At 37.4% G+C, this 144,179-nt stretch overlaps 3 protein-coding genes across 4 annotated transcripts; all 3 read right to left on the bottom strand.

The window, feature by feature from the left end:
* Nucleotides 1-6,693: 6,693 nt before the first annotated feature.
* Nucleotides 6,694-19,596, bottom strand: LOC110285063 (serine protease inhibitor Kazal-type 6). 2 transcript variants are annotated; one of them, XM_021151092.3, is made up of 5 exons: nt 19,539-19,596; nt 16,648-16,670; nt 9,948-10,022; nt 7,741-7,856; nt 6,694-6,739 (listed from the first exon to the last, which is right to left on the bottom strand). In XM_021151092.3, exons 1-5 carry the CDS (start codon nt 19,594-19,596, stop codon nt 6,694-6,696), a joined length of 318 nt encoding a protein of 105 aa, XP_021006751.1. The 2 variants fall into 2 exon arrangements, with proteins under 2 accessions (XP_021006751.1, XP_029328037.1); XM_029472177.2 differs by lacking the exons at nt 9,948-10,022; nt 19,539-19,596 and adding an exon at nt 17,112-17,208.
* Nucleotides 19,597-53,695: 34,099 nt separating this feature from the next.
* Nucleotides 53,696-56,919, bottom strand: Spink14 (serine peptidase inhibitor Kazal type 14 (putative)). Its single transcript, XM_021151177.2, has 4 exons — nt 56,856-56,919; nt 56,093-56,136; nt 54,606-54,742; nt 53,696-53,741 (listed from the first exon to the last, which is right to left on the bottom strand). Exons 1-4 carry the CDS (start codon nt 56,917-56,919, stop codon nt 53,696-53,698), a joined length of 291 nt encoding a protein of 96 aa, XP_021006836.1.
* A 7,885-nt stretch (nt 56,920-64,804) lies between these two features.
* Spink5 (serine peptidase inhibitor Kazal type 5) lies at nt 64,805-124,705 on the bottom strand. Its single transcript, XM_085833502.1, has 32 exons — nt 124,651-124,705; nt 123,569-123,594; nt 120,954-121,081; nt 118,710-118,785; nt 110,038-110,165; nt 107,091-107,154; nt 105,976-106,103; nt 104,688-104,754; nt 102,022-102,149; nt 100,561-100,648; nt 98,985-99,112; nt 97,730-97,808; nt 96,219-96,346; nt 95,579-95,627; nt 91,790-91,917; nt 87,129-87,210; nt 86,040-86,167; nt 85,398-85,458; nt 82,673-82,800; nt 79,520-79,613; nt 78,221-78,348; nt 76,718-76,790; nt 75,938-76,065; nt 75,696-75,774; nt 72,775-72,902; nt 71,757-71,826; nt 70,943-71,032; nt 70,709-70,836; nt 70,035-70,131; nt 69,211-69,341; nt 66,905-66,999; nt 64,805-64,863 (listed from the first exon to the last, which is right to left on the bottom strand). Exons 1-32 carry the CDS (start codon nt 124,703-124,705, stop codon nt 64,805-64,807), a joined length of 3,099 nt encoding a protein of 1,032 aa, XP_085689628.1.
* Nucleotides 124,706-144,179: the final 19,474 nt, after the last annotated feature.

Here is a 144,179-nt window from a genome sequence, read left to right as displayed (position 1 = left end):
TTTGTCTCCTCTTCTAGGCCATTAGATTCTTTCTAAACACTAAATGTTTGACATCTCCATCTGGCATATTTGACCTACTGTAAAATATTTGACTTCAGATTTATGATCTTTATTTAAAAAGTCATGTTATCTTGTGCTTCACTTTTCTTGATTCCTGTATGGTTATTGGCCCATCTGTTGATTACAATGTTTCCTCTGGAGGTTGGAGGATCCTATTCCTATCTCTCTTCAATTCTAAATTCCTAATGCCTCTCAGTAATGAGGAAAGACAGAGTTCAAGAGGACAAATCCATTATGGTGGATAAGACAAAAGAGCAGGTATTTGGGATGGCTAGATACATTGTCCTCACAGGTAGAAAAACTTATGTCATTTTTAGTAAATGGATTAGTTACAATTATTAATGATGATTTATTTCAACCTCTGTGTCACTATTTTCTAGGACTTTATTTTCTCAAGTTGCATTTTCCCCTTTGCTTATGTGCATATTTCCATTCAAGAAATTTTCGTTTCTGTAAGTCTTACAAATTTTTATAGTTCTTACATAAGGATATCCCATCTGATATATTTTAGTGTTCACTCTATACCTGTATACCTGAGCTTAAAAATTGTCTAATCTTTTTTTTTCTCTCTTTCATTTTGGACTACCTTTTCTTTATGCACAATTCAAGCACTTCCTTTCAATATAAGGTTTAACACATTTTATGTTTGTATGCTTTTATTTCAATTGTCTTAAAAACATGCCAGGAAATATCCAAACATACCGTAAAGACTTAAAATTTAAAGTGTGTATACATATATCAACAGGAGTTGTGAATTATGTATATTCCAAGCTTATATAAATTAGATTTTTCCCAAGAAGTCTTCACTTTTAGTAAAAGCTAACAGCATTAAAATGGCTTTCAGTCCCTTTACTCTGCATACTTATTCTAGTTTATTCTGGCCATTATACTCTGTTTTCACACAGTAGCATTCATCCAGACAAATATATCCTCTTCTGAAAATGTGGTAAGGGAATTGTGGGGAAAGGGATAAGTCTTTCTGTTTTTTCCTCATAGTCTTGAAAACTGACATACTTCCTGAGGACTGTCTAGTAATATTAAATATTAGATAATCACAGGTCTTGGAAAACCTAACTATACAAACTGATTTAAAATATTGACCATGACATTGTAGCATTTACATCTCATACTTAAGGGCTCAAAACAAACATTTCACAAAAATCATTATCAATTGCCTTAGAAATCAAATGCTAATAGATATGAATACAATCTTCAAAACCTGTCTTTTGGGGGGAAATTAACCATCAACATTATATAGACATCCAAAGGACTAAGGTCTCCTGTGACATAACACCAGTTCAGATAGTCTCTGTCATGTCTCGGCTGCTCATGAGGAGGGTGGCAGACTGGTGGCTGTACTGGGTAGCTAGACTTTAACAACAGATTCGACAGTAGTCTCACCCCAATCCACTTTCCAGCTCACTGCCAACCTGTAGTCCTCTCTGGTTGCCTGCAGGAGCTGCACCATGCTAAGAGCTAATTTTAATGTTTGCCTCTTATTAAGGTCATAGAGTCTTTGGATTCTTCAGCAAGTTTCTTTGGCTTCTTAGCATCTCTTCCATTGGACACAGTCTTTGAAGATGCTTTCCTGGATATTAGTCCCTATTGTTGTGCAAAAGGTTTGCTTCCTGCTTGCATTTCTCTCTCAGATTCTAAATCTCTTTTCTTTTTCTATTCCTCAACATTGAAATAAACTTCTCTTACCCCCAAGAAGTATAATTAGGATATCGGAATTAGGATACTGGCAAATATCATATGGTCATGAGGTTGAATTGGCCACTAGTTATAGACCGTACACTAGTAAAGGCCTGTGGTACATCTGCAAATTTGAAAACAAGCATCACTAGTCAGGCAGGTCATAGTAAGACATTGCATGTGAAATGTAAAAACTACCTTGAATAAATTATCCATAAGCTAACGCTCTCATTAGAGTGACATATTTGTTATTTGTGGGTTTGAGATGTTGCTTTAATGCATTTTGACTAACTGTCCTAATGTCACATTAAGGAATCACTTTAGGCCTTTCTTCCTACATTAGAATTTGCAGGCTTTTATTTATGTTTGAACTAAAATAATATAATGTTGAAAACAATCATCCAAATCCCCATGTAGAATATATTTTTTTTCTGCCCAGAAACACTTAATTAAACCAGTATATGACTTTAGTAATCAGTTTTACACAGAATGACTCTAAACTTAATAGCCAATTGTAAGACTAAAAATTGCTAAACTGACAATCAAAACAGACTTGTTTTGGTATTTTTGGTATTTTTTTATTTTAGGTTACTTTCATCAACATAGCCGTCAAGGCTTGAAAGGACAGCACATATTCTAGACGCACCTACAGTCAAGAATCATTAGCCCTCAAAACCAAGACCACCTAAGGCGAATTATTACTGCTTGTTAGACATAGCAATTAATCAATACTTAACTTTAACTCTCCAAACCCCCTTCCCCCTTGACTAAAGCTTAATCATTGACAAACCAACTATTCTTTCAGGTAGTTATTGTAGAAAAATATGCTGATAATTGAGAAAGATATGACTTCCCAACTGTGGGAATGAGCAGTAAAAATGCCCAGAAGTAGTTAATGATTGTACCTTTGGCATAATCTGTTCTTGACAATGTTCTCCTTGTGATCTAACAATATGATAATACATATGAGAACTGAAACCAACAAATTAATTATATCTCTTTGCTTAAGAACAAGAAGTACAAGTTGTACTTAAAAAGTCGCTTTGTCTTGAACATTATGATAACGGAATATTATATATATATATATATATATATTTTTTTTTTTTTTTACAAAACAAAGCGATATATTCAGCCATTCAACTAATGACTGAATCTGTCTTTGTGGATGAGAAAGAAGCTACAATTTTCCACTAAATATTTTTCATTGAAAAAAAATTAAAAGGAATAAAAAGAAAATTTTGAATGACTTTTTAATTTTTAATATTATTCATTCATGGATTTTATAGAGAACATTCATACAAGTGAATTGTAATATGCGTTTACTTTTTAAGTTTATTTTAAAGTATGTATTTAAGACATAAATCACATGCATATGAAGACTAGAAAAACAAGAACTAGATTGAAAGATTGCACATAAGCCACTCTAATGGCTACATGCATGTGTAAGAATACTTATAATTCATTTTCTTAACTAATTTTTAGTATCAATACTAAATTATCACAGCTATCTATGTGGATTAGTGTCTTAGGACTTACTCATCCATACAAGCAAAACCAGAACCCGTTATTTTCTTTTCTCCCAATTTCTTCTCTTTCTTGACCCTGGTAAGTCACTTTCTACTCTTTGTTTCCTTTGCTTGTCTTTTTCTAAGACCATTTGCATATTTCCTTTCATTTTTCTATTATTACATTTTTCATGTAGTTTATATTATAGGCATCAGTGCTTGTGCGTGCCATAGTTAAGATCATTAAATGTTTACTTTCTTAACATGAAAATCGTGATCTTTGATGAATGTATACATCCCTATAATCCTAATATTTACATTTTTGATTGCTATTATTTGATTACCTTTTTCTTCTAAGAAATGTAACTTCTGATCTTCTGGTTTTCTTTAAGATATATTTTAGAGCCAGAAATGTTATTTTGTCTACTTTCAGACAATGTTAGTTTTCTACTTTTCAGCCTTAGGATATGTGATAGCGTTAGGATATAGCTTAGAGATGTTTGCAAGGGAAGAAGGAGACTGTGCAGGAGATGATAGGAGAAATGTTCTGGGAAGAACAAGTCAGGGGGTGAAAGGAGTCTTCACTGTGAGGATAAGAGAGAGGGGTCTGTTTGGGCAGGAGGAGCCAGTGAGAGACAGATATGGAATTTGCTCAGAAACAGTATTCCATGGAAGCACCGTAAGTCTGTTAGCAATCACAGTGTTTGCATGTTTATGTTAGAAATAGCCAACTTATTTTATTGAATAAAATTAAAGTAAGTAAAAAGACATGATTTCCCAAATGAGAAGCTGCAGTTCAGCTTACACACATTCAGGACAAAATTAGCTGAGATAAAGCATTCCAAAATGGTATATTAAAAAGTCTTTAAATATTTTTAAAACTATTACATTATATATGAAAAAAATTTCATAGCAATATACACATTGTTATGCTGTAAATGGTAACTGAACATAATAATCACAGCCACTGTATATTACCTCTTGTTACATATAACAATGCTAGGTGAACAAAATTCATTTTCTTCTTATTCATTATATAAGGAGGTAGCTTATCTTCATCTTGCAAGTTAAAAAGTAAAGCTAAGGAAGCTAAAATGAATTTATTCAACTCTAACCTGTATCTTGAACAAATTTAGTAGTTCATTCTTGTAATCTTAATATTTTGGAGACTGGGGTGAACACTGAAAAATAGATTAATTTTATAATTTCCTTTAAGAGCCATGATTTTCACACTGTGTTGCATTTCTCTCTCTTATCTCTGTATCTTTATTACATTTTATAAAATAGTATTTTTTAAAGGGGATAATCTTTAGACATGGAAACAAATGTCTATATGCTTTTCCTTGCATGACCTAACTTACTTCTTGAATGTATTTCTAGTTACTCATAACATAACAGTGTGCCTAGATTTTTTATTATATTCATAATGGGTAATATCTACATGCCTCAAATATATTTAAGATTTTAATTGTATTTATGTATATAGTTATGTTGTGGTGCAAAAGAATAAACATAGGGTCATGTGCATGCTAAGCCAGTGCTCTTCCACTGAGCTAAATCTTCTGATCTTTAAGTCAGATATATAATCTTAACATATTTAAAACATCATAATTAAAAACATCATATATAGCACTGAAGAGATAGCTCAACGGTTAAGAGCACTGACTGCTGTTCCAGGTGTCCTGAGTTCAATTCCCAGCAACCAAATGATGGCTCTCCACCATCTGTAATGGGATCAGATACTCTCTTCTGGTGTGTCTGAAGACATCATCAATGTACTCACATACATAAATTAAATAAATTAAAAAAAATCCAAAACCAAACAAAACCGAAAAACATAAAACCTCATACATCACAGTCAAAGCCAAAGCCAAAGCCCGAACAATTACTTCCATGCCACACATTTTGGACTCAGGATTCTCTTCCCTGGTCACCTGTTGTTTGCCTACTCAACAAAATCTTACTCAGCTTCATTATATCTTCTAGAACAAACTAGGTATTCTTCAACCTCAAGGATAGGATCTGCTTCTCCCTTTGTTCTACTTTAGGATCCTTGCTTGGGCAAGTCTTTTATCTCCAGGTCTTCCCAGTAAGAGTGACTCTAACCACCATATATAACATTGCCTTTAGCTACCACAACTCCCTAAGAATTTTCTACCCATATTAACTGATTCTATTTAATGTTTTTCTGTAGCATGTGTCACACTCCATTGTACTACGTTTTTATTTATCATCTTTATTGTCTCATATTTTTTCATTTTATTTCTCCATTAGTTAATGTAAATCCAACTAGTTATTGAAGAAATATTGTTTCTTCTTACTTCCATTCACAGGTGCTACTGTAAGCATTTAGAACAGAATCTATTCCAGATTGGACACCCAGGAAAAGTTTTTTTTTTTTTTTCAGCAGAGTGAAAGCCATTGCTTTTAAGGAAATTTTCATATATATTAAACAAAAATGTCCTTCAGGAGGATATTATTTGTAAAAATCATATTCTAGTCCATAAAAGTATTTAAATGACTAGATTCCAAGACTTTCCTGACAATTTCTCAGAATGAGATGAATTTATATATGAAAATTGTGGGTTTTCATAGAATGGAAAAGCTACATGGTATATGACTGGCTTATAACAAGGACTCTTGTGATCCTTAGTTTTCTTACAATTGGAACTGATTTCTCTATCATGTAAGTAAATTGCTGTATGTCTTTTGATTCCTAATGATTTATACAATTTTTCCATTCTACAGTGAAGCTCTCTTTCTTTTGAGAGCTTTTTCTCACATATTCTCTACCGAATAGTCAACGTTTGTTAAATATCCACTCTTCAGTTTGAGCATTTCTTTACTTCCTGCTCAGAATGCCACAGGTTGTTTTCAGGAAGGCAAATACTGTTTTTGAATATCACAAAATCCAAATACACTATTTCAAAGTAAGGTGAAAATAAGCTCCTTAGACAATGTATATTTCGTTTTTATATAAAATATCTCTCCTGAAATTAAGAAGCACCAACATCTTGTAATCTCGTAATCAAATAACTTATTTTAGAATCATATTAGTATTAGGTTTGTTGTTACCATGCAAATTTCAAAAGTGAAAGAGAGGAACCATTTTTGCTGGGCTCAGTTGTGGTGGGTGGTGTATTTTGATGAGGAAAGCAGGACATTGACTCAAATTAATGAATCATGTTCGTTATTCTTTGTGTACCAGTTTGTTATATTAATCTTAGACCAAAATGTAATCAATTCTGCAGGATTTTCTTTATTGACAAGTCAAAGGAAATAGACATTGTGACCTACATAAGACCCACATGGAGAAAAAGTTGTGTTTTATTATTTGTGAATTTATGGCATTTGCTAGAGAAAAAAAAAAGCAGAAATAAAAAAATAAGTGTGAGTGCAGACAGGCAACGTGGCACAAAACACCAGCTCTAATTCAGCATTTCCCACGATGCTTCAGGTTGATCTTCCCAGAGCTTTTCCTATATATATATAAAAAAAGATAAATATAGATTTAGTGCATTATCATTAGTGTTTGTCATAGAGCCCAGGGCAGCTTTAAATATGGTACCACCAATACGATTATTGGATTTTGTTGATATGTATATTGCTATTTAGCAGAAGTTACTTAAATATCCTCATCTACTGGTGAAAGAAATGGATCTTAAGCCAATCTAGTTTGTTAATCTTTAGAACTTTTGAAACTTGTAACTCATTCTAGAAAAGTGAAAGATAGATGGGAAGAGAAAAGATGTCAATAAATGACAAGTCATAGGTCTGTCTTAGCAGAAAAAATTAATCAAATATTGAGGCATTTTGCATTTTATACAAGGCTGCATATGCAGGTTTTATTAGGTATATGTCCCTTTCATGCATTCAAATCTCACCCTACTCCCTGGACTTCTGTTGAGAAAATAGGTCACATGTTAATATGTTCATTACATATTGAAATCTATATTGACATCATAAATGTTTTTTGAATAAAAAATGGCTGCAAAAAAATGGCTCAATGTTTAAGAACACTGGCTGCTCTTGCAGAAGAACCAGGTTTGAGTCCCAAAAACTATATGGCAGCTTACAATAGCCCATAACTCCAGTTCTAGGGAGTCTGATGCCCTCTTCTGGTCTCCCTTGGCACTAAGCATGTACATGGTGCATAGACATACATGCAGCCAAAACACATATATAAATAAACTAAAATGATAAAAATACAAATGTTATTAAAGGTAAATTGTTATATGCAAAATGTAGTACAAAGAAATCCCCAAAATGCATTATAATAAATACAGAGTAGTTAAAATGCTTTGAAATAATTTGTTTTGCAATTTTTGAGACTTTATTTTTAATCCATTTACTAGGAGATAATTTTGTCAGTCTCTGTATGAGATATGGATAGAATATTCTAGGCTATCTCGTAAAACCATTATTTTAACTTTGGAAGTTTTTGCTCACCAGACCCAGGTGTGATGAGAACCATACTTACTCCAATGCCTTGCAGAAGGCACATTTATTCCCATATGTCTGGCCATCAGAGCCACAGAGTGGATCAGATTCCCTAGTGCAGAAGACCTTGGGGTCACGGAACTCACCACAATTAATCTACAATGGAAAAAATATTATAAGTAACATCCTATCTAACGGACTGGTAATTTGGAGCAGAAGCTTAATTTATTGTATCCTGAAATAGATATGTAGAACATTTTGTTTCACTGAGACTTTTATGGCAATTTGGGAAATACATTATTATTATTATGATGATGATGATGAATAAATTAAAAAGGTCAAACGCTATAAATAAAACTTTTTGTTCCAACATTAAATTGATCTAGTTGAGAGTAATTTTGGATAATACATGCCTATTTTTTGATCACATGCATTATGTTAATATATTTTAATAGTACTTCTGCATACTAGCGAAGTATGGATAATCCTTGCAAGGAAGTTTCTAGACATTACTTGAAGCTTGTTGGTTTTCCCACTAGATGCAATGCCCATTCATTATATATTGAAAACAATTTTAAGGTTTTTACCCTAATTTGCTCCTAGAATCTTCTTGCAGACTTTGAACTTTATTGACTATTATAGTAATTTATTAATGGCCCCTAAGTTGCCATGTTTAGAAAGATCCTGAGATTTCAGTCTCATGGGAACCTTTGTTATGTGTAATGAAAATCAGCTACCACAGAAAAGCATGGTAGTATCTGTTCATAACCTATCCTATTAATTACACTAATAAAATAATGTGATTATTAGAAGTAAGATGGCTGTCAATGTAAGAATAATAGAATTGATATTTGATGTATTTTTTATTTCCAAGGTATTAATAATATGAAATACATTGAATAAAACTCCTACAAATATCAGCTAGGAACAGTGAGGTGTTATTTACATATAAACAAAGGAAAGTAGCTTCAATTTTTTTTTAGTTCCATTTAAGTAACAATCTTATAATTTTCAATGTCTCCATAAAAGTTGATCATTTTCAAACACATTACTTCAGTTGAACCTAATAATATCCCTTAGAAGTATGCAGAGTTATATTAAATGCCAGGGAGAGAGACTAGAGCACAGCTGGAAACTGGGCAGCTTATCCATGATTGAATCTATTACTTCTCATTTTGGGGTGCAGAATCTCCAATAATCCACTATAGCTGAATAGTAATACATCCCGACTGAGAGAATCAGACTTCATATCACTTTCTATCCTTGACACACAAATTTCACTGATATAGCTTATCAGTTCTAGAGCACAATATAAATGCTACAGGCATTAAAATTGCATTGTATTCAGAATTTCAGCTAACTGAGTAGATTTAATAGTTAGTACCTCAAAACAAACAATGACTAACAGTGTGAGGTAATGGGTATATCAGCTTCACTATAGAAAATTTTAGTACCCTCTACCTATGTTATCCTGTAACATTGTGTTATATACTTATACATAAATCTATGCTTTTGGTTCTTTAGAAATAGGATATTAGTTATTGGCAGACACCATTATACACTGACAAGCTTGTCTGAATTTTGCATGGGAGAATCTTCAATAAAATAGTCATACATTCACATTTGAAGATAAATATGTACATCCAGTTTAAGACACCTGAGAGCATCAATTTCACATTTTTGTTGTTGTTGTTGTTGTTGTTGTTGTTGAAACATGGAATGTTATAGTGTTCAGGTAAGGTAGCGTGGTGCTTATCTTCCTCTCTGCTAAAATAAAAACTCATCCTCTGATGTTCCTTCTATATCAATAATCTTTTATGTTTTCTAATGTAATTAAATCTAGAAAATCTGGAGAATGATATATGCCCTAAGGAAATTTTCCCTTCAAAACTTTATAAAAATTAAATCATTATCCTACATGTTCACAGCTATAGCATTGCGACCAAAAAGAACGTGAACTGCAGTGTTGTCTTTGATATTTCATTTATTCATCAAATGCTCCATGAGTAACCAAAGTATAGAAGGCATAGTACTGGATGCTGGTCAGACAAGGAACTGATAATGAAGAGCATTTCAGTAAACACATCATTGTATCTTCATTAGAGAGGAAAGGAGAGACGATATAATTGTGGCACAATGTGTGACAAAGAGCACAGGAGGAAAACACCAGTTGTTTGCAAGCTGAGCAAAAGATACCTGGATCTAGAATCCCAGAGAGTAAGGGAAATAAACAAGAAAGTCTCTTACTTGAAAGAGACGATGCCTTAAGACACCTTTCCCTGGAAATCGGCCCTCTGATCTTGTGATCCAGCCTCTTTTGTCCTTTGAAAAGTAGATAGTAAGACAGACACTTGGGGAGAGCATTTACTTTGAGTATTTCTCATCCTTTCAGCCTTCCTCAAGTCACTTACTACCTTCCCCTGCCCACTGGAAAAAATCAGGAAGAGCAAACAGTTATTATAAACAAATTCACATGGATCAGCTGACATACGGACAAACTGCCTCAGAACAGACAGCTCCCATACTGCTAAATAGTGGGGCATTTCAAGAGTTAAGAGTCATCTTCTAGAACTTTCTCATTGTTGGCTGTGCTATCTTAGGTGAAGCAACAGTTAAGTCAGTTTTCTTCATTTACTTCAATGAAGAAAGCACCCGTCAAAAACCTAACCTGGCTTGCTCTCAGGTTCTCAGGGTGGTCTCAGAGATCATAGTTGGCATAGGATTTCCACAATCATTGTTGCATGTTTGAAATGATCTTTCCTTGGATTGTAGAAAGCAGTCTCCTTATAAGGGCCCCTTCTCCTTTCCCCAACTTAATACTTTTATGAATTATTTGGGAATTTTATACAATGCACCCCTATCAAACTCACTTTCCATTCCTCCCAGGTCCACCCTTCCACCTTTGTGCCCTTCCCCAAAACAAAACAAAATAAAATCAAAATAACCAACCAACTCCAATTTGTGCTGCCCATATACTCATTGGAAAATGGTCAAATTTCCAGTGGCTAACCCTTTAAAGAAAACCAAATCCTTGCTTTTTCCATCCATAGAACATGGTCTTTTCCATGAGAGTAGATATTATACAGTGGCCTATCTAGCTTGGATTGTCTGTAAAGTAACAATGACTTCTTTTATTGAAGAGGCTTAAATAAAGCTTTTCTGTCTCTAGTTCTTGAGCTGGATGGGAAATATCGTCTTTTTTTGACTCAATGCTTCTTCTTTATCTAAGAAACCTTTTGCAATCACTGGGTAGTTTAAGGAAGATCAGAGCAATCAGAGGAGGAACCTGTTACAGAGGCACAAAACATCAGTGTAGTTACCACACAAAACAAATCCAACCAACCAACCAACCAACCAACCAACCAACCAACCAACCAACCAACCAAGAAAACCTTCTACAAGGTAGTCTAAGGGATAAAATGAAAACATAGCTTCTACCACATTGCCAAGGTACTCCGGTGGAGCCAGCTTGAGGCAGTAATGCCAAAAAAGCTGCTCATGAGAAATGAATTCCTAGAACTTTGTGCTGGAGGTCTGATGAAAGTCTGACCCTCCAGCTTGGATCAGTTTGGCAGGCGTAAAGCCTGGAAGCTGTTCTTGAGGATCAGAGTTCCATGGTAATTCTTCTCCCAGAGGTTTAGCATTTTATCCTGAACCCACAATTATCATATTCCCACCGCATTAGTTTAATGTATGGATTCACGTGCACTCTATTAAGCATTACCTTATAGTAAATGCCTTTTAAGATTGAATTCTAACATAGCTAAAGCCTTTCCCAGTGTTCTAAGATCCCAGATAACAGCAAGGAGCTTAACCTATTCAGTAACTAATTTAGTTCTACCATAAAACAATAAAACACTAGCCATTAGCTCAGTTATCTGCAAAAAGAGACTAAAAGTCTCACTGAGATAGAAATATTTACTACAAACTACATTCCACACCAGAGCAAATTGATATACTATCCTGATAATGGAAATTCTCCAAATTAGATATAATTTAACAAGGCCTAGAGAATTTCAGGGTCAATGACACTACATTACTCTTGAAGCCTGTCAAGAGTTAAACCCCCTGGAGCAATTAACAAAGTATAAAACTTTTGCCTGGTCAGGGCTAAAGCAGGCGTTTATCTCTAAGTAAATATAGTCTTTTTAAAGTCACTCCTCTTGCACCTGGGAAACTTCAATGTACCGTATCTGTTATGTTTTACAATTTATGATATTCGCTGTAATATAATAGTCTCATGTTTTACCAAGAGATTACATTCAGATTTGACACCTCTCTTGTGTGCTTGATTCTGTCAGTCCCATCCGACTCTTTGCCCATCTGCTCGAGAGACTCTTTCCTACGCAGGCACGGGACCCAGAGGGTCTGCAGCACCACATGAAGAAAAATATTAAGAGTTATTACTGGCATGCCTTTCATGTGCCTGAACTTCTTTTAAATTTGGCTGTAACCCTTGAATGACAGCCAAATGATGGGCTCCTTCCTGGAAGTTGAAGCAAATCTAGATGGAGGAGATGGTAGGTTACCATTTCCCCACTTAGGTCCCATTCATGGACATTAAGAGTGTGAGGAGAACTACAGTGCCCTGTGGATCGGATGAAAATGCCTCAAAGGAGTTGTATAAAGTTTTCTGTTGATGGAGTGTTATCATAAACATCAGCCAGGTAATTTGTATCATATACCAGAATGTTGGTGTGGTTGCTTCCATGTTTGAATAAGATTTATTTTGAATGTTTCTTGGATTTTTTTTCAGATTTAAAAAGAAATTTCATTTAATCTTCTTTGATATTCTTCTTTGAGTCCTATCAGGGTTTTGGGTATCAAACTGAGAATTGGCCTGACCTCTTGTGGTTCTTCAAAGCACTGTTATCTCCTAAACTTTGCAAGAATGGCAAGGCATTTCAGTGCCCAGGTTAGTCATATTTATTAATAGAGACCATTGAATTGTTTACTTTTATTGAAATTTGAACATATATTCTTGTGAAGTCAACTAAAGACTCGAGATGATTAATATTTTAGTCATTTTAAATGTACAAATAAATCAACCCAAGGAAAATGTGCATCCTCGCACACAAAGCACATGGACTTTAGATGGAAGATGATATAATTTCTCCTGTGTGAAAATAAAACCCAGTCAATTCAAACTCCATCTTTCATCAAATTCCAGTCTTCTAAACCCATCTCTATCTAGAGAAGTCGTTATCAACCTGTAGTTCCTGACCCTGTGGTGGTTGAAGGTCCTTGTCACAGGGGTTGTCTAAGGCCATCAGAAAAAAAAAACATTGATTCTGTAAATTCATAACAGTAGCGAAATTACAGTTATGGAATAGCAACGAAAATAATTTTATGTTTGGGGTCACCACAACATGAAGGTCACAGCATTAGGGAGGTTAAGAACTGCTGATCTAGACAAACTTCCCATTTTCATGTGCCCCTTTTGTTTTGGCAGTGCTCTTCAAAAGTGATGCTTATGAGAATAGAAACTCTGGTTGCTAATAAAACTTTTACTAGTTTCTTATGCACTTCTTGATCACCCAAATCTTTAAAAAAATCCAAGATTTATAATATGTCTGCTCCCTTCATCTTCACTTTTTGTTTTTTCCTCTCCTTAATATGGCTGTGGTTATTTACAAGGAGTTTTAAATACTTGATTTTCTTTAAGAATATGTATGTACTCTCTCAAATAATCCTGACTCATGCCAGGATCAGTAACTCATTCTCTAATCTTCATGTAAGTGGATTAAGAAACCTGTAACTACCAGTTCAATTCATAGTTAAGAATTAGTTATTTCTAAAGCATGTGTTCTTTCCTCTCAACAGCCTTGTATTTTACGGTTCGATTTTCATGGAAGCTCCACTCTTCAAATTTCTCAGCCAGATCTCTTTCTGACATTGTCAATTTCTCCTTTGAAATGTCCCTTTCTTCCTTCCTTCCTTCCTTCCTTCCTTCCTTCCTTCCTTCCTTCCTTCCTTCCTTCCTTCCTTCCTTCCTCCCTCCCTCCCTCCTCCTTCTCTCTCTTTCTTTCTTTCTCTTTCTTTCTTTCTTTCTTTCTTTCTTTCTTTCTTTCTTTCTTTCTTTCTTCTTTCTTCACTTCTTCACTTCACTTCTTCACTTCTTCGCTGCTCCAATTTATTACCTATAAAAGTTTTTAATATTTCTTGTCTGAATCAGTACTATAAGTTCAGTTCTATATGAGATTTTCTACTGGTATCAACCTTTCTACAATTGGAGAAATTATAATGTTCACCATCTTTTTTGCATAAGACAGGGCAATAATAATCATCACATCAAATTTGTTAGAAGAAAGTACTCCTCAAAACCATGTACAGAGACTGCATGATGGCTCTCTACACCTGATTGCAGCTAAGTCAATATGGACCCAGCAGTCCTGGGACTTGATTCCACCCACTTCTTACTGCTGGTAGACTTCTCAGGCTTCAAAATTTTTCCATCTCTGATTACATTGCAGATGTTAACACATCCAAACTAGATTTAAGTATTGTTAATACACTAATTTTAAGTAAAACCTTGGGGACTGTGAAGAGCCAAGAACTTCAAACTCATCTTAGTAATGGAACAATGTTTTATAAATGTATTAAAATTAATCATCTTTATCTTAAAATACTGTATTTAATTATGCCAAAACTCTACAGAAGAAACAGTTGGTAGGGCCACACATTTAAATGACTCTCAAGGGTATGACAATCTACTTTGAAAGTAGAAAAAAATAGGAAACCAGAAAACATTCATTCTGTCTGGAGCCTAGGCTTGTCCAGTCTGATATTCATTCCATTAACAGGGTTAGTCTTAAAATTAGATTCTCCTCCTGCCTCAGCCTTCCTAGAGTTGAGATTACACATATGGGTGTAACCAAACACACCCCGATACCTTGAAGAATGGTTGTAAAAGAATATGAACTTTGAAAAGGCCTATAATTAGGACTGTACCCTATAATCTCCCAGAAGATGTGTCATGGTCAGAATTCCTGGCATGGGAAGAATGAGCTGAGTGATGGAATGTTGGAGCGCTTGTGGAAACTTGACATCCTTTTGTCTTGCCTGGGTCTGACATGAACCAGCATGTTACTAACATTAGTAAATCCTTCTGTCCCACTCTCCCTCTGGCCAAGAAGGAAGAGTAGGGCTGCTTGGGTGTGGTCTTGGAGAGCAAAACCTTCCTTGTGCTTTATGGTTTGTAGACAACAGCCTTGGTCCATAACAATTCAAATATTTAGAGAAGGAAGAAGCTTTAGATATCACTGCATCTCAACCTTCATCTTAAAGATGTGGAAACAGAAGTAGTGAGAAGAGAAAAACAACCAAAGCACATGACACATAACTGAATTACATTTCATTCATATTGTCTTACTCCAAAGCCAGTCTTTCACTGTCTAGCTCAGTAACTGATTTTTGTGTTGTTTTGTTTTCCTTCCATTTTTCTTAAATTGCTAGATTTTGTTCTGTGTAGGTATAATCTGTGCAGTTGTTTAGAATGCAATTCAACTGTTTTCCAATGTCTTACATGAAGATCTGTGTATTTGGAAAGAATGTCAGCTGACCCTAAAGCAAGCAGACCATAAAACTTAAATCATGTAAAAGACAGGATACGTATTTGGTAAATAATACCCGATCAATATAAAACACTAGTAAACTCTCAGAAATGAAATTCCCAAGAAAGGAAGTGACATATGGGTTAATGATAAACCTGGGGTTAAATGTCAGTTTTTTTTATAATTATGTAGATTTATGTGCAGCAGCTGGATAATCTTATTTTACAGTCTAATGGAGTATGAAATATGTTGGCTGACTTATGTTTTTTTCTGGTTTGCTTCTAAATTTAGTATAAGCTGTAGTATGACACTTATTTGAGTACATACATTATAGAATATACAGCCTCATATAAGAACACAATCACATATGTTGTGTGTTATATACACACACATACACACATGTGGACAAATTAGAAGACACCATAAAATTTAAGATGAAGCTTAATTGGTGAGATGCTAAAATTAATAAAAATAAGCTTATGAATATGATGCATACACCAGAGTTTTTTTAACTTGACACATCAGTTGGCAATACTATCTGAAAATTTTGGATACTCTAAGATCAGAAAAGCTAATACCCCAATCAAGTTGAACTGCCCAACAAAATTAGCAGGGATTTAGGGCAAGCATCATTTGTTTGTACAAGTTTTCAATGGTTAGATTAAATGAAAGCACAATAAAAATGCCGTTGAATTAACCTAAGACCAAAACCAAAAGCAAAACAATACAACAAAGAAAACAATAGCTTAATGAATAAATTTGTGCCCATTCTGATTTTTAACAGCAACTTGCATTAAATGTGGTGTATGCTTCATACACAGAACTATATTCATTAATTATTTCTGTAAAAACAAAACAAAACAAAACAAAACAAAACAAAACGAACAAACAAACCAAAGACCTCTCTTCTAACTCTATGGAAGGGAGTGAATTAAATATTAGTAACTAACTCACATATAGTGTTTATAGTATTCCAAATGATCTTTGCCTTGTTTGTGAAGCTTAATAATAACTGCAATTCTGCAGAGTGATTATTAGTGCATAGTTTAATAGCTGTGGTATTTACAGCTTGAAGAACTGAGAACTTTTTAGTTCAGTAGTCTGGTTAAGTTAAGGGTAGGACATAAACTTTATTTCATACCCATCCTATGTTTGTTTAATAACACAGCACCCTGTCAATGTATAAAAATGTAGATTTGAACTCCTTTAAACTTAAGTTTTTGTAAGATGAAAAACTGTAGTTTAAAATCTCACTGTTACATGTGATTTCTAAATTTGGCATTTCTCTCCACCCTCCCTAACTTCTTTCATAGGATAGGTAAATCTCATTTTAGCAAAGGAATAGCAGTCATATACTACCTAGACCAGAAAAATAGAGACAGATAGGTACTAACCTGTCCTCCTTGACTGAAGGCACCTGGAAAAAAAGCACAAATTCCGAACACTGTAATTTCTGAATGTGCAAAAAGAGATCTGCAGATTTAGTAGCAATATGCACTTAGCAGCTCTTGGCCATGTCCTAAAGACCTAGAGGGTCTGCTCATTTTCAAGTCTGCTCACCTATTTTGTTGAGAATCAGGGTTAAGTGAAAGAGAGCGGTTTAAGATCTAGAGATTCATGACAGCCTTGGTCTCACTTTTCATCCACGATGGGAGTGACTTTATCATTCTTGGTCTTACTTCACAGAAGTGGTCTTGGAAAGTCTCCTCTGACCAGCATCTCAAGGAACAGTTCCCTTGCCTTCTGTCAAAGTACGTGACATGCAGAGTTGAAAGTTTGCTATTTGCTGAACTCAGGATTGCTCATCTGGGCTTTCTATCAAAAATTAATCTTAAAGATATGACCCATGTATACATACTTAAAGACTGATTCCATCCTCTTTCTGATCCCTCATTTTTTGTGCCTTCTCTATTTCTCTGAATTCCTGAAGATGGTTTCTTATGTAGTCTTCTCATCCTCTTCTTCTCTCTTCATATTAATATTTGTGGTTTTGAATATGTGGTGCTTTCTGACAGGTGGGAATTCATCAAGAGCTTTCGTGCATGTAAGACTAAGACTTCAGTGAGGAAGTACAGATTAATGCTACCTTCAACATGGGCCAGCACTTAGGGATGTTTGGCAGACATATTTCCAATGTAAAGTATTAATGAATGTGGAAAAATCCACAGCTCTTAAATTTTATAGGGGCCTCATCATTTCTTCCTGAAGCTTTCCCAGCAGTAATGTGTCATAACTGGAAGAATGGGTGATTGTTATGGACACAGAGCCTTCTGACACCTTCCTTGGAGGGCATACATTATGAAACTAGTCAATGCTGGAGAGTCTGAAGTTTTGTAAACCCTGTCAGTGATTTTTTTATGTTCTTGGAAATCTAGTTATTGTAATTTCCAGTCAATGTTTTACTTTGAAAAACCTCTACTTGGAAAAGGAAGGATTTGTCCATGCTTCACATTTAGGAAACAGCAAGGCAGAAACTAAATTCATATTTACCATACTTAAAGAAAAGCTGCTCTTTACTGTATTTTAGTTATAACATTAATATAAGACATTTACTGAATAGTTATTGTGCCCCTTCTACTATTTCAAGCTCTTTATATGCATTTTCTGATTTAATTCCCCACATAGGAGTGCTTATTCTATATTTTCAGTTTATACAAGAAAAAGAAACTCAGGTTACAGAACTGTATGATGAAATACTAGGACTTAAATTCATTTTCACAGTTGTAACATTAGCTTTCTTGAGCATGCTACTCCTTGAATGATATCTTGTGTGTTTGTGAAATATTAATTCTGAAGAACTCAGGCAATTAGATCTTGTTAGCGTAAATTCATCTTTACAAACGTAAGCTGCCAAGGATGACAACTGACTTGAGGGACTAAGTTTTAACATAGGTCTAACTTTCTGCTACCTCAGGAAAATATTTTTGGAATAGTTATGTTTTATCAGATAAACTTACTCAACAATATTGCAGTATCTTTTATCTAATCTTAATATACATTTTACAGAGAGACCTTCTATCAACTTTACCTCATTGATTTGTTTTCCAATTCATCAGTAACTTCAAAACCTTGGACCCACAATGTTTATCATCTACGGTCCCAGAAAATGATATATCACCCATGGAAGCATGCCACATCTCAAGTTTAGTCTCATTTCTTGGCAGTTACACAGGAGTGTTAGTATGTTAGAAGACTGAGAAATTTCTTTAGTTGATGCAGGATTGTAGTGGGAAAGATGGAACTGTGCCATGGTCTATTCATCTTAAAAGACACTCTGACCACTAGCCAATAGACTAAAAGAAGAGACAGTAAATATAAAAGACTGTGTTCATCAAGGGTTTCCTTTGACCTACAAATGCATTTTTTTTCTTCTCAAGGTGAATAGCTTTAGGGTATGTTTCTGAGCTACCCCAGCTGATAAAATGCATGCTTGTTGTTCATTTAAGTGGTCTAAAATATTGCCTCTTTGAAGAATAATTCACTTGTCTTGCTACACATGCTTCTTCGTTCTAAGGCTCAATAACTTCTTTTGAAACCTTTACATTAGCCAGGCGTGGTGGCCCACACCTTTAATCCCAGCGCTTGGAAGGCAGAGGCAGAGGCAGGCGAATTTCTGAGTTCGAGGTCAGCCTGGTCTACAGAGTGAGTTCCAGGACAGCCAGGACTACAGAGAAACCTTGTCTTGAAAAACCAAAAAAAAAAAAAAAAAAAAAAAAAAGAAAGAAAGAAAGAAAGAAAGAAAGCTTCGCATTCGAATTGAGTTTCTGTCTACCTGTTTCAATTTCAATCATTTGAGTCTCCCTGGTATAATAAAAAAGGACAAGAATGAGCTTTTTTTCCCTGAAAAGCCAAGATTAGTTTTAATGCCAATTATTTGTCTTCTAGATTTGTTCTTACAAATAAGCATCAACTGTGAAGTCGTTAAGACCTCAATACAAATTGTAAATTTCACAGAATTTTTAAAAGTAGGTTAGCAATTTCCTTCTCCATGCCTCAGTTTCCTACATGAAGAACAGGGATACAGACTTCTTACAAAATGGTCAGAGATGATCTACAGCAGCCATTAGTACAAGCCCAGAGCACCTATGCTTTGTGAATGACACTTCTCATCCTTACCATTATCGCCGTCATCACCATCATTACTGTAGTCATAGTTATGATATTATTTCTTAACTGCTCTCTCACATAAAAAAAATCATTAGTTTTTTGACATGTGAAAAAGATCTCCTCTTCTCCTTTTTGCTTTGATGTAACTATGGGATGTTAATTGTAAGAAAAAACTCACCTGAGAAAAAGCAGAGAAGAGCCAGAGAGAGGAGCAGAAAGACACCTGCTACTTTCATGGTGCCAGTTAGCTCACTCAGATCAAGGCTGCTTCGCTCAGCTTAGGTTCTCTGTCAAGACTCTTCCCAGAAACCCTAGAATACACACGCAGACATTTATATATATAGCAAGAGAGAGACAGCATGAAGGGAGTTGGGATCTCCACCTTCTTTATAAAAATCTCCTTCTAAAGCCACATGCAGTCCTATACACTTTAGGCATTTATGAGGATCTGTCACCAGCTTAAAGAAATGCCTCGTGAGTCTCATCAATCTTAAGAAGGAAAACAATTATGTGAGTCGCACCTTAGATCTTATTAATGGAGGATGTTATTTTCTTCTAGTAACCTACATTTTCCTAACAACCAATACATCCCCCCTGCCTTTTCCCTCTAAGGCTCCACTACATTAAAGGAGTGAGTCACAGGCTGAGTTCTACTCCTCTAAATGTCTCTTTCAGACAGGTCCTATGTGGCTGTGGTCCAGATGAGTAAGCACAGGTGAATGGAATTCCTGGGTGTAACTTGAATTTTCCAAGTCGTAAGGATGTACCCAAAGGAGAGAAGGTACATTGTCACCAGAGCCTCATCAGAATGGACATTTCAAAACAGGGATTAGCTTGTTAGTTTAAAAATCTCCATCACAGCCAAATAATAGTGATTTCTAATTTTTAAATAAAAAAACAAAATGTATTATTTTTACTTTGTTAAAACGTGAAAAGTTATTGAATTGAGAATTTAAACTAGAGCATATTGAATATTTCCTTAATTCTATAAGCTAAAAATTGAAGCTATTGTAGATAGCCTAATTTTCAAACATTTGGAAATATATCTCTGTGTAAGTTAAATGAACCTAGTAAACATCACTGGAAGTTTAAATGTAAGACACATCTTAGGGTAAGATGTAATAGCTCTTTACAGAGAAGAGAAATAAGAATGAGGGGAAAGCTGTAGTTGTAACAAGAAATTGTGCCTCAAAAATATAATGTGCTAATTAAAATACACCAAAGTAAATATAGCAAGTTAGTATATAGAAAAATTGTGGAAAATGCACCTAATTGAAATACAAGGGATTATTGCCAACTCTTCGTAACTAAGCTATATGTTATTTGCCAAATAATTTATTTCTTCTTCATGATTTAAAATGCATCTACCCCATGTTCCTTTTTTTCACAAGACATTTTAACTTCTTTTGGAAATTACTCGAAATTTTTTATTTGATTTACTCCATGAGTTAGGATGGATTTTTAAAAAATTTATTTAATCTTTTTTTTAATACTCCAAAAGTATTTCCTACCCAGTGCACCCTCTGACTGTTCCACATCCCATACCTCATCCCCACACCCCTATCTCCACGAGGATGTCCTCCCCCTCCATCCCACCAGACCTTTCCACACTCTGGGGACTTTTGTCTTTTGAGGGTTAGGTGTATCTTCTTTGACTGAACTCAGACCCAGCAGTCCTCTGCTGTATATGTGTTAGGGGCCTCATATCAGCTGGTGTATGCTGCCTGGTTGGTGGTCCAGTGTCTGAGAGATCTTGGGGGTCCAGGTTAGTTGAGATTGCTGGTCCTTCTATAGGGTCACCCTCCTTTTCATCTTGTTCCAGATTTTCCCTAATTCAACCACAGGGGTCAGCAGCTTCTGTCTATTGATTGGGGGGTAAATATCTGCATCTAACTTTTTCAGCTGCTTATTCAGTCTTTCAGAGGGCAGTTATGTTAGGCCCTTTTTTGTGGGCCCTCCATGGATTCAGTAATCGTGTCAGGCCTTGGGGCCTCACTTGGAGCTGGATCCCAATTTGTGCCTCCTTTTTCTCAGGCTCCTCTTCATTTTCATCCCTGCAGTTCTGTCAGACAGGAACAATTATGGGCAAGAGTTTTTGACTGTGGGATGGCAATCGCATCCCTCACTTGATTTCCTGACCCTCTTCTGGAGGTGGGCTCTACAAGCTTTCTCTCCCCATTGTAGGACATTTCATCTAAGGTCCTCCCTTTGAGTCCTGAGAGTCACTCACCTCCCAGGTCTCTGGTACATTCTGGAGTGTCCCCTCCCCCTACTCCCACCTCCCATGGTTGCCTGTTTCCATTCTTTCTGTTGGCCCTCGGGACTTCAGACCTTTCCCCAAACCCAATACCTGAACATGTTCCTCTTTTCCCCTCCCTGTCCCTTTTCCCACCATGTCTGTACCTCCTTCCCCCTTCCCGTGATTGCTTTCCTTTTCCTCCCAAGTGGGATTGAGGCATCCTTATGTGGGCCCTTCAGCTTGTAAACCTTTTTGAGTTCTGTGGACTGTATCCTGGGTATTCTGTACTTTTTTAGCTAATATTCACCCATTCGTGAATGTATACCATGCACATCCTTTTGGGCCTGGTGTTTTCTAGTTCCATCCATTTGCCTGCAAAACTCAGGATGTCTCGTTCTTAATAGCTGATTAGTATTCCATTGTGTAAATGTACCACATTTTCTGTATCCATTCTTCTGTTGTGGGACATCTGGGGTGTTTCCAGCTTCTGGCTATAACAAACAAGGTCTCTATGAACATGATGGAGCATGTGTCCTGTGGTATGGTGGGGCATCTATTTGGTATAAGCCCAAGAGTGGTATAACTGCATCTTTATGTAGATCTATTTCTAATTTTCTGAGGAATCTCCAGATTGATTTCCAGAGTGGTTGTACCAGCTTGCAATCCCACCAGCAATGGAGGAGTGTTCTTTTCTCCATATCCTCGCCAGCATCTGCTGTTAACTGAGGATTTAATCTTAGCCATTCTGATTGGTGTAAGGTAGACTCTCAGTGTTGTTTTGATTTGCATTTACCTAATAACTAAGGACTTTGAACATTTCTTTAAGTGTTGCTTAGCCATTGGAGATTTCTTTGTTTTTAATTCTCTGTTTAGTTCTATACCCCATTTTTTGATTGGGTTGTTTGGTGTTTTGGTGGTTAACTCCTTGAGTTCTTTATATATTTTAGATTTTAGCCCTCTATCAGATGTGGGGTTAGTGAAGTTGTGTTTTGTTTTGTTTTGTATTGTTTTGTTTGTTTTTTTAACCAATCTCTAGTTTGCTTACCTACTCTTGAGTGGATGGACTTTCACTGGAGATGTTTGACCTGTTGGGGCTACACCTCATTAAAAAAAAAACTAACTCTCTTCTCCCAGCAGTTATCAATTACCAATATCTCCTTAGCTAGAGGTGGGACTTGCCACCTTTGTCCTCATGCCGAGATTATGTCTAATTTGAGCTTGTACAAGTGATGTTTCTATGCTACAAACTCTGTGCATTCATATGTTCAATTTCCCAGTTGTGGCCAGAAATTACTGTTTGGTTTTGACCATACACTGCTCTTGGATTTTTCTGCCATCTCTTCCACTGTATTTCTGAAGCCTTTAGAGAAGTAATGTGAAACAGATGTCCCGTACAGGAATGAGCATTCCATGGTCTATTATTGTTTGACCCTTGACTGGTTGTGGGACTCTGTGTTAATCTAAATTTACTCTGAAAACAGGCTTCTCTGATGAGGTTTGAAAGATGCTCTAACTTAGGAGTGTAGTGATAAATTAAGATGAAAAGTAATACAAGTGCTGATGAGGATTTGAGGAAAAGAGAACACTTATTCATAACTAGTAGGATTATAAATTCATGCATCAACTGGGGAAACTAGTTTGGTGGTTCCTTAAAAAGTAGAAATAGAGCTGGGCATGGTGCCGCACACCTTTAATCCCAGCACCTGGGAGGCAGAGGCAGGCAGATTTCTGAGTTCAAGGCCAGCCTGGTCTACAGAGTGAGTTTCAGGACAGCCAGGACTACACAGAGAAACCCTGTCTCGAAAAACCAAAAAAAAAAAAAAAAAAAAAAAGTAGAAATAGATCTTTCACATGATGCAGCTATGCCATTCCTTAGCATATACCCAAGAGGCTCTACGTCCTGCTGTGGAGGTACTTGCTCAACCATATTCAATGTTGCTCTATTTAAAAATAGCTTAGATGCCTATAAATAAATGAGAAGATAATAAAAATTTGGTACATTTAAAAATTAAAATATTATTCATTTATTAAAGAAAACAACATCTTACTGACATCCACAATAGTGTCTTGGTTTGGTGGCTGTTTATGGTATGGATCCCAGGTGGGGCAGTCTCTGGATGGTCATTCCTTCAGTCTCTGTTCTGAACTTTGTCTCTGTAACTCTTTCCATGGGCATTTTATTCCCCCTTTCTAAGAAGAATCGAAGTGTCCACACTGGTCTTCCTTCTTCTTGAGTTTCATGTGTTTTGCAAATTGTATCTTGGGTATTCCAAGCTTCTGGGCTAATATCCACTTATCAGTGAGTGCATATCATGTGTGTTCTTTTGGGATTGGGTCACCCCACTCTGTGATATCCTCCAGATCCATCCATTTGCCTAAGAATTTCATAAATTCATTGTTTTTAATAGCTGAGTAGTACTCCATTGTGTAAATGTACCACAATTTCTGTATCCATTCCTCTGTTGTGGGACATCTGGGTTCTTTCCAGCTTCTGGCTATTATAAATAAGGCTGCTATGAACATAGTGGGGCATGTGTCCTTATTACATGTTGGAGCATCTTCTAGGTATATGCCCATGAGTGGTATTGCTGGGTCCTCAGGTAGTACTATGTCCAATTTTCTGAGGAACCGCCAAACAGATTTTGGGAGTGGTTGTACCAGCTTGCAATCCCACCAGCAATAGAGGAGTGTTCCTCTTTCTTCACATCCTTGCCAGCATCTGCTGTTACCTGAGTTTTTGATCTTAGCCATTCTGATTGCTGTGAGGTAGAATCTTAGGGTTGTTTTGATTTGCATTTCCCTGATAATTAAGGATGTTGAACATTATATTTTTAGGTGCATCTCAGCCATTAGGTATTCCTCAGGTGAGAATTCTTTGTTTAGATCTGTACTCCATTTCTTAATAGGGTTATTTGGTTTTCTGGAGTCTATCTTTTTGAGTTCTTTGTATAAATTAGATATTTGCCCCCTATCTGATTCAGGATTGGTAAAGGTCATTTCCCAATCTGTTGGTTGCCTTTTTGTCTTATTGACGGTGTCTTTTGCCTTACAGAAGCTTTGCAATTTTATGAGGTTCCATTCGTTGATTCTTGATCTTACAGCACAAGCAATGGGTGTTCTCTTCAAGAGCCTGCTGAGAAAAGCCTGATAAAGATGCCTCCTGAGAGGCCTTCCCAGTGCCTGACAAATTCAGAAGAGGATGTTCTCAGCCATTCATTGGACGAAGCACAGGGTATCCAATGAAGGAGCTAGAGAATGTATCCAAGGAGCTGAAGGGGCTTGTAGCCCCATAGGAGGAACAACAATATGAACTAACCAGCACCCCTAGAGCTCCCCAGGGAGCTAAACCACCAATCAAAGAAAACACATGGTGGGACTCATGGCTCTAGCTGCATTTGTAACAGAGGATGGCCTAGTCGGTCAATGAGAGGAGAGGCCCTTGGTCTTGTGAAGGTTCTATGCCTCAGTATAGGGGAATGCCAGGGCCAGGAAGCAGGAGAGGGTGGGTTGGGGAATGGGGGAGGGGAGAGGAGATCAGGGATTTTCAGAGGGGAAAACTGGAAAGGCTATAACATTTGAAATGTAAATAATGAAGATATCTGAGAGAGAGAGAGAGAGAGAGAGAGAGAGAGAGAGAGAGAGAGAGAGAGGAGAGAGAACAAAACCATTAAATTCACAGCAAAATGGACAGAAGTAGAAAGACTCATTCTTAATGAGGTAACCACAACTCACAAATACAAATATATGTTTCTCTCATATATGGATGTTAGTTTTGGACATGTAGATGTGTGTTTTTCATCTTGAGTATCCACAGAGCTTAGGAAACTAGTAAGAGGGCATAATGGCAAGATTCAAGGAAAGATAGAACACAGTGATATAAAATGGTATTGGTGGATAATGGGACAAGAAATGGAATTGGAGATGGGAGGGCAGAGTACAAGAGAGAAAAATGAGAGGAATAAATAATACCGAGAACCTTCTGAAACAGTCATATTAACAACTTCCATGCAGAAGTGTCCTAAATTATGTACCCCACATATATATATAAAATGAGTCAATCTGAGTTACTCTAAAATAGGGAAATAATGTTACAACTAGATACCAAAGGCTCACAGAAAGGAAGCCCAATGCTAGCAATTGGTGACCTCTACTGGAGTTGTTGGCCAGTGATGTCCCATAAATCGCCAAATATTGCTGGCTATTGCCATTGCTCATAGTGACTCTCCAGAACTAATAGTAAGACCCTATTGTTAAAAATATCACATACCTGAGTCATAGATCATGACTTCAGTGCTGCTACCTAGTTTTCCTAGTGCTAGTGCTGCATTGTGCTATTCACACTTTCAGAGGAGAAAAGGAATCATCATTCGGATCCATCTGTCAACACTGTGAGCTGCAATAATGACTGCCCTGGCAAGATGCATCCACTGATGCAACTGTGACATGGATGTCAAAAGAACTAAACATCTTTTCATTGGCTGTGAGGCTCTCTCCTTAAGGCAAAACCCACAGCTGGCACCATTGTAGGGGCCAACATCCTGTTGTTAGATGGGTCATGTGCCTAGGGTGATAGCAACTGCCTATGATATTCTTTACTTTAATCAGTATGTGCTTAATTTCTGCATAGTAAACAAACCAATGCCCATATTACAACACTTTCCTCAAAACATTTGTTTTTACAGACATATATTCTAAGATGGCATCATGAAACCTAATATTGGCTTAATATGTTTTATTTTGTCTACAAAATGGTTTCAAATGTTTTCAAAATGGCCAGTACCTTGGGCCGAAGCAAGCAGATGTCTGGGAGTCTGATTGAGATTAGTTTATATAGCATGTTCCAAGATAGCCAAGGCTACAGAGTAATATCTTGTTTAAAACTTTAGACCATGACTTTAAAAAATGTCTAAGCTGCATCAGAGACAACTGAAGATGAAAAAAAACCCAAAAATAAAACCAAAAGAGAAAAATCAAAAATCAAAACCCAAACTACTGTCCCCATATATAAATAATTTGTGCTGTGCACCAACAAGAACCTACTTTAAATTTCCATGCCAATTTACACCTCCCAGATTGAACCAGGCAAGGTTAGTGGCTATTGAAAATATCACCAGGACAGGGCTATCTAAAGACACATTTGGTAGTGTGTTAACTATACAAAAAAAGACACTGTACAGTTTAAAAACAAATCTTACACAGCCATACATTTCAATTTTTTTTTTCTTTAAAAGGAATGAATTGTATAGGGGAAGGGAGGTGTTAAATGCTTTATAGACAAGAAAAAACTGCTCTAGAACCAACTTATTCATCACCATCATCTTTGTCTTCCTCTTCTTCCTCCTCTTCCTCACCCTCTTCATTCTGCTCCTCATCTTCCTCTTCCTTCTTTTTCTTGCTCCTTTCAGCCTTGACCACCCCCTTTTTCACTGCATCAGGTTTTCCTTTAGCTCTGTAGCCGCAATAGTCTTCTCATACTTTTTCAGTTTGGCAGCCTTCTCATAGGGCTGTTTGTCATCAGCTGCAGTGTTGTTCCACATCTCTCCTAGTTTCTTTGCAACATTACCATTGCCCATGTTTAGTTGATTTTTTCTCCGAGAGGCACAGAGTCGCCCAGTGCCTGTCTGGCTCTGGCTTGTTCTGGCGCTGTCTCTATGGAGCTCACAACAATGGCTGTGAGAGCAGGAGCCAGATGCAGCCTCTTCATTCTCTCCGCTCTGTAACTAGGTTTTATTTCATTCTATTATTTTTCTGTTTGTGGTGTTAGGAATAAAACCTAGTATCTTGTGCATATCAGGTAAGCACTCTCAACACTAAAATACATCTTCTGCCTTTTTAGAATTTATGTTTGCTTCATGGATATTACTATCATCTTGGTGTACCTGGGGGGTTGAATCTAAGTCTTGAATAGGTTAAACATAGAAACTATCACTATACCAAACCTCACAAGATTTATTTATTTATTTATTTAGCTACTTACTCACTTACATATTTCCTTACTTACTTTCTTAATTTGACATACTAGCTATTGAAACCAGAACTTGTACAAGCTATGCAGACACCCTACTTCTGAGCTGCTAATTTACTTTTAGAAGTTTAATTTTATAATTTTACATATGTTGTTTTATAGCAAATGATTAATATATTTCTGATTTTTAAACTCTAGTATTTCATTTTGGCATTAATTCAGTATATATTTGAAAATATTTTGTTAGTATAGGCTTAGGAACAGAATAAAGGAATTCCAGGGCTTCTAGATATATTTAAAGAATAGTAATCCTGAGAAGCCCTGACAGATGCAGATACTCACAACTGACCATCAGACTCAGCCTGGGGACTCCAGTGGAAGAGTTAGAGGAAGGAATGAAAGAGCTAAAGGGATTGGAACCCCATAGGAAGAACAACAATATCAACTAACTGGACCCTCCTGATCTCCCAGGGATTAAACCATTAACCAAAGAGTATACATGGAAGGATCCATGGCTCAACTACATATGTAGCAGAGGATTATATTATTTGACAACAATGGGAGGGGAGGCCCTTGGTCCTGTGGAGCCTTGATGCCCCAGCATGGGGGATGATAGAGGGGCGAGGCACGAGGGTGTGCACCTTCGAAGAGGCAAAGGGAAGGGAGTATGAGGTGGAGGGTTTGGGGAGGGGAAACCAGAAAGGGGGGACAACATTTGAAATACAAATAAAGTCAAATGAAACAATAATCCAAAGTAAAAATTTCTTAGTTTTTTAATGAGGTGACTAGTAGACTTGCATAATATAATCGTTATATAATAGGCTTGACCATCTGTAAAGAATTAGATAATGATTCCCAGGATGCAATTATCAATGAACGAAGATAGATGAGGTGATTACAGTAACTGATAGGAACATTGCTTGAATTGCTCTGTTCATTATTGGAATAATGAATGAAACCTGGAGGGACAAACTTCTGAGGTAAGCAAGTTTTTCATAACAGACCTTAGGGAAGACAACAGACATGCTTTAAAATCTGAGGGAATATCTCTACCTATTTTCCTTTTATGGCTTATTTCCTTTAAGTTTTTTTTTTCTATATTGGGCAGTATCAGTACACAGAGATCTTTTGGACTTGACATAGTTTTGATGATTGAATAAAATTTATCAACTAATTTATTCTAGAGAGTGAAGGCAGTGGAACCTGCAAAGCTACAAAGAGTCTAGGTGAATATCTGGGAACACACACAAAAGATTCGATAATAGGATCTGACATAGATATTTACACAACCATGCTCATGACAGATTTAGTCATGAGCTAAAGCAGAGAAGGAATCCAAGTGTCTGTCAATGGATGAGAAGGGAAGATATATTGCATCTATGACCCTCTCTGCACACACAAGATGTGTGTGCGTGAGAGACACAAAACAACATGATATGATTCCATTTTAAGAAGTATTTATAATATTCCTAAAGCATTTTTGCAGAAAGTATAAGAGTAATTTGTTGGCCTTGAAGAAAGAATGACGTGGCTTACTGTTTAATGGGTATAGAATTTCAACTGTGGAAGTGGAATCTTTCCAGAGATAGCTTGAAGCAAGGACTACCCACACCAGAAATATCTGTAATGACAATGGATTATTAAATTCTACACTTAAAATGGTTAACATGGTGTATTACAAGTGACAAGTGATTTTGTACAGGTTTTTAAAAGTCAGTATTGGGAGGTAGAGGTAATGTTCAAGAGGATGTTCCACTGTCATGACCATTCACCTCTCAGTTTTTAGAACTTTCAGCACTGGCATTTACAGATGCTAGTTCTGAATTTCTGTGACACTATTTATTGGCTACACCATGCTTGGTAGCTTCATTAAAAATAAGATTATGATAATCTTGACAGTAAATTGTGAATTTATATTATTTTTCTTTTAAATTCTACCAATTCACAAAGATAAATTCATGATCATCAGTGTTGCTGAAGCAGACATTCAGTCTTTTAATATGTGTTAATTTGTTAATCTTTTGATGAACATATATAAAGCACTCCTTAATTTTATATACTCTTCTTTGAAGGCTATATGGTTTTATATATTGGTCTGGGTTCTGTTCTTCAGTGTCCTCAACCCAATTTGCACATATCTTGGATGTTCTACTAATAACATTGAGATATCCTGTACTCAAGAATACCATATTAGCAAATCAGATATGGACAATATACACACATATAAAGTGATATATTTCAGTAAATGTATTTTTGAAGATGTGAAGTAAACATGAAGAACTGTTTTTGGTTTTGTTTTCTAAAAGTTGTGTCAAGAGAAGAGGTACCATCAAAAAATCAGTAAAAGACACAGTTGCAGAACTGTCACACTTGAAAAACATCAAGGTTCTTTTGCACAATGAGACCTTGGTAAATGATGGCAATGGGTGCCACCAAGGAGGAGGGCAAGCCTGTACGGTTAGGACTAAGCTGGAACCATGAGGAGTCGTGCAGATGTGTGAAGACTCATGGTTTCATGGACACCACATTGTTCAGTAGACTGAAACATAAATTACTTGGTCACCATGATTAAAAGTAAATTGAAACAAGCCAGGACCAAATAGATGTAGCATGCCATATGTCATTCCTAAAGCAGATACTGGCTCTTGAGAGACATTTTGGTATCTGACTGCACTGGAAACTCTTGCTGGCATTCTGACCCACCATCCTGAGTTGTAACACTGAGTCAGCCTTTGGAAAGTGTGATGAGAATAAATTAGTAAATTGCACATAGGTAACAATAGGGGGAAAGGCAACAGCCCATTTAAGTGCCTGGCTTTGCCCAGTCCCTTTGAAGCTTAATTATAACCGTCAGAGGAAGCCTCTTAAATGCTTGCTAAGACATAGCAGTGTGAGGGGACTTTTGCCAAAGGTTTTAAAACTCTATGGGAAGCAATATTTCCCATGTCAGGTGATTTAGTTCAAACTACTAATTAGGAGGTTGGCCTTTTCTTCAGAAATAATAATAATAAAAGAATTTTTATATGCAAGATTTAAAAAATCCCAATATGTTTCCACACAAATATTGTCTGAAGTCTATCAGCACTGGTCTGGCCAAGCTACCCCAGGGAACGATTGATGGGAATGCCTCTTTACAGCTGAGCAGGGCACAGTGAAGCTAATGAGCTTCAGCCTGAGAGCCAGGGCTTCTCTAACTCTGCATACTTTGGATCTAACCTCAGCTCTTGCTTGCCTCCAAACACAGTGTCTCAAATGAAGCTTTTTCTCATCATCAACTTCTACCCATTTATATTTTTGTTCATCTAAAGTACATTTTACAATGTCTAACAGTGAGATTCTGACTCAGTTTCCTGAGTATTCTAAAGCAACGAATATTCTAAAATGATCCCTACAATTAACCAAGGGGGGACAGAAATCAACTACCTCTTTTGACTTAAAACAAGTTACATGTCAGAGCAGATGGGAGTTCTTAGATGAAGAGATTTAGGCAATCAATGGCTGCTAAATGAGGAGGAATCAGGTCCCCCACCACCAGGAAGGAGCTCCCTAATAGATTATCCAGTTCAAAGTAGTCAGTCCTAAACACATGTACACATGAACAACATTAAATGGATTCAGTAGATTTTTACATATATATGTTTAAGTATATGAATGCATATGTGTGTGTATGTGGAAACTCAGTAGGTTTGGATGTATATGCAAATAGTAAATAAAATAAAACATAAGTATATGTAAACTATAATTAAAGACAAGATCACAAATTTGTTAGGGAGCAGAAGGCATAGGAGGAGTTAGAACAGGAAGGAGATGGATTTGAAATGGTGTAAACACAATATTCATGTAGAAAATTCTCAAGAAACAAAAATATTAAATAAAAAATATAAAAATTAATTTAGAGTTGACTTCCAAGGCAGTATTAGCAAGTAGAACTAAATTGTGGGCAGAGCTAGGAAGGTTTTGAGAAAGTCTTCAGTAGAAAGTCCAGCAATTTCAATGTGATTACTGGTGAAAAATTAAACAAAAATGGTGACAATAACCCAGGAGTCTAGAGGGGGAAAATCTGTTTTTTGTATTTTTGGTTTTTTTTTGTTTTTTGTTTTCAAATTAATGGATGAAACATTTGACAGCACTGACATTATTCCATAATTTGGAAAAATAAAAACATTAATGTCCACTGAAGTGACAGAACCTGGTGATGACATTTCTTTGTGAAATATTGAAAGTATCACCTGCTTGCATCATAATCAGACTCCAGAGCAGCGGTTCTCAACCTTCATAACACTGTGACCCTTTTCTACAGTTCCTTATGTTGTGCTAACCCACAACCACACAATTATTTTGTTGCTGCTTCATGACTGTAATTTTGTAACTGTTATGAATTTCAATGTAAATATATGATATACAGTATATCTGAGATGTGACCCCCCCAAGGGGGTCTTGATACACAGGCTAAGAACTGCTGCTCTAAAAGAAATATGGAGGACTTATATTTCTGGGGTCGAAAGCTTAGTCATTTCATCACCTTGGTTAAACCCATACCAAAAAGAAAAATCTATGCATAGACCTATCATCTTTTACACTTCAGACAGACCTAATATGCTCCCTCAAAGACCTGTAGGACTAGACAGAAAACCATCTAAGCATTCTGATTGTGCTCTGTATGTACTTGCTATCTTAAGTACTGGACATTCTATACCATGATGCCCGCTTGTGTTTTTTTCTTTAAAATGTTAAAAAAAAAATCATGCAAGCTACACAACAAAGCCCAGAAAAAAGAGTGGAATGGAGTCTGTATAAAAGCATAATTTCAGCAACATTTTTGTAATGAGATGGATCTGTGAATAATTCAAACATGCAATTTGAAAAGTTTAAAACTTTGTATACCCTTTAAAGCAACAGCAACAAATTAATATATCCATTGTCTTAAAAGTTTCTTTTTCTGGGCTAATATCCACTTATCAGTGAGTACATATTGTGCAAGTTCCTTTGTGATTGGGTTACCTCACTCAGGATGATGCCCTCCAGGTCCATCAATTTGGCTAGGGATTTCATAAATTCATTTTTTTAATAGCTGAGTAGTACTCCGTTGTGTAAATGTACCACATTTTCTGTATCCATTCCTCTGTTGAGGGACATCTGGGTTCTTTCCAGCTTCTGGCTATTGTAAATAAGGCTGCTATGAACATAGTGGAGCATATGTCCTTCTTACCTGTTGGGACATCTTCTGGATATATGCCCAGGAGAGGTATTGCGGGATCCTCTGGTAGTACTACGTCCAATTTTCTGAGGAACTGCCAGACTGATTTCCAGAGTGGTTGTACAAGCTTGCAATCCCACCAACAATGGAGGAGTGTTCCTCTTTCTCCACATCCTCGCCAGCATCTGCTGTCACCTGAATTTTTGATCTTAGCCATTCTGACTGGAGTGAGTGGAATCTCAGGGTTGTTTTGATTTGCATTTCCCTGATGATTAAGGATGTTGAACATTTTTTCAGGTGCTTCTCAGCCATTCGGTATTCCTCAGGTGAGAATTCTTTGTTCAGCTCTGAGCCCCATTTTTTAATGGGGTTATTTGATTTTCTGGAGTCCACCTTCTTGAGTTCGTTATATATATTGGATATTAGTCCCCTATCCGATTTGGGATAGGTAAAGATCCTTTCCCAATAAGAAACAATTTGCTAAACGCATGAAATTCAAGAAGAACGAAGACCAAAGTGTGGACACTTTGCCCCTTCTTAGAAATGGGAACAAAACACCCATGGAAGGAGTTACGGAGACAAAATTTGGAACTGTGACGAAAGGATGGACCATCTAGTGATTGCCATATGCAGGGATCCATCCCATAATCAGCTTCCAAACGCTGACACCATTGCATACACTAGCAAGATTTTGCTGAAAGGACCCAGATATAGCTGTCTCTTGTGAGACTATACCGGGGCCTAGCAAACACAGAAGTGGATGATCACATTCAGCTATTGGATGGATCACACGGCCCCCAATGGAGGAGCTAGAGAAATTACCCAAGGAGCTAAAGGGAACTGCAACCCTATAGGTGGAACAACAATATGAACTAACCAGTACCCCGGAGCTCTTGTCTCTAGCTGCATATGTATCAAAAGATGGCCTAGTCGGCCATCACTGCAAAGAGAGGCCCATTGGACTTGCAAACTTTATATGCCCCAGTACAGGGGAACCCCAGAGCCAAAAAGGGGGAGTGGGTGGGTTGGGGATTGGGAGGGTGGGTATGGGGGATTTTGGGATAGCATTGAAAATGTAAACGAGGAAAATACCTAATAAAAAAATAAATTATAAAAAAAAGAAATGATATTTTCTATCTTAGCCTATATTGTATTCTATAAAATCAGATTATTTAGAACTTTTTATGAAAAGATTAATATGGCTTATGAAGTTGTGTTTTCACAGGTACTAGTTAGAATAATCAGGCTTTAGAAGTTGGGGCCACCCTTCTTATTTGTCTACTTCAGAAACTTCTCTTTATAAACTGAATAAAATATGTTCAGTAAGTAAAAAAAAAAAAGTTTCTTTTTATGCTCTGTAAGCCTCACACAACCCTTAACTTATTTTATATGACTGTAAGTTCGAGGTTTTAAGAACTTATATAAAGTAGAATCACAAAAGATGTAATCTTGTCCAACTTCTTTCACTTAGGAGAAATGATATATTAGTAATAATAAGTACGCTTATTCACAAGTTAAAAAAAAACTCATTTAATGATATCACTGAGCTCACCAAAACTTTTCAATTATAGGTAATGCACAGTTTTCAACAGGTATGTCCCCGACATTTTATATTTTTAATGTTTTCAAAAACTGTTACTGTTTTACATAAGCTGCTGATCATTTGCTATCAGTGAATAAAAATGAAACTTCATTTGAGAAGGCAATAAATGGTATATTCAATAGTCTGAAAAAGGAGGGGCTATATAATAAAAATGAAAAAGTTAAACTGTACCAACCTGAATACGTGCAGTTAAAATAGAGGAGTAGTCTTCAGTGACCAATCTTTTTTTTTTTTTTAATCCTCCTTCCATAAATGCACTTTTCTTTTTTTTTAATTTTTAATATTTTTATTACATATTTTCCTCAATTACATTTCCAATGCTATCCCAAAAGTCCCCCATAGCGCCCCCCACTTCCCTACCCACCCATTCCCATTCTTTTGGCCCTGGCATTCCCCTATATTGGGGCATATAAAGTTTGCAAGTCCAATGGGCCTCTCTTTCCAGGGATGGCCGACTAGGCCATCTTTCGATACATATGCAGCTAGAGACAAGAGCTCCGGGGTTCTGGTTAATACATCATGTTGTTCCAACAATAGGGTTGCAGATCCCTTTAGCTCCTTGGGTACTTTCTCTAGCTTCTCCATTGGGAGCCCTGTGATACATCCAATAGCTGACTGTGATCATCCACTCCTGTGTTTGCTAGGCCCCGGCATCGTCTCACAAGAGACAGCTATATTTGGGTCCTTTCAGCAAAATCTTGCTAGTGTATGCAATGGTGTCAGCGTTTGGAAGCTGATTATGGGATTGATCCCTGGATAAGGCAGTCTCTAAATGGTCCATCCTTTCATCACAGCTACGAACTTTGTCTCTGTAACTCCTTCCCTGGGTGTTTTGTTCCCAATTCTAAGAAGGGGCACAGTGTCCACACTTTGGTCTTCATTCTTCTTGAGTTTCATGCGTTTAGCAAATTGTATCTTATATCTTGGGTATCCTAAGTTTTGGGCTAATATCCACTTATCAGTGAATATTTATTGTGTGAGTTCTTTTGTGATTGTGTTACCTCACTCAAGATGATGCCCTCCAGGTCCATCCATTTGGCTAGGAATTTCATAAATTCATTTTTTTAATAGCTGAGTAGTACTCCATTGTGTAAATGTACCATAATTTCTGTATCCACTCCTCTGTTGAGGGACATCTGGGTTCTTTCCAGCTTCTGGCTATTATAAATAGGGCTGCTATGAACATAGTGGAGCATGTGTCCTTTTTACCGGTTGGGACATCTTCTGGATATATGCCCAGGAGAGGTATTGCTGGATCCTCCGGTAGTACTATGTCCAATTTTCTGAGGAACCACCAGACTGATTTCCAGAGTGGTTGTACAAGCTTGCAATCCCACCAACAATGGAGGAGTGTTCCTCTTTCTCCACATCCTCGCCAGCATCTGCTGTCACCTGAATTTTTGATCTTAGCCATTCTGACTGGTGTGAGGTGGAATCTCAGGGTTGTTTTGATTTGCATTTCCCTGATGATTAAGGATGTTGAACATTTTTTGAGGTGCTTCTCTGCCATTCGGTATTCCTCAGGTGAGAATTCTTTGTTCAGTTCTGAGCCCCATTTTTTCATGGGGTTATTTGACTTTCTGGAGTCCACCTTCTTGAGTTCTTTATATATATTGGATATTAGTCCCTTATCTGATTTAGGATAGGTGAAGATCCTTTCCCAATCTGTTGGTGGTTTTTTTTTTTCTTATTGATGGTGTCTTTTGCCTTGCAGAAGCTTTGCAGTTTCATGAGGTCCCACTTGTCAATTCTCGATCTTACAGCACAAGCCATTGCTGTTCTATTCAAGAATTTTTTCCCTGTGTCCATATCTTCAAGGCTTTTCCCCACTTTCGCCTCTATAAGTTTCAGTGTCTCTGGTTTTATGTGAAGTTCCTTGATCCACTTAGACTTGACCTTAGTACAAGGAGATAGGAATGGATCGATTCGCATTCTTCTACATGTTAACAACCAGTTGTGCCAGCACCATTTATTGAAAATGCTGTCTTTCTTCCACTGGATGTTTTTAGCTCCCTTGTCGAAGATCAAGTGACCGTAGGTGTGTGGATTCATTTCTGGGTCTTCAATTGTATTCCATTGGTCTATTTGTCTGTCACTATACCAGTACCATGCAGTTTTTATCACAATTGCTCTGTAGTAAAGCTTTAGGTCCGGCATGGTGATTCCACCAGAGGTTCTTTTATCCTCGAGAAGAGTTTTTGCTATCCTAGGTTTTTTGTTATTCCAGATGAATTTGCAGATTGCACTTTCTAATTCGTTGAAGAATTGATTTGGAATTTTGATGGGGATTGCATTGAATCTGTAGATTGCTTTTGGCAAGATAGCCATTTTTACAATGTTGATCCTGCCAATCCATGAGCATGGGAGATCTTTCCATCTTCTGAGATCTTCTATAATTTCTTTCTTCAGAGACTTGAAGTTTTTATTATACAGATCTTTCACTTCCTTAGTTAGAGTCACGCCAAGATATTTTATATTATTTGTGACTATTGAGAAGGGTGTTGTTTCCCTAATTTCTTTCTCAGCCTGTTTATTCTTTGTGTAGAGAAAGGCCATTGATTTGTTTGAGTTAATTTTATATCCAGCTACTTCACCGAAGCTGTTTATCAGGTTTAGGAGTTCTCTGGTGGAATTTTTAGGGTCACTTATATATACTATCATATCATCTGCAAAAAGTGATATTTTGACTTCATCTTTTCCAATTTGTATCCCTTTGATCTCCTTTTGTTGTCGAATTGCTCTGGCTAGGACTTCAAGTACAATGTTGAATAGGTATGGAGAAAGTGGACAGCCTTGTCGAGTCCCTGATTTTAGAGGGATTGCTTCAAGCTTCTCACCATTTACTTTGATGTTGGCTACTGGTTTGCTGTAAATTGCTTTTATCATGTTTAGGTATGGGCCTTGAATTCCTGATCTTTCCAAGACTTTTATCATGAATGGGTGTTGGATCTTGTCAAATGCTTTTTCCGCATCTAACGAGATGACCATGTGGTTTTTGTCTTTGAGTTTGTTTATATACTGGATTACGTTGATGGATTTTCGTATATTGAACCATCCCTGCATCCCTGCATCCCTGGGATGAAACCTACTTGGTCAGGATGGATGATTGTTTTGATGTGTTCTTGGATTCGGTTAGCAAGAACTTTATTGAGGATTTTTGCATCAATATTCATAAGGGATATTGGTCTGAAGTTTTCTATCTTTGTTGGGTCTTTTTGTGATTTAGGTATCAGAGTAAATGTGGCTTCATAGAATGAGTTGGGTAGAGTACCTTCTGTTTCTATTTTGTGGAATAGTTTGTGAAGAACTGGGATTAGATCTTCTTTGAAGGTCTGATAGAACTCTGCACTAAACCCATCTGGTCCTGGGCTTTTTTTAGTTGGGAGACTATTAATGACTGCTTCTATTTCTTTGGGGGATATAGGGCTGTTTAGATCATTAACCTGATCTTGATTCAACTTTGGTACCTGGTATCTGTCTAGGAACTTCTCCATTTCATCCAGGTTCTCCAGTTTTGTTGAGTATAGCCTTTGGTAGAAGGATCTGATGGTGTTTTGGATGTCTTCAGGATCTGTTGTTATGTCTCCTTTTTCATTTCTGATTTTGTTAATTAGGATGCTTTCCCTGTGCCCTCTAGTGAGTCTGGCTAAGGGTTTATCTATCTTGTTGATTTTCTCAAAGAACCAGCTCCTTGATTGGTTGATTCTTTGAATAGTTCTTCTTGTTTCCACTTGGTTGATTTCGCCCCTGAGTTTGATTATTTCCTGCCATCTACTCCTCTTGGGTGAATTTGCTTCCTTTTGTTCTAGTGCTTTTAGGTATTTTGTCAACCTGCTAATGTGTGCTCTCTCTAGTTTCCTTTTGGAGGCACTCAGAGCTATGAGTTTTCCTCTTAGAAATGCTTTCATTGCGTCCCATAAGTTTGGGTATGTTGTGGCTTCATTTTCATTGAACTCAAAAAAGTCCTTAATTTCTTTCTTTATTCCTTCCTTGACCAAGGTATCATTGAGAAGAGTGTTGTTCAGTTTCCACGTGAAGGTTGGCTTTCTATTATTTATTTTGTTATTGAAGATCAGCCTTAGTCCATGGTGATCTGATAGGATGCATGGGAAAATTTCAATATTTTTGTATGTGTTGAGGCCTGTTTTGTGACCAATTATGTGGTCAATTTTGGAGAAGGTACCATGAGGTGCTGAGAAGAAGGTATATCCTTTTGTTTTAGGATAGAATGTTCTGTAGATATCTGCCAGATCCATTTGATTCATAAGTTCTGTTAGTTTCACTGTGTCCCTGTTTAGTTTCTGTTTCCATGATCTGTCCATTGGTGAAAGTGGTGTGTTGAAGTCTCCCACTATTATTGTATGAGGTGCAATGTGTGCTTTGAGATTTACTAAAGTTTCTTTAATGAATGTGGCTGCCTTTGTATTTGGAGCATAGATATTCAGGATTGATAGTTCCTCTTGGAGGATTTTACCTTTGATGAGTATGAAGTGCCCCTCCCTGTCTTTTTTGATGACTTTGGGTTGGAAGTCAATCTTAAAAGATATTAGAATGGCTACTCCAGCTTGTTTCTTCATACCATTTGCTTGGGAAATTGTTTTTCATTCTGAGGTAGTGTCTATCTTTTTCTCTGAGATGAGTTTCCTGTAAGCAGCAAAATGTTGGGTCTTGTTTGTGTAGCCAGTTTGTTAGTCTATGTCTTTTTATCGGGGAGTTGAGTCCATTGATATTAAGAGATATTAAGGAAAAGTAATTGTTGTTTCCTGTTATTTTTGTTGTTAAAGTTGGCATTCTGTTCTTGTGGCTGTCTTCTTTTAGGTTTGTTGAGGGATTACCTTCTTGTTGTTTCTAGGGCGTGGTTCCTGTCCTTGTATTGGTTTTTTTCTGTTATTATCCTTTGAAGGGCTGGATTCGTGGAGAGATAATGTGTGAATTTGGTTTTGTCGTGGAATACTTTGGTTTCTCCATCTATGTTAATTGAGAGTTTGGCTGGGTATAGTAGCCTGGGCTGGAATTTGTGTTCGTTTAGTGTCTGTATAACATCTTTCCAGGATCTTCTGGCTTTCATAGTCTCTGGTGAAAAATCTGGTGTAATTCTGATCAGCTTGCCTTTATATGTTACTTGGCCTTTTTCTCTTACTGCTTTTAGTATTCTATCTTTATTTAGAGCATTTGTTGTTCTGTTTATTATGTGTCGGGAGGTATTTCTTTTCTGGTCCAGTCTATTTGGAGTTCTGTAGGCTTCTTGTATGTTCATGGGCATCTCTTTCTTTAGATTTGGGAAGTTTTCTTCTATAATTTTGTTGAAGATGTTTGCTGGTCCTTTGAGTTGAAAATCTTCATTCTCATCCACTCCTATTATCCGTAGGTTTGGTCTTCTCATTGTGTCCTGTATTTCTTGGATGTTTTGAGTTAGGATCTTTTTGCGTTTTACATTTTCCTTGATTGTTGTGCCGATGTTCTCTATGGAATCTTCTGCACCTGAGATTCTCTCTTCCATCTCTTGTATTCTGTTGCTGATGCTGGTATCTATGGTTCCAGATTTCTTTCCTAGGGTTTCTATCTCCAGTGTTGCCTCATTTTGGGTTTTCTTTATTGTGTCTACTTCCCTTTTTAGGTCTAATATGGTTTTGTTCAATTCCATCATCTGTTTGGATGTGTTTTCCTGTTTTTCTGTAAGGACTTCTACCCGTTTGATTATGTTATCCTGTTTTTCTTTAAGGATTTGTAACTCTTTAGCAGTGTTCTCCTGCAATCCTTTAAGGGATTTTTGTGCTTCCTCTTTACTGTCTTCTACCTGTTTATCAGTGTTCCTTTGTATTTCTTTAAGTGTGTTATTAAAGTCCTTCTTGAAGTCCTCTACCATCATCATGAGATATGCTTTTAGATCCGTGTCTAGCTTTTCCGGTGGGTTGGGGTGCCCTGGACTGGGCGAAGTGGGAGTGCTGGGTTCTGATGATGGTGAGTGGTCTTGGTTTCTGTTAGTAAGATTATTACGTTTACCATTCGCCATCTGGTAATCTCTGGGGTTAGTTGTTGTCGTTGTCACTGTTTAATGATTGGAGCAGAAGCTGTGTTCCACTCACATCAGTCTCAAAATCCTGTGGTGGGGGTCGTGGGTAGCTGGCGGGTGTCAGCCGACCCTGTGCTCTAGCTACCCTGGTGCTGGTCCGGCTGGAAGAGGCCTGTGGTCCTACTCAGGCCGGTTTTCTGCTTCCCTAACTAATGCAGTCTCAGGTCCTGAGCGCAATTGGATTGGAGCAGAAGCTGTGTTCCACTCACCAGAAGTCTTAAGATCCTGTGGCGGGTGTTGTGGGTAGCTGGCGAGTGTCAGCCGACCCTGCGCCCTAGCTACCCTGGTGCTTTTCTGACCGGAAGAGCTTCAGTGACCAATCTTACATCCTGGTGAACATGTATTCCTCAGGCTCAGGGAACATTGCAGAAGAGGGTTGGAAAGATGGTAAGAGCCAAGGGACCAGGGATACTGCCTTCTATATACGATTGAGAGCTGTGTCTTAACAATATGGCTGCCTAGCCAAGATCTGAACAATGACAACAGCAGCTGACAAAACAATATAGATGATAAAATGCTCATGAGGCCTCACCTGTCAATGAAGATGTGTAGGTTTCTTAGTGATGCAGAATCAGAATTCTCCAGGGATAAGGCCTTGATAGACAATCTAATCTCAGGTGGTCAACCTTAAACAGCTAGTACCTACACTAAACCCTTACTGCCTACACTAAGTAGACTCAGTAGGTTTTACTAGTACGTACATGTGTGTGCATGCATGCGTACATGCATGTGTGTGTGTGTGTGTGTGTGTGTGTGTGTGTATGTGTGTGTTCTTATTTGATGAAGAGGTAAATAATTTCTAGTTGAGTGGCACTGGAAGCATTAGAGAGGAAGAAGGTAAGATGAGAGTGATGTAAACACAGTACTCATGTATAGAATTCTCAAAAATAAAACAACCATTCAAAACAAACAAACCAAGTAGCAAAACCATGTCACTAAAAAGGGGGAAAATCCACATTTTAAAACTAGCATCATCCTAGTATCTTGGTAACTTCTCCTACTGAATCTCCTTGTCTTCAGTGTAATCTTGTTTTAGGTAAGATTAGTTATGATTTTAAATACCTGATTTTTTAGTCCTTACATTACTCACATAGCAGCTAATAACACAAAAGCTATCAACTGATTTTTTTTAAAAAGAAAATACACAATGGAATACTACTCAGCTATTAAGAACGAGGACATCATGAGTTTTGCAGGCAAATGGATGGAACTAGTAAATATCATCCCGAGTGAGGTAACTCAGACCCCAAAGGACATGCATGGGATATACTCACTGGTTACTGGATATTAGCCAAAAAAGTACAGAATAGCCAGAATAAAAACCATTCTTGAGAACCTTGAACTTGAGAAGGTTAACACACCGAAGGGCCTAATTGAGGATGTCCCATTCCCACTGGGGAGGGAGAAGAAAACAATAAAGGGGGACAGAAGGATGAAGAGATAGGTGGGAGAGGGCACAGGGTGGGGAAAAGGTAGACATGATCAGGTATTGGGAGAGGGCGTTGGGGGAGAACAGGACTGAAAACCTGAGGGCCAGCAGAAAGAATAGAAACAGCAAGTTCCGGAGGTAGGAGGTGGGGGGGGGGCTCTAGAATGTACTCAGGATTCAGACCCAGAAGTCCTCTACTATATGTGTGTTGGGTGTCTCATTTCAGCTGGTATATGCCATCTGTTTGGTGGTCCAGTGTTTGAGAGATCTCCAGGGTCCAGATTAATTAATACTGCTGGTCCTCCTACAAGATCGCCCTTCTCCTCACCTTCTTTCAGCCTTCCCCAATTCAAAAACAGGGGTCAGCTGCTTCTGTCCATTGGTTGGGTGCAAATATCTGCATCTGACTCTTTCAGCTGCTTGTTGGGTCTTTTGGAGGGCAGTCATGATAGATCCCTTTTTGTGAGCTCTCCATAGCCTCAGTAATAGTGTCAGGCTTTAGGACCTCCCCTTGAGCTGGATCCCACTTTGGGCCTATCCCTGGACCTTCTTTTCCTCAGGCTCTTCTCCATTTCCTTCCCTGCAATTCTTTCAGACTAGAACAATTATGAGTCAGAGGCAACCTCATCCCTCACTTGATGTCCTGTCTTCCTGCTGGGCGGGGGCTCTATAAGTTCCCTCTCCCTACTGTTGGGCATTTCATCTAAGGTCTCTCTCTTTGAATCCTGGGAGTCTCTCACCTCCCAGGTCTCTGGTACATTCCGGAGAGGGGGGGTCCCCACAACCTTCTATTTCCTGAGGCTGCCTGTTTCCATTTTTTCTGCTGGCCCTCAAAGCTTCAGTTCTTTTCCCTCACCCAATACCAGATCAGGTTTCCCTCCCCCCTTTCCCCCTTCTCCCCCTCCACTTTCCTCCCAGGTCCCTCCTTCCATGCCCACTTGTGATTGCTTTCTTCTCTCTCCTAAGTGGGACTGAGGTGTCCTCACTTGGGCACTTCAGCTTATTGACTCGAGTTCTGTGGAGTGTATCCTAGGTATTCTGTACTTTTTGTTTGTTTATTAATATCTACTTATTAGTGAGTACATACCATCCATGTCCTTTTGTGTCTGAGTTACTTTACTCAGAATGATAATTTTTAGTTCCATAGAACTTTGAAGTTGTACTTAGTAGTTCTCATTTTCTTGTACCAAGAGAGACTACAATGCTGCTTATTGTAATGATTATTGTTTAAAGTAGTAGTCCATTTCTTTGGGGCAATTTTTTTAAACAGCATATTTAGTACTCAGTTTCACAGAAGAAAGCTTTGAATTTAATATCTCAAAGAGGAATTTTATCTCCGTTTTCAGTTATCCCTTGGATCACTTTGGTGAAGGGGAGAAAGTCAGTCACTTGCTTCTTGCCTCTTTGTAAGTTGGTCCTGCCTGTTTAAATGAGCATGTCCTTTGAAAACTGCATCTGTTGTGATATTAATCTTGAATGTTAGATTATGTGGGGTGTTTATATACTAGTATCTCATTTCACATGTGAGAAAAACTGATGCTCAGAAAGATAAATGAATTTTCAATAGTTGTTCATGGTGGATTTAGGGAGCTGGAACAGGATTTTGGTTTTATGTTACACAATAGTTAGCTCTTGGGCTTATGAATTGCTTAACAAATACATATAAACACCTACTAGAATCAGTACAAAGGTCACCAAGATGACACAAGATCATTAAGAAAAGAATTTACACTCCTATGTGGGAGGCTGAGAATTAGTTACTTAATCAGATGTTTCAGATGTGTTAGGAGAATGGAGTACAAGGTCTTCTCAGAGTCCCAGTGTGATTGCTTCTCTTACTTCCGAGTCCTTTTGTAACAGTGATGTCTGTGATGTCTGTGGAGATTTGACTGAGAAAAAGACAAAAGTTTTGCTTCACAGTTCAGATGCTGTTCTGCAATATGGGAATTTCCTCTTGCAAAACTTGGTCATGATGATAACATGCCCTGATTTTCATTGAAACTTTGATGTGAGAATGTTGAGTGAGCGTGTATTCACAGCAGCTGTTGTTATAACATAGTCCATGCTTTGGGCATACTCATATTTACTTAATTAGCTGTGTGCCACTCTTTATCTGCTGGAAAATGTTCTGCAAGCTGAAGAAACTGAGAAAGATACTTCCCACTGCACCTCAAAGATTTTATTAACACTACTTTTCAAATAGATATGATACAAAAAAGAAACATTGATGGTTCTGGCTTAGTCATTTATTTGTATTAACTCTTATTTGAATATTTTGTAGACTTCAGTTTGAAAACGAAGCTCTTCTGGGCATTTCTTGTTGGGGAATCTTAATTCCTAATTCAATTCTTTTGCTGATTGGCTGGATTCTTTTATAGTTCTTCATAGTTCAATATTGGAAGGTGGTAGTTTTCTATGAGTGTCACTGCATTTTAACTTTTTGTTGACTGGATAGAGTTTAAGTATTCTTGCCTCGCAGTATTAATAAATCACTCTGAGTTTTTTCCACTAGGTTTTCATTTGAATTGTGCTCTTTGACTTGTAAGCTGCTTCAAAGACTATGAAACCACCCACTGTTAATGATATACACTTGTATGTATATTGTAATTTAAAAAATAATCCAAGTTATGACAACGATCTAAAGGTCTATCAAATTGCAATTGCATAAGTAAACTAAGTTAGAAATAAAATGACATTTACCACTCACCACAACATGTATGAGCTTGGAAGACATGTATGTCAAGTGATATAAACCAGAAACAGAAGGATGATATTGCACAGTGTGACATATAACTGATCAAAAAAAAAAAAAAAAGAAATTTTGAGCATTAGAGCTAGAGAAACAGTATACCAGGTACAATAGGCAGGGGTGGGTGACGAAGTAAAGAGATGTAGGTCAGAATAGCAGATATGGTAAGGCCTGTTGTTGAACACTGCACACATTAGGGTCAGAGGACATAGAGAAATTGAGCTGATATTTACATAGACATGTCCTTTCTACTGGTTAGCATTCCTACTGCCAGAGGATACTATCCTTTGCTACTGATGGCAGAAAAGTCACCCAACATCTTAGACAGCTATGAACACTATGGGCTACATGAACAAGCATTCTAGCAAGGTATGACCATGGGTGTGATAGTAGCATAGTATTGGAAGTATTGGAGGGGGAAGGATTATAGCCATGATGATTGTGGACAAATGTGCAAATCCAGCCCTTCAAAGGATAATAAAGGAAAAACTCCAACACAAGGAGGGAAATTATGCCCTAGAAAAAGCGATTCTCAAAGAATGAATTAAAGGAGACAAAATGTGATACCCCAACACAATATCCTTCTCAGCCATAAATGTAAAAATATCATCACTTAATATACCAATTGACTTCAAACTCATCTTGTCAGGAGCCATAATGGGACAAGCTAATAACTAGCAGGTGATCATCCTGATGTGGCCTGCCTTGGATTATTATATAATCTGCTACAGGTGAGCCCTCATTAAGCAAGGCTGTGAGGGACTCATTTTGGGAAAGATTCCTGCTATTAATATTCTTTTCCTGTTATTATTAAACATATATAACAATCACTAAGTAGGAGCACAACCCCTTTGAACCAGATCTCTGCAGATCCACAAAGATGTACTATCTTGAAATGATGCTATATTGACAAATAGATGACGTAAGTCTTAATGATGATCCTATAAGAATTCCTAAAATTATATCTGTGATTATTAAGCTTTTTTATAATGGGACTGCTATTAGGTCCTTTTCTGATAATTAAAGCTGCAATGAGAACTCTGCCAGTCTCTCAAGTGTCACCAGTTAATTGCTCTTAGATGGTAACCTTCTTTCTCCCACTCAGAGCACATTCCAAGAGGTTGCAAAACAATTAACCAAAGGTCATTAAAAGGGAACTAACGATTTATTGCAGGTGCTAGGACAGAAGGTAAAATATTGACTGGGTTTATCTATACCAAACTTCACTTATAACTTAGTTATGGTTTTAGACCTTCAGTGAACCTGTGGAGCTCAGACAGGTGATGGGTATTTAGCCAGGTAATTACTCCTAATGGTTATGCATGGAAACATTCGCTGTTCTAAACTTCTATTTCAATTTATGATTTGATTTTTTGTGTGAACTTGTGATGAACTTTGTAACATGTGATCATGTATTCTGAAAGATGTATAAGTACTGATGGCAAAGAGAAGAGGCCAGATCAATAAAGGAGACTTTTTTGCCTTCCCCCACTTAGACAAGAATCTTTTCCCTTTCCCTGCTTAGGATCTTTTCGCTTTCCCCCTTAGATAGCTTTCATAGGGAACTTTTTACAACTTAGTAATAAACTTTATAATCATTTCTCTAAGTGTCTTCTCTTCCTGCGACTTCTGACTAGCAGGCTGAAAGTTTGAACCCAGCAGTTCCTGCTGAGATAGAACAAAGGCTGCATTGCTTAATCCTCTGCTGTTAAATTACAGGTGTCAATCACCTAAGTGACCAAGCCTACTCACTCAGTCAACAGATTCTCCAGCCCAAGAGTGAGGATTAAAAAGAGAAAAGGCAGTTAGACAACACTGTAGCATAACCCCAGTCAATTCTGAGACTGAAGGCAAATTTAATTTTTCCAAACTACTTTTTATACCATTTTAATTACATGCACGTATTAAGGGCGAGCAGTACAATAAGGAACTAACAAAGCTGTAAGAGAAGTCCTGTGATCACTTCCATGACAGTTGTTTAAAAGGGCTTGTCATTATGACCAAAATACTTGAGCCCACTTCCTTGTCCAAGCCCAAAATCTTGCCTGAAGCCTAGTTCTTCTGTTCTACCCCAAGACTAAAATTCCTGTCTTACCCTACTTCCCTATTACAGCCTAAAGTTAGATTCTTGCCAAAACTTACTTCCTTATTATACCCTAATGTCAGATTACTGCCTGAAGCCCATTTCCTTGTCCTTGGCCAATGTCAGACTCCTGACAAGTGGTACCCCAGAAGGCTAGTCACATCTAAGCCAGCAGTCTTTTACCCTCAGAAAGAGCAAGAAAGTTTTTTAGGACTTTTTAGAAGTTATCATCAGCATTTCAGTATAATCAGAGAGCCCCAAGACCCTCAGACTTTAAAGCCATCACCAGAGTCCTACTCTGTGACTCACCGGTACCCTAGCCAGAGCCGGAAGGCTCCTGACATCATTGCATTAAGTAAAATAATTCAGGCATAGAATGAAATACTGCATGATGTCATGCATGTGTAGAAGTGAGACCCAAAAATTATTCATCTCATGGAAGTTGAAAATAGAATAGAGGTTTATCAGAAAGCCGAGAGGCAGATACAATGTTAGATAGGAAGAGAACATTTTCCAACCTTATGTAAAAATAGATTAAAGAGTTACCCATGAGACCTGAACATGGAAGCACAGAAGAGACACAGGAGAAAAACTCTGTGCTACCGACCTGGACCATAACAGTTTTGAATGGGAACAGAAAACACAGGTAACAAAGGCAAAGGAGAAGAGGAGAGCTCAGGGCTCCAGATACACTATGATGATAGAGAAATAGAAACAGTGCTTACTCTGAACTGAGTAGTACATATGTGTTTATACTTGGAATGTGTAGTTTCTATGAATGAATAAAAATACTAAATGTTTAAGGAAACAGAAACAGTCCTGTTCATGTAACTTTAGTTATAAGTGACAAAGGGGAAATTGACCTTATAGTTTCTTCACACATAGATAAGTAAGCACTAAGCAACGAATTATTAGTTTGTCCTAAAAAGGAAACTCTGCCATTGGCAACGGTGTGACTAAAGCTATAAGAATGTGTGAGATTAACTAGAGACAAATGAAAGCTGCCAGTTCTCACTTACATCTGGGTACAAGCAGGTCCAACCTGTGGAAGGAGTGAGGAAGCCACAGGCTGGAGTTTAGAGGGAGCCTGAGATAGTCAGGAGATGCTAATTTTTAGTTCCACAGGAAAATAAGAAGTTTATAGAAGCAATACAGGAGCAGAATTCCAATCACTGCTCTTTGAAACATGTGAGATAAAATTCTAAATATCATGCCACAAAATGCTCAGAACATCATATTGTACCCTATAAGTGTATACAGTTATGAGTTATCAAACACTATAGAAAGAAATGTTAAATTAAAAAAAATTAACCATTGTGTAGGTTTTTCTTTTTGCTTGTGTGTTATTTCTGCAACAGTGGATACCTTTGTCTGTTTAAAAAAACCCGAATCCTTGTTATTTCTCAATCGTCATTGGGAAATGCGTGGATTTTTTTTTTTTTTTTTGGTTTTTCGAGACAGGATTTCTCTGTATAGCCCTGGCTGTCCTGCAACTCACTTTGTAGACCAGGCTGGCCTCGAACTCAGAAATCCGCCTGCCTCTGCCTCCAGAGTGCTGGGATTAAAGGCGTACAACACCACACCCGGCTAGATAACTCTTGAAATTAGCTTACTAAACTTGTTGACAACAGGAACTCACAACCAAACAATACATAGAGCTCGAGAAGTCTTGGGGGAGAGTTGGGAAAAGGACTGAGGGACCCAAATAGGATAGGGGCTCCACAGAAAGACCAACAGAATCAATGAACCTGGACCCTTGGGGACTCTCAGAGACTGAACCACCAACCAAAGAGCAAGCACAGACTGGATCTAGGCCTCCGCACACACATGTAGCAGATAAGCAGCTTGGTCTTCATGCAGGTCCCCTATCAAACAGAGCAGGGAGTGTCCCTGAGCCAGTAGCCTGCCTGTTGATCCTGCATCCCTAAATGGACCACCTTGTGTGGCCTCAGTGGGAGAGGATGAACATAGTCCTACCCCAACTTGATGTGCCTGGTGGGGAGGGTACTTAGAGTACAAGAGCTGCTAATATCGGGTTGTAAAATGAATCAATAAATTAATTATTTAAAAAAGAACATAAATTAAAAGGAACCTCAACGAACTGGAGAAGTCATTTTAGAATTACTTGTATACATGCCACTCTTTAGAAGGTTCTTATCTGGAGAAGTCATTTTAGAATTACTTGTATACATGCCACTCGTTAGAAGGTTCTCATGAAAGACTACTCTGCTACAAACCTTTCCCCACTATACCATCCCCATTGTTAGACCTTAATGAAAGCTAAGCCTGATGTATAACAGACACTTCCACGTTCCTGTAAAGAACTGTTGTGTGAAATTATGAAAAGTTTGTCTGTGGCTCACAAAGTACGTACAACCCGACCTGCTCCAAGCCATCTTTTTTTTTTTTTTTTTTTTGCACCGAGTCAAAGCAAATTTCCTCCAAGGTATTGGTCTAAACTACAGTACTTTACTGCCCCCTGATGGGAAGATGAAGGATGGCCAATTGGCCAGTTGAAAGTTGTAAATCCTTCTAGGGCTCATAACAGTTGATAATGCTTTTGTTGTTGTTACTAATGTATATATGACTTTTAAATTAATTAATTAATTAATTAATTAATCTATTGATTCACTTTACATCCCTATATCAGCTTCCCCTTTCTTCCCTCACTTCCTCCATTTCTCCCTCCCCTCTTTCCTTAGGAAGGCAGAGTTCCCCCCTCTAGGTATTACCCTCTGGCTACCCACCAACTCCAGCACATTAGGTCGCTGCAGTACTAGACATATCCTTTCCTAGTGAGTCAAGACAAGGTAGTTCATTTAGAGGAACAGGATCCACAGGCAGGCAGGCAACAGATTCTGGAAGAGCACCCGCTCCTGTTGTCGGAGACCAAGCTGCTCATCTGCTACATATGAGCTGGGGGCATAGGTCCAACCTGTTCTCACTCTTTTGTTTGTGATTCAGTCTTCAGGAGGCCGCAAGAGTACAGGTTAGTTGATTCTGTTGGTCTTCCTGTGGCATCCCTTTTCTCTTCAGGTCTCTCAATCCTCCCAACTATTCTGTAAGACTCCCCACGTTTGGCTGTGGGTCTCTGCATCTCTTTCCATTGGTTGCTTGGTGGAGCCTCCCAGAAAAGTTATGCTAAGTTCCTGTCTGCAAGCATAACTGAGTATCATTAATGTGTCAGGGATTGGTTCTTGCCTATGGGATGGGTCTCAATTTGGAGAAGTCAATCATTGGCCACTCTTTCCATCTCTGTTCTTTGTTTTTGTAGGCAGGGCACATTTTGGGTAGAAGGCTTTGTGGGTGGGTTGCTGTCCTTATGCCTTCACTGGGGGTACTCCTGGAGACAGGCAGTGGGAACTTCAGGCACCATATCTACCACTGCTAAGTCTCAGCTAGAGTCACCTCTACAGATTTCATGGGGCCTCCACCACCACTACCCACTGCCAAATCCCAGGTCTCTGGCAAGTAGAGAGATGCCCCACCCACATCTGATCCTCTTTCCCCTTCTGTCCCTATACCTCACTGCCCCTTTCCTTTCTCCACCATCCTATCTCCCACCCTCTTCCCTCCATCCATCCACCTCTGAAATCTCTTTTATTTCCCCTTCTGAAAAAGATTTTCAAGGATCTTCCCTTGAATCCTCCCTGTTAATTGGTTTCTTTGGGTCCTTGGATTATAGAGTGATTATCCTGTACTTTATGGCTGACATCGACTTATAGGTGATTACATACCATGTATGTTCTTTTGACTCTGGGTTTCCTCACTCAGGATGATATTTTCTAGTTCCATCCATTTGCCTGCTTACTTCACTATGTCATTGTTTTTTTTTTTTTTTTATTTTTTATTTTTTTGGTTTTTCGAGACAGGGTTTCTCTGTGTAGCCCTGGCTGTCCTGGAACTCACTTTGTAGACCAGGCTGGCCTCGAACTCAGAAATCTGCCTGCCTCTGCCTCCCGAGTGCTGGGATTAAAGGCGTGGGCCACCACGCCTGGCCATCATTGTTTTTAATAGCTGAGTAGTATTCTATTGAGTAATCAAACCACATTTTGTCTATTCATTCTTCAATTGACAGACATCTGGGTTATTTCCATGTTCTGGGTATTAAGAATAAAGCTGATATAAACATAGTTGAGGGAGTGTCCTTGTAAGAAGGTGTAGTATCTTCTGGGCATATGGCCAGGAGTGGTATAGCTGGTCTTGAGGTAGAACTGTTGCCAGTTTTCTGAGAAACTGCCAAATTGATTTCCAGAGTGATTGTATAAGTTTGCACTCCCACCAGCAAATGGAAGAGTGTTCCCCTTCCTCCACATCCTTTGCAGAATGTACTGTTGCTTGAGGTTTTGATCTTAGCCCTCCTGAAAGGTATAAGATGGAGTCTCAGAGTCATTTGGTTTTCTTTTTCCTGATGACTAAAGACTGAACATTTCTTAAGTGTTTCACAACCTTTGGGGATTCCTCTGTTGAGAATTCTCTGTTTAACTCTGTACCCCATTTTTAATTGGGTTATATCTCTGTTTGTGTCTAACATCTTGAGTCCTTCTTAAGTTTTGTATGTTAGTCCCATTTGGTTCATAATCTCTCTTAGCTTAATTATTTCTCTGTTTAGTTTCTGTTCATTGGTGCGATGATGCTTTTGACAATTACTATAGCAGAGCAAGCAATGTGTCTTACAGATTAGACTGAGATGTTATAATTCACAGTAGGTAGTGATTTTTACAGGTCGTGTTTAACTGCTTATGCAATATTAAAAGAAAGATGGTTTGAAGAATTAGAGAGGAAAGTTGTAGTCTTAACAACAGATGAGAGACAAGAGGAAACATGGGGGATGATGGAGCAGGAGGAGGAAGAAAGAAGAGAGAGGAGAAGAAGGACAATTGGGAAATAGAAGGAAGGAGTCTCTGTGGGCAGGAAGGAAAGAGAGAAGGAGTGGCTGCTGGAGATAATTCTGAGGGTAGAGATCACATTCTAAATTGCAGAGTTGAGAGTTGTAGAGAGATTTACTCTTCAAGTCACAGTGTAAGACAGTATTGCCTTTAGATGCATGCTGATCTCTTTTCCCTCTTCACACATATCTACAATCAAGTTACAGGAAAAAAATATCATCGAAGCTATTATCAGTTATGTGTAGCATATTTTATGTAAATGTTGACTAAAATCATCTCTATTCTTATAAAAAACAGTCTTGTCCTCCTGGATTCTTAAGGAAAAGAGTAATACTATATTCTAATAGAAACTAGATTCTAGAGGAAAAATAAATACAATGGCATAATAAAGACACTTTCTTTTCCTTTCTGACAATGTGCTCCCAGAGAAACTAAGATATAGAACCTAAAAAAATTAACAAACATTAGACTAAATAACACAAGGCATTGAAGGATATTGTTTATGAGTTTCAGGTTCTCTGCCTCAGCATTCATATTATAGGAGATCCTCGGAATAGGAATAAGAAAGACATGGAAAAATCCTGAACTAAGGATGTAGATCTGGGAGTAAGGAGAGATGAAATGTCTGCTTAGTGCAACCATGCTATGGGAAGGGCGCAGGAGATTGCAATTGCTTCCCATGGAGAACAAAAGCACACAAATCAAAAAGATAATGGAGTCCAGATCTTACACAGGCTTCCATTAGTGCTCGGTTAAGATAAAAAAGAAATTCAACTTGTGACATTAATGTGGGCTTAATAATCTTACAAAAACAGATTAACAAATGTGATATAATATCAGTAGCCTTTGGAAACAACCCTTGTCCCCAGAGTTCTTGATGTTCCTGTATCAAGTACGTGAAGTAATGAGAGTTGGCATGCTATGAAGACTGAATACCTCCTTCCCCCCAAGGCTCTTTGCTTTCAAATTCTAAAGATGAGAGATCTAAGGATGACTTCCTTTTCACTGTACCCCTTTATTCATCATAGAGTCATCAACCTGACCCAAGTTTATAATGCACTGATAAGGAATAGAGTCATCATTCTCCCAGGCCAGATGTGACCAAGCTAGTGATAGGAGACAGAATATGACTACATATCAGTTTGCTGACTCTATTAGAAAACATGTGAGTGAGTATGTGGCATGCACACAGATGAGGTATTATAACTGGGAGAAGCATATATTCCTATATGCTCCAGAGAATAAAATGTGTCTTTAGGATTTAACAGAAATGACCACTGAGACATTCATAGGTATGAACAATGTAATCTTTTTCTATTGGAGAAAGGTAGGGACAGTGAAGACATGGAGCCGTTTTAAACTCAAGTAGATTCCTCTGTATCAAGGCTTAGATAAGGATTGTAGCTGGGCACAATGGAACACTCTAGTTATTGTTATTACTTGGGAGGCTAAGACAGGAGAATTTCAAGTTTGAGACCAGCCTGGACATACTACATATCACAAAGACAGAAGTGATAAAAGTGCAAATATGTAAGGAGAAATTTATAAAAGCTGGGCAACAGGGATTGATCAGGAAGACAGCAAAGCTTTGTCATTGGATTAATTTATTTAAATGGCAAGAAAATAAAGAAGAACTTGTTCTGGGAAAGCCCTAGATGTTTTACGTAAAGAAGACCACTGGTGATAATGTTAGTGAACTGAAAAAACTTACTGTTTGCCTTTGGCCTCTGGTTTAAATGTTCACATCCGTTCTACTGCTAAGACACGAAACAGAGACCCAAGGATCCAAGACACAAGTTAAGATCTTCAGGAAACTTTGTTTATTTGTAGAGATTGGGATTGATCCCAGACTCCTCCAACCTGTGAGATGGTGCTTCAATTGTAAAATTGTAAGCTATCTCCAAGCCGGAATAGTTTATATATTAAAGAAAACACAGAAGGACCATCCAGCCATCAGCTTCCAACAGGTCTTTGTTACCAGGAATCTATGAAAAGACAAAAAAAAAAAAAAAAAAAAAAAAGGCCAAAGGAGAGATTAAGTATAATAAGGAAGTGTCTCTGCTGGAGATAAATGGAAAATATCATCTTACACATCCAGGTTCACTTACCTAGCACTTTCCATTGTAGTAATATCTAATTCTTCCCCCAGATTTCCTAAATGAAAGCATAATAAGTATTTCATTAGGAAATTTTCCATGGGGAAGTTAAGACACAAACTATTAAGTTAGCTGGTTAGGGCAAGGGCAAGGGCATTTGCCACTGAAGATACCTACAACCTCTTTAAAATAATCTCTCTGATTGGGCCTGAGTTTGTGATGTGTGAGGTGGAAGAGGCATCTGTGATTCAGTCAACACTCTCAGCCTTTGGCTAAAATCTGGCTAAAATGGAAACTACTGTGAAGGCTCAGGGTTTACACCGTCTCTCTTTGCTCCTTGCACAAAAGGACAAAATGTTGTTAGAGTAAGGTTCCAGTCTGACTGCACAAGAAATGGTTTACTTCTTGGGAAACACACTGCCTCACATAGACACAAGCTAACATCATGGTGACATTGCAATCTGGGTGTTTAATGACTGATTTCCTGTCATGTAAATCCAAAGAACTGAGTAACCAGTCCCAGGCAGTGGGCCAAAGTCTGCTGTTGTGCTAGTACAACTCAAGGTTTTAGACATTGAGGCAGCAGAAAATATCTAATACAAGATAAATGTAAACTTTATGCTAAAATCAAAGGGAGGGGGGTTCAAGGAGTTCTAGAATTTCTGTAGGCAATCCATTAATTATGGGAGCATTGGGACTATGAGGTGTCACGTGAGGGCCACCAGTCAGTCTAACATGGGTACCTTATATGCCTGTATAACCTTCTGTTATGATGGCTCGTCTAAGGAAGTTTGATTTCTGTCTCCCTAAATAGGAGAGAAAGACTGGCCTCATGGCTGCTGAACTTGGTTGGGGCAACATGGACAGAAATAGTAAGCAACAAGCTTACTTTTTTTTCCCTTTCTCTCCAAAGAATACTCACAAGCTCTCAACACACAAGATGCAGGAATTATCATAGGTTACAAAATTGGTGCCGCAGATGGGTTGTTTTAGGTCAGGGCAGGGGTCCACTGTTTTGTTGAACCGACTCAAATTTACTTTCTTATAAGGACATTTGATCTGAAGTTGAGAGGAAACAAAGAAAGAAATCATGAGAACTGTGCTCAAACAAATAGACCTCTTGTGGATTGTATTAGGGAAATCCCGTCAAGTCAGAATCACATTCCAGTATCACAGTGTCTCCCAGTGTATCTACATACAAAGCAATGGCACTAGATTCAGTCTACACTGTCTGATAAGCATCATTTCCTGTGGCTAGGGACTCGTAGAGGCCTGGTAAGCTATAGTGAGAGGAAAGAAAACATTTAAATTCATGAATGAAGCAAAGATAAAGTCGCCAACACTTGTAAAGGTGAGAGACTACTCTGAAGCAAATCTATAAAAACAGAAAAGAAATAACCTTTTATTTATATTTTCCCTTTATCTCACTAATCACATATGTGTTGGCCCCACAATATACACAGAGCTGAGCAGGATAAGCGAAAAGAAGAAAAAAATTCACCCTTCTCTTTTATTCATACAGGAGCTGCAAACCTAATTTGAGCTTCTGTGCAGAGATTCCTCATTCCTTTACATTTTCGTGCTTCCAGTATCCAAGAGATTGATGCTTTTCATATTTTTAACACAGCAGAATGTGATAGGACCACTCTTTTTACAAAAGAACAACTCCCTGAAAGCAACTTTGTGAACGCGCAAGCCCATGTGTGTGTGTGTGTGTGTGTGTGTGTGTGTGTGTGTGTGTGTGTTGGTTCCCAGCTTAGAGCACTTTATTTTAGACTCTAAACAACAAGAAGCCTGAAATTCTCATGCGCCCATGTACATATTGGCAGCAGCAGATTGGGTCAGTGAGTTCTAACAAGAAAACTGATGGGGGGCGCTATGGGGGACTTTTGGGATAGTATTGGAAATGTAATTGAGGAAATTATGTAATAAAAATATTTAAAAAAAAAAAAAAAGAAATAAATCACAAAAAAAAAGGAAAAAAAAAAATAAATGACAATAAAAACAATGCAGAAAATAAAAAAAAAAAAAAAAAAAAAAAAAAGAAAACTGAAATAAGACATTAAATTGTTAGGGGAGTGTAGGAAGTCTAAGAAGTTAGAGGGAGGACAGGAGTAGACAAAATGAAGATGCATTTTATGCCTGTATGAAATTCTCAAAGAACAGATAATTTTTAAAAATTAAAATATTAGATTCAGAACCTGGAGAGATTGTCAGGGGCCTCATGAAAACTTATAGCAGTTGGTAACTCCAGTTCCAGAAAGTTCAGTGACCTCTGTCTCTTGTGATAACCACGCACATATGCAGTACACTTACATGGGAGCAGGCAAAACCCTTGTACAATTAACAAAAAAAGTCTTTTAAAAATTGCATTTGAATTGAGTCCTAGAAAATCCAGTAGGCAATTACCTTAATAAGTCCATGTGTAGGCCACCAAACTCGAGCACCTGGAGCTAGAGAATGTATAAATATATTGCAAAATTTAATCCTGATAAACCATAACCTAACCTTCTGACAGAACAAGAAAGCTCTAATTCCTCACAAAGTAACCCCAAAGCAATGAAAAGCATTGTTTCATTTATATATTTATTTATCCCCTTGTAGAATGCGGACTGACATCCCTGCTTCTGTAAACAATCAGCAGGGAAGGAGTGTACCACCAGTAGGGATGCTGGGAGCCCAGAGTATAGAACGCTATGGGAGGAAAACACCTTGTCAAGTTGACATTCAGGAATTTTCAGAAGATGTGTGAAAAACTGAGAACTCTGTTCTGCTTGGGATTCCCAGTACAGCCTATTCCCTAGACGTCACAGAGATCCTGAGCCACTGGAGATCTCTGTGGGGGCATTTCCAAATATTTTAAAGATGTTCTCTGAATGAAGAAATACTACTGGTCACTTTCAGCCACTACCTCCCCGAGTGCTCTCTCTTCCCTGAGCATTAGGTCCCACAACTTGCATGTAATATATTGAAAAATCAAAACTTTATGTCTCTGGATCAGACTTCACTGTCTCTCTAAGCATGTGTATCAGAAAGCACAAATGTGGTGGTCTGCACCTTTATTCATAGACATATTTTCACTAAAATCATTTGTAGTTCAAAGTATTTTCTTTATATTACACATTCGCATCCACAAAACCTTGCATTCTTAAAGGAAAAGCAAATTACTCACCAGCCAGGATTGCCAAGTGAAGCATAATGGAGAACAAAACTGAACACTGGAAATATTTGACCATTTTTTTTTTCCTTCTGGTGTTACTGTGGAATGATGTCCTGAGATGCTGTCTGAAGCTACCACCTTTTGATCCAACCATCCAGGGGGACGTAATCAGAATGTTAAATCAACTTTTGAAAGAATATCCCACTGCAAACTCTACTTTAAAATCTATCCCACCACGCTTCAAGAGTAAATATCTAGGAAAAGTTAGAGCTTTACTAATCACCTAAAAGATTAAAATTAATTTCAGTGACAGAATGGATGTGAATACTTAGAAAATAGATGGAGATCAGAAGTTCCTATTCTGTGTGCCCAATTGTACTATTTTAGTATAGAGGTGTTTTACATCTCTTGAAATGGATACTCCATACCCTAAATTCTATTCACATATATTTTAAGGTGCAAAAACAAGCTGGGGCACCTAGAGGTTTACAGACATTACTGGAGCAATAGGGAGAAGGAAGTCTATATTTTCTTATGATGTAGAAATGGGATCTTTAAATCAAGGAAAAGGCAGAGATACTACAGGAAAACTCTGCTGTGCTAAAAATCTTCTGGCTGAATATTCTGGGATACTGAGTAACAAAAGAAAGCACCATATCACCATCTCAGGGGAACCCCAGCTCCAATCCAAGACACTAAACTGTCTCTGGAGAGTAGCACTTTCCATGAAAATTGGACATTTTTGGCAGCATATCTGAATGTCTTGTCTCCTGAGACAACCTTGGGCATTATGGTCTTGCTAAACATATCACTACCTCATCCTACCATCTCCCTCTAGATTCTTTAGGGATGGAGCAGTATCAACAAAAGCCATAAGTCCAACACATCAACTGAAGTCATTTCATGCTCCATGCCACAACTGACCCACCTTACAAAGAGAAGATGAAGTCAATGGGCTCCTTTTTAGCTGTTACTTCTTTAAAGCTCAAGAGTTGGGGCTTCTTGAGGGGACGGTAGCTGCGTAGGAGAAGGCACTGAGGCATTGTGTGCTGGGCTGAGCAGGCCCTAGTAGGTTCATCATGATTCTAGTTAGGTCAAGGTCAGACCTCAGCAGGGGATATTTGGAAGGACTTGTGGAGGGCAAGAACTGGTCACTGGAAAGGGCAGCCAGAGTATCATGTGAGCATACCTGCTGCAGCTGGTAGGAGCACAGTCACACAGTAAGTGTCCCCTAAGAGTGAAGGCTTCTCAGGCAGAATGATAAAATACAAAGAAACACCTAAGGTACAGGAGTCTGGAGCAGTGATTTGCAGTGGTACGTGAGATCCACAGATGCCATCTGCAGTGGGTGCACCCTTGTCCCTTAGGCAACCTGAGCCTTTTCGTTCTTAATGGAGACCGTGGTTAGCATGGTGGAGCTCCCTCTGTTGCATGAGTTTTATGGTTTTTTTTTTTTTGAGGGGGGGAAGGGGTGGTTTCTATCCTTTTGTTTTCATCTAGGAAGAAAATACATGGGATAGAATTATTTTAAAAAAGCAAAATGACATGGAGTTAGGCAAGTCAGAAAGAAGTGTTAAAAATAAATTGTGTATTGAGTGTCATTATTTTTAAACTAATACAAATAATGACACACAATACACTGTTTTTTCCATATTCAATCATGTTTTGAAGTTTACATGTTTTTTGTTTTGTTTTCAGTGAAAAATAAACTGCCACATTTTCTTGGTTTTAAATAGTTATTTAAAGCTTATATTTATTTTCACATATGTGAATGAGAATTTATTAATACTTTTTAATTGTTGATCATTATCATGATTCTGATTTTAATTGTTATTAAAATTTTTGTAATAATAAGTTTATATTGGCATCCTTTCATTTATCTCTTACTCCAATTTAATATTTTAATATGTATATCTATACATATATTGTAGAGTCTGTAAAGACTCTGAGCAATCTGAAATATGAAAGAGAATTCCATATGCAGAAGCTAGGTTAAAGAAATAAGCACAGGAAAGTGGAGGGTGACCTATTGGTGAAAAAGGGGATTAGCAGGAGGGCAGCATGGGAGGGCTATGAAGGGGATGTGTATGCTCCAAACACACTATATGCCTAAGCAAAAAGGTTGTAATGAAACCCATGGCTCTGTACAACTAGTATATGCCAATGATGTTTTTATCTAGCTTGCATGTCATAGCTAAAATGCAGGCTATTTTGACAATAATGTATTAGTCTTAGATGAACAATGTATTCCTCAGTTCAGAAAGACGAGGCATTCAACAGTTTAGGAATGTTTACAGATGTAGAAACAGAACTGGCAACAGTATTTTGTCAACATGGAGAATCATTTATTCCATCTGCATTACAGAAATTTCCTGGTGCACTTATTTTTTTTTAATTTCATTAGATATTTTCTTCATTTAAAGTTCAAATGTTATCCCAAAAGTCCCCTATACCCTCCCTCCCGCCCTGCTCCCCTACACAACCACTCCCACTTCTTGGCCCTGGTGTTTCCCTGTACTGGGGCATATAAAGTTTGCAAGACCAAGGGATCTCTCTTCCCAATGATGGCTGACTAGGTCCTCTTCTGCTACATATGCAGCTAGAGATACGAGCTCTGGGGGTACTGGTTAGTTCATATTGTTTCACCTATAGGGCTGCAGACCCCTTCAACTCCTTGGGTACTTTCTCTAGCTCCTCCCTTGGGGGCCCTGTGTTCTATCCTATAGATGACTGTGAGCATCCTCTTCTGTATTTGCCAGGTACTGGCATAGCCTCACATTAGACAGCTATATCAGGGTCCTTTCAGCATAATCTTGCTGGCATATGCAATAGTGTCTGCATTTGGTGGCTGATTATGGGATGGATCCCCAGGTGGGGCAGTCTCTTGATGGTCCATCCTTTTGTCTTAGCTCCAAACTTTGTCTCTGTAACTCCTTCCATGGTTATTTTGTTCCCTATTCTAAGGAGGAATGAAGTATCCACACATTGGTCTTTCTTCTTCTTGATTTTCTTGTGTTTTGCAAATTGTGTCTTGGGTATTCTAGGTTTCTGGGCTAATATCCACTTATCACTGAGTGCATATCAAGTGACTTCTTTTGTGATTGGGTTACCTCACTCAGAATGTTATCCTCCAGATCCATCCATTTGCCTAAGAATTTCATCAATTCATTGTTTTTAATAGCTGAGTAGTACTTCATTGTGTAAATGTACCACATTTTCTGTACCCATTCTTCTGTTGAAGGACATCTGGGTTCTTTCCAGCTTCTGGCCATTATAAATAAGGCTGCTATGAACATAGTGGAGCATGTGACCTTATTACCAGTTGGAACATCATCTGGGTATATATGCTTAGGAGAGGTATTGCTGGATCTTCCGGTAGTACTATGTCCAATTTTCTGAGCAACCACCAGACTGATTTCCAGAGTGGTTGTACAAGCTTGCAATCCCACCAGCAATGGAGGAGTGTTCCTCTTTCTCCACATCCTCGCCAGCATCTGCTGTCCCTGGTACACTTATTTTGATAGCTTATAACCATGGCTATTGATATAGATGTCCTAGGGTCACAGTGCCTGACTCACTCATTGTTAAAAAATAACAGTGAATGCGAAATTACTTTCCACTAGAAAGCAAACACCCATGTTTTCTACTTTGATTTGCTGCAAAATTCATTAACAGTTCATCACTGCTCTGGGAAGTTACAGAGACTTGTGGAGTCTAGGATTGGTAAAAAAAAAAAAGTAAGGTAAACACTGGAAACACATGGTGAAAACAAATGGCCAATCTCTTTCTCTAATGTAGTCAATATCACAGCCAGGCAAAGTCACTGAGTCAATAATTATACAAGCTCAAGAATGTAATTGCCCGTAGTCAAGTTTTCTGAATCTTGGGACATTAGAGTATTGATGATGACCACTATATTTCTCACATAAGCATTGAGAAATGACCAATAAAACCCACAGATATGACACGTCAACTTTGTAAAATTAAGTACCAACTTTGTAAGATAAAGTTAGTTTCATACTGCAACACACAGGGTCTGTAAACAGTAGTCTGTAAATATTATTTAATCCTAAAAATCTTAGGAAAAAATTAACCTAGTATAGAAGAAAAAATCAGAAAGATTTTACATTTTTAGAGCCTTCCAAATCCCAGAACTAATATTGAGAAAAGAAACTAGATATTGATTAATACTCAGACCTGTCTCAAAGCACCCAAATCTATGGTTCATGTCATATGATGCCCTAATGGACTAACTTTAAAATGACAATATAAGTCTTCTGGACATATCACCATCTCTGATTTCAAACTGTACTACAGAGCAATTGTAGTAACAACTGCATGGTACTGGGATAAAAACAAAAGGTTGATCAATGAACTCTAACTGAAGACCCAAAAGTAAATCCATACACCTATGGACACTTCTGGATTTTTGAAAAAGAAGTCAAATCTATACAATGGAAAAAAAGAAAACATCTTCAACAAATGATGCTGGTCTAATTAGATGTCTCATGCAGAAAAGTGCAAATAGATCTGATCCACTTCTACTGCCCTGAACAAAATTCAAGTCCAAGTGGATTGAAGACCTCAACATAAAATTGGATATACTGATTGTGATGGAAGAGAAAGTGGAGAATAGCCTTGAATGCATTGGAACAGGAGACAACTTTCTGAACAGAACATCTACAGTTCAAGCACTAAGATCGACAATTAATAAATGGGACCTCATGAAACTGAAAACCTTTTGTAAGGCAAGGACACCATCAAAAGGACAAAATTAATGGGAAAATACCTTCACCAATTTCACATTTGACAGAGGGCTAGTATACAAAATATATTAAGAACACAAGAAACCGAATAACCAAAAATATAAGATCATCAACAAAACAAGTAACCCAATTAAAAATGGGCACAGATCTCAGCAGAGGAGTCTCTAGTGACGAAGAAGCACTTCATTGTTTCACATCCTTAGTCATCATGGAAACGTAAATCAAAATAACCTAGATTCCATCTTACATCTTTGAGAATGGTTAAGATCAAGAACTTGAGTGACAGCTCCTGCTAAGGATGAGGAGCAAGGGAACACTCCTCCATTGATGGTGATAGAGCAAATTAGTACAACCATTTTGGAAGTCAATTTGAAAATTGAGAATAGATCTACCTTAAAATCCACCTATACCACTTCTGGGCATATACTAAAAGGATGTTCGACCATAATGACACTTGCTTAGCTATGTTTATAGGAGTTTTATTTGAAGTAGCCAGAAACTGGAAACAACCTAGGTGTCCTTCAACCAAAGAATGGATAAAGAATATGTGGTACATTTACACAATGCACTGTTACTGAGGCATTAAAAACAATGACACCATGAAATTTTCAGGCAGATGGATAGAACTAGAAAAGATCATCCTGAGTGAGGTATCCCAGAACGACATTGTATGTACTCACATATAAGTGGTTATTACTTATAAAGCACAGGATAGTCATGATAGAGTTCACAGACCAAAAGGAGTTAAGTAACAAAGATGGTCCAGGGGAAGATGTATAAATAACATTAATAAGTTGAAATACATTTGACATTGGAGAGGGTGAATGGATGGAGGGGGCTGTGTGGGGAAGGGAGTGGGGTCAGAAAGCAGGAGGGATGAGGTGCAGGGAGAAAATACTGGGAAATAGAACTGGAATTGGGGTGGGTGCATCGTTGGGATATCTAGAAATGTAATGCAATGGTAACTCCTAGCAATCTATGACTCCTCTAGCTAAGATTCCTAGCAGTTTCAATAGGCCATCTCCTGTAACCAGGCAAGACTTCCAATGGACAGTGACACTAACCCAGCCAAGATGTGCTGGAGTAAAAGATGGAGCAGAAATTGAGGGATGGGCCAACCAGTGATTGGCCCAGCTTGAGACACATTTGATGAGAGAAAACCCAGCCCTGAACCTATTATCATATTCGACTGTACTTGCATACCGGAGCCTAGCTTAACTGTCATCAAAAAGACTTTACCCAGAATTGATGGAAACAGATGCATAGCCAAACATTACACAAGAGTTTGGGAAATCTGTGGAAGTTATGGAGGAAAGATTGAAGGATCTGCTTCTGGGTGGATGTACATTCCAAGGGTGTGCCTTACATTCCAAATTCCACTCACTTAAGAGGGCTTTAAATACTGGTTGTCTTTGTTTCTTTTCTTTTGTTATTTTGTATCATTTTCTTATATAAGGAGACATCTTGGTGGTTAAGATTTAAAGGCTAAAATTATCTGTGCTTCATATATTGTATATAGGCCAATATTCTTAATGAATTTGAATATGAAACAAGGTTTCACAATGAACATACTGGGTTGGCTAAATCAAGGAATTTTATGCATATTGTATTTAATATGAAATATAAAGGTTTTCTTGATTAGACATCAACAAAATATTAAAAATGACATGACAAACATATTTCTCAAAAGCTCACGAAAGAGAATTTCTATATTTCCTACATATGAGCATGAAGAAGACAGCTTCAGATAATCTCTGAATTCATCCTGTTCACAGCAGAATTATCAGGAACATAGCTCAACCATGCTTGACAAATGGTTATTGATAATCCAGTCTTCGTTCTTGATGACACAGAAAAATATAGCATAAAGAATGACTAATTTTTTTCAGTTACAAAGGACAACAACCATAAAGTCCTCTCTTTGGCTTAGTGGATATTTATTTATAAAAACAAAAGAGCAGAGAGAAAATACAAAATTAACTTCCTAGATCCAAATGGGTCAGTCCCACTGTGAACATTTTTTTCTGTAGCTGAGAGTGACTATGTAATATATGTAAGATTCTCTGTGCTTTCCGTGTAAATCTGGTATCTACCACTACCACTACCACAGAACACCAGCAACTAAACTCTGAGAGTAGCAGAGTTCAGCAGAGATCCTGAAGCCACAAGTTTTGTTTCATGTCATCCCTATCTAGTACATGTATCCTTCTCAGATTTTCCATCTGTTATCCCATGGTATAGTTACATTATCCACTACAGCCACCTCCAGCTTCATGGGGCCAATGAACACTTGAAAGAAGAATGGTCCAAATTAGAGGTACTAATAGTGGAAAATACACATCAAAATCAAAGATTTATTAAATAAAACATTTATATTAGTTGACTTAGTAAGTGATATATAGTACTAGGTAACAATTAGAATTAGTTTTACCTAGTTGTTTTTCTAACTACTCAAAATTAAAATTATATGTATATATGTATATATATATATATACATATACATATACACATACATACATACACATATATGACTCATACAACATTTATGTTGGAGATTGCCATTCTTGAGATTTACATATATTTGTAGATTCATCTCTTTAGTCTTTCCCACACTCTAGCATGGAAAAGCTATGGTATAATCTCAAAAATTAAGCAAAAAATTATAAAGAGGTAAATAATTAGTTATGAGAAAGTAATGGATGTTGTCAACTATAAAACTTATATAATTGAGGTATGGTATTTATGGAAATACAGACACTAGGTAGGGGTCTGACATGTTAACAGGTAGCTTCATACATGTATTGGCTGCCTAAGAGTCCATCTTGCCCCACTTCTTCAACGATGGCAGCAACTTGTCTACCACTGTGTTTATCAAGACAAAGGGCACCATATATTCAGCTACTATTGAAATATATTTCTATTATCTAGCGGTCATAAACAAATCCCCAAAAGGATGTTCTGCTGAGTTTCTACTTTTATTAAACAGGCAGCTGGATAGACAACATTGTGATCAGATTTCCAGAGCATAGACTGAGTGGAGACTTCTCCACATCCTCAGATCACTGAGTCTAGAAGGAAAGAGATGGAAAGACTGAAAACCAGTGAGTCCAATACCAACAGCTCTGCATTATTTTCTATAGTAAAAAGATGAGTTTGAAGAATTCTTTATATACACAGATGGTGAAGGCAGGCAGTTCAGAATCGAGGCTTATCTTTTTTCTCTGTGATTTCACCAATCATTGCATCATTTTTTCCTGGGAAAGAAAATGGATAAGTTAGGTGCTAGAACTTATGGAAACTACAAGGATATGGTCGAACCATAAGATAATGCATTAATCTGTGCCATGATCTAAGGATATTAAATCACGCTCACATTCTATATGCTGTAATAACTATTCCCTTGAGCACCTACTATGCATCAAATATTGAGGTGGGCGCAAAGCAAAAATGGTTTAACTCTGCTATTGATTTTATGTTCCCTCCTAATAATAAACATTGCCATTCGCAATGTCTCACTGATAAGGATATATGCTTCACAATTTAGTGGCTTTCAAAATTGCCAAGTTAGGTCATGCCTCTGGTGCAGTCCTTCATTAAAGAAATTTATTTCTGTGTAATCTACAGGTGAGTTTCACATAGAGTAGTGAAACTCACACTACTCTTCTTGCCAAGTGACCCGCACAGGATGAAAATTACAGGGAAGCATGGTTCAAGGCAATTCTATTAAAATGAGCTTTTAGAAAATTACTAGGATCTTGTTGTTCTCTGATATGCATTTAAGTGGGATTATGAGGAGGAAGAAGAGTGTATTCTTTGGATACAATAGGAAGCAAGCCACTAATAATTAATATGCAATAAAATAGCAAAGAATCATCGTGCATTAAAATTGGTTTAACTGCTTTTATTTATGTGTATGAAGGCCTAGCATAGCTAAGTTAGGTGCAAGTTCACATGGGAAGGAGTTGGAAGGTTCCAGCCTCCAGTCAATTACAGTGTGTCTTCCCACTGTTGATCTGAGACTAGAAATCTCTCCGCCTGTACTTTCCCATCCCATGGAATAGGCTTGATTAAGGTTTGCAAATCAAGTAGATATTTACCAATTTTGTTATTTCTCAAGTCTTATGTGGCATCATAATGGAGTCTAATAAATAATATTTCTACTAAATGTCAATATTATATATATTTATTAGGTATAAATAAATAATTTTCTTGAAATGCAATTAGTTAGATTAGTTCATTTATTCATATTAACTAATAACTGTGCCTGCATTTGTGTTTCTTGTAAGTTCATACTTAAGACTTTTCTAATATGAACTAACCAGTACCCCCAGAGCTCCCAGGGACTAAACCACCAATCAAAGAAAACACATGGAGAGACTCATGGCTCCAGCTGCATATGTAGTTGAGGATGGCCTAGTGGGTCATCATCAATGGGAGGAGAGACCCTTGGTCCTGTGAAGGATCTATGCCCCAGTATAGGGGAATGCCTGGGCCAGTAAGTGTAAATGGGTGGGTTGGGGAGCAGGGGAAGGGGGAATATAGGGGATTTCTGGAGGGGAAACTAGGAAAGGGGATAACATTTGAAATGTAAATAAAGAAAATATCTAATAAAAATTCCTTCTTCTTTGGGTCATTTCTTCAGATAATGATAATAATAATATAATGATAGATAACATTAATATTTAGCACTGGGACAAATATCCTAAAGTCAATGTATATTATTGGATGTTTTCAATAATTCATTGTGATATTAAGAGTTTAGATGTGATTCACTAGAAATATCCTATGTGAAAAACATCAAGAAACAAGATATCAAACTCATGTTTATCTTATATAACACATTATTTTCATTTAGAGGTTTCTACAGTATCAAGTTCTATGTCATCTAGCTTGGGAAAATGACTTCAGATAGAGTTATCATAGAGAATTCCAAACTAAATAATGTATGTTCAAATACCTTGTTAAGTATTGAAGTAGGAGGCTATCTCCTAGCACAGAGGAAAATTAAAATCTTTGCAAATTAAATTCTGGAGATTTGAGAATTACAAAGAAAAAGTTTCGATCTGGATGCTAATGTCTGCCTTTCTTGGCCTCTGTCTCATCTTATAATTGGTCTGAGCTTATTACCATATGCTTCAATTATTATTTAATCATCCTGTAATAATGTGGCTTATTCTGGAGTCATATGACCTACTAGTGTGACTTCTCTGGCCAGACAAATTCTCATTTTCCAGTGCAATAGAACCAAAACAGGACCCTCAACAACTACTACCTTAATTCCAAATACCAGTGCACTCACAGATGTAGGTGTGCCAGTAGATACTGTTTTCAGGTTGCTGCTTTCCTCACATTCCCCTTGTTTATGTATGCGTGTACTAGTCTGACGCATCCTAAAAGAGAAGAGACGTTTCAATAATAGGAAAATACTCAGATACAATAAGAAACAAATGCAAGTAATATTTGAGGATCATGCAAACTTAAATTAGTCTAAAGCACAGGATATTCATTGAACCATTTCCCTGCTAGTATATTGGTGTGCTCTCTTTTGTTCCTAACTTACCTTATTCTAAGCCTATTTCATCACATTTCAACCACAATAGAGTCATTAGGTTCTTACTGCAAAGATCTTTCATAAATTTTAATCTCCTTTAGATTTTGTGTGTGTCCATGTGTGTATGTGTGTGTTATGAGCACTGGCACGCATGTAGCATGGCACAGATGTAGTTGTTAGAGAACAACTTTTGGGAACCAATTTGTGGCTTTCACTGCAGGTTTTGGCGATTGAATTCAGGTAGGCAGGTGGAAACAGCCAGCTGAACCATCTCACTAGCTCATGTTACTTCATTCTTCGAAGAAAAATTAGATCTTGGAGAGAAATTTTATTATATCATGTATCTATAATATCACTTTAAGGATAGACAATAGAACAAAATACAGCAATACAGGGTTATTTCTAGAACCTGGAATAATATTTGAATGAATTTCAAGATCCTTCAAGACCCCTCACTTAAGAAATATTATAAAGGAAGACTCCACATCTCATATGTGGTGACAGGGAAGGATCCACCATCTACCACAGAAGCAGAATTTGATTTTGGACATTGCCTAGTGTGAAGTTGCATCACTATAGTTTCATTGAACCCCTTAGAACATAATTGGTCTCTCTTCCATGAGAAGCATGAGTCTTCATATTAGTCCCAACTCCTTAACTGCAGGCAGCATTAACTTTTCAGTACATGTTTTTGTCCATGAAGCTTTCTTGATTAGAGGGTCACCCTGGATTGGCATACTTAATAAAGTGTTTGATTAAATAATGCCAATGATAAAATTCCTCAGGTTTATAATAAAAAGTCAATAATGTATTTAGGAGTAGAATTAAGTATATATACTGAATTCCTGGAAAGGTTAATTCATTCCTTAAATATTTAATTTCCATTGATATATTCCTGGAACCCAAGAGATGTTAGACGTTGAATTCACACAGTGTATCCCATTTTTATATTAACAAAGGAGATTACAGTCTCACAAATGAGAGTGGAACCACTACATTGGAGATGGCAATAATGCAATAGGAAAACCTCAATTATTTAGACCCGGAAAAGCAAGGGTGTGATGAGTTTTGTGATATTTGATAAATCACTTGTGCTCTCTATCAGGATAGCCCATGTACTAAGACAATAACAAGAATCCACATCAGGTTATAGAATCTTGATGTTAAAACGGGACCTATCACCATGGTGTACATACAGGTACAACAGCATGTATGCACACAGTTCATATTCACATTTTGATTATGAGGCATTGCCACTGTACTTCCAAGGAAAATTGGTTACAGGAAAGCTGAGAGAATGTGAGTGATGTGCATAGGGGCAATGCGAAGTTATTGCACAATCAGCATTTGAGAAGAAAACTGACAAAGCTAATACAATTGGTGGAAGAATTGAACACTCTTTGGACTTAAACTATGCTTTCATATGCAAGTTTTGCTCAGTAGCCAGGAACTTAGCATCTTAAGGTATTGTCTCCAATTTCTTCAACAAAGAAATTGAGACTTCAAGGGACGAGATAATCACCCAAGATGTATAAACAATAATAAAGCTTATAACAGACATCATATAGGCCATTTATCCAAGTATGCTTTCTATTGAATTGGACTAGGCTCATTATGAGGAAGACTTAGAGGTGATGGGAAACCAATAACTGTCTTATAGTCATCATATATGTTGTAGGTAGTACAGAAACCATTTTTGAGATGGTTCTCAACTGCTTTTTTCTCCCATGTGTCACATTCTCATGAATATGCATGAGTCTGCATGGGCTTATAGAGATGTTCTCCAATTTTTCTGATCTCATCACCACTCTGTTCTCCTACTACTCTAAAGTATAAAGTAATAGAAACAAAACAGTTGTACTAAAAAAAATACTATTATATAGTTTTTGTTTTGAACATGAGAAGGATAAGCCACAAATTTTGAATTTTGGTCTGGTGATTAATTGATACCTTTAAATAGATGTAGTTAATATCATTGCACTACTTATGGCAACATTACAGCTGGAAACCTCTACACTGAAAGTAGAGATGGTACAGTATGGGTACTCACAGGTTTTCATGACAGAGCATACAAGGGTTGGAGTATGTTTGGCCATCATCACCACAGACAGGGTTTAGATTCTTTGGGCAAAGATAACCCATTCTGGGTAATATTCGGTAGTTTTTGCACATGTCAGAGTCCTGCACAGGTAAAATAGAGAGCAGAGCTTCTTAAAAACTTTCAAGAGGTTGTATGGGATTAGAGAAGCTTTGGTTTTCCTAATTGCATCTGTGTCGATGATTAAGAAGTGGGCTGTGATATATATTATTTAAATGCACATATTATTTGACATCATATTGGGTTGACATAACATATAAGCTTTGGCTTCTTTTAACCAGAGAATATTAGCAAGCAAAAAGAAACCAAGAATGAATCAGTAGAAAGGACACTTTAACAATATGAGGCCTAGTAAGCTGGGTCACAGTTCTAGGAAGAATTCTAGAACAATAATCTTGCTAGAACAATATTCACTTTTAAAAAATTAATTACCTTCACAATGACCCTTTGTGTGTGCCTGCCTCTTCAAGATACTGATTACTCTAAGAGATCAGATTCTATTCTGAAAGAATTAGGTCCTGCTAGCTCTATCTCCTCAGAATCTACTCTGGTCTTTATCTTCTGTGATGTGCAAAAGAAATATGTAAAGAAAATGCGCTTCTTTATCTCAGCTACTCTACCTCCTGTGCATATGGCAAGACTTGTAAATGAAGGTTCTCATTATGCTGCTCCAGTGAAATAACTATGATGCCTTTCTTCAAGCTGTTATTAAGACACTGTTAGTCCCAGAGGATGAAGGGCAGCTGACTCAAGAAATTCAGGGAGACACTTCTTACCATAGAGGAGCTGGAAATTTCTGGATCACCTTCTTTAGTAGACCTAATGTCTGATGACTTTTCTTGAAGCCCAGACCTTTTCATAGCTTCTTTTTCACTGGAAGAAGAAAGAAAAATAATATATAAACAGAACATTCACAAGGACTATCTCTGTGTCTTCTCATGGAAAGACAGACAGCCTTGGGAAAAGATGAGGGGACATTCCTTCAGGATATGACCAGAAAGAGAGGTTTAAAAAACACACGAAGGTGGCTAACACTGTGCAACACTGTTAATCCATCCTTAGGTTAAAAGCCATTCTCTATGGAAACCTAAGGAGTATTGATATTGTTCTCATGTGCACCCATCTTGAAATGTGTTTGTCTATCATTTAAATTATTAATCCCATGAGACCCTTATTGTTAATGTATTCTAAAGTCTACAACTTATGTCTTTTAAATGGCTTTTCTTTTGGATCAAGGATTTGGAATGAGTGCCCTGGTAAGAATACACAACTTCATTTCCTGTCTCCAGACCCAAGTACTCTTTCTGCTGTATTAACTGTTCTTAACTTGTGGCCTTTGGTTATGTTTTAGATTTGTTTGGACTCATGAGCACATACATTTACTCAAACAGCAATTTGTAAAAGTGTGTTTTCCCTGCCATCTGGCTCTGAGGATAATGATACTACTCACAGGACATCTCTGCACATGTGGCACGTGTTCTGATAAAAGGTTCCATCAGCACCACGCACCGGGTCATCTGTTTCTGGACAGGTAAGTTTTCCATTCTTCATGAGATTTTGAAACTTACTGCACTCATCCTAGTAAAAAAGCAAGGGAAGATGAGCATAAGCTTTTCCTTTGTTGATGGTGGTTTTCTCAAACTCGACTTTAGGAGATAGCTTTTGGTTCTGGGCTGGTACTCACTTTACTGATCCCACGGATGGAGGGCAAAGAACTCCTGGCTGGCCTCGGTTTGGCATCCTCTACTGAGTTATGAACTTCTCCACACTGGTCCTGAAAGACAAGGAAACATAAGACAAGACTGATAGACACACCTCATCTCTGATGGATTTTGCCCACTCATCTTGCCTCCTTTGACAATTCCACACTCTTAAGCTAAGGAGACTCTCACAGTACAGACTACTATGCTAAAAATGTAATGGTCACTGTGAATGACTAAATGAAGATGTCTGCCTTCTTTGGAATCTTGATACACAAAGATAGAAAGTATTATAATACATGCATACGATTGATTCGCAGATGCCTGGAAAGCCATCTGGAGAAAACAGAGGAAGTCATCAAAGGGAAGATGAACAGAAGGCTTGAAATGTCTACTTGTTACGAGTCAGAGTCAAAATCAACAAGCTGTCTAGAGCCTCCTTTCACATTAAAAGTGTTCAAGATAAGCATGCAGTTGTTGTGAAAGAAAGCTGTGTCCTTTGGTTTTACAAGTCATAAATCTGCTAAACAGAAAGACAATAAATCACATACACTCTAGGAGAGTTCTGTAAGAATTTTTAAAAGGATGTGTGTGTATGTGTGTGTGCGTGTGTGTGTGTGTTTGTGTGTGTGTGTATCTTATATTAAAACAGAAAGTAAGAAAGTTAAAACAAAAATTGAATAAGTAAAAAGTTAATATCTTTATTACTTAAAGATATTAACTATATGGAAAGGTAATATTCTGAGAATGAGTGGTAAGGTCAAGGATTTAGTATTGAAGGTTTAGTTAAAACACAACCTTTGCCTCATTTGTGGGCTGGGAGCGTGAGTTTTCTTCTCTCATTTTTCTTTCACTAGCTTCACGCTCACTGCAGAATTAAAAAAAAAAAGAAAACAAGCAGTAGTATTATTACTAGGATTACATTGAATTATCTTTAAGCAAGTATTTTCCTGATACTAAACAGTAACAAATCTAATACTATTGTCTCAAGACTCTAAACATCTAGACATACATTGTACATATTGTCTCCAATGGCAGGGTTGCCCATATCCTTTTGCAGCAATGGTCTCAACATTTACTGATTCAGTGGCTTTACTATTATCCTGAATCAAAGTCTAAAGGACTGTCATTTATCAAGAGAGTATCATTAGAGAGATGGCTTAGTGGTTAAGAGCAATGACTGCTCTTCCAGAGGTCCTGAGTTCAATTTTCCAGCAACAACATGGTGGCTCACAACCATCTATAATGGGATATTATGCCCTCCTCTGGTGTGTCTGAAGACAACAACAGCATACTTATATGAAATAAAATAAATAAATCTAAGAGAGAATAGTGTTTATTTTACCCTATCATATACACAATAACTTCATTTCTCCTGTGACATTTTTACAGTTGTGTTCCACTTAAACTCCCAGTTTATTCTTTTTTTCACATAGGAAGATGCTTCAAATCTTAAGAACATTTTAGAAAATATTGTATTTTTGAAACTCCACCAAAACTATTATGTGTGGTCATTGTAGCTCTTTCAACATTTAAGATGACCTGCAGTTCTGTGAAATACATGGTTCTCATCAGCGCCTAAACTTCTTTCTTTGACTTGGAAATGTATCACCATAGAAGCCTCAGGTATGATTATGTTTCTTATTTAAAAGAACAGTTTCTCACTGAGTACTTTGAAAACAAATTGTCCATTCATAAATGAGGATGTATTTATCTATAATGTGTGAAACCAAATGTCACAGATTTTTAAACGACAGAAATTCTTTTCTGCCAGCAAGCTGATTTATTAAAGTCACTGATAAGCCTCTCCACTTACAACATCATCTGACACATAGCACACTTGTTAACATGCATCTTGCCATCTGCGTCTCGAACGGGATCATTTTCTCTGGTGCAGATCAGCCTTCCATCTAGCTGCATGCTCCGGTATTCATGGCATTTATCCTGACAAGAGGGCAGGGAAACATATTGTTGCTGTAGACTGACATTTATCATCCATCAGCACCAGGACAGTCAGAGAGGAAGAGGCACAGCACTACCTCACTCTAAACATTACCCATCCGAAAGAAGCATGGTGGTGAAGCATAGGAGGGAAATACAGAATATGATGTTTCAGGGATGGACTTCAATTTACAGGTACTTTGCTCAATTTGTCTTCTTCATTGGAATTCCCTTGCTGCCTTAGACAGCTCCCCTCATTTGTACACATTGTCTTTGAAGTTGTGTCCCAAACCTGCCTGTCTGCAGCTGTACTCACTATTTCACATATAAAAAGGTCAAGTTCAAAATCCAGAATGAAGTCAGGTGGTGGTATTGTAAACTCTCCGAGATAGAGGCAGATGCATTGCTGTGATTTTCAGGCCAGCCTGGTCGACAGAGCAAGTTCTAGGACAGCCAGGGCGACACAGAGAAACCCTGCCTCCAAAACCAAGTAAGCAACCAAGCAAAAATATAGAATGAACTGAAAATATTCACCTAGCTGGTTCTCTCATTTCACTAGGTAAATGCCAGGGATCTAACTCAGAGTTCCAGGCAGGGTGGCAAGTGCCATTACCTTCTGAGCTAGCTTGCCTACACAATCATATCTTAAAGAGATTCTCTACCATGTGCATTACATCTTGGCTCATGAGATGTGCATTCATTATCCTCATTTTACATTTTATAAAAGGCCCAAAAAACTTAAGTAAATAATGGATTTGTGACAAGGAAGCTTTTATAGATAGTCTCTTCATTTTTACTTCTTTACTTTTACATGACAGAGAACAAAGCCATTAATTTATAAGAGTATAAAGCTGTATTTTTTCTGTAAATAAAAAAATTAACCTTAAAACATTGTCAAGGGAACTGTTCCCGTGAGATTTTACCTTGGACTTCCCTTAACTGCAAAGAGAAATTTGGAGACACCATCTTTCCATCCACAGATATTTGCGTTTTTTAATACACTGAATTCTTAAAGTTATCTCTGGATCGAACATCTAATCACTGTATTACAAGTTTCACAAACATTAGCTGGAATTATTTTCTTTTCCAGATGCTCACAATACTGCACACACATGAAGACTAGCACTCATTCTTATCTTACTGCCAGCTTTGGGGAATTGATCTCCTGATCTTGTTTGTCTGTAATTTCTGTCTCTTGGGCTTTTCTTAGTTATAAAATTAAACAATTCATAAGATGTTTCTCTGTGTGTGAACTGCTTAGATTTGAGTTTTCAAATCTTATTTTTATTTGCATACATAAAGAAATCTATTTTTCTCTTTTGACACGACTAAAAGCATTAATTTATATTTAGAGAGAATTACAATTCTGTCTTTCTAATTAGATTTCATAAATTGGTGAGATACGTTGTATAATAATGAATAGTCAGATGTCATTGTGAACAGGTGAGCACTATTTATAAAGCCCCAAACAACACTAGGTGGCAGTCAAGTGTCATATGGAGAAGTTACCATGCACTTTCCAAATGCATTTGTTTATTTTTTAATGTCTTCCACTTTATTGGGTATTTTCTTTATTTACATTTCAAATGTTATCCCCTTTCCTGGTTTTCTTGATTGAAATTTTTGGTGCTTTCCTTTTCCTCCTAGACTTCCAAGCCGAGTCCTTTCCCCTCGCCCGATTTGAGTTTTAAAATTTCAAAGGATAGTCACTGAGTGGCTAGTCACAACACTTTGATTCGTGTTGCTCATCCTGTGGATATGTAATACCTGCATGTGTTGTTTTTAGGGCTTTAGAGCGATATGCTAATATTTTTGATAGAGCTAGCCATATCTTTTTTGTTTACTGTCAAGTATTGAAAGAGAATGGGGATTTCAAAATAGCTAAATGAATTCCCTTTACAATGCAGCTTTTGGTGTACCTGTGGTCATTATGCTAAGCCAGAGTCTAGGAGATCAGAGATCAGGCTGTACCTCCCTCACTGGCTCTGGTATCTACCTCACATAAGGTTATTCTGATCTTTTAACTTTTGTGGGGGCAAAATAAATGTGTACAATAGGTGCTTTTTTATTTCTGCACACTGTCTCCTATGCCTATGGCAAAAACTTGCATATAAATACTCTTATCTGTGCCACTCCAGTTAGACAACTCTGATGTCTTTCCTGAAACTGGTTTTGAGCTATGGCCAGGCTCCCCAAACCTTAGAGCTCTCTCTACCTCTCTGGCATTTTTGTTCCTTCCCTCAATCAGGTATCTCTCTCATGCTGTCTGATGTAGCATTTCTTTTCTTTTCGGTTTTTGTTTTGTTTTTTGTTTTTTGTTTTTGTTTTTGTTTTTCGAGACAGGGTTTCTCTGTGTATAGTGTATATATACACTATACACAGTGTATATAGTGTAGCCCTGGATGTCCTGGAATTCACTTTGTAGACCAGGCTGGCCTCGAACTCAGAATTCTGCCTGCCTCTGCCTCCCGAGTGCTGGGATTAAAGGCATGCACCATCACTCCTGGCTTGATGTAGCATTTCTTTGTAAGCTAACATTGTAAACTAATGGGTTGGTTTTAGAATGTCTGTAACTGTCTGCTACCTCATGGTCCTTTTATATTGTCTCCACCATGAGCAATCCTCCTTCATAAGAACCACCTCGTTCACTGTGGTCCAGCCATGACTCCCATGGATGCATCTCTATTAATAAAACTCATTTTCTGACAGGTAATTTCATGCCAGCTTCCAAGCCATCATCTATCTCTCCATAACGTGAACCTGCAACTTCACCTATTAATATGTCTGAAATATTACCTCCTTATCGCTCTTGTTTGTTTCAGTGTTTCTCTTCTCTTCATCCTCTTTCTTTTTCTTTTCAGCAGCTTCTTTTTCCCTGAGGGAGGGGATTGCAAGAAACATTTCTACTAAAGTGAATAAATATCTCCTTAGTTATAGGACACACTTCTAAAACAGTTGCTGCGCTGCTCCAACTTCTGCAACATGATTATTATACTCTGTGGACCCCCAGCCCAACCTCTGCTTTGGAAAACACTTACAGTCTCTCTTTACACATGGCACACTTGTTCCCATGCATTGCGCCATCCGGACCCCGGGTAGGGTCACTTTCCCGAGTGCAGAGGAGTTTCCCGTTTTTCATTTGGCTTCTAAACTGATCACATACATCCTGAAAATAAATTAAAAAAGGAAAGATAATCAGAAATGCTGTGTTTATATAGTATTTAGCAAAGATTTCCATTCAAAAGTTTGGCAGTCACTTAACCTGGCCGAGGTCAGACTATGACAGAAGGTCATGCATATCTTAAGTTCTGGAGTTTGTAAATGTGTTATCAGTTACAGCTAAATGCAGAATAAAGAGTACTAATCAGTTGTATTTGAAGTGGGGACACTATTCAGGAGTAATCCATCTTAATCACAAAATTTATGTTTAAGCAGAGATACTGGTATCAGAAGGATTGAAAGATTGAGTAAGCATGCTGACTGAAAGGTGGCTGCAAACCAATGAAGGCAGGTAGTTCCTAGAAATCAGAGAGGGCAAAGAAACAGCCTACTCTGGAGCATCCACAGAGGAACACAACTGCAACATAACTTTGATTTTTAGTGGGGTCATTTTAAACCTCTATCCACCAGAAATATAAGGCAATAACTTGAGTTACTGTGAGCCATTGTCAGTAGTAACTTTATAGCAGCAATATAAAATCCCATGTTAGCTCTGATATCCTAAAAGAAAGATTTCTACTGACCATGTGGATAATCTCTTCCCACAATTTTGATGGCTTAAACCAGAAAGTCCCATCTAAACCTCAGCAATGTCTTACCTTTCCTGTTGCTGATCCAGTTCCATTCGATCTTGAAGCATAATTTTTATTTGTTTCTCCCATTTCTTTCTGCCTATGAGAGAAAAGGTGTATTGTCATCTTGTTGGCACAAATGCAAGAGTAAAGAACACGAAGGCTCCTTCTATATCTATTATTTGAGAGCCACACCCTGTTCTCTTACTAAGATTCTAGAGTAAGGATCCCTTTGACAAAGAAATACATTATTGAATCATTTGAATACAGTCTTCATAGTAGGTATCCAAACTCATCTCCAGTCTTAGTTTACATTCCCTAGAGCAGTGTTCCATGATTTTGAGACAAAAGCAAATATCATTATACTGGTATTTCTTAGAGCATGGCCCCAAATAGATTTTTAATAAATCAATAAAGAAGCAAAAAATTCAAAGATATACAAGCCATAACTTTTTAACGAAGTTAATTATTGAAAATAGGGATACCTATAATGTCACAGCATGAGAAATTCTGATTAGAGTCATACTTCTGGTCTGAAAACTTTAGTAATTATCTGGAGAGTTGGTAGATTGCTGCCTCACAGACATGAAGACCAGAGTTCAAATCTCCAGCATTCATATCAAAAGCAGAGGTTGGTGGCAGATGCTTATAACTCCAGCAAGGGGAATACAGAGACATAAGGATTTATGAAGGCCATTGGCCATCCAGCTCCAGGTCTCTCATCAACAATATATGCTACACATGATAATAACACAGAATATGCTCTTAGGCTGGTGGACAGAAAAACTGGATTCTACGTAGAGCACTCAATTCTGTTCTTCATGATACTTTTAAGAAAGCAAATTTCACTTTTCTCATAAGAAGAATGTCAGCATTTTGGTAAGAGTTCATCACCTAGCCTTCAGAAAAGTGATGAATGCATGAATTATACCTTGTGGATGAGAGGTAGAAACTACTTATTTATTAATCCAAATTAAATATGATTTAATCACATATCAATTAAATGCCACAACTAAAAGCATCCATAAAATATTCATGATTACCTAGGATTATTTCGGTTAATAGATTGGACTAGCAATAGTTGTGTTACTGACCCTACCAAGAGGAATCAAAGGGGCTGAGCTATGTCATAAAATACTCTAAAGCCATTCACCAAGGGAAAATAAATAGAAGTAACCAACTCCTGTTTCTGTAGTCGAATATGCTTCATACACCTGACAAGAAACCAGCTCTCTTAAACATTGAGCAGCGATTCCAAATGGTCATCATTAAATGTCACTCGCTCAAGGAAATGGACAACTTCCTATATTGATGACATTTAGATGTCACAGAATTACAATGGCAAACAGAGGACAATCAGTCACTTAATTAACTGATCCTCTCAGGCTTATGTCCCTTAGGAAATAAGAAGAAGAAAAAAAAAAAGACCGTGTGGTTAATGCAAAGAATTTTCATGAAGAGAGCCTTGTCTTTAATTCAGAAGAGATGTCTGGCTGTCTTTTAGACACACTTGCTATGAAAAGCACTTACAGTAGTTCTTTACACATGACACATTTATTGTTGTAGTGTTCCCCATCGGCACCACGTACAGGGTCACTCTCCCGCGTACAGCTGAGTTGTCCATGTTTCATGCTTTCCCGATACTGAGCACATTCATCCTGAAAAGGCAAAAGAAAGCAGACCACATAATTACTCAGTTTATTGTATTATTACTGAGTTCATGGAGTGATCAGCATCAGAAACACACTTTACTTTCACCCTTGTAAATATTTCATCACCTAGGGTTGCTGTCCACAGAGAAATGGGGTGGAATTACATTCATCTATATTCTGTATTACATTCTATATTCTAATTATAAGGGGCCAGTTTTCATAGCTTTATTTACACAGGGAAATTATAAAGTGCTTATGGCCTGATAGGACAGACCAAAGGTCAGAAAACTGTATACCAAAGACCAAACCTACATTTCTCCTTATACAGATGTATGTTTCAATGAAACAATCTTTCCTTTGTTTATTTAGGCATCATTTATAACTCTTGCCCCAGAATAAGGCAACATGTTCATCAGACAGGTTCCACTGTCTGGAGAAGACAGTCAACCAGCCTGAACATGTCTATTTCCTAAGAGTGACAATTCATCGTCTTAAAGCAGATGAGTTAGAAAGAAACAGAAAAGACAGATTTTATTACAGGTAGCATATTTGGGAGAAAGGATATGGCCTTGGTTTTACCAAGGCTATAAGACAGATGAATGGCCAGCAGAAATCTCATGAATTGGTGCTGTATCTCATACAATGGTGTCATGCCGGTGCTGTAAAATATCTCAAATGTTCTCAAGGTATCTAAATTATCTTCCTCTGTCTCTTTAAAAGAACATTGCGCTAAGAGAGATGAGGTAATTTATTCAAAGTTTCACAAGTCCATATGATAAGGGGCCAGTTGTAAAGAATCTACGTCTGCTCTGTTTTATCACACGGTCCTGCCTTGGAGAATAGAAAAGTTAATTCTAAGACTTAGCTTCATTCACTATGAAAGAATAGTGAAAGAACGTGAAGATGTTGGTGAGCATGGACCATATCCCAAGGACTAGAGTACTCAGGAGACTGGAGAGGTTCACTGTCTTTAATTATTTCCAGAGTTGAAGAAGCTTGGAGTCACAGAGTAGCAGAAAGTGCCAGTGCCTTGATGGGACAGGCCTAAGTAGAAGACTGTTCTTCCAAAGACTTGTTTGGTCTCGGCATCCTCTGCATTCCCCTTGACTTTGTGCCCTGGCACAGTCACACCGTTATGATTTCAGCCCACTCTGGCAGTGGAAGTCAGGACTCTCACCTTAGCCTTCGGGTTCCCACCACTGGAACCCTCCCCTGAGGTGATTCTCTGGTTTTCCCCTTCTTTCCTCTTTCTTTCTTCATTTTCTTTCTTGCTGAAAGTTAGAAAGTGGAAGGAATCATAGGTTATCGAAGGAAGAACACATTTCTATGAACCTATCAAAGGCCTCAATTGGGTCTAGATTGGTAATCAGTGTTTATTTAACACCTGTTATAGGCCATCTTCTCGTAAAATGCCCGAGATGAATTCTGTGGAGTCCTGTGCTTGGCAAAGTTTTCATCACACTTAGAAAAACATATCCTTAACTACCAGCTAATTGGCACTTCCTAAATGTTTGCTTAGGGCCTTGAGCTTTTTTTTTTTTGTTAAAATTTCTCCCATGTACAAGAGGACTCAAGTGCCGTCATTTTTTAACAAGTATGATCTTCTTCCTATTGTTTGCTTTTCAGAAACAAAACACTGAAATCACCTGTGACTATATTCTTTCTTCCAAGTTGCATCGCTGTTGCCCATTAATATCTCCCTATCATCAGCTGCCTTCACCTTGACCACTTGTGTCTTTTTCCTTATTCTAGCTGCCCCTCCCACCCCCACTGGATAATGGCTGACCATCAATCTCCTCACACCAGTAGCATTCATTATGTTAGACTTTTCCGTCTCCTTTTTCTTCTATTGAGTACTGCTGTTTTTACTTTCTTAAATGAATCATATGTCTACCGTTTCCTCTCCTAACTGAAACATTTCTGTAGTCCTCACTACACATAGAACTGACATCAAAATCCTTGGTTTGACCCTGAAAATTGGCAAAGTTCCTAACTTCTAAGTGTTTGTTTCATACCACAACTCTCTTAATATAGACCTTATGTATTTCTATTCTCTCAAACGCCCCTGACTTTTACATAATCTCACCCCAATTATAAGATCCAGATCTATTTCCACTTAAAACTTTCTATTATCTGCCCCTTCATGGATGTACCAAAGCCAGTTACCTGCTTTGTATTTCACTACCTTATATCCAGACAACATCTGGTAGACTGCTTGAAGGCCATAGATATCAAGTATGTGAACGTGAGTGTTTAAAAACATTTGGCAACATTAAAGATTTCTGAATGTCTGATGGTCAAAAATTAATTCTCAGTGAAACATGCAATGAATCCTCAACATTGTCCATATTGCAGCATCCATCACTGCGGCATTAATTTTGAACACTTTCCACTGTGTGAGTTGTCAGCCACTCAATACCATAGGACATTACCAAATATCTCAACTGAGGTTCAAAACGATTACAAGTTATAAACTGCAGTGTTTTAGTTTTTCTGTATGTTAAAAGTTTTATGTGTTTACAGGAATATAAGGACTTAAGTATGGGAACTAACAACTTTCAGTTATCTCCTACCAATATTTTCAGCATAAATAGAGCAAACAAGTTCATGTTTTGATTGCACTATATTAAAGTTTGATTTTAGAAATTACTCTAGGATTTGCTGACTTGTACTTCATAAAATAATTTTAAAATAAATTTTGTCTTCAGATTAGATTATAATTTCCACCAATTTCTGAAATGACTTCAAGTATACTTCTGCAGTTTAATATTCAATATTTATGCAAAAGTGAATTCTCAACATTAATGATTATAAAACTTTATATTAAATTATAAATGATTACCAACTTTAAAAAAATTTAAAATGTTTTGTGTCCTGCAATATGAACATCCATGATTTAATTCTTAATTTACAATTTAACAATACCATCCATTCAATTTTCTCTACTTAAAATGGTAACTAATTGTTATATTTAAGTTCTTTATGATAATAAGCATTTGATTTGTAGAGACACAATAAAATTTTCTCGGTAAAAAGGGGTTATGAGTGGCAAAGGTTTAAGAAACCCATTTGTATGATCTCTGAGAAGAATACATCTCATTCAGTTTTGTTTAATCATATACACTAATTACTAAGGTGCTCAGGAAATGTCTTTTGAGTGAGTTGGCTATTTTAGATATACTTCTAAACTTTGAATGAGGCATTACTTATGTTTTCCTAAAATATTATATTTCCAGGAATACCGAGTGATCAATAAAACCTATGTATTTTCTTCCTAAATTGAATTGTAAGATAAACCATAAAAGAGATCTATTTGACAATAGGTAAATGTTTTATCTGGAAAAGTAGAATTATCTACTGAAAGAACTAATAAAAATGCAGCAATCTAGTAGGATACTGTCTATTTCTAGAATTATAACTATTGGAGAATGAAGAAGAGAGGTCTACCTGAATATACTTTACTGATAATCATTTCTTTCTCAAGTAATATGATGTACAATATTATATATGTGCAGGTCTACCTCAATTATTGCCTTTTCTCACTCATAATAGTAACTCCATTTGTGTGTTTCACAATATTACATATTTGTAAGTCTGCATGCTTGTTGCTTTTCCCACTCTCTCAAGTCATTATAAGAACTGAATTGTGTGTCTCACAATATTGTATATGTGTAAGTCTGAACAATCTTGTCTCTACCACTCTTCTAACTCACAGTAGGGCTGCCTCGGTGTGTGTGTGTGTGTGTGTGTGTGTGTGTGTGTGTGTGTGCTTCTTGCCTTTCCCACTCTCCTAACAGTAGAAATTGCCCTGGGCACCTCTCATATATTATATTATGTATGTGTATTCTGCACACCAGTTTCTCTCTCACTCTCTCACAATAGAAACAGTATTGTGTGTCTCTCATATTCAGTATTATATATGTGTAAGTCTGCAGGCATGTTGCCTCTCCCTATGTCTAGACTGCCAATAGGAACTGCAATGTTTGTCTCATGTGTAGTCTACATGCTTGTTGCTCTCCCATTCTCCTGACTGTACAGCTGTATATGTGTCTATCATATACATTCTTCGCTATGTGTAAGTCTATAGGTTAGTTGCCTTTCCAAATCTCTTGGATCACAGTAGGAGCTGAATTCCGTGTCTTTCACAAACAGTGTTATATATGTATAAGTCTGTCTTCAGGCCAGTTGTCCCTTCCCCTCTCCAAACTCACAGTAGGAGCTGCCTTGTGTCTCTCACACACAGTATTAGATATGTATAAGCCTGCATTCAGGACAATTGCACTTCTCCCTCCTAATTCTCAGTAGGACCTGTCCTGTGTGTTGTACTCACAAGACGGCCTTGCACATGGCACACTTGTTGCCATGGGTTTTGCCATCTGGGCCACGCACAGGGTCATTTTCTCGTGTGCAGAAAATTTCTCCACGTTTTGAAAGAGCCAGATATTCACTGCAGTCAACCTAAAAGAAGAAGAGAATTTCAAGGGTCTAAATATTTTCTTTGATAGCTTTTTGTTGGCTTTTTATTTGGCACTTCCTGGGAGAGGAAATAAAAATGATCAAAGGATTTTTCCCTCTGGTGATTTTATCCTTTAATTCCTACCAAGCAAGCAGGACATATAAAAATCTTTATTGGTTCATACATGTTAAAATTGAGCCCTGGATCCACATGCATGAACGATTCTCTTAATAAACTGGATTTTCCTTTCTATGTTGTTTACATTTATTTCTTTAATGTGATGCATGTGTGTCCATGGTGGATTTCAGCTCTCCCCTTTCACCATGTAGATTCTGGGAATTGGTCTCATAGTGCCAGGCTTGGGGTTCAGCACTTTTACTCACTGAGCCATCTCACTGCCCTTAAACTATAGTTTCTGAGCATTTGGGCACAATTCTTTCTCAGGGATTTATTGGTCATTTGTATTATGTCATAATGCAATTAAAGAGCATACATATCATAAAATCAAACACCTTCATATTCTGAAGATGTCAAAGTTCCTCTGCCATTCCTACTTTCTTGATCCCTTTAACATAATCCATAACAAAGCTATTTTTCCATTTCAAGACCTGCAGCTATTTCATCCAGATGGTTTATCCCCAAAGGACATTCCTACCAGATAGTTGCAACAAGTTAGCTACAGAACTACTTTGAGAGGTATTGGAGAAGAACCCTAACAAATCTTATATAATTCCTACACTTAAGGTTTATTTTTCTAAATTAATAAAATGTATTGAGTATGTTCCTTGAGACCAGCATATGAAGATGACATATTTTATTTCTTTCAGAAAAATCAGGAATATTTTTCTTCTTCCAAATTAGATTTTTACAATATTTGGGAAAAAAAGCTTTTCCCCTTTAACAACTGTTTAAGTCAATTTAATAAAATAATTGACTTTGACAACCTCTATTCCTGACTCAGCACTGATGGATGTAACCAGCTTAACCATCTCAGAAATATCATGCAAGACAAAGAGTAACTTTTAGATTCTCATATGGAAACAACTTCATATCTTAGATCCTCCACACAAGTGAATTCTTAATAGTGGGCCTTCCACCTGGGCCTTTCCCTTTCAGATACTGTTGCTTTGATCCTCTGATCAAGTCAAGCCCCATCTTCTCTAGAGACTCCCCACTGGGGCTGGAGAGGGTAATTAAAATTGTTCTATAAGTGTCGATTTTGTATCTTTAAATGCTACAGGTGCAGAGATGTTTCCTGACATGCTCCTAGCTGAGTCCAGACTGAAGTAGACAGGAACACAACCACAAAGCATCTGCTACTGTGTCTTAGCAAAGCAAGGTCTCCTATGACTCCCAATATTCTTTCTCAAGTGCCATATATGTCCAGGAACTGCAGTTTTTCTGTTTATGGCATGAGCTCAACATGATTTGTTGCCCTGATTCTCTTCCTTTCCTGGGGAGTGTAGAATACTGTCCCAAGTGTGGCCTGGCAATTACTGCTCTGTTCAAGGCTACATCATAATGTTAGAATTCCAGTTTCCTACTAATGAAGCTTAAATGAGCTTTCTTACCACTTTTGGCAGAAAATGCTTCATCTATAAAATCACTTAGCTGATCACAATTAGGGATACAATAAGCAATACATCTTGTTTGCATTATACTGAAGGACTGCATTATACTGAAGGACTTTCTCTTGAAAACATTGGAAACTTAAATCACTCGCATTTTAAAGTTTCAATTCACAGTTGCTTGCAATTCAAGTGTAAGCAAGTAATCCTACAGGATTGAAAATTCAGTGGTTCTTCAGAGATTTGATTTTAGTGCTCATGGCCTTTGGTAGGTGCAGAGAAGTTAGCACAGACTGTAGTAAGTTATCTTGAGTTAGTAATTTTGGACAAACAAAAATATTTCTTAGGGATGCTGAATTTTAAACATTCCTCCCTCAAAGCTGACAAACAGAAAAAGTAAAGCAAAAATGTTTAAGAAGAGTGCTTGGTTTGGGTTCAGAATCTCTACATTTAAATTCTATTCCTTCTTTGTAAGAACTTTGAAACATGGGTCCTAATACCACTAAAGCATCACTTTTACAATCAAGATACTCTTTCTCTCTAGACTTAAATTTTTACTATACATTCAGAGAATGAGGTAAATATGAAGCTGTGTACTATGATCAAAGTTTGGCCACCCACCTCCTGTGACCCTGATATTTGTGAATAAAGATCCAAGAGAATCTAGACAGCATTACACGTTTGTGATTTCACGACTGTTTTTTTATAGCTATAACTGCAGAGTTGGTAGTAGCGGTAGAGGTTGCATGTCCACAAAATGAAATAATATACTCTCTGGTTACTAAGACCAGGATTTGGTGGCTAGATAGTTACATAAAACTAAGGACACATGATTAACATTTTACGGAAACATACTACTTGGTAATCTAATTTAAATACACAATTAGAAAAAAAATGTCTTGTCAAACTCTGGACTATATAACACCACATTTCCTTCAAGCGAGGGCCTTCAATAATTCTTTGTGTGATGTTTACAGAAAATGGCAACACTTAACCTTTCCAGTGTATTTTGAGTATCCCAGGATAACTACCTTAACGTCTCTTTTAACCTTTGGTCTGAAACCAGCACCACTTTTCTTGGCTTCTTGCTGGCTGCAATAGAAGGATGGGCAAGAATTATTTCTAACACCAATGCATAGCATCTTAAACAGAAACATATCGGGTAGAATATCCTATTACTTTAGCGTCTCTACAAGCTTAGCTTGGTAATTGAAAGGTTAGTGAATATTCTCCTCTATGTTGCTGTTCTTTCTTTTAACATTGGTTAAAAATTAAAACATTAATGCCATTAAAACACAGCAAATACATCTGCCACTCTGTTTTGATGAATGGAGATTTATCTTTTTTTCACAGAAAACAACTAGAAAAATGCTTAGTATTGACAAGCTTCAACTCGTTATCATTGAATGACTCTACCTTTGTGTTAGTCATGACAGTGAGTTATTGACATAACTCTGGGGATATCTGGTATTAGCACATGATGCTACCATGGTGATAATTTAAACATCTTTCAGAACACTGAAGCAGTAGAAAGTACTGTCAGTGTGTGGCTTGATGATAAAATACCCCACCCCCAAACTCAGCACAAAGAAAGGCAGGCTTCATCATCAGTGTCCTGGAGTAAGCCACCTCTACATTTGACACAGAACAGTAATGGCGGCAGCTGTACTCACAAGAAGGCCCAACACATGGAACAGACATTTTTATACATCTTCCCATCCAGGCCCTGAATGGGGTTATTCCTTCTGGTGCAGCGGAGTGGCCCATTTCTGAGCTGGGTACGGTATTTACTACAGAGCTCCTGTCAAATGAAGAAGGATTTGAGAATCAGATCACTAAACACTGCAAAACTTCCCCCCACCCACCGTACTCCCTTTGAAAACTGTAATGGGTTGCAAGAAAATAGCACAAAGTGATGTCAGATATCAGCTTTAGCCACTACTCTGTGACAGGCTTAAGTAACACAGTATTTGGAACATAAGATTCCTGTTATTTTAACAATTAGAAAATATTCACCTTAAACATTATTTTAATATAGCAACCATAGGAGACAAAGGAATAATAGCTTAGTGTCTTAGATGATATAGGAGTTTGTGGTATGCAAAATAATAGCAAGTTTTGATCGCTAGCTCTCACATAAAATGATAAGCATATCTGTGTGTGCCTGTAACTCCAGTATTAGAGGAAGGGGGTAGGCCAATCCCCAGGATTTCCTGTCCAGCAAGCCTACCTAGCAGACAGAGAAAACTCCAGGGCAGCAAAAGACCCTGTCAGAGAGCAGTGGGCATGGAAGTGATAACTCTCCTACTCGGCCTCCACTTCCCTATACAGGAGATGCACAACCACACATAGATGTGAATGCAACACACACATGCATACACAGAGACAGAGAAAAAGATGGACAGACAGACAGACAGACATACAGACACACACACACACACACACACACACAGAGAGAGAGAGAGAGAGAGAGAGAGAGAGAGAGAGAGAGAGAGAGAGAACCACCACCACTACATACACAAAAGAAAGCTTCCAAATAAGGAAACACTGAAGGAAAGGAGAATAGGAAAGCCTGAAGTCCAGCTTGCAGAACATCACATCAGAAACTGAAATAAGGACCAATAAATGCAACAAGGAAGACAGACAATTTGTTAGACATGAGGATTCAAATATATGTTTCCACTTGGCAAAACCATTAAGGATGCTGAGGCTGGCCCGGAAGACTGAAGACTGTGTGTGGCCTGATGACCTGAAGTGGATACCTGTATAGCTTCTCTCTTCGCCTTTCCAGTCTCAACCTTCTCCATTTTATCACCTTTTTTCTTCTCTTCCTCTTCTAGTAGGCTGTAATAGAAGACAGAAACTAAGTTCAGCTCTCCCATTACTCAGATGTTTCCACACACAAAAAAAGAGACTGTCCTCCAACCAAATTTCAGAAGTCTCCTGGACACTGCATGAGGGAAATGGCTCAGTCAGTAAACTGTTTTTGTGCAATCCTGATGACATAAGATCAGTTCCTAGAAACCATGATGGAACAAGTGAAATAACTCCAGAAAGAAGTTGTCCTTTATAATCAACTTCTAAACGCTGACACCATTGCATACACTAGCAAGATTTTGCTGAAAGGACCCAAATATAGCTGTCTCTTGTGAGACGATGCTGGGGCCTAGCAAACACAGGAGTGGATGTTCACAGTCAGCTATTGGATGTATCACAGGGCTCCCAATGGAGAAGCTAGAGAAAGTACCCAAGGAGCTAAAGGGATCTGCAACCCTATTGTTGGAACAACATGATGTACTAACTAGAACCCCGGAGCTCTTGTCTCTAGCTGCATATGTATCGAAAGATGGCCTAGTCAGCCATTAATGGAAAGAGAGGCCCATTGGACCTGCAAACTTTATATGCCCCAATATAGGGGAATGCCAGGGCCAAAAGAATGGGAATGGGTGGGTAGGGAAGTGGGGGGCGCTATGGGGGACTTTTGGGATAGCATTGGAAACGTAATTGAGGAAAATATGTAATAAAAATATTAAAAAAAATAAATAAAAAAGTTAAAAAAAAAAAAAAGAAAAAAAAAACCAAAAAACAAAAAACAAAATTCCAAATCAATTCTTCAACGAATTAGAAAGTGCAATCTGCAAATTCATCTGGAATAACAAAAAACCTAGGATAGCAAAAACTCTTCTCAAGGATAAAAGAACCTCTGGTGGAATCACCATGCCGGACCTAAAGCTCTACTACAGAGCAATTGTGATAAAAACTGCATGGTACTGGTATAGTGACAGACAAATAGACCAATGGAATAGAATTGAAGACCCAGAAATGAACCCACACACCTACGGTCACTTGATCTTCGACAAGGGAGCTAAAAACATCCAGTGGAAGAAAGACAGCATTTTCAACAAATGGTGCTGGCACAACTGGTTGTTAACATGTAGAAGAATGCGAATCGATCCATTCCTATCTCCTTGTACTAAGGTCAAGTCTAAGTGGATCAAGGAACTTCACATAAAACCAGAGACACTGAAACTTATAGAGGAGAAAGTGGGGAAAAGCCTTGAAGATATGGGCACAGGGGAAAAATTCCTGAATAGAACAGTAATGGCTTGTGCTGTAAGATCGAGAATTGACAAGTGGGACCTCATGAAACTACAAAGCTTCTGCAAGGCTAAAGACACCATCAATAAGACAAAAAAACCACCAACAGATTGGGAAAGGATCTTCACCTATCCTAAATCAGATAAGGGACTAATATCCAATATATATAAAGAACTCAAGAAGGTGGACTCCAGAAAGTCAAATAACCCCATTAAAAATGGGGCTCAGAACTGAACAAAGAATTCTCACCTGAGGAATACCGAATGGCAGAGAAACACCTGAAAAAATGTTCAACATCCTTAATCATCAGGGAAATGCAAATCAAAACAACCCTGAGATTCCACCTCACACCAGTCAGAATGGCTAAGATCAAAAATTCAGGTGACAGCAGATGCTGGCGAGGATGTGGAGAAAGAGGAACACTCCTCCATTGTTGGTGGGATTGCAAGCTTGTACAACCACTCTGGAAATCAGTCTGGCGGTTCCTCAGAAAATTGGACATAGTACTACCGGAGGATCCAGCAATACCTCTCCTGGGCATATATCCAGAAGATGTCCCAACCGGTAAAAAGGACACATGCTCCACTATGTTCATAGCAGCCCTATTTATAATAGCCAGAAGCTGGAAAGAACCCAGATGTCCCTCAACAGAGGAATGGATACAGAAATTATGGTACATTTACACAATGGAGTACTACTCAGCTATTAAAAAGAATGAATTTATGAAATTCCTAGCCAAATGGATGGACCTGGAGGGCATCATCTTGAGTGAAGTAACACAATCACAAAAGAACTCACACAATATGTATTCACTGATAAGTGGATATTAGCCCAAAACTTAGGATACCCAAGATATAAGATACAATTTGCTAAACGCATGAAACTCAAGAAGAATGAAGACCAAAGTGTGGACACTGTGCACCTTCTTAGAATTGGGAACAAAACACCCAGGGAAGGAGTTACAGAGACAAAGTTCATAGCTGTGATGAAAGGATGGACCATTTAGAGACTGCCGTATCCAGGGATCCATCCCATAATCAGCTTCTAAACGCTGACACCATTGCATACACTAGCAAGATTTTGCTGAAAGGACCCAAATATAGCTGTCTCTTGTGAGACGATGCCGGGGCCTAGCAAACACAGGAGTGGATGTTCATAGTCAGCTATTGGATGTATCACAGGGCTCCCAATGGAGAAGCTAGAGAAAGTCCCCAAGGAGCTAAAGGGATCTGCAACCCTATTGTTGGAACAACATGATGTACTAACCAGAACCCCGGAGCTCTTGTCTCTAGCTGCATATGAATCGAAAGATGGCCTAGTCGGCCATCACTGGAAAGAGAGGCCCATTGGACTTGCAAACTTTATATGCCCCAATATAGGGGAATGCCAGGGCCAAAAGAATGGGAATGGGTGGGTAGGGAAGTGGGGGGCGCTATGGGGGACTTTTGGGATAGCATTGGAAATGTAATTGAGGAAAATATGTAATAAAAATATTAAAAATCAAAAAAAAAAAAAAGAAGTTGTCCTTTTTCTTTAGTTCGATATGTGCACTGTGGCATGCACACACACACACACACATACACACACACACATGAGAGAGAGAGAGAGAGAGAGAGAGAGAGAGAGAGAGAGAGAGAGAGAGAGAGAGAGAGAGAGAGGAGAGAGAGAGAGAGATGATGATGATGATTGATTGATTGATTGATTGATAATAAAAATAAATAAGTAAAAGTTTTCAGGAAAAATGATTTGTCCTAAGAGGTGTGATTATTTTGGACAATATGCAAAGAAAGCTGTTTTATTACATTTCTCAAAAAGTAATAACAAAGGCAAAAGCACACATTTTTATCAGTGTGTAAGACCTTCTGCTGATAATATTTTTTATTGGTCACTGGCTTCAATCTATAAAAAGCCATGATTATTTTGACTTCTTTCTTCCTAAATCATGACTGTTTCCCTCCCAGGGAGCTATGATATCATTAATGATAACAAGGAATGATAAGTCAGATACGGAGGCATCATAACATGAACAATCCTTCATTTTAAATAACAAATCAAATATTTTAAGATTTCATTATATTACAATTAAAATTTTAGTTGTAGCCATGACAGAATCCCAATAAGTTTCAACAGTGCACTTTATGATGTCTGTCACAAGCCAAATATTCTGTTTTGCTTTGTTTTGTTTTTTGTTTTGCTGTTGTTTTTAGACAATATCTTGCCATATAGCCTAGGCTGACCTCCAACTCATTATTTTTCTTCTCTAGCCTCCAGAGTGCTGAGATCCAAACGACAACCAATAAGTCTACCCCATTTCTTGCCATTTTCTACTGACATATAACATGTCAAAACTCATTATGAACATCCACTGTATCTGATGTTCCCCATCAATGAGAGCAAATTAGAAAAAACTATTTTTCATGAACCTTAGACCTTTCCTTAGTCTATTGAGCTACTTACTCTCAATCTCTCTTGCAAGGAATTATAGGCATATACTTAAGGATGGACTAATCTGGGAAGACTGAGATAATTAATAACTTTGTGTTTTACATAAATATACTTTGAAGATAAGGGGAGTAGAATGACACAGTACAAGAATTCTAGGTCCATAACTTGAATATAATCTTTCATCATTTATTTTGAGGTGACTTACTGGAGGAAATTAGTTTTATAATAAATTCGAAAAGGTAGCTCCTGAATCTTCCTGGGTTGGAACTACAACTGTAGTATACAAGTCGAAAAGGACACCTTCTATATGATCTCCTGTAAGAGAACTCTAGCAACAGGTTGACCTAAGCACTTGGCAAAATAAAGTTTTATAAAGCCTAAAGTAGCTTGACAGACCATTCAGACCTTGTCTCTTAAGGGCTTAATTCTCCACCATTTTGGGACTATTTGGGATAGTCCCAAAAGGTTATTTGACTTACTGGTCAGATGTTGTAATAATTCTGATATACCAGCTTCACCATTTCGCTACATATTTTTAAACTTATATCTGAATATATCCACAGAATCACAGACTAGCAGAGGTGAGAGAGATAAAAAAAAGCACCAGATCCAATTTGAGACTTGTTATTTTTCTTTGTTGTAAACTAAGACAGTCAAGTATTATAAACATTCAGTGCTGAATATAGCCACTTGACATAATTAGAAGATAGAAGAATAAGTGAATAGAAAAATATCATTTTATTATTATATATTGCTTAATATTATGTTCATCTGTTTTTAAGATTTTTCTAGTATACAATCCACGATGCACTTTGGAATCTCAATTCCAGGCAAGAATAATGGTATACGATTAGGTAGAGATATGAGGGTAGATACTCACAATACACTCGCACACATTGCACACTTGTTTGAATGTGTTTTTCCATCTGGCCCAACAACAGGGTCATTTTCTCTGGTGCACATGAGCATTCCATTTCTTGCTTGGCTCCGGAACTCACTGCACATTTCCTAGAAGATTAAAAAGAAAAAAAGAGAGATTGTGAAGCAGTTAAATGGATAGAACTAGAGAATATCATCTTGAAAAAGTTAACACTGGCCCAAAAGGATATCCATGGTATATACTCATTGATAAGTGGATATTGGCCAAAAGGTACAAGATACCCATGATACAATCCACAGACTGTAAGAAGTTTAACAAGAAGGAAGTTCCAATTGAGATGCTTCAATTCCACTCATTGGGCTGAGGTCAGAGGCCCCTATGGAAGAGTTAGGGGAAGGATTGAAGGAGCTGACAGGGATGGCAACAGTGTCAATTGACCTAGACATTTGGTAGCTCCCAGAGACTCAGCCACTCCCAAAATAGTCATGGGAGGCAGAGTAAGGGAGTGACCTTGGTGGGAGAAAAGAGGTGGAAGGGAAAAGGGAGCCAAGGTCAGGTATAGGGGGCAGGAGAGAAGCCCAGAGGGCCAGGGGAATGAGTGAAAATACGTAGCTGCTAGAGGTAGAGTACTGGGGGGGCGGGCTCTAGAAAGTCCCAGAAGTCTGGGAAGTAAGGAGCTCTCAGAACCCAGTGGGGATGACAGTAGTGGAAATACCCAACAGTGGAGAGATGGAACCTGAAAAGACCACTTTCAGTGGCCCCCAGTGGAGGGATGGGGTCACTAATCCAACTACAAATTTTTTGACTCAGAATTGTTCCTATCAAAAGAAATTCAGGGACAACAATGGAGCAGAGACTGAAGGAAAGCCCATCCAGTGACTGGCTCAACTTAGGATTTATCTTGTGGGCAGTCACCAAACCCTGACACTATTATGATGTTATGTTGAGCTTGCAGACAGGAGCCTAGCCTAGCTTTCCTCTGAGAGGTCTTACCAGAAGCTAACTGAGACAGATGCAGGTATTTACAGATAGCCATTGGGATGAGGTCAGAGGCTCCTATGGAAGAGTTAGGGGAAGGATTGAAGGAGCTGACAGGGATGGCAACAGTGTCAATTGACCTAGACTTTTGGGAGCTCCCAGAGACTCAGCCACCAATCAGAGAGCATACATGGGCTGGTCTGTGGCAGAGGACTGTCTTCTGTGGCCTCAGTGGGAGAGGAAGAACCTAATCCTGCAGAGATTTGACACCCCAGGAATGGAGAATGCCCTGGGTGGGGTGGGTGTGGGTGGATGGTGGAGCATCTTCTCAGAGGCATAAGGGAGTAAAGAACTCTGGGGGATGAAAAGCAGTTACTTCATTTCCTATATCTTTTCTTACTATGAGTAATAAATAATGTTCAATGATCCACAAAATCTTAAAGAACAATAATAATATCACAATAAATCACTAAGAACAAAATGCTTATCAACAGCTATGTTTATACTTATAAACTCAAGATAACTTTAACATTGGTGAGAGAAGCTTTTTTTTTGCAGTAGGCAAACATATTTGTCCCAAGTACCCACAATAAGAGACCGAATGTTCAGCCCTAAATGGAATATCTTCATCATTTAACTTCCTCCCTGCCACTGCTTTGGTGGTGACCAAAGAGGAGATGGGAAAAATTGTATGAACTCGCGAATGGTGAGGTCTACTGTGAAATGCTGTCTGCTGAATACACCATGGTCATCACATCCATAGACTCATAGCAGCCGTGGTTGCCTGCACAAGATCCAGCCAACCGAAAATTCTGTATAGTTGGACAAGGTTTTCTCTAGGCACTCCACCCTGATTAAGGAGAAGTCACTGACAGTGCACAGTTCCTGAGGGAGATATAATCATTCTTCTTTTATGACCTAGCCACTGGACATCTATTCCCATGAACAGTCCCCTACTCATGAATGTATGGGCAGCCCCAACTGCACTTAGTGGAGTATCAGAAAAATGAAAGACATGAAGCTGCTAGAAAGATGTGCTACACAACATACAAGGGGAGGGAGGGAAGGAGGGAAGGAGAGAGGGGGAGAAGGAGAGAGGGAGAGGGAGAGGGAAGAGGGAGAGGGAAAGGGAGAGGGAGAGGGCGAGGGAGAGGGAGAGGGAGAGGGAGGGAGAGAGGGAGAGGGAGAGGGAGAGGGAGAGGGAGAGGGAGAGGGAGAGGGGAGGGGGAGGGAGAGAGGGAGAGGGAGAGGGAGAGGGAGACTATGAATGGGTAAAATCATGTTTCATTGTATACTATAAGAAATTCTCAAGAATAAAGGGAAATTATATTTTTATAGAAGAAAAAGAGTTTGGCATTTATAGCAGTGTACCATCACTAAGGATGTTTATATTTGGGCTTTAGAATAAAGCAGAACACTGGTAGATACCAGTGGATATGCCTGTATTTTTGTTGTTCTGTGTGCTGCAGCATGGAAAACCTATGGAAGATCTCAGGGGAAGAAATCCAGGGAGCCTCAGGAACAAGCTTTTCCATAGGAACAGAAGTTACTGCCAAGCTATCTTTTGTGTTCAGTATTATGAGAAAGAAAAAAACAAGTCTGACAGCTGGAGATTTTGACATATCTGTAGGAGGGGATCTTCATCTCAGCACCGAGCATGTGGATGTGAACCAGAGCAACACAGTCAGAGAAGAGAAGAGTGTATCCAGAGTGACATGGCTTGATCTAATTAAATATAATGTAGAGCCAAATTTACAGACCTAAATTACTAATAAAATATATTTCCAGCCCGCATAGCAGTTATTTTTAAAATGAATAGTTGAAAGATAAACATTGAAACTATACAACTTTCCCCAAATAGTGATTAAGTTCATAATTCAGGGAAGTTAGAAATATATACTAGGTTAATTTTTAAGTGGCTATTGAGTGAAACTAGTCATATACATACAGACAAATTTGTCTTTCTATATAATAGAAAATATCCTCTATTGTATATTATAAAATTATAACTATAATATATGCATTTATATTATATAGTAAAATAGTATTAATAACTATATAATAAAATATATTTACATTACATGTAATATATCTTATATAATATATAATATATGATTATATATTAACAAATATATAAAATATATAATTACAATAGAGATTATGTAATATATTATAGAATATTATATAATTATATGATATATAATAAAATACTATTTTCTATTATATAGTAAAATTGAAAAATTAAGGAAGTAGTCAAAATAAATAATGACAATGGGGATCAAGATTGCTAGAACTTCCCCATGACTAATATGATAACATAAATATATACTATTGTAAGTTCTGATGATTAGAATTTTGCCCCATCTGCTTGATGTGCTTTAAAGGTGTAAACGATGTAAATTAATCCTAGTAGACATGTTATGTATAAACAATCTGTGCCTAACAAACTAACTCTATGAAATACAAATGCATGGAGAAAATTCTTACAGAAAGTGGATCCTTCGATATTTCAGTAAATGAGCATCAAAATTTGAACAATCATGAAATAAAATAAGAGCTCTCTCATACACACATACTCTTTCCCACTCCCTTCCACTAGCCATTGGTCTTACCTGTTTCTCAGGCTAGTCTTCGATTTCTGTGCTCAAATTAGCCTTATGAGAAGCTAAACTAGGATGTGCATTAACACAGCTCTGTTTTATTTCATCAAGCATGAAGTATAGAAATCAAACACTTGTGTTAGTGAGACAACTAGAACATCACGCCATTGTGGAGCCAAAAAGGTAGGGCATGAAGCACTGAGAAAATTACCTTTGCAGCTTCTCTTTTAACCTTTGCTCTTGCTTTGTCTTCTTGAATACTATGAGAAAAAAAGGGGATAGATTATGAAGAAACAAATATTATTGTCTTAGCAAAAAAGTCTTTATACTCATGAGCTCATCATTCAATGCTTTGACTCTTCCCCAGTGACCCCAAAGTCCTGTAACTCCAAGCTTGTCATTTGTTTTCTTTTTAGATAATGAATTAGAATGGCTCCCTTCTCTCAAGAATATGGTACAAAAGAGGAGCTTTTATACCCTTCAATTATACCCTTCACTCAGCATCTCCTCATCCACAGGGTTCACCTTCTCTCCATGTATAGGCAACCACTTTTCTGTTGCCTACTATAATTTGGATTATTTTGAAATTCCACATGCAAGTGACCTCATGTATTACTTCTTTCTGTGTTTCCCGACTAGTCTCTACTCTTTCTAGCATAATAGTAACAATCTGAAAGCTCTTCATTTGTTTTTGTTTGTCTTTAACAAGTTAAATGTGACATTCAAAGCTGAGAGATTCCTAGAAGAATATACATTGTTATCTCCATTTAAAGACAACCATCCCTGTATTTTCCAATGAGTTTCTAAACCTCAGCCCCTTCACAAGTCCAGAGGGTCCTTGCTGTACTCACAAGAAAGCCTGACACATGGAGCATGTGTTGCCATGGATTTTCCCATCAGGGCCCCTGATTGGGGCATTCTCTCGGGTGCAATATAGTTGTCCATTCTTCCTGGCCTTGCGATATCCATCACATAGCTTCTATATGGCCAAAGAGAAAGTTGGAGGTAATGACCACATGATTGGTCAGATCATGAAAGTCAATGAAATGTGGAAATTTATTTCTTAATAGGCTCTTTAGTTTTAGAATATGTAGTGGTTTACCCTAGAGTAATGCTAAACTTTGAAAGAAGCATTAAACACTATTATATTTTTAAACTGAAAGGAAGGTAAGAATATTTAAATAGGAAGATGATGATATTTAATACATTCTGTTTGCATACTGCAAAAAGAAGCTTCTATTAGTAATGTTAAAGTTGGCTTGAGTTTAAAAGTATAAACATAACTGATTTAGGCACGCATCATAGAAATCATAGGAAACTTTCAGGAGTTGGTTCTTGTCTTCCTTCCACCTTGTGCAGGCAAGTTCTGTTTTAGATTCTGCTGTGGCATCACAGAGTACTCCAGGATATCTGGTCAATGACCTTCAAGACAATTCTCCTGTCTCTCCATCCCATCTTGCTATAGGAGTATAAAAATAACAAAGGACCACATCCACCAATAATTTTTTTAAAGGTAGGTTCTGGTGACTGAACTGAAGGTGTCCAGTTTGGCACCCAGTACCTGTTATTGTGAGTCATCTCCACAGCTCAAAAGTGTGAGCATTAAGCAAGACAGATTTACACTGGTTGTTTTTATATTATCTTAGTGGTGGTATAAGGGAAAGGAAAGACTAGAGGGAAAAATAGGAGACTTTCAACATCAAAACAATAGGTGGTGATAAGACATGCAAGTCTCTGGAAATGAGTATTGCAATATTTTAGACTTAAAATTTATGTTTTCTGACTTGAGAGGGTCTAAGTAAATGAAAGCAGTTGTCATCAAGGCTGATGATCTGAGTTCAGGTCCTACAACCCACATGGTTGAAGGAAAAAAAATCAGCTCTTCCATGTTGTCTTCTGACTTTACCCTTTACATGTGTGTCTAGATACCTATGCACCTAAACATACACAGTCACACACATGTGTGCACCACACACACACACACACACACTCTCGTGTGTGCAGAAAGTAAATGCTAAACTTTCTTTTAAATCGTGCTTTTATAAATCTAGTTTTTACATAAATCAACTCAAATATTAAATTTCAAGAATCCATAACAAAGAGTGTACATGGACACTTTCTCTGGAACATGGTTTGCAAAGACTAAAATCTTCTTGAGTGTAAGAGTAAAACTCAAGAACTTCTATTCCATTAAGTTTTTTTTTTCACTTTCCATTGTTTGTCTTTTAACAGGAAGAATGAATCCGTTTCATACAATGCTCATTTCAATGTCATTCAAGACTGGAGGATCATGACTTTTTGCCAGGCTCTAGCAGATGTGTCCAGTTACAGTGACAAACAGTTAAGGGTGTATCCCACTCACTGCATATGTTTCTGACTCTTCAGACCCTCTTCTGTTTCTGTTTCCAGCTTCAGCCTTCTTTTCTTCAGCTTCTGTTTTGCTGAATAAATAAAATAAAATAAAATAAAATAAAATAAAATAAAATAAAATAAGGTAAAGTAAAGCAACGTACTAATTCTGATTTCTACACATTGCTCGTCCATCTCTTCTTCATTCCCAGCTTGGAATCACTGTGTAACAACTAAGGAAACTACTTCCAATAAGCTGCCACCCTATACCATCTTTAGACCTCTCACATCAAATGAAAGGTGCAGTAGTTCATCTGTAAACTTGCTTTCTATCATCCTTTTGCTTGTGGTGAGAAAATGGTAGCCAAAGAACTGTCAAACTGGAGTCATGGTGACCTCATACCTAGGTGATGATAAAACCTTAAGAAAACACACTGACACATGTTGATTGCCAGGGAGGATGAAAGGCAAAAGTGTTTTAATCAAGATCAGAGTTCAATGCCTCTGTCCATATCTCTGGCCTATATCATGTACCCTTTGCTTTAATTTACACTTAAATATACTGCTCATACATTGTCTGTATTTTCTAAAAGACAAAAGTGAGACAGATGTGTATAATCCAGTGATTCCATACACTGATTAAACCAAAAGAACCTGAATGTGCTTTGTAAGACAAAGTATATTGTATCTACAGTTAAATTGATGGTATTGTAAACATAAAGGATTATTAGTGAAAACAAAAGGTTAAATATTTTAATATTATAAATATAGTCAAATACTTATTTTGAGTTCACCAAAATAGTATGACTCATATTTTTCTAAATTGTAAAAGACAAGTAGTAACTCTAACTTTCTAAAAAAAAATTACAGCCTGTAAAGTAACAATTAAAGTAATTTTATAGGTGTTTGTGGTTCTGTACGGTATGTTTGTGGGCAACTTAATTCAGTTCAAGCCTAGTGCTGGGCCCTAACCATATTAGAGATGCCTATATGGTTCACACATGAGACTTCAAATATTTATACAGGTTCATTTCATAACAAGGCTCCAGAATTAAGAAATAGAAAGTCATAGCAAATAAGACATCTTAAAGCAGGTACCTTGAAGCTTCCACCCTTGGCTCTGTATTACAAGAGTTACTCCTGTAGCTTACTCAAGTGCTTTGCTTATTTTAAGTCAGTTTCACCAAGGAAGCTTCCCCAAGGAAGCTGGTCCTATAAGGCTATGTGTAAATTTCTTTTCTCTTGACACCTCCAATCTCCATACTCACAAGAAAGCCTGGCACATGGAACACAAGTTGCCATGTGTTTTTCCATCCAAACCACGAATAGGATCATTTTCTCTGGTACAGAACAGTGTTCCATTCCTTGCACGATCCTGGAATTCACTACATCGTTTCTGAACAAAGAAGGTATTTTAAGATTATGTCCTACATCTGTAATTCTCAGCATTGTATATCAATAAAACTGGGCAGGAGTAATCAAAGGTGAGAATCAATACTTTAAAGATTTAGCACTACTAAAAACGTTATAATTCTATCCTTGTAATGTTCATATGCAATAAATGAGTTCATATGTATACATATTCAACAAGTATATTCATAGATATCTAGATGGTTTAGTTTCCTTTGCTAGACATGGGGCAAGAATAAGCAATTGCCATATATGTTTAAGAGGTGAAGCTAACAAAGAAAAGAAGGATACAGAAAAGTCCAGTAATTTTTCATTAGTTCTATTCTGAGGATATAGTCAGGAAAATCATATGGCTAAAAAAATCCAGAAATTATCATTGTCATGGCCATGGAGGCAGTGACTAGCATAAAATCTTTAGAACTCTAATATTTCAATGAATGTGGCAGGGCAAGAATTATATGGGTAAAGTTAGGAAGGTTTTGAAAGTTGTTTTAAAAAAGGTGACCTTAAAACCCACCATGCAAACACTGATGGGCCTTTAGGTTTTATTCTTATAAAATGAAAGCACAAGAAATTTTTATAATCAGATCTTTGTCACTGACAACCAGGTCTGTGGAAGATTTCAGTGAATAGAGATTAAATGTAAAGAAATTAATTAGGTTATTAAAAGAGAATGAGGGTTTAAGGAAAGGAAAAAGGAAGGTAGGGAGAGATCCTGAGTAACAACTGAAAGAATAGTTCAAGTGCATTTAAATGAGAGTGTCAGAAAAATCACAGGGGTCAGATTAAGACGAACTGCCACTGATTAATGACCTTTTCCATTGCTGTGATAATGCACCAGGACCAAAAGCATCTTGGGGAACAAAGGATTTATTTTGGCTTGCAACTCTTAGGTCACATGCCACCACAGAAGGAAGTCAGGGCAGGGATTTGTGGCAGGAACTTGAAGGCAGATTCTGAAACAAAGCCCTGGAGGAGCACTGCTTACAATGGGCTTACTCAGACTACTTTCTCATGGTCCCAGGTACCACAAGCCCAAGGGTAGCACCATCTACAGAGAGCTGGGCCTCTTCACATCAACCCAGGAAAAAACCCATAGGCTTGCCTACAGCCAATTTAGTGGGGACATTTTCTCAATTGAGGTTCTCTGTTCCCAAATGCCTCTAAGTTGTATCAAATTGATTTAAAACTATCTAGCACAGATATATTTAAGAATGTGGAATTAATGTACTACTATGACCAAGTATTTTCTTCCAAATGGAAACAGAAATTTTAGCGTCATTAGCTTCATTCTAACTGTAGAACAATAGCTATACTCAAAATGTCACTGTTGGGGATAATATTAACCAGTATTGAAACTGCATTCTAAAGGGCTATACCTGCACACATCTCAGTGCATGAAGGTCACAGCTATATTGGTTAGCTGGTCCTCACCTGAATTTCCATTTTAGCTTTAGCCCTTTCTTCAGCATCTTTCTGGTTTTTCTCTGCTTTACCTTTTTCTTCTGTAAACTGCCTCATGCTGGAGAAAAAATAATGAAAAGATTATATTAAATCTTCATGTTGCACAATATTCATTAGTCATAGATGGACCATATGTTTTCCTGGTGCTTTTAAGGTTCCTCATATTTCTAATAAGGTCCTTTCATTTTGCATGCATATACCTACATGTGTACATATAAGTGCATGCTTATGTACATAAATATTTCTCTTAAGTATCTTCATTTTAAATCATACTTCTAAAAGGAGACATTGCAAACTCTAAATAGAAATAAGCTTTTTATCAGTCAATTATTTTAGTGTTAACTTTTCTTTACTGATTAGTTTTCATTATGTTTTGAAGTATGTAAGTAAGTATGTGTACACAGGTTCATGTGTTGCTTCACTGTTAGCTTTAAGCTTAAGAAAGGCAGCATCTTCATTCATGTACACTTTTATACACTCACTCTTCATTCAGTTAGTACCTACTTTTGGGGTCAACATTGGACTCAACCTGGTAGGACATTAGAAAACAAAACAACCCTATCCATTATTCTCTTAGTATTTGTAGCCTTGGAGACAACAGTAATAGTCAACTAGTGATCATAGAAATAATTATGTAATTGCCAATTGTGATGATGGCTATGGAAGACTATAATTTAGGATTATGAAGATTGATTTTCAACTAGGGTATAGGAGGCTTTATCCAAGGAGGACAGTCTTAATATACAGTCTACAAGAAGAGGGGAAGTTATCTGGCCAAAATCCAGAGATACATGCATTAGGACAACAGGTAGTAAAGCGTTTGTGGAATTCTCCTAAATGATATTGTTTACACTGGTAAGTCCAGAATTTTGGAGGCTAAGGTTGGAGGTTTATCACAAGTTTAAAAGTAGTCTGAGCTAGATAATAAGTTCCAGCCTAACCTCATCTCAAAAGAGCAAACAAACAGCAAGACACAAGTTCATATCTCAAAGCATCTGAGAATGTATTGAAGCCTGTCGGCTTTGTGTTGTGGGGGTCAGCCTTTTTCTGTGGCTTATATTGCCAGATAATAACATGAATGTAAAGAATCTTTGAAAATGTCCTATCAATACTGCCACAATGAGTTAATTAGTGAAGATAAAGTCTTTCCACACATCACTCTGTTTTACGACTACTTCATTAAAAGGTCACAAAGGCATAGGACTCACATGTGTTACTGAGAAGCCTGCCTTCTAATTGGAAAATGAATTTAGTTTGTACTCAGTTTAGTTTGTGACACAGACACAAAACATTGACTAGATGGGCTTATGAATTTAGGAGGACATAAGTCTGTTCAGATGCTTCATAGTGGCAAAACCCTCACTGACTACTGCTGCTACTCATCCATCATTTTGTGTCGCCGCCTTCTCAGTGAATTGAGGGGAAGCTCACAATATCTCAGCACAGAGGGCACACTTGTTCCCATGCATCTTGCCATCGGGGCCACGGATTGGGTCGCTTTCCCGGGTACAGAAGAGTCTTCCGCTCCTCACTTGGTTTTCAAATTCCTTGCAAAGTTCCTTTGGGGAAACCAAAACAAGAACAAGCAATTGCCTTTAACATCTGCTGGTCTTCAATTTTGGCATTTTTTTGAATAATCGATTTATAATCACAGAATGACACATCAGGGAATTATGGTAAACATAAACACTAATTGAGAATTATTCAAACACCAACTATTTGACCACATTACTCGGCACTCTAAAGACCTGTGTACTTTAATTGTTGAAGGACGAGAGCTGAGGACACAGTAAGGCGTTTCCTAAAACTAAAAGTAATTCGGGTTATTTTTCTAATACTGAGGGGTTGGGGTGGGGTCTTTCGTGATATCCCCACATAAACCCAAGAGAATGGAAACATTGGGCTTGTAGAAATAAGTGTTTTAATGCTACTTGAGATGGATCAATTTAACCTCATTTGCAAAGAGATAGGAGGAAGGTAGTTTACAGCTACTACGTGAGCTCTGCTTTTATTGACTAAGTCCATTTCTGACTCTGTAGGTGAAAACCTAGAGTGAATGTAGCTCCCTTTACCTTGACCTGTGTGAACTCTACTTATCTGGAATTTCTATTTAAAAAAATGATATTCAAAAGTGGAAGGGAGATTCGGTGCTAGGCTTCTTGATAATTTTGTTCTAGTCTTTCTGAATGCTAGTATTTGATATTGAATAAACTTTACACACACATACACATAGACACAGACACAGACACACACACACACACACAGAAGAGAGAGAGACACAGACACACTATAGACTTCAGGACCTCTATATGAACAAACCTGCAATATTTTACTTCAGCCTAGTCTATAAACATGACCATCAACTGTATGACTTTAATCTTTCCACATCTACCAAGATAGTGGAAGCAGCTGCAGGGGGAGAAGAGCAAGAGTCAGGAGACCTTGGTGACTGCACTGTGGCTCTACTCTGTGAGTGACTCACACAAAATCACAGGACCTTGATGTTAGCACCTGTACAGGGAGATTTTTCTAGATAAGCACTGTGGTTTGTATTTGAAGTTCATATTTCATTCCAAGATGCTTTTTCAAAAGAACCACTTATGCACTTCAATAAGAAGATACCAGTTTTGAAAGGAGGAATGGACATATCCTACACTTTCTGGGTAAAATACTTGGAATAAGGTGTAGAAAGGAGACACCTGACAATAACATGGCCATAAACAGCAATGCTCCATGATTTCCAGAACACCAACAATGATAATTTCAGTTTATAGCTTGTGATTCATCCAAGAGGATTCTGAAGAAGCACTTTTGTGAGCAACCCACTGACAGGTTAATTACAGGGCACACATTGAGCCATCACTGAGAAGCAGTCCTGCTTAGCCCTGTTGTGTCTAATGACCCTGGCCATCAAGAAGAAGAAGTAGGGTGCTTGACACTTGCTGGAAAACAGCCCTGGTTACATGGAATACATGAGAAATATGACAGGCTAGCCCAGGGTATCCCACTGATATATACAGACTCCACAAAATGCATTGTTTCTATCCTTGGTTGGTGTGGAACAGCCCCTGGGTATTTTGTTTCTTTATGGCTAAGCTCAAACTACTTAGTTTAGTTTGGAAATTTTGCTTCATTATATAGGATTGTTAAGAGAAAAGTCATCTCTAGATTACCAAAAAGTTGGTCTTTCTTTCCCATGGGAAAGCATCACCCTAAGTTCACAAACTGTGTGTCTGTATTAGTCTGAAAAAGCATTGAAGGTGAAAACACAATACAGAAAGAAGGTAAGATTGAGTCTTGTGTCTAATGTCCATATGACAAGAAATTTGGGGCCCAGAGAGATATTTTCCTCACTCTCAATACCCAGAGCACGATGAGATGAAGACCAAAATCCAGGTGTCTTTGTTTCCTCACAAAAGGCCAGTCATTTCAGCGAAGTCACTATTATCCATCTCTGTGCAATAAGGGTTTAATAACCCTAGTGCTTTAATAAGCCAAGGCTGCATTACTTACTTCAACACAAGAAAGAATTTTTTTTGTAATAAACTGAAATTTTATAACATCAGCTAAATATGACAAAACTTAATTTTAGGAGTACTTTTTAAGCTACCACTTCAATGTTTGAGATCTTCATTAAGAAACAAGAATTCTATTAAGAAGGGTCTTATTTAATAAAATAACCACATTTTAGAAATCGGGAATCACTCCAATTATATTAGCAGAATTTTAGAGTAAATCACCATTAGCTGCACTGCTTAAGAGACTATATTATTTGAAAAATTTCCTATCTAATTTATACTATGCCAAAAAGTTTTTAAAATGTATTCAAAGCAATCTGATTGCCCCAATGTGAGAGAGACAAGGCTAATAGCAATGGGCAGAGTGACCATTATATACCTTAGCTGCGAATGATGGTTTCAAAAGACCCTGATGATAGCTATATTAAGAATAATATATTTGAGGAACTTTAAGTAACATGAAGTGAATAGAGTAGTATGGTACAATGACATTATTGTGTTCCCTCAAAGGTGCAAGTGTAATTTTTATCCATGACTATAGTAAGTCCAATCACTACACTCTGGCAGTGATCCATTTACCTTCTCGGCATCTCTCCGAATTCTGCTCTCTCTGTTACGTGTGGCATTTTCTTTAGCTTCTTTTAAACTGTCAAGGAAACAGAATCCACATGCTCCAGTCATATTTGCAGTGTCCACCCTATTCTGAGCACTAAACACTTTCCTGTCCTTTACAACAGCCCTGTTGAAACTGATCCACTCTCAGGAGACAAGCACTTCCCTGTCTTGAATGTGAGAGACCAAGACATTGCCAAAGATAAGGAAGGGTGTGAACCTGACTCAACTGCCACTCAATTAGAAGCTTTGTTCTGTAGAGCCAGATGGGCGTGCCACCTCCAGTGACAAACAGAAGATTGTCAGGAAAATTCCCTCTAACAGGCATAACTAAGAGCCTTGAAACAATGGTGTGACAAGGGTGAAACCAAACTGAGCCTCTCAGGTATTGCCATACACACCCTCCGTGCAACTTTTTAAGCCATGCAGGACATTGGTTGGCCTTCCTGTCAAAGTAAGGTTATTCCTAAATGATAAATTGGCACTGAGGTTCTGAACACTATGGCTGATTCCATTGTAGCCTCATCCTGGTGTCTCAGGCTCATCCTGCAGGAAGCCAATTTGGAAACATTAGACTCTCATTTTCTATCAGGACATAAAATAATGAAAAGCTACAGAACGTTGAAGACTCATACCTTCTAGATAAAAATGTGCCATGCCGGGCACTCAGAAAAAAATGAAGCCAATAGTTCTTCCTTTAAATGACACTCATCTTTCATACTGAGTCCAGAGACTATATTATCTTTATTAATCCTCATTTTATTGTTATTTCTTTATACTACTATTTAAAATTCAGTGGCACTACTCAGGGAGGGTCACTAAAAATAAAGAAAGCATTGCATGTCAAGTGATCAGCTTGGATTATTCAGTGTTCAAGTGCTTTCCAAGTCTGTCTTTATTTTTTTTCAATTAGAATGTAAGTTATTAATACAGTACACCAAACAAAGTTTTAGTCAATTCTTCTTCTTCTTTAACTGCTCAAACCCATTTCCCCAAGTCTTAAACTATTATATAATAAAACATCAAGCATTTTTGAGGCATTATAATTTTTAAATGAAGTTTCAAATTTTTCTTTTAAAAATATTGTAGTAATGTGAAGGAAAAAGACAAGAAGCCCATTTTGTAGCTAGACCTATCTCACATTCATTATGAAGCCAAAAGTTCACATGCATCATGAGGAAGATATTGGCACTCTAGGGCTCTCAGGACAGGAAATCAGGGCCTCCTCATAAATGCATCCGGAGATGCTACTTACAAGAGCTCAGCACACATGGCACACCTATTGCCATGTGTCCTCCCATCAGGACCAAGGATTGGATCATTTTCCCGTGTACATCCAAGTCTTCCGTCTTGCACATAGGCTCGAAAATCACTGCACATATCCTAAAGAAGAGACCAACGAACATGGCACACAGCTACTGACTGAACGCTTCAACAAAGCTTTGAGGAAGTGTTGGTCATGCAGAAACAGCTTTGTGAGTCTGTGTAACTCATCTCTAAGTACAGAACTATTTACTTTCTCATGTACGTATTCAAGAAACAATTATGTTAGAACTCATGTGGCTCACTCTCCTTGCTCTCAACCTTGTCTCAATGTCATGGGTGATGTCAACAGATTCTTAAAACTATGTATACCAAACCATGGTAGAGGCTAGTGATAAAAGCATCAAACCACTGAAATTAGGATTGGTGCTCCACTGGATTATTAAGTGTGAGATTCATGGTGTTTCCTGTCTTTTCCTCACATCAAAAGCTCACAGAATCTTAGCTAGCAAGTAACAACTTAGTCTAAATCTCATTTCCTTAGCTCTTTGGCTTGAGGTTTCCTAACAGTGCGTTCCCAAGCTGAGGTTTCAACTCTAAGGCAGTGGTTGACCTCTAGTGCCCATTTACTTCTGAAGTGATCAGTTTAGTTTTCCATGTTTCTCTTTAATTAATAATTAATTAATTTTATTAATAATTAATATTATTAAGAGAGTCTACTGGTCTTATGACCAGAGTAAACTCGTATGGTTTTAAAAACTCGGATGCTTTTTTTCCCCATGTGAACAGAAGGATGCCGAATTTCAGTCAAGCAAGAATTACTCCTGAGCATCCCAAACTATGGTGGAGAAACACAGCTATGTTTGCCTTTACTCAGTGGCTCTCAATCCCTCCAGATGGTGGCATATCAGATATCCCACTTATCAGAGATTTACATTAGGATTCATAACAGAAGCAAACTTACAGCAATGAAGTAGCAAAAAAATAGTTTTATGGATGGGGTTGCCACAACTTGAGGAACTCTGTTACAGTGTCCCAGCATTAGGAAGGGTGAGAACCACTGCTGTACACTGATACCAGTGTCCCCACATTGGCACTTGTCCTTACCGTCTCTAGATGGCTGCTGCCACATTCACCTTCACTCTTTATGTCAACATGGTTCTGGCTTTTCCTGGAATCAAAAAGTTCATAGACACAGAGATTAGCATGGTAGAATTGCCCAGCTTGTCAACCCTCTCCCAGCATTCTGTTGATGAACCTGAAAACTGTTACACTTTAGTTTTTACTTGGCTTGTATAATGAAAGCCCCTGTTTATAATTTTAAACAATAACAAAGCAACGGAGTCATGTTTGGGGCTAAATTTCAGGCTTGCAGTAGATGCTGGCTACCTCTCCAAGACCTTAGTCGTTTGTAGCTGCTGCCATTGCTAGTTTTTGTAAAAAGTTCAACTTTAATGTACCTACTTTTCATTAAAAGATTCTTCTATGCTAACTTACATTTTATTGTTTGTAAAAAGTACATAGAGTCTTATTATTTACTTTGTTCAATCTAATAGAATTTAGAGAATATTCAAAACCATAAATGTAAATAATTTCTACTTTCTATAGAAGTAGTTTATAATTCAGCATATGTATAACAATAAAAACATAAAGCTCAGAATAAAACTAAGAATGGAAGAGTAATAGGAAAGAGATTTTCAGGATATCTAGGCTGACAAACAGTAATCTGGAATATTGTATGGAGTTTTGTAGAGGTCAGAGCAATGAGTCACCATAACACAATGAGTCATATGATATTCTAGGAAAAAATATCACATGGATCAGAGATTTAAAATTTAAACTACTAACCTTAGCTTATGATATAGTGTAGTTCAGTATGTTTAAAGTAGTATTGTAAAAATGCATGCCTTAGAAAACAGACAATGTTCTTTGTCTATTTGGTTTATTTATTTTAAAATCATATTGCATTATTTTATTTATTTATTATTTATATGTTATTTAGTGTGAGGGGTAGGAAGTGTGGGGTTTTGGCAAACCATGCAAGTGAAGGCCAGAGTATAACCTATTAAAGTTAATTTTCTCTTTCCACCATGTGGGTTTCAGGAAGAGAACTCGGGTTGTTAGGCCTGGTGGCCACCTCACTGGCCCTGGGGTTTCTATTTTTTTAATATTTATTCTTGGTGACGGTTCTTTGAAAGTACACTCATGAATTAACCAAAAAGGTAAGTTGCAATTCAGTTTATTCAGACCTGTGTTATAAGAAAGAACAAAACAAGGTCCAGTGAAGATCCTTGTACAATCCAGGCTGATGCCCTTTGAAGACTGACAGTGGAAGTCCCACACCTGACGAGAATTTAATACTCAGCTCATTGAACATGAAGAGATGGAGCTATTGTGACCTTGGAGCCTTTACCTCTACACTCTAGTCTCCTTATCACGAGGAAGTACTCTTCAGGCTATGGCAAAATATACCTGGATAGCAACCCAGCAACAAAACCTTTAACCTACAATCTCTCCTGCCTTAAAGGTGTGCTGGAGCAATGGTGGCACAGAACATGTGAGAGTGGACAACCAATGTCTTATTTAAATTGAGGCCCACTTCACAAGAGGAAGCCCATGTCCTACCCTGTCTGGATGTCCAGGAAGAAGAGACTGGTTAGCCCAGAGAACTAGGGTAGAAACAAACACAACTGGTCTAAAAATTTTTAATGAAACAATTTCTAATAATATTCTGTTATACTCTTAGATCCAGCAGCAGATGGAAACAGGCACAGAGATGCATGGCCTGAGTTTAAAAAGAATAAACTAGATGTCTCCATCTGGTCCCTCCCCTTGGAGACTGGGGAGCCTCACAGATCAGAAGGAAAGACTGAAGGAGTCAAAGGGGATGGAGGACACCAGGAGAACTAGTCCCACCAAGTCAACTAAGCGGGGGCTCCCATGGGCTCAGAGAAATTGAAAGCACAATGTTCAACACGGCCCTATACCAGGTCCTCTGTTGTGGTGTTAGCTTGAGGGTTTTGTGGGACTTCTGACAGTGGGAGTGGATATTTGCAGACTCTTGACTGCTCTTGAGATTTTTTTCCCTCTTATTGGGTTGCCTTGCAGAGCCTTGATATGAGGGCTTTTGCCTTGTCTCACTATATCTTGTTTTGTCCTGCTTGGCTGTCATCTCTTGGAGACCTGCTCTTTTCTGAAGAGGAAATGGAGGGGGAGTGAATCTGGAGAAGAGAGGAGGTTGGGAGGGCTACAAGAAGAGGGGAGAGAGAGAGAGAGAGAGAGAGAGAGAGAGAGAGAGAGAGAGAGAGAGAGAGAGAGAGAGAGAGAGAGACTGTGGTTGGGATATATTGTATGAGAGAAGAATCATTACGAGAAAAGGTTCAGAATCTCAAAGACTATTTCCCTATTACCTTCTCAAACATTTGCTATTGTGTTTCCAGAAACAAAAAACCAGTTCATTCAAGTTTGAAGCCATAAGAAAAGGCTCCAGAGCAGGTGTGCATCTTGTTGGTTAAGGAAAATTAACAACCAGAACAAGCTGTGAGGGTGGAGGAAGAACACAGGGAACAATGTAGGCCAGTGAGATGTGATATCTATCTGGCAAAGGAGTTCAAAATTCAAACTTCCATTTACATCCTATATAATTTTATAATCTCTTGATGATTTAAATATTATTTGATATGATAACATTCTATGCATAAAAGAAAACAATCAGAAATTAGTACATTGATAGATGAGAGAAGATAGATACACATGCTTGTGTGTGTGTGTGTGTGTGTGTGTGTTTAGCCTCTGTTTCCGTGTCTGCATTTGTATCTCCATGCCCTGTTTACCTAACAGAGGCTATGGTAACTGTCCAAAACTATTCCACTTGGGAGATTTTTGTAAGATATAAAATGTTTCACGGTGTACATTTCCCTCAAAGAGTAGTAAAAGAAACAGCGTATGAAGTTTGTTGGAGATTAACTCAAATCAAATGAATTATAAATAGTATAGGGAAGAAAACACATCACTTAGTTGCACAAACACTATGTCTGCTTTATAGGGTACTCACGCATTCTCAGCACACAGTTCACATCTGCTGCGGTATGTTTTCCCATCTGTGCCACAAACTGCAGAAGTGTCAGATGGACAGATGAAATCCCCATCTTTTCTTCTTTGTTTGAAACTCTCACAGTTCAACTGCAAGAGATATAGTCAAAGAATGTCAAAAAGTCAGGATATCTATTAGAAAAAGGTTAGTATTTCAAGCCCACAATATAACTCTGCAGGAAAAATAAATGTAGATATGGATGAGCTAATAAAATCACAGACAATGAAATGTGGTCTGAAGGCAGAGACAGGGTTATATTTGAAAAAGGGGAAATAGTTTTGGTACGGTCCCAGCATTTGTTGTTCAGGTGAGATAAGCAAAGCCCACATCAATCAAACTGAGCACACTGTATTCCAGCCAAATTCTGCCTTTAGTCTCAACAGAATGATAAATGGTCCTAGCAGATAATAGACATAGAAACTCTCTGTAAATTGTGAACTATAGGAAATGATTATGATACATTAAGTTTAAGCCAGATTTCCAGATTCTTAATTTTACTGCTACAACTGTATGGTCTGAGGCAGGTATTTTAACCGATCCATACTGAAGTGTCCTCACTTGCAAAATGGGTACAATTTTAAGAATTGTTGATGACTTGAGGGTATTTAAGTTGTTAATATAGGTGCAGTGACTAGGACAGTCTGATCACAAAAAGGTTTGGGATATTGTGGTTATTTAAAATGCTTTCTTGGGCTGGAGAGATGGCTCCACAGTTAGGAGCACTGGAGGTTCTTCCAAGGGGTCCGAGTTCAATTCCAAGCACCCACTGATAGCACACTACTGTCAATTAAGTCTGTTGTAGGGAGTTCCAACACCTTCACACAGATACACATGTAGGCGAAACATCAGTCCACACTAAAAAATGCTTTCTCTAATGACAACCAGCACAAGAGAACTACGTATCTTTCAAGGGTGCTGGCTGAAATCTCCAGGTCACTGCTGTCATAGAATGGCATATGTTTAAGGACAAATCTGGATGGTGACAAAACAACTATCCCTGGCAGTAACTGAAGACAAGTGTTCTGAGGTTGGATCTGCTATCCACTCACTTTACCTCTTTGAACCCCTTTCTTCATGTGAAAGATCAAAATTCAAAACCAGTCCACATTCCACATTCACGGAAATAATTCAAAGAAATAATTATGAAATATGATTTGGCCATAACTATTGTGATATAAGTTAACAAAGAATATGCAGTGTCATTTGAGTTTAATGTACATCCAAAACCAAACACATTTAACTAGAGTCTCCCACTGTCGATATCACATTGAGAATCAAGTTTTGGTACCTTTCAAATGTTTCAATAGTGTATATGGAACATATGATATATGCCAGTAATGATTTAGTGTGTCATAAAAACATAAAAAAGTGAACTTTTTACAATTATATACTGAATTTACCAGTCAAAGGATTACAACAGAGAGTTGTCCTAAAGGAAAAAAGATTGAAGTGGTAAGAAAAAGTATATCATGGTTCCACTAGCAAAATAAAAACAAAGTAACATATATGTTATTTTATTCACTTACTTTCTAAATTATTACAGAAGATTCATTGCTTATTTGAAAGACTTTGGGTAGTCAACTATTTTGTGAGATTGCATTGTAAACAGAGCTAGAATACTCTTTTACTGGGTCTATATGCTAACAGGAAGATCACAACAGAAAAAATTTTAGATTATGATACTTCAACAAAAATAAGTCAAAGACTTAAACACAGCTATAATGTACTTCACTTAAATATCAATTCACCAGAAATATCCTTCTCCAAAGACGATCTTTGTGATGAAATGACATTAGTGAGAAGAAGCCAGCCATTCCAGAGCTGACAGAAGAGCTAGAGCAGTAAGATTTGTCGTTGCTGGATCATGCTTTTCAAATAGCTAGAGAAAGAAAGTGTGGCTGCATCATTAAAAAACAAAACAAACAAAACAAACAAACAAACAAAAAAAAAACCCCCAAAACCAAGCAGGTGAGCAGTGATCTTTCTCTAAGATGTCATTCTTAGAGGGTGTGGAAACATCCATAGGAAATTATGGATCAAAGTGAACAACCAAAGCCATTGCCCTTCACCTGAAATACCAAGGGCAGCATACTAGGTCACAGGTGTTGGCTGAATGATGGCGGGGTGAATCAAAAGACCAGCTGTGAGGTGACAGGACAGGTGCAGGCATTTACTATTCCACCACCTTGTCCTCCAGACTCCAAGGTGAATCACATCTTATAGAAAAATACCTCTTCCCAAGGCTGACACTTAAGAGCTCATGGATGGATCCTGACCTGGAAGAAAGGCAGCAACCTGGGCTAGGTTCCAGAACTTTCAGCTCTTGCCCTCATTCCTTGTCCTGGCAAGGCACTTGCCAGGAGCTTGATCATGCACATTGTTAGCTTATTAGGAAGGAAATAAGACAGGGCGGCTATGGAATTTAATGTTTAAAATATGTGCATATCTCAGAACTAAGACAACGTTAAAGAAATACTATCTACTGAAAACCATAATTCAACTTAATTGAAACTGTCAGGATGAAGAGAAGACTAATTTATCAAAAGTGCAACATTCTTCAGAAAAATAAAAGATACTTTCAGTATGAAACAGGGTAATAGAATTCATTCAGAAACAAGCAGTATATAATAGAATGTTCACACTTAGAAAAGATTTAAATAGTAACAAATATAACAGTGTAAAGGAAAAAGTATCAAGATATGTACAAATAGATAATGAATTTTGAGCTGAAGTTCAGGCCAAAGGGACCTCCTCAAAGGCAATAGCAATGGAAACTTTTAAAATATAGAAGCCCCAGGAAAGCAAAGAAGTAACTTCACAAATTGGGAGGAAGGAGGAGCACAGGTGTCTGAGTAAGAAAGGAAAATTCATAGTCTGTGAAATGCTGCAAGGTCAGCACAGCCATAACAACAGAAAGCTAAATCTAGTTCATCTCAAATGTGTGGATGTATAGCATATTTTCAGAATATAAGCTGAGATAAAAGTTTACAATATGAAAGAAGACAGGCATCACTGACAGAGACAGATATTAGCTGTCATTATACACATTTGAACATATGGATTTTAGGATCAAGGCAATCATAATAGCATCAATGGCGAGTATGTTACAATTAAATGACTGCTGGTGGGACGTTAAGAAAAACACACTAATTTGGAAATAATTTTAAAAACTCAACATAATTAAGAAGAAAATCAAGTCCTACTGTAGTAGAAGTAACAGAGAAAAATGAATAAACCCACAAAGTAAAAGACACAGGGCTTGAGTCATTTAAAGTAATACCAAACCACATAATGATAGCAGGAAAAGATTAAAATTAAAAGGTTTGCTATGGTTAAATTCAATGTGTCGCGAGACAGCAGAAGAAATAATAAGCTAATAAGCTCAGTATTCCTAATAAGCTAACCAATGTGTGGAGAAATGGAGATAAGCATGGGTGAGAGATATCTGAATGCATTATATAAACACATAGACTAAGTTCAAAACAATTATAGAAAGCATTTTGCTAGTAGGCTACTTTATTGGAAAATACATTATAAAAATCAAACATAAATTGATTTCATGTTCCTTTTGCAAAGTTAGGTAAATAAAAAGTGATATGAAGATGTAAAAATGAATAAGGTATACAAATATTTAAAGTTAAATAAGAAAAAAATAAGACATAGGAATAGGCAGATAAAATGCAACAATCTTAATATGTAGGAGGCTAGAGTCTGGACGCATTATTAGTGAGGAATTAGATCATTATATAAAACAGAAATAGGAGGAGAGAAATGTGTGTACACTCATAGGCTCACTGTCTCCCAAATAATTCACAATATGTAATAACATTAGATAAACTGACAACTAGAATGAGAGTTTGAGTAAAGATTTAGAGAACTGCTTATCGGACTAAGCACAGGGATCCCAGTGGAGGAGTTAGGGGAAGGAATGGAGGAGCTGAAAGGGCCTTATCTGGCATCGGTTGGAGGGGAGGCCCTTGGTCTTGTGAAGGCTTGATGCCCCAGTGTAGAGGAATGCTAGGGCAGTGAGGCAGGAGTGGCTAGGTGTGTGTGGGGCACCTTCATAGAAGCAGAGGAAGAAGGAAAGGAATAGGGGCTTTTCAGAGGAGAAACTGGGAAAGAGGATAACATTTGAAATGTAAATAAATAAAACATCCAATTTTTAAAAAAGAAAAGAATGCCAGGGCCAAGAAGTGGGAGTGGGTGAGTAGGGGAGCAGGGCAAGGGGAGGGTACAGGGAACTTTCGGGATAGCATTTGAAGTGTAAATGAAGAAAATATCTAAAAAAAAAAAAAAATCAAAGCCGCACTGGCTGGGTTTTCTCTTACTGACAGTGAAAAACCCTAGCAATAACAATTAAAAGTGAAAAAAAAAAAAAGAAAAAGAAAATGATTAGTCTTTTAGATTGGTTTTGCAGGATACTAACAGAAACAAAATCAAACATTGCTATTTTATGTAACACAAGAAAGAACTATCAAAATAAATTATGCCTTAGATCACAAAGAAAAGGAAAGAGTTCCTAAATAGCTAGTATCATGTGGTCTATAGTTCCTAACCATATTTTATTAGATGTTAAGCCTAATATAACAGCACTCACTATAGTAGCAAACTAATAAAGTAGGATATTATGGTGGAGTAGAGGGTACTGTGGACCATTTCGTTAATAAAATGAAATGCCTGAGGTGAGACTCATGAGACTGTCCATCAGTAATGTTTTATTTGTACTTGTCTATTAACAAATGTTAGCACAGTTAGAGGATCATTTTTTATATTCTTGGTGGAATGTAAATTGATACAACGATTGTGAAAGTCATGATGTAGATTTTTCAAAAAACGAAAAATAGAGTACTGTATAGACCCAGCTGTAATGACTCTGTCCATATACCTGAAGGACTCCAGCTTAATGTACAGTGGAGATATTTGTGCGGTTATATTTGTTGTTGCACTATTCACAGCAGGTAAGAAACAGGATCGCCCTAGATGTACATCAACAGATGAACGGGTAAAGAAAATGTTTATAGGCACAGTGAGATTTTACTAAGCTGTCACAATGAAATAATCACATTTTCCAAAAATAAGAATGCAAGTGGGCACCATTATGTTAAGTGCTGTGTGTCTAAGTATTTTTTTGTGTATGTCTGTTATGTATGTGCATATGTGTCTGTGTGCATGTGTGTCTGTGTGAATGTATATCCGGATAATATCCGTATATACACATGTGAATGTGTCTATCTGTGTATGTTTCTGTATTTGTATATGTGTGTGTCTGCATCTGTATATGTCTGGGTATATCTGTGTGTGTGTGTGTTTGCATGTCTGTGTCTGTTTGTGTAAGTGTCTCTGTGTGCATACTTGTGTCTGTGTGTATCTGTGTGTTGGTGTGTGTGTGTGTCTGTGTATATGTATATGTATGTGTGTGTGTGTCTGTGTTTGTCTGTGTGTGTGTACATTTGTATTGATCTGTATGTCTCTCTGTGTGTATCTTTGTGTGATGGAAGTAGAAAGATGTGAGAGACAACTAAGACAACTTAAAAGATGGAAGAGGAAAGTGCAAACAGGTAAAACAATGATCCATATGTAGAATTAAGAAATCATAATGGTTCCTGTGACATAAAGGTAGAAGGTTCAGGTTCAGCGGGAAGGCTTGTTAGGAAAAGTGTAAAAAAGGACGAAGTAAAATGGTATATATGCTTGAAAATAGATCGTTTCATTTGGTAACTTTTAGTTCCTAGAAAACAATTGATACAATTGTCAGAAAACAAGATATTAATTTAAATAACAGTAGAGAAAAGAAATGAATGTTATAGATGACTTAAACAATAAAGAATATGAATGAAGAGTCCATATTTCCAGTATGAATACTAGAAGAGATGAAAAATAGAACTATAATTGGAAATAACTATACAAAATTAAGGTATATATATATAATTAGCATATCAAATCTATATGCTAATACAAATGAAAAATAAAATGGATGTATTATTACAAAAATATCAAATGCTAAGAATGATTAAATAAACATGTGAATCCATAAATACATAATCTAATTGATATATTAATCTATGAGAGAGAAAAGACACACATGTGAAGTTCAAAACACTTTAACTGACTTCATTGTTGTTTGCTCTCTCTCTCTCTCTCTCTCTCTCTCTCTCTCTCTCTCTCGTGTGTGTGTGTGTGTGTGTGTGTGTGTGAATGCAACTACACATGTGAGAGTCAGATCACATTCCATGAGCTAATTAGGCCACAGAACTGTCAAGAATATTTCCTTTACATTTTATGTTTTTGTCTCTCATTCCTATTACACATCTCTTGTCCCAGAAAATTTGCAAGTCTCTCTATTTTCTAAGCAGTTTCTCCCTGTTTTCATTAATTTAATTCCTTTATAATTTAAGAATAAATTTGATTTTGTTATATTCCATTTGTATTTTTAGGTGAGTTCCCAAATACCAAGTTTTATATTTTTAAAAATAATTTATTTGTAGTGAAACTGGGCTTGTTTCTTCTTCTTTCCTTTCAAGTTTTAACATGATTTTTTCAATATTTTGTATACATTTTAAACAACTATTTCAACTACAGTTGCCAAATTGAACAACTGAATGCATTCAGAGACATTTTTATTCATATTTTCATATATATTAAACTCATATTTTTATTTTCCTCATTCATATTTTAAAACTGCACATACTATTATAATATATTACAGAGATAAATGATTGTTATTGTCCCTTAAAGTTTTCATTTGCTCCAATTTCTCTTACTTTAATTGCACTAAATTTTTGAAATCTTGCTTCATATGATGGTTAGTGGTTGATATGTCTGCTTTGAAGATGCAGGTAGATGTTATTTGTAAGCCTAATCATCAAGCTAAAAGAATTAACATAGCAGACACAATTCCATCATTTTATATCTTAAGATTTCTACTTAAAATTTAGCAAATTGCATTTTACAGATGGAAACACACAAGAAGTAGTAGCCTTTTAAGATTGGGGTGTGTATGTGAATATATTTTGCTCATTTTTCTCATTTTCTTGTGTCTAATATTTTTGAACACTGTTGATCCTGTGAAGGCTTGATGCCCAGTGTAGAGGAATGCTAGAGTAGTGAGGCAGGAGTGGGTAGGTGGGTGGGGGGCACCTTCATAGAAGCAGGGTAATGAGAGATGGGACAAAAAGAACCGAAAAGTGGATATGCAGAATGGCCTTGTCTCAGAAGAGAAAATTGGACTTCTATGTAGCAAACATACCTTCTCAGTGTTCCTAACTTAAAAAGTAGTTCCTTTAATTATAGATGAAAGATGTACAGGTATTGGGTGGCTGAGTGGTTGACCTGGTATTGTTTTAAAAATGAGACTGACTGAGCCCAGGAGAAGAATTTAGTCAACTATGTTCATGGTGGAGGCTGAGTTTCTCAGACATTCCTGAGCAGCAATGCCAAGGAAGATGGTAGCTGGGCTAGACCATGTATGATACGGATAATTAGGGTGTGTCTACCTTGACTGATCATTTTAATTATATGTCAGAGCCAAAGGAGGAGGGAGAGAAGGATGAAATTAAAGAAAAAGCAACATGGAGAACTTGGAGGTGATGTGGTTGTCAGGTTAGCTGTTAACTAAAATTGTGGGATTTGGTAAGAGACATTTCTATCAATATGAAATGCTTTTATTTTATTTTAAAGCCGGGCATGGTGGCGCACGCCTTTAATCCCAGCACTCGGGAGGCAGAGGCAGGCGGATTTCTGAGTTCGAGGCCAGCCTGGTCTACAAAGTGAGCTCCAGGACAGCCAGAGGTATACAGAGAAACCCTGTCTCGAAAAACCAAATATATATATATAATATATTATATATATAATATATATTTTAAATTTTATTTTATTTTTAAAAATATATATATATATATATTTAAATTTTATTTTTGGATTTTTTCTATAATAAAATGCACTTTTCCAGTGAAATGGTTGTGGGATGCTCCTTATCTGTTCCGTGATTTCTGCCCCTCTTCTATTTTATGATTTGTTTTCCTTTGAACCATTGGAGACTGCACTCTTGCAAAATATTAACTTAAATCGCAATCAACAAAATAGACAGAAATGAGTCCAGTTGAATTATCAGAACACTCCAAGCATCATACAAGATAAATCAGAAATAAAAAATAAAAAAATAAATAACAAGGAAAATAAAAGGTAAAGAGAGCAGATTCAATGCCTGTTGACACATGTTAAACACTATGGCTAGCTTTTAAAATTTTAGTTGATAAAATAATGACACCCAGAGATACAGATTGGCCAGATTACACAGACAATAAGAGTTCTGAAATGTGTTATTATCTCTATTGTCCAAGAAAGGTTCTTACAGGAACTAGACAGACAAGGAGGTAAGAGAAATAGTCCGGGAAAGCTCACACCATCTGGCTTGCTCCACCTCTCAACACCTGGCAATGTTTTCAGAGTCGGGTCATGGGTTGGGCCTATGGACAAGCTGTACCAGATACTTAGCCCACCCTTGGACTAAGCTACATTCCCTCCCTTATAAGTGGTTGGCTTCACAACAGGTAATTAGCAAACAAACAGCTAATTCTAAATAGAGTCCAGTATCATCTCAGCAAACATGATTGGTTGACTCCAGATAGTCTCACCTTTGCTGGGGCAGTGGCCCTGTTGGCTCTTGACAAAACCCTCACATTCATGATCTTGGTAGATGCTCCTTGTTCTCTGAGCAAGAAAAAGAAATAATATAATTTGAAATTAAATTTGCTTTGCAACCTTTAGGAATAAAAACTTAGATGGTAATGCTCATCTTGAATGTTTTCTAGAGCCTAGTCTGACATGCCAGAGTGAAAATAGGTCCTTTATTGCATGAGAAATTCTGTAATCTCCACAATACTGGGAAAAGCGTTTCAAATATGAACTAGAATAGAGAAGATACATGGTGTTTAACCATATACCTGACCTCTGATACTTCCTGTAGCAAGATGACTATCTTGATACTCTAAACACGGTCTGTGTCATTATTTGCGACATTTGAAAGACTAGTTACATTGAATTACACAGCCCATTCTCATTTGAAAGTTAACTCTCTAGCAGTCTATAGTTCCTTCTTCCAAGTTAAGCCAACTACTTTACTACACAGGTAAAAAACAAAAATAACAATTTAACGAGCAACCGTATTAATATACTGTCTCATAAGTCTTAGAGCATTTCATTCTTGTTTAAAGTTATTTATCAGTTACATTGTATTCATAGATTTGGCTTCACATAACAAAAAGAGTTAGAATAGTTGATGATTCTCATGTAGCTTTCAAATGAATGAGAAAATATTATAATACATGCATGGCTTCCCCACACCTTAAGTCCTGTCCTGTCATTTTTCTTTATCCCTCAGTTTCTTCAGTAGAAGTAAAACATACTTTCAGTGCTTTTTATATCAACACTATTGAATATGTCACATTAAAACCTTGACTTATACTATCACAACTTTTGAAAAACCAGTTATAGGATAATTGTCTTAAATGCATAAGTTTAGCATGGTCTTGGTTTCAATGACGAATCTTGACAATATTTGGAAATTGAAGTTGGGATCCCTGTTAAGAAAACACATTAGAGACCTGCTGGTGTATGTCAGTCATACAGTCCTTGCCTAGCATTCCGGAAGCCCTAGGTTTAATTCCTAATAGCAGGAAAAATATCCAAAAAGCATCCCAAAAAGAATTGTGATACTCTGGTGTGAGCACTTAGAATTGATAACTCAAACCTTCTATTGCCTTCTGCTTGTCATTGAAGAGAAATAAATCAAGTTAAGAAACATTGGGCAAATGCTGAGGCATTGAGTAACATCCTGGTAAATTTCCAGTGTACTTATTATTTCTGAGCATGGCAGTGAAAGCTACAGTCAGATCTTTAGTCTACCGCACCCTGTGTAATCCTGGCAGATTCTCCCCTGGCACCCTAAATAGTCTAAATGCATTCTGCATAAATCTTTCTGCTGGCTGGCAACCACAAGGCGCCTCTGGTTTCCTCTTAGGGGAACTTCTTAGCCTCTCAGAAACAGCAAAATCAAGTCTTAACAGGCCCAAGGAATCTGACTTTAAGTTTTTTTATCTTAGAAGCAGAAGCTCAAAGTAGAACCGCATTCTGAGAAGACTACAGAGAGTGTTGGCTAAGATATTAACATAGGGCTCCCTGAAAGTCCTTTGAAATCCCATTGAGTGATCATTAAAATCATTCTATGTGGGTGGCAATTAACAAGTTTTATGTTATGGGAGGTGGCACAGGAGCCTGCTCAGCATGTGTATTTATTTTTCTAGGTTTGGAAAATTATGGAATTGAAAGAGAAATTAAGTTAAATTAAAATGGATGTTCACAGCCATCCATTGGACTGGGCACAGGGTCACCAAGGACCCTGAAGGAGCTAGAGAAAGGACCCAAGGAGCTGAAGAGGTTTTCAGACACATAGGAGGAACAACATTATGAACTAACCAGCACCCTCAGAACTCCCAGAGACTAAACCACTAACTAAAGAGTACACACGGTGGGACTTATGGCTCCAGCTGCATATGTCGCAGAGGATGGCCTAGTCAGTCATCAATGGGAGTAGAGGTCCTTGGTCCTGTGAAAACTCTATGCCCCTGTGTAGGGGAATACCAGGGCCAGGAAGTGGGAGTGGGTGGATTGGGGAGCAGGGGGAGGGGAGAGGGGTTAGGGAGAGGGGATAGGGGAGAGGGGTTAGGGAGTTTTCATAGGGGAAACCAGGACAGGGATAACATTTGAAATGTAAATAAAGAAAATATCTAATAAAAAACAAAACAAAACCATGTTCCCATTGCTTCAGAGACGAGTTAGTTGGTCATTTGAACATGTGGAAGGAAATGGAATTTACTCACAGTGCTCTTTTGCACAAGATGCATTCACTTTGGGAAATGATGTCATTGAGACTTTGAGAAGAATTGTTGCCTTTGGGACACGATAGTGTACCATTTTTCATCTGTGCTTGAAATTTTATGCATGGGTCCTGAAAGAAATATAGTTATATCATCTAAGCACTACAAACAACTTTGTTTAATAGAAAAAGAAGCTACTTGGTCAGTTCAAGCAACACATAAAAATAATAACTCTGGCTTGTCTGTTAGAAACAGGAAGCTCACCTAAAAAAAGCATTAATCTGATAGAAAAGGTATAGAAGGAGACAAAGGATCCTTGATGATCTTTCATGGATGCTACCAGTGACCTCAAAGAATCTTTGACATGTTATAAAAACTCAATAAGTAAAATAGTTTCATTTATTTTTCTTGTTATGGTGACAGCAGATATAGCAACAACAACAATAATAATAAGCTAAACTGATACATTAAATGCTAGCATATAGTAAAACAATAGCTAACTAGAATAAGAGAGGGTAGCTGAAGCACAGAGAGTAGGTGTATGAGCCTTGGACACTGCCAGGGGCCCCTACTATTTACTCTGAAATGTGTATTCCTTGTCAAATAGCAATATTAGCAGTTATTAAATATTTGCAGAGTTCCCAGATACTTGGTAAAAACAAGTTTCTATAACGATTCATTCTCTGGACAAGTTCCAGATCCTTTGGCACACCTTATACAGGGACTGACTTACTTCGGAGATAATGGAGATGAAGAGTCAGGGTTCTTTTCCCAAAGGCTTAGAACAGGCCAAGGCATGTTGAATTCCAATTTAACCTTTGGTCTACTACTATTACCTGTGCAACATCCTCAAAGACATATGATCCTCTTGATTTGGACTTCCTTTTGGAAAATGCCAATGGCCCTTCCTTATTGAGTTTACAAAAGAGTGTGGAGAGCATTTTAAAGATTAAAATCAACAGAAAAGAATGGAGAAACAGCCTCTTAAAAGAGAAGAATATGTGTTTTCATTCTTATGTTCAGCATGATTTATTGACAACCTGTTCTCTCTGTCACTCTGCCTTTCCTAGGGCTGAAGTTCATCTTAAAGCCAACAGTGTGTCTGTACAGTGGAAGTGAGCAGCCATTCTAAACAGTATCTTCACTATCAACTGAGAAAGTTTTCTAGGTCCTAGATCAACCTTGCCAAATTTGAAGTTAATACTTTCTTTTGATTTTGAAAAAAAAAACAAAAAACAAAAAACAAAACTATTTCCTACATGTTTTGATCAGAAGATAAGCAATAAAGATTTTGTTCCAATTATCAAATGCACCTCTTCCAAGGAACTGACCATAGGAGTCTACAGACTCTCAAAAAAATCTGTATAATAACGCAGACTGTCAACAATCATTCATTGTGAGGTTACTGTTAAATTCAGTACCACAATGAGTTAGTAAAATAGCAGAAGAATGATGGTCTGAGTAGCTCATAGAGACTGACGAGTTTCATTGTATCTAATCAACCTTTTTAAATAAGTTTGGAAGTTGAAACTACCTGCAGAATGATTAGTGAATAGTATCAGGGACCAGACCATTACTGGAAAATTTTGCTAAGGGTTTACTGCTAAAACATCTTTGATTGTTATCACAGCTCAGTGATCTCCTCTCAAAGAGAAGTAGCAATTTAACAGACTACCAGCTGGTCATGTCTAGATCTGGTGTCTGTTGCTACACATGCAATATTGCTTTAAAAAATAATCAATGGCATGCATAGCAGCCAATGGACAAAAATTAAATATGTACTTGACAAAGACACATCCTTTTCAATTATATTTCAAATAGATAAAAATGTATTTCTATACAAGATGATTCTTTTATTTCCCAATACTGGGACTATCACAGCTGGCTGATACCTTCCTGCATCCAGGACTCTGTCCTCATAGCTACTTCTACATGGGCTGCTGTAAGCTGCAAAGATCTCTTTTGGTTTTTGATTTTTCTTCCCATGCTTTCTCACCATATAAAACTCTGTGTGTTTAGTCCATTTAGAAATGGAGACAACCTTTATTTCTTGGAATATTCTGTATCTTACTCTTTTTCTTTCTAGTACTACTATTTAATATACCACATGTTAATTCAGAGGCATGGTTTTGATGTTTACTTTAAAATTCTCTGACAATTCAAAATAAAATTAGAAATACACTAGCCATTAAATAAATATTTATTTAATTGTGTGTGTGCGTGCATGCACATGTGCACATCATTTTTGCATAATAATTACCAGAAAATATGTGTTGAATCTTGACTTCTTCAACTGCTGAATGAAACAGTATTAATTCTTTTAGTTGATTTTTTGTATGCTTGCCTATGGTGTTTTAAAGCATCATTTTAGCATGGTGGGTTGCCTCTTGTAAACACCTTATATCAATAATATATTGAGAAGAAGAAAGAGAAACAGAGAAAGAGACAGGCAGAGAGAGAGACATAAGGAGAAATACTCATGTTAGATCCATAAAAAAACTTGTTTCTCTGTTTTTAACAGAAGCTATTCGTGCCTGCCAGTAACATGAAGGTGTTGGCCACAAATCAATTTCTTTAGGAAACTTAGAATAAATTCAATGACATTAAGCAGGACTGACCTGATTTACTTTCTCACCAGCAGCATCTGGGACAAAAATGCAGAAACCAAAGTTAAGAGAATGTAAAGTATATAATAAATTAGACATATTATTCATGTAATGGGGGGATCTTATTGCTTTACTGAAAGTATATTCTAAAACCACAAATTATATTGAATGTATTAAGATTTATGGTGGCCAATCAAATGAGTGCAGTGTACTAGGAGATGGTCACAAAGGTTCATTCACTTAGGAAGGTTCATCTACATTGGAAAATAATACTATAGTATAGTCCTACCAGATTATCTCCTTTCCCCAAAACTCATTGCATAGTAAAATATGTCATTCTTCCTTAAAAGGTGATAGCATACTGTGAAATACTTCATACTAAAGTAAATATAACTTAAAACGCCCAGGTAGTATGAAGTTGAAGACATCATTTGTTTATAATGATCCCAGTAGCTTATACCAAGGTCATGTGTTTTAAAAAGCACTTGTAGAAAGGAAAATTTATGTAGCCCATGTCATCCTAACAATCAAACACAAAATTAGAAAATTATTTTTTAGCTCACACAAAAATACTTCATCCTTCAGGTCCAACATTTTTACTCATTTTTAAGATAGTTTAGAAAGTTGTATATTTAAGTTTTTTAAGATAAACACATAAAACATTATTGTCTTAAAACAGGAATAGTCAATATAATTTATTTTTATATTTTACTAATTCATTTTTTAATATTCATTTATATATGTATTATCAAAGTACATGGATTATTGATATATACCAGTTTTAAGTGTCTCATATCTAAAAGTAGTGAAGACTGGATGCTTAATGAGGGGAAGGTACAGAATAATCCATTGGCTTTTCAGAACTAGTATAAAAATTGTTAGGAAGGCCTCTCAGAGTTAAAAGTTTAATTGTTCTCAAACTCCTTTCTGTTTTTAAAGATGGTTCAAGATTTTAAATCACACACACACACACACACACACACACACACACACACACACACACACATTTTCTAAGTGGAGTTAAGGAAGAAAAGTCCCTTCCCCAGGCTCTGAGCCGTGTGGTAACAAACTTCAGTTGTATGCAAATTGCTCACCTTGTGTGAGATAAAATGCCAGGGTCAGAAGCATTGGCACCGTGGCTGTCTTCATGCTGAAGATGATGTAAGTCGGTTACAGGACTGCTCTGTGCATTGCTCAGCTGGTGCTCTAAGACTGAACCCGTGAGATGCAGCTTACTTTTATACATACTGGTTGGTGACACACAGAACCAGTTGTTCAGGCTCATGTTAGACTCCTTAGAGAACACCAGTTTAGTTTCCAACTTGTGAGATCCTGCCAAGGTGTCGAATTTAAGCAGATAATATCTATTTCTGAAAGTAATATATTTTTATAATACCCATCCTCATAAGTCTAGAGAAAGAACCCTCCTAATGTTGATCATTTCTAATCCTATGTGAGTTCCCCTGTGATACCAGGCATGCTACTTCCTAGTCAAATATGCCTCTCTCTAATTGGCTTCCCTTCATAAGTGAGAGGGGGAAGAGAGAAGCAGACAGATTGGTTTTCCTACCCATCAGGAAAAAAAAAATAAGTAGAGATTTCTACATCTGGGAAAAGTTGTGTATAATGAGAGAACCTAGTGCTCCCATTGATTTTATCTACAAGAGTTCTGAAGTGTGACTTAATTGCCACACTGCAGCTACAAAGTTGGCATCCTTTTCAGTGTGCATATAGGTAAGAGCAGAAACTTTGTGAAAATAAGTCTTGTACATAACTACTTTTAAACGTTCTCGTAGGACTGCTGAAGTAGTCCCTTCATGAAGCACTTGCCTAACATGTGAGAGATGCTAATCTTCTTTCCTACCTAGAACCACAGAAATAAATCTCAATCAAAAGAACATGTTATCCTAACCAAATCCCACATTCCTCCGAAACATTAGAGATTCAAGATTGAACTTTCAATAACCCATGATATGAAAATTATGCTCTATGCTAAATAAATTGATTCTTTTATTACTTAGCCTTACTTCAATAAAAAATATAATAAGTAAGTAATTAGAGATTATAAATACATGAATATAACCTTTTTTCTAGTAATGTTGTTTCTTTGTTTCATTCTACAAGTAGTTCATTGTGCATACCAGCACTCCTTCCAGTGTTTACTTAGGTCTCTCAGCCAAAGGACATTTAAAAAAGTAACCGAAGCCAGAACCAAGTAGCTTGATTTCAGTAATTATCAGAGTTTCCATGTATACAGAAGAAAGTCCTGAAACCAAAGACTTTTTTATAATCTCTGCATGATCAAAATCCAAAACGCCAGATTTTTCTCCCTTTTCTCTCATGAAATAATTTATCAGTTTCAAAATAAATTTTAAAAGCTTTTATTATTTATTATTTTATGTACTTATTTGACTATTAATTTTGTAATAGTTTTTAATCACAATTCCATTGCTCAGTAAACTAGTGACTATGGAAAGCAAAGTCTATGTATTACTGTCACAGGTTAGAAAACCAAGGATTTCATCACTTAATGGAAGGAAAACGGGCAGGGAGGCAGGCAGTCTGTTTCTATTCCTGTCCGTGTGACGACAGCGCCATGGAAATGAACCAGCTTCGGAACAAGATCTCCCTGGGTCCAACAGTTGACTCACCAATTGCTCTGCTGCCTTGGGCAAGTCGCCTCTTTCCTCCGAGCCTGTTTCCTAGCATGTGAAGCAGAGCAAATCATGCATGTACCCTACACTTGTTCTAAGGCTCAAATGTTACCTGTGTACAGTGATGGTGCGTTTGTAGAACGTTACTGCTTTTCACGATACTGAGAATACACGGTGAGCTGGATAGCTAATGAGAGCTTGGCTCCCAGTAGATTCTCAAGCCCCTCCATCTTACAGTCAACCTGCTTGAACCTGGATCCCAGCAACAGTTACAACTTTCCTGCCCATTTACAATCCAAAGTTGAATTGAAATCAAAAGTATCCTTTTTATTTTATAATTGTGTTCATAAGGACACCCTTGTTTCTATTTAAAAAAAGCTTTTTTAAAAATTAAATTATTTTATTCATATTCCAAATATTTCCCCCTCCAAGTCCCCCCTCCCAGAGTTCTTTTTTAAAAAAAATTATTAGATATTTTCTCATTTACATTTCAAATAGAGTTCTTAATCCCATCCCAGGTGTCCCCTTTGCCTCTGAGAGGATGTTACCACACTACTCCACCCCCTCCTCCTCCACCCCTGACCTCACACAGGCCCCAGGATCTTCCTCTCCTGGGGCATCAAGTCTTTACTGGATTAGGCATATCCTCTCCCACTGAGGCCAGAAAAGAACTTCCTTGCCTGTAAAAGCCTTTTAAATATTGATGTAAAATTACGAATATATTTTATTTTGTGTCTGCCAAATCAGACCACCTGAAATCTGTGTTTGCTGGTAGGCAAGTTAATACTATACAATAGAGTCAGTGACTATAAAATGCTCTGATGATCCCAACACTAGATCAGATGAAGACTATTCCCAGGGGTGGATTTAGAACCAGTCAGGAAAAAACAAAAGAGCCAACAGGTGAGTCTCTCTTTTAAGAATCTCTGCTATGAGGAAACATGAAGGAGGTGGAGTCCTCCCTCCTGGCAAAATGCTCATCACTGACAGCCAGGGCCTCCACTCCCAGGAGGAGAACACCCAGTTCCCCAAATACTGAAAGATCCCATTAGCTGCCCCCGCCACCAAGGCTTTCTCTTCAGTTCACTTCAGGAACCTTGCAAAGCTGGAGATGATGAATCACAGGTTCTGTCGTTCATCCACTGTTTCTTAAAATCACAGCTATTAAATCAAAGTGGAGATTGAAGCCGAGTTCAGATCACTGCTAGGTTACCAAAGACTATTTCTCAAATTCACAATTCCATCCTTGTTTTCTGAGCATCCAGTTTACTCATCACAGACAGAGAATTATTTCCTCTTTCTAGAAAGGAAAAGGATTGGATGAAAAAAGCTGTGACCTGTCCGGTCCTGTTCATTTGTCAGCCACATTCAAATCTGAACCCACATGACACACAGAGAGAGAAAAATCATTTTAATAGAACAGCAATATCCTTGGAGACGATGAACATTTCTAGACACCAAAGTTAGTTTTTTCTTTTTCCATGCATTGAGATACTTGATATTTTTAGTGATTAATTAACAGCTATGCTATAACTCCCCAGATTTCACGATGATCTTCCACTTATTACTCCATTGGTTTGATTCCTTTGTTGGTTCTCTGTGATTTTATCCTCTCTTCTCTCTCTTCTCTTCTCTCTCTCTCTCTCTCTCTCTCTCTCTCTCTCTCTCTCACACACACACACACAATTATATGTCTCAACAGTCAAATAGACAACGATGATGAAAATAAATATGCTGGCTTTGCTTTCTGTTGTTCGAGAAGACACTAAGTTAACTGGGACAGAAAAGAGTTTGTTCAGCTTACATGCTCTATCACGGGCCACTGGGAAGGAAAGTGAGAATTGGAATGTAGAAAGAGAACTGAAGCAGAGGTCATGCAAGAATGCTGCTTAGTGATTTGTTGTCTGAAGCCTCCTCAGCTTGCTTCCACATCCGACCCTAGACACCTACCCAGGGGTAGTATTGTCCAGAGTAGGTTGCCCTCCCCTATCAATCATTAATCAAGAAAATTCCCCACAGACTTACCCATATACAATCTGATGAATGCAGTCCCTCAATTAAGGTTCCTTTTTTCTTCCCCAGATGAGTGTTGCATATGTTAAGTTGGAAACACACACACACAATCCAGACCAAACTAAACCAAAGAAAAAAGCAGTTCCAGTGTAAACGTCTTCCTACAGGGTCACCCTCCTCCTCAGCTTCTTTCACCCTTTCCCTAATTCAACCACAGTGGTCAGCAGCTTCTGTTCATTAGCTGGGTGCAAATATCTGCATCTGACTCTTTCAGCTGCTTGTTAGGTCTTCTGGAATTCGGTCATGCTAGGTCCCTTTTTGTGAGCACTCCATGGCCTCAGTAATAGAGTCAGGCCTTGGAACCTCCCCTTGAGCTGGATCCCACTTTGGGCCTCTTGCTGGATCTTCTTTTCCTCAGGTTCTTCTCCATTTCCATCCCTGTAATTCTTTCAGACAGGAACAATTGTGGGTGAATATTTTGAATATTTGATGTCCTGTCTTCCTGCTGGAGGTAGACTCTATAAGTTCCCTCTTCCTATTGTTGGACATTTCATGTAAAGTCCCTCCCTTTGAGTCCTGAGAATCTCTCACCTCCCAAGTCTCTGGTACATTCTGGAGGGACTCCCAACCTCCTACCTCCTGAAGTTGTCTGTTTCCATTCTTTCTGTTGGGCCTCAGGGCTTCAGTCCTTTTCCCTCATCAATATCATATCAGGTTCCCCTCTTTCATACAATGTATTTGGATCTTATTCATCTCCTCTTCCAAATCATCCATCATCCTACTGATTTCTTCACCCATCTCCTTTCTTCCCCAACTTTTTAAAAGCTAATTGTCTTTTTTAAGCTAATTGAGTCCAATTACTTTTAGGCATGTGGCCTGTCGTGGAGTGTAGACCATATACTTGTTGTCTCACCACTAATGAAAACTAAGTTTCCTTCTCCTAACAGCTATCAAACATGAACAGTTATTGAGGTATAGATGGGAAATCTTTCCCTCTCCCTGTCTCTATGCTGAAATTCTGTCTTGCTTGAATTTGTGCAGACATTGTGCATGCTGTCACAATGTCTGTGTGTTCATATGCTCATTTAACCTGTTGTGTCTGGAAAACATTGTTTCCTTGAAGTCATCCAGAACCTCTGGATTTTACCATCTTTGTACCATCTCTTTTACATAAATCCCTGAGCATTAAGGGTGTGGTGTGGTACAGACATCTCATTTATGTCTGAACATTCAGAGTCTCTTATTCTATGCAGAATTCCCAGTTGTCAGTCTCTTCATTAATTGTCCACTGGGGGTGGGGGGAAGAGTCTCAGTTGAGGGTTGATCAATGCTAATAAATGGTATAGTGATACATCATCAGGAATTGTTTTACTGTTATGTAATCAAGCAGAAGGATGGTAGCAGGTGCTTTTCTAGGGCCCATGACCTATCTCATCAGAGGTTCTTGGCTTTGTTGACAGAATTTGTATGTGTTCCATTTTTGAAGTACTGTACTTTCAACTTTTATGAATTTCTTGGGACCCCAAAAATTATGAGTTAAGGATTATCTACATTTCATAATAGATCTTTGAAGACAAAATAAAATACTTATTTTTTTTTTACTTCTTCATTCCTTTCTCCTATAATTCTATTATTTTCTCTATGTATTTTATATTTTGGCACTTCTTTGGGAAAGACACCAACTGGAATATAGTCTTTACTTAACTTCTTATCTAGAATGCTTAATTAACAATCCACCTCACTCCCTCTTTGAGAATTCCTTTCTGTTTACATGGAAAGACTCAGAATGAAAGAGATAAGAATCTATTTGTATCTAAGAATGGAATAAATTGTTTGTTTAGTGAATATATAGACTGCTATTTATAGATATAATTATTGCTTTTATTAGATTAGGGTTAAGAAAACAAGGTAGACTCATGTCTATTTTTAATGCAGTAAGTATTACATGTGGGTTTGCAATGCATTGCTCTTAAATACAATATCCAACTTCTCCCTACAGTTACTATTGCTAGAATCTCCTCAGTATCCATAATGTGAAATTTTTATAAATTCCAATGACTCCTAGGATTTATTTCTATAATCTAGACACAAAAGTTTGAGGAGTTATCTTCTTTAAGACAAACAATAACATAATACCTTAACTAGGGCACACTACATAAGTAGTGAATAGCAGTAAAAGAAACTGTATAGTGGGCTGGGGAGATGGCTCAGCAGTTAAGAGCACTGACTGCTCTTCCAGAGGTCCTGAGTTCAAATCCCAGCAACCACATTGTGGCTCAAAACCATCTGTAATGAGATCTGATACCCTCTATTGCTGTGTCTGAAGACAGCTACAGTGTACTTATATAATAAATAAATAAATCATTTTTTTAAAAGAAAGAAACTGTATAGTGTCTGTGTGTGCGCGCGCGTGCTGTTAGCAAGAATAAAAACACAGTTACAAACAATATTAGGGTGCCTGGAGATCAGTTAGGAGAATTGGCTGCTCATATAATTTTGTTCCATTTTACAAGGAACTGTAGTTTGTTGTTGTCCTATAACTTTCTAAGATAATTTGATTCATATGTAGTTGTCTTTTCAATCATGACAAAACCCCCCAGAATCCATCCTCCTAAGCATTGTGGACATACTTATCATCTTTTACTACACTGAGCATCCATTGTAACTGGTTCTGCACAAATAGGTATAAAATATTTGGAACTTGGCATCTGAAAATCATGCATGCTGGGTCCAGCATGGCTTAATTAAGGGGAGTACCTGCCTCTGGAGCATTGCCAGGCCATTGATCTTGACCTGTGTTGATGACTGCTGTTGCCCTGAAGCTGATCTGCTGTTTCTTTTATTCTACTTTCAATCTCTCTTTTTGGGGAATATTCCTTCCCTCATTTCACCGAGCTAATCACTCCATCACAAAGGAAACAAATGCAGTTCTCAGGAATGAGGAATGTAAGTGGTCATAAGCCTGTGGAGGTCAAGTTAGGGGCCTTCTCCTTAGCCTTTAGGGCCATGGGAAAAGATCTAACAGTATAACCACAGAGACCATATTAGCCTACATGGTCCTTCATAGAAACTTCATTGTGTGATTTGGCCTTGAACTTGGAATTATTAGGAGATACATGTACCCTCCGGTCCAACGATTGTTGCATAAATTAGTCAGGGTGAACTTGAGGACAACAAGGAAGGAAAATTAAAGTCATCTCTGGAAGAAAAGGCATGGATAGGAAAAGAAGAAATTTATATATATATAAAAAGAAAACCAAGCAAATGATAGATGGGTTTATTTTGTGGGAAAAAGGTTTGTATCTAGAAACAAATAGAATTAGAAAGAGAATACCTGAGGCTATGGAATTGCTAGGATGAGGAAACAAGGACTAGAGTATAAGAGGTGATGTATAACCATATAAAAGGTTAGTATTTCATTCTGGCTCCTTCAGGAGTTGGAGATGACAGTGCCTAGAGAGATATTAGCAAGTGCTAGCTGCCTTACTTACATAAATATTAAAACTTTGTAAGAAAGCATTTTAACTGTACTAGTCTGTCACCTTTCTATTCTTACATAAAAAAAAAAGTTACTAATGACTGCTGTCTGCTGTACTAGAAAACCACAAGAACTGTGCCCAGCTACCTGTGAAGAACAAGCTGTGTAAAAACTATAAGGAAATGTGCTTTCACTTTGTGTTTAGTTTCTATTTTAAGGCAGAAGAGGTTGGAACTAATGATCTGAAATTCATGAACTTTATGCACATTTAAGGATTTAAAAAAACATTTTTTAAACAATGTTTAAAGCCTTGATGTTGTAGTTTTAGTAAATAAAAGACTAGGTTCAGGCTCTCTGGTCAGGAGAAGGCAAAAGAATGAGAATAATGAAAAGTGAAGAAAGGAGAAGAAGGAAGAATGATGAACATCCTTGGACAAAGAGGAAGACTTGAACTGACAGTTGCATCCACTGCTGACTCTGAGTCATTATTGAATCAGCACAGTTCCCATTCCCCCTTTCTCAGGATCTGCCTCATGTTGAGGGATCTCAGCTAGTGGTGCCTGAATAGAAACATGAAGTAAGGGAAGATAAGTATATATTGAGCATAGGTACAATGCCTTTCATTCTCAGCATTCTTTAGTGTCAGTTAATCATGCACATGATGTGCTTTGTAAAACTTATGTTCATCACATTATCTTATATTATTCTTCCATTCTTGTAAAAAAAAGAATTAATGGGAAATATAGAATTGAATACAATCCTGAAAATGAAATTCTGCTTTATAATAAAAAGTTTCTATAAATAATAGTTTATTTGGTTTCAGTTGCTTTTAGAAAGAAGGTCAAGTGTTTGATGTATAACTATGATTCAAGGGCTCAGAAAGCTGAGGAAAGGAGATCATAAGTCTGAGAGCAATTTGGGGCTGTGCAGTGTGAGTCAGTGAGATATCTCAAAATGTAATTGAATAAAATAAAATCTAACCTAAAGGGAATGTGTTTCTGTTACCAGTGACAGATAATACCTGTATGGCTCATATGAATTCACTATGAAATTCATTTATAGAGCTTTAGGCTTCAAAATTAAGAATGAGGGGCTGGAATTAGGGAGTAGTGCCTGTTTAAAATAAACTACCCAGTAGTTGCAGGTTCTCCTTCAAGATCCATGACTTCACTAGTCCTGGGGCATGATGTCTTTCCTGTTGAATGTGTTTCAAGGCCAATTACAGAGCTGTTGGATACAATCAAGGTAGAGGTCCCATTGTGGCAGCATTATGGGTGTCTTGACATGCTAGTAGTAATTGCTGTAGTTCATAGGCATCATACCTGAGTAAGACTTTTGGTTATTTCCCTTCTTTGGAAGCTTTTGGTACCATGAAAGCTAATTCTCATGGAGAAGACACTCAGGTCAGTTCTGATGCAGAGGTCTACAGACCCTGTTTCGGAAGTGCATGGCATCTTCAAGGATAGAAACCTAATTTACAACCCTTGGGACAACCAAGGGTGATATCAATAGACTATAATGTTTTGAGCATCTTTTGGACAACCTGGACTAACAACATAAAAGAGGGCATGCTGTGGCTTTTGCTAGATGTGCTTTGGATTTTGTAGGAAGCATTGTCAACTCAAATGGGAAATTTTCATTTGAATTACATATGTATATTTAAGTACAGACTTCCGTGTATTATGTGTATTTTAGGTAAATAGTAGTATTATTTCTTATGACTTTTTCAGACATCTTTACTAGGATCTACAACTCAGCATTTTAAAAACTTTTTTATTGATTCTTTTTGAGTTTCACATCACGTGCTCCAGTTCCACTCATCTCCCCATCCCCTCATATCTGCCATTTGCCCTTGCAACTTCCTTCCAAAATAAAACACACAAAACACCAACAACAACCCAAACAAAAACAAAACATAGAAAACATCTCATTGTGGATGCTGTAGTGTTTCATAGTGTGTCCAAGAGTACATCCCTCTGTCCATGCATCGCCACTGACAAATGTTTATTACAGTGAGTCAATCGTCTGGTTCAAGATCTCTGGCTTCTGTGACTCCATCAATATTGGATCCTAATTGGGAATCCTTCCAGTTATCCTGTTGTTGCCTTGTGTCATGGAGATCCTGCAGTTCCCTTTCAGCTGGACTGGCCTTTTCCCAACCATTTGCAGATGACATAGATTTGCACATCTCAGAGCCCTAACTATGGTCCTGAGTGGTAACAGAGCTGGTCAGCCCACTGGCTTTTCTTTATTTGTACCACCAGGGTGAGTTATACACACTCACTCCTCCAGATACAGCTCCATTCTGTTGCCTAGTCAAGGGGCCCGCTCTTCCAAGAGCTACATCCTGGGAGGGGCTGGGCTAGCTCTTCGGCTCTTAGAGCCTCAGGTCTGGCTCATCTGTACCCCAGCGCTAGGGTCAGCTCTGCTGTAGTATCCAGGTGAAGAGCAGGACTAGATTTTCTGAGTGATGCAGTTGGTGGCAACTCTGCATTTTAATTGTGTTTCTTTGTAATAGTTTATTGCTACAGTTGTTGCAAAGAGAAGTTTCATTGAGGGGTGAGGACTACACTTGACTATGGGTATAAAGAGATCATTGCCAGGACCTTTTGTAGAGGATGGGAGAGCAATATATATATATATATATATATATATATATATATATATATATATTCAGCCCCCTTCTTCAATTATACTCAAAAGCAAACTCCTGTTAGTGCTGGAAAGCAACTAAAAGGGAGCATCTACGTTCTAAGCAGATACAAAGAAGTTATTGTAGGAAGTCAAAAATATAAAATATACATGTTTTTCTTTTTCTCTTAGAAAAACAGAAGTTATTTTATGAAGAAAAGTAATAAAAATGTATACTAGATAATTTAAGTACTTTTTATAGTTACTAGAGTTAATGAGATGTTCTTTGATTTATTATTTTTTGTCTAGCATGCATATATTTTGTTACAGAGCAATATGTAATCATAGAATAACTTGTTGAACAGATAATTTATTTTATTTTTCAATTTTAAAATTATTTGATCACTTCATACATTTGTATAATGAAGTTAAATATTTTAAACCAGACTGAATAATTTTCCTCATAATGTGTTTTTATTTCTATTTACTGGGAAAGGGAATAATAAATTGTTTAAAACATAAAGATAACTACATTATAGATCAACATTCCTATATAAGCAAAGAGCATTGAAAAACAAGATCCTGTATTTATGTAATTTCTTTTATTTCTAACATTTGTGAGTTATTAAACCATATAAATGTCAGATGTATGTATGTATATATATATGCATGTATATACATATGTATATACCATTTATATGCAGAAATTATATTTTATACAAAGGTTCTTCAGTTAATGACAGGGATATATTTTAACAAACCTATTATCAATTGAAATGATCACATGTCAATAATATATTTAATGCTCATGATGTAACTGAATTCCAAAGTCTGCTCAAGAAGCTGAACTCCAGAAATTCAAATAACCCCATTAAAAAATGGGTACAGAGCTAAACAAAGAATTTTCAACTGAGGAATACCAAAGGGCTGAGAAACACTTGAAAAAATGTTCAACATCCTTAATCATCAGGGAAAGGCAAATCAAAAACAACCCAGAGATTCCACCTCACACCAGTCAGAATGGCTTGGATCAAAAATTTAGGTGACAGCAGATGCTGGCAAGGATGTGGAAAAAGAACATTCCTCCATTGCTGGTGGGATTGCAAGCTGGTGCAACCACTCTGGAAATCAGTTTGGCAGTTCCTCAAAAAACTGGACATAGTACTACAACTAGATCCATCAATACGTCTCCTGGGCATATACCCAGAAGATGTTCCAACTGGTAATAAGGACACATGCTCCACTATGTTCATAGCAGCCCTATTTATAATAGCCAGAATCTGGAAAGACCCAGATGTCCCTCAACAGAGGAATGGATACTGAAAATGTGGTACATTTACACAATGGAGTACTTCTCAGCTATTAAAAACAATGACTTTATGAAATTCTTGGGCAAATGGATGTATCTGGAGGATATCATCCTGAGTGAGGTAACCCAATCACAAGTCACTTAATATGCACTCACTGATAAGTGAACGTTAGCACAGAAACTTAGAATACCCAAGATACAACTTCCAAAACACAAGAAAATCAAGAAGGAAGACCAACACATGGATACTTCATTCCTCCCTAGAATAAGGAAAAGAATATTCATGGAAGGAGTTGCAGAGACAAAGATTGGAGCTAAGACTAAAGGACGGACCATCCATCCATAGACTACCCCACCCCGGGGTCCATCCCATAATCAGCCACCAAACTCAAACACTATTGCATATGCCAGCAAGATTTTGCTTAAGGGACCCTGATATAGCTGTCTCTTGTGATTTTTTGCCAGTGCCTGGCAAACACAGAAGTGGATGCTCACAGACATCTATAGGATGGAACACAGGGCTCTCAATATAGGAGCTAGAGAAAGTACCCAAGAGCTGAAGGGGTCTGCAACGCTATAGGTGGAACAACAATATGAACTAATCAGTACCCCCAGAGCTCGTGTCTCTAACTACATATGTAGCAGAAGATGGCCTATTTGGCCATCATTGGGAAGAGAGGCCCCCTGGTATTGCAAACTTTATATGCCCCAGTACAGGGGAACGCCAGGGCCAAGAAGTAGGTGTGAGTGGGTAGGGGAACAGGGTATGGGGAGGGTATAGGAGACTTTTGGGATAGCATTTGAAATGTAAATGAACAAAATATCTAATAAAAATGTGGGAAAAATAAAAAAAAATCATAATTTTCCAGATTGCTCTTTGGAAGTAATGTTATCAAAGAGGCAGTACATGAACTTCCTTAAAGTGATAAAGGAAAAGCTGTCAACCCAGACAGCAATTCTATTTTCATAAAGATTGCCTCTTAAAGTGGAGGTTAAATAAAAAGCATTAGGGAAAGTTAACATAGGAAGGTGAAAAGAATGAATTAGTTGCTAAAACCTGTACTACAAGAAATGTTGAGACTTCCAGACAGAAGGAAGTGTACACCATAGAGAAATACAAGTCTCCATAAAGAAAAGTAAAAACACTAGAATGGGAAACTTTCTAGTAAACTTTTCTAGTTAAACTTTTAAGTTAACTCATCTGTGATATTAGGTATAATCACATTTTAAATTTCTATGAGATATGCTACTTTTCATTAATTTTCTGACAGTTTCACTCATGTATATAAACTATTCTAATTGCCTTCCTAACACACCTTCTTTCATCTTCCATTCCTGCCAACTCTCCCCACCCCCACACCTATCATCCCTATCAGCCTCATTCTCAGATTCGTGAGTCTTGGTTTAGTGTTTCACTTAGTTCAAACGGGTCATATGTGGTGTAATTGTTGAATTGAAACTATGTATTGAAGGCTGGGGTTGGGGGATGGCCATCAGTGACCACAAAATTAAAAATAATGCCTCCCCTTCTCTGGATCTATTGCAATTGTTCCAGCAATGAGGGGTATGTCTCCTGGACCTTTCTTCCATTCACGTCTGACTCCCAAGGGCTCCATGCCTGTACAAACTCAATGTAGGCATTATCCAACCATTGTGAGTTATTGATCACAATGGTTGTGCCATACCAAAAGATGGCATTTTGAGAACTTTCTCTCATCTTTGAAAGAGAATTAAAGAAAAAAATGAAACAAATTGCACATATAAGTAGTTTTGTATTATCAACAGTACATATAATAAGTAGCTATTGCCTATGACTGATATGTAAATTAAACATAAATATTTATTTTAAATAGTATACATAAATATGTCACATATGCAGACATGTACATTGAAGTATATTTATTGTTAGATTAGGTTTAAATAGTGATACCTGCCTATTTGTTGCTTGCTAGGAGTATACATGGAAGACAAGGGGATTAAATGTGAGCAACAGGTCAAGATTCATGATGCTCACATTAAATTAAAGCTTGAGTGGTTATACTTATATTAAGCAAAATGACTTCAAAACAAAGAACATTACCAGGACTGAAGATAATGTTTGCTTGGGGACAAGGATCAACCATCCAGAAGGCACTTGGATCTAAAGGCTTTGCACATAATAACAGGGAGATAACCAAGGGTTTATTTTCTATTAATCATTTGGTTAGATCAAAAGGATTGTCAAGTAATATATAAACAGATTTCATGTAATCTGTTTCTAAATTACTTCAATCTAGAATTTTACCCATTAAAATAAAAATAATTGAAATTTCTATAATAAAGCAGAGTAAATTTGTGGTTTCCACCCCTGTACCCCAAAGAAGTAAAGCTGGGAACGAGTTCCATTGGAAGAAACAGATGTCTAGGGTCAGTCTGACAAGCAGTAAAAGCAGGTACCTTGATCCAGCTATTTCATTCTCCGAAGAGAGCAGAAAACCAGTGCACAGTTGTGGATCATGTAGATAAGCACCCACTAACTGGGCCGCCAACAGAGTAAGTAGATTTAATCTATAGAATGTGAGTGCTACAAAGAAATTAACCAGAAGTAACATGATATATTTAAGAATACAATTATTGTAGGTATTAGGAATTTAACATTTTCCTCTTTTCTAATTATATAGATTTATCCTACTAAAAATTTAAGCACTTCTTAATATTGATGTATAGGCAGCATACTGAATATCAATAGTGAAGACTGAGAGCCTTGCACACATGTGTATTTCTTTCAGAAGTTGTAAACAGACATCTGTTTACATTAAATGATGCACTGATGACAGATGACAGACAAGTGAATCAATTCTGACATAGGAGATGGGTGAGGGGTTTCTTACAGGAATATGTGTGACTCAGAGATAGCTGCATCATTAGAAAGCCTACCTCAGCAGGTGTGATGACTCACAAAATCTGCACCTCTTCAGGACCCTGCCTATCTTGCAGTCAGCTTCACTAAAGAGAGTCAAGTTCTCCTCAGCAAGTTTACTTCTTTTGTAACATTGAGGGGTGGGGAGACTTGAGAAGCATCTAACTTTATGACGCTCTCTGCTTCATTAGTCTCTTGAGTCTTAAGAGTTTCCACCCTCACTCTAGGAGGAAACACACTCCAGTTCAGAGGAAATCTCTGCACAGAAGGGAAGGAGAGAATAAACAAAAATTGCTCTGGTCAAGAAAATGTAGCAACCTACAAAATATTATGAAGATGATAACACTTAGAAAACAATTGATTTAATAGAACATAGTAAATAGCACAAATTAGGTTACCTACAGGAAATATATATTATTTATACCAAAACAATGCACAATGACTATTTTGAGAGAAATTGCCTTTGAAATTGGCCTTGAGACTTAAAAACATTTGAACATTTGAGGGTGTGAAATGAATGGTGGTTACATCAAGCAAAGACTAAGACCCAAGAACAATGCGTATAGAACGCCTATGAAAGAGTGTGTGGTCCATTTCAACAGCTGTAGATGGATGAGAATTTGGATAAAATACAATAAGAATGAGAGGGAAATTTTTACAGGAATAAATTTTTAGAAAGATCTATAGCATTAGTGTTGCTAGTATGAACAAAAACATTAGAAATAACATTAGAAAACATTAGAAATTAGAATGTATACTAAAAAATATATGTATATGTAGCCACTCAGATGGTTCCCAATGGTCATATTCTGAGTAAAAATGACCTTTCTCTAAATGTTCTTATAGTGCATTTGAACTTATATAACATCCTAAAAATCACAAAATTGTAGACATGAAAATACTTGATAGACAGAAGATAAATATGACTATACAGACAGAATGTGATATTAAAAGTGATAAAATTTGGCAATATGTACATTTTTAATAATTCTATGCATGGATTAGCATGTCACCAAGTATTCAGATAAACTGCATTAAATTATATTGTACTGTAATTAGGACTTAGCTTTTAGAAACCATAAATAAAAATTACAGAGGATATTTGTCTACCATCTTTCAATTTCCCATGAATCCATAGTCACTTCTAAAAATGTTATTGAATGGTATATTATGAAATCCAACATATACTTACTATACTTACTATATAACACAACAGTGTAATCCCTAGACATTTATCCCAGACAAATTTAAATGTTCTCATATAAAAATCTACAAAAAATATTTACCACAAAGATATGGCCATAAACATACAAGAAGCATACAGAACACCAAATACATTGAATCAGAAAAGAAAATCTTCCCACCACATAATAATACAAACACTAAATGTACAGAAGAAAAAAAAGATTATTAAAAGCTATATAGGAAAAATGTCAAGTAACATATAAACAGACCTTTCAGAATTACCTTTGACTTCACAACAGAGATTCTAAAGGCCAGAAGATCCTGGGGAGATGTCATGCATACCCTAAGAGACCACAGATGCCAGCCCAGAGTACTCTACCCAGCAACACTCTCAATCACCATGGAAGTGAAAATAAAGATATTCCATGAGAAAATTTTTAAGCAATTCCTTTCTACTAATCAGGTTTACAGAGGATACTATAAGAAAAACTCCAATACAAGGGAGTCACTACACTCAAGGAAACACAAGAAATTAACCATATCACAACAAACCCAAAAGAAGAGAATCATGCACATATATCACCTCCAACAACAAAAACAATGGGTACTAACAATCATTGTTCATTAATACCACTCACATCATTGGACTCAATTCCCCAATAAAAAGAGACAGGGTAACAGGCTGGATACATACACAGGATTCCCCATTCTGCTGTACTCAAGAAACACACCTTAGCAACAAAGACAGACACTCCTCAGAGTAAAGACCTGGAAAAAAATTTTCCAAGCAAACAGTGCCAAGAAACAAGCTGGAGTAGCTATTCTAATATCAAATAAAATATATTTTCAACCAAAATTAATCAAAAGAGATGGGGAAGGACACTTCAAAATCATCAGAGGAAATATCCACAAAAATGAAGTCTCAATTCTGACCATCTATGCACCAAATGCAAGGGAACCCATATTCATTAAAGAAACTGTACGAAAGTTCAAAACACATATTGAAACTCATGTAATAATAGTGGGAAATTTTAACACCCCACTCTCACCAATGAACAGATTATTGAAACAGAAACTAAACAGAGACACAGTGAATTTAACAGAAGTTATGAATCAAATGGATTTAAAAGATATCTAAAGAACATTTTACCCCAAGACAAAGGAATGTGCTTTTTTCCTCAACACTTCATGAAACCTTCTCTAAAACTGACCTTATAATAATACACAAAACAAACCTCAACAGATACAAGAAGACTGAAAAAATTCCATGCATTATATCAGATTACCACTAAAGCTGAACTTCAACAACAACAACAAAAGCCCACATACTCATGGAAACAGAACAACTCTCTACTCAACCATAACTTTGTCAGGGAAGAAATGAAAATGAAGGCACAGCTTACCCAAATGTATAGGATACAATGAAAGCAGTGTTAAGCGGAAAATTCAGCTCTTCCACCTAGTCCTATAGTTTGGGGCAGACTCTTAACTGGTCTGTTCCAGTAAAAACACCATATCATGCATGACCCATCCTAGAGGACCCGCTGCACTCAGCAGTTGAGGACCTGCTAAACTCAGGGCAGTTGAGGACCCTCTGCACTCAGAGCAATTGAGGACCCACTGCACCCAGAGCAGTTGAGGACCCACTGCACCCAGAACAGTTGAGGACCCACTGCACTCAGAGCAGTTGGACAACAGCTTGACTGCTCCACTGAAGACCCAACAGTCTGAAGGCCACCCAGGATATCTACTGCAGCCAGGGCAACAGATCAGCAGCTTCTTTGCCCCTATGAAGAGCCCCTAGTTGGAAGGCCCCACAGGAGGTCTGCTATAGCCAAGGTCACAGACCTACCAGGAGACCTGAAGCAACCCAGGGACCAAAGAGGCAGACTCCAGACATTCCCCCAGACCAACAAACACCAGGCAATTTTTTTTTGCGGAAACTCCAGATGGCAAAAGGCAAACTCAAGACCATAAGCAACAGAAGACAATATATGTGGGCATCATGAGAAACCAGTTCTCCCGTCACAGCAAGCCCTTAATACAACAACATACCTGAAAATCAGGAGCTGACCTAAAATCCTATCTCATGAAGATAACAGAGTCCTTTAAAGAGGATATCAATAACTAACTGAAAGAAATATAGGAAAACGTAGGTAAACAGGTGAAGGAATTGAATAAAACTATCCATGACCTAAAAGTGGAAGTAGAAAAAATAAAGAAAACACAAATGGAGGCAAATCTAGAAATGGAAAACCTAGGAAAGAGGTCAGGAATTGCAGATGTAAGTATTACCAGCAGAATACAAGAGATAATCTTGAGAAAATCTCAGGTTTAGAAGATACAGTAGAAGAGATTGACACAACTGTCAAAAAAATCAATATATAAAATACTCCTAACCCAAAGCATACAGGAAATTCAGGACACAATGAAAAGACCAAATCTAAGAACAATCAGAATAGAGGAGAATGAAGATTCCCAGTTCAAAGGACCTGAAAATGTCTTCAACAAAATCATAGAAGAAAACTTCCCCAACCTAAAGAAAGATGTGGACATAAAGGTACAGGAAGCCTATAGAACACCAAATAAATGGGACCAGAAAAGAAAATCTTCTCGTCACACAATTATCAAAACACTAAATGCACTGAGCAAAGAAAGAATATTAAAAGCTGCAAGGGAAAAGGACCAAGAAACATAAAAAGGTAGATCTATCATAATTACACTAGACTTCTCAACTGAGACTATGAAAATCAGAAGAGCCTGGTCAGAGGTCACTCAGAATCTAATAGAACATGCCAGCCCAGACTACTATTCCCAGCAAAACTCTCAATCAACATAGACGAAGAAACCAAAATATTCCAAGACAAAACCAAATTCAAACAGTATCTATCGACCAATCCAGCCTACAGAGGATCCTAGAAGGGAAACTTCAACACAAGGAAGGTAACTGCACTAATAATAGGACAAGATATTAAGCATCTCACAACAAAGCCAAAAGGGGAGAACCACAAGCACATAAAGCCACCTACAAAAACAAACATATCAGGGACCAACAGGCATCTGTCTTTAATATCTCTCAATACTAATAGACTCAACTCACCTATTAAAAGACATAAGCTAACTGACTGGATATGCAAATAAGATCCACATTTTGCTGCACACAAGAAACACCTCAAAAACAGTTACTATCTCAGAGTAAAAGAATTTAAAAAGGTCTTCCAAGCAAATGGTCCCAGGAAACAAGCAGGAGTTGCCATCCTAATAACCAATAAAATAGACTTTCAACCAAAATTTAGGAAGGAGGAATGGGTGGGTTGGGGAGCAGGGCGGGGGGAGTGTATAGGGGACTTTCAGAGAGGAAACTAGGAAAGGGGATAGCATTTGAAATGTAAATGAAGAAAATATCTAATAAAAATAAATAAACAAATAGATAGATAGATAGATAGATAGATAGATGATAGATAGATAGATAGATAGATAGATAAACAAGCCAAAAAACAAAAAACAAAAACAAAAAAAAAACCACATTATCAAGCAAAATGAAGAAGGACACTTCATAATCATCTAGGGGAAAATCCACCAAGAAGAACTCTCAATTCTGAATATTTATGCCCCAAATGCAAGATCATCCATATTCATAAAAGAAACTTTACTAAAGCTCAAAACACACATTGAACCCAACACAATAATAGATATCAATTTTCCTTAAACTATTCCATAAAATAGAAAGAGAAGGAACACTACCTAACTCATTCTATAAAGCCTCAGTTACTCTGGTACCTAAACCATACACAATCCCAACCAAAAAAGAGAACTTCAGACCAATCTCACTTATGAATATCAGTGCAAAAATACTCAATAAAATTCTTGCAAACTGAATCCAAGAACACATTAAAACCATCATTCACCACAATCCATTTGGCTTCATCCCAGGGATGCAAGGTTGGTTTAATATACAAAAATCCTTTACTTGATCCACTATATAAACAAACTCAAAGAAAAAAATCACATGATCATCTCCTTAGATGCAGAGAAAGCATTTGACAAAAACCAACACCCCTTCATGTTAAAAGTATTGCAGAGATCAGGAATTCAAAGCCCATACCTAAACATAATTAAAGCAATTTACTCCAAACCAACAGCCAATATCAAATTAAATGGAGACATACTTGAACCAATCCCACTGAAATTGGGGACAAGACAAGGACACTCTCCCCATATTTATTCAATATAGTACTCTAAGTGTTAGCTAGAACAATACAACAATGAAAAGAGATCAAAAGGATACAAATTGGTAAATAAGAAATAAAAGTATCACTATTTGCAGATGATAGGATAGGATACATAAGTGACCCCAAATATTCTACTAGAGAATTTCTCCAGCTGATAAACAACTTCAGCAACATGGCCAGATATAACAACAACTCAGATTAATCAGTAGCGTTGCTTTATGC

This window comes from Mus caroli, unplaced genomic scaffold, assembly GCF_978045245.1.
Source record: "Mus caroli unplaced genomic scaffold, Mus_caroli_1 scaffold_19, whole genome shotgun sequence".
Classification (NCBI taxonomy): Eukaryota; Metazoa; Chordata; class Mammalia; order Rodentia; family Muridae; genus Mus; species Mus caroli.
This window is presented reverse-complemented; position numbering and strand designations above follow the sequence as displayed.

What these genes read in the sequence shown, in the direction of transcription:
- LOC110285063 (XM_021151092.3), bottom strand. Translation starts at nt 19,596, where the DNA reads ATGAAAGTAGCAGGTGTCTTTCTGCTCCTCTCTCTGGCTCTTCTCTGC. An exon ending in TCTTCTCTGCTTTTTCTCAG is followed by an intron (nt 16,671 to 19,538) that starts GTGAGTTTTTTC and finishes CTTTTTTTCCAG; the next exon opens with GTGCCTTCAGTCAAGGAGGA. An exon ending in GCCTTCTGCAAGGCATTGGA is followed by an intron (nt 6,740 to 7,740) that starts GTAAGTATGGTT and finishes ATATATATATAG; the next exon opens with GAAAAGCTCTGGGAAGATCA.
- Spink14 (XM_021151177.2), bottom strand. Translation starts at nt 56,919, where the DNA reads ATGGTCAAATATTTCCAGTGTTCAGTTTTGTTCTCCATTATGCTTCAC. An exon ending in CTACACATGGACTTATTAAG is followed by an intron (nt 54,743 to 56,092) that starts GTAATTGCCTAC and finishes TCTCAACTTCAG; the next exon opens with ATCAAATGTCCTTATAAGAA. An exon ending in ATCTTGTGTGTTGAGAGCTT is followed by an intron (nt 53,742 to 54,605) that starts GTGAGTATTCTT and finishes GCTTTCATTTAG; the next exon opens with GAAATCTGGGGGAAGAATTA.
- Spink5 (XM_085833502.1), bottom strand. Translation starts at nt 124,705, where the DNA reads ATGAAGACAGCCACGGTGCCAATGCTTCTGACCCTGGCATTTTATCTC. An exon ending in GAACTGTGTGCTGAGAATGC is followed by an intron (nt 107,155 to 110,037) that starts GTGAGTACCCTA and finishes TTTTGATTCCAG; the next exon opens with GAAAAGCCAGAACCATGTTG. An exon ending in TTCGGAGAGATGCCGAGAAG is followed by an intron (nt 102,150 to 104,687) that starts GTAAATGGATCA and finishes GTTTCCCCAAAG; the next exon opens with GAACTTTGCAAGGAATTTGA.